Source organism: Gopherus evgoodei, chromosome 3 (genome assembly GCF_007399415.2).
Source record: "Gopherus evgoodei ecotype Sinaloan lineage chromosome 3, rGopEvg1_v1.p, whole genome shotgun sequence".
Classification (NCBI taxonomy): Eukaryota; Metazoa; Chordata; order Testudines; family Testudinidae; genus Gopherus; species Gopherus evgoodei.
This window is the reverse complement of record NC_044324.1, coordinates 223,611,349-223,754,920: the sequence shown is the minus strand read 5'-3', so window position 1 is coordinate 223,754,920 and position 143,572 is coordinate 223,611,349. Positions and strand designations below refer to the sequence as shown.

Genomic DNA, 143,572 nt, shown 5'->3' with positions numbered 1-143,572 from the left:
GTTAAAGGAAGAGGTAAGAAACAAGCAACCGAGTAGACTGAAATAAAGAAAACAGATAATTCTTCTTATGTAAAATGGAGACAGAAAGGCTCTGTGCTCATCTCCAAATGTAGAGAAAATCTGTTTCTTCAGATTCTTCAAAATCACGTGTCTCTGAATGGAACTTTGCTGAAGTGAAAGAGCAGAACACTGATGAATCTGATGATCTGAACATGAAATATTTTGTATGTCATCATCACCATTAGCAACAGCAGCATTGTGCTGCTAATAATGTAAGTTCCCATTCCAGGTCTTCTAGCTGCTCTTCTACCTCAGCACCATTCAACTCTGTTCATTTTCAGCAACCAAAAATGGCAAAGATCAGCTGGCGATTATCCCATAAAATAACAGCCAAAGCAAAGACTTGGGCTTGATAGGAAAGTTGCACCCTTCTTTTATGCTAAATATATGGACTTCAATGTAGGAAAAAATGAACAGTCTGAAGAAATAATGGAGAAGTCCTTTGCCTTGGATATGCTCCTCCAGACAAATTTAAAGTCACAGGTCTCACCATTAGATACTGCAAGTGAAGGAACAGAGGAAACATTAAAGGAAGAAATAAATGAATCAGGATTGACATTAATGCAAGATGGTTGGTTAAACATGAGAAATGCCCTGATAATGGCCACCAACATCCACAAAGGGAAAAGCACATGCACACTTAATGCTATTATTTCTGCATCTGAAAAAGAGGCTGCAGAATATCATGTCCAGTGGTTGAGGATGCAATCCAGGAATGTAGAGAAAATTGAACAAGGGGGTCTTTGTCATTTGCTCAGACGGTGAAAATACAAGGGAAAAAATGGGAGAACGTCTCAGGTGAAGTCACCCTAAGTTGAAAGACAGTTCAGGGGTAGGCAGCCCTCTGCTTAACTCTCACTGGGAAAAGAGTAAAACCTAAAACTGCCCTGAAGCGTATTGTACAAATTCAAACATTCTCCCACAGTTGCCATTAGCCCCAGGGTTTGTTGATAGGAAAAGGAGGATTGATACCTTGGCTTCCCCGCGCCACTCAATGGAACACTCAAGAAGATTGCGTCTCTACATTTGCATCCAATGACATAAGCAGATTTTGCCCAGTATATGAGGAGTACATTGATCAAAACACAGCATGTGTATTTTGTACCACAGCGGATTGTGCAGAGAGGCACTAGCTTTCTGGAAGCAATTGAAGGAAGGTTTGGAAGATTACATGCTGATGACACTACTGGCTAACTGGCTTGATCACATTAACCACTGAGAACTGGAATCACACAAGGACAAAATCAAGAAATGATTCAGAGGAGTTACAGAGCCTTTCTCTTCCGGAGCCGACGTAATGAATACCTAGGAGATGCTAAAAACTGATTTCCTGTTCAAGGGTGCCATTTCCAATATACTATAATACTAACATATATGAAACTATTACTCACTACAGACAATCCTGACATACATTACTTGCAACACCATATAATTTGTACAGTTAAAGATGCAAAGTTGCAAGCACTACATATACTTACACCTAGAAATACATTCTAGTTGGGTGATTTTTAAAAAATGTTCAATGACATTTTGACACATTTCCCTCTGTTTTCCCCATTTTTTTGGCCATCTACAGTTCTGGTTGAAATGCTTTGGATTTTGAAAATGTGAAAATTTGGGAATTTTGGATTTTTTAAAAGAAAATCAACATTTTTTCATTAAGTGATAGTTCTTTTTTCCAACCAGGTCTACGTACAGTGGATAACGAAGTCACTCTGTCCCACCACAAAGTATTCATAATAACTCATAAAAATAGTCTCCTGCTCTAACAACATGTTACATCATCAGATGTTAGCGGACTCTGACATAAAGGGTTGTAACCTGAGAATACATTCCTTTCCAAATCTTTACTTTGGATTTAGGCCTCGATCCTGCAAAGACGCACGTGCTTAACTTTACATGCTTTGAGTAGAGTACTTGGTCTCTTGTGACCACTCACAGTTAGCCATGTGCAGAAGTCTTTGCAAGTTTGGGGCGGTAGTAAGCAAGATATGAAATGACAGTATACATCCATCAGCATATGTCCATATAGAAATCCGGGGGCTCAGAGAACGTGTGTGAGCAGGATAAATCAGCTGGGCTGGGAGTGAATGATGAAGGATGATACAGCAATAAGGAACAGGCTGGGTTTGCTATATTGATCCTAATGGTCAAAAGGGTGGAATAGCCCATCCCTTCATTATTTTATCCACTCATTAGGCCTAATATCTGACACACTCATTTTGGTTCATTAATTTCCAGACCCACATTTTCTTATTTGCCAAGCACGAACTTAACACAGTCCCTGAGTTATATCAGTAGGCCTTTGGTTTAGACTAGTTTAGTCTGTCTCCTTTTCGTACCTTTCCCCAGCCACAGTTGTTACTATAGGTTATCGTGATATCTTATGAACTATCACACACTTTTTGCATTGAGCTCACAGAGAAGGTAAAGGGTTAGGCCCAGTTATCACAATGGGCCCCTTCAGTTTTTATTTCGAGGTGTTCTGAAGTTTGGTTTCTCTAAGAGGTGTAGCAGTTTTGTAAAAAGAGGCGTTAACAGTTATTGTTGTGGCATTAGCTGGACTCCATTGAAACACATTTTCAATCTTCAGGCTTTTCCAGTAAGGGTCAGATTTCGATTTACTATCCCGGAGGATTGAGCTCTATGGTTTTTGTTTGAGAATCTCTCTAATGGCTTATCTGATTTGCCTCAAAGTATGCAGAAAAACTATATCCTGCCATAAACTCATATCTCTGGAATTTCAGCCAGGTTGGCGTAGCTTTGATGGAACTGGGAGTGGAAGCAGGAAGCATCAGAATCAGGCTTGCAGCGGAAGTCTCTATTCCACCTGCACTCTGAAGAGTCTAGTGTGGCGCCATAAAAATATTGGTAAGTCCTTGAGCTCATTGGATGCAAGGCACTACCTGAACACAAAGTGTTACTGGACAGCCCAATTCTCACGGTCTGGGTTTCTGTAGATGGAAATTCAGTGATGAGCAGAGGGCTACTTGCTGCAGAGCAAAAATATTAGCAGAGTAGAAGCTGTATACGAGCGGTTCTCAAACTTTAACAACCCGGGAACCCCTTTCACAAAATATGAAATCTCGTGAACCCCCTCCTAAAAATGAATATTTCCAGGGATTTAAGTTTAAATCTCCTCAGTGTGATGCTAACATTCACTCACCTCTCACTGAAGCAAAACAGCGCTCCAGAGAAAATGAGTGTTGAATTACTGAGGCATCTGAACTACCTGGTTCTGGCTGGTTTGGCGCGTAAACACCTTTTCTTCCACCACCAGGGCCTCCCTAGGAGGGTGCCCCATGAGGGACAAATCAGCCTGAACCCCCCCCACGTACAGCGTGGCCCCTGCTCACTCTGCCCCTCATACTATCCAACTTCCCATCTGCCAAGGACAGGGGTCCCAGCTGCCACCTGTGTGCCTAGGGTCCCAGATGCCCCCTGCCCACAATGGGGCTCAGGCTGTTAGCCCTGCACCGGGGTCTGGGCTGCCGGCTCCGCACTCCACAGGGCTTGGGCTGCTGGCCCCAACTTCCCGGTCCCGCGCTGCCTGGGGCTCGGACTGCTGGCACCTCTGCTGACCAGGGCTTGGCTGCACGCTCTGCAGGGCTCAGGCTGCTCGCCCTGTGCTGGCTGGGGCTCAGCTGTGTGCTCTGTGCTCCACAGGGCTTGGGCTGTCTGCTTCACAACTGGGTCACACCTGCTGCCTCCCATGCCCGGGTTCTTCCGGCCGCCATTTAGGAAATTTTTCTGGTGAACCCCCTGTAACATTGTGTGAACCCCCAGGGGTTCACAAACCCCAGTTTGGGAATCTCTGCCGTATAATGACGTCTTGGCTGATGGCTTCTTGTCTCTAGTAAACAGATTAAGGACCTGATCCAAAGCCATTTGGAGTCAATGGGAGTTTTTCTATTGGCTTCAATAGGTCTCGAGTCAACTCTCCAGGGGCCTCTCTCCAGGCTGCTCTCCTGGGAGCTGGAGCAAGAGACACCCTGGGGAGGAGCAGCTTGTGAATCCCATTCAGTAATTTCCCCACAGCCTCCCCAGTCCCTGCAGCACTTACAACACCTCCAAAGGAGCCTTTGCTGTCGTGTCCTGCAAGTTCCCCAGCAGAGCCCCTGCAAGGGCCCCTTCCTGCTCTGTCCAGGCACAATTTGCACTTCCCTGGTGGACCACAGCAGAGACCGCAAGCTGTACTGGAACTGGCACGGAGGCAGTTGCTGGTCACTGGACCCCTGCCCTGGTGTCTGTGGGGTTTGTAATCCAGGTCCTGATTACCACAGGAGCTGTAAACTCTGCATGGACTGAGATGGAGCTCAGAAGATTTTAGGGAGTTTCAGAGCTTCCCAAGCAGCCCCTATAGCTGTGTGCTCCCAGCCCCCTCAGCTTTCCCCTGAACCCCACTTCTGGTGGTGTCCCCCACTTCCTCCTTCCTGCACAGCACCTGTGAGTGTCAACCACTCTCCCCTCTGTACATAGTGTGCAAGCACCCTCCAGGGGTGACCCTGGCGCCCAGAGTCCCCACTCGCAGAGCTGTAGAGATGGTGAACTCCACTCCCACTGCCATGGAGCATCTCAGATCAGTCCTAGGGTACGTCTACACTACAGGTTTATTCCGATTTTACAGAAACCAGTTTTTTAAAACAAATTGTATAAAGTCGAGTGCACGCAGCCACACTAAGCACATTAATTCGGCGGTGTGCGTCCATGTACCGAGGCTAGTGTCAATTTCCAGAGCGTTGCACTGTGGGTAGCTATCCTGTAGCTATCCCATAGTTCCCGCAGTCTCCCCCGCCCATTGGAATTCTGGGTTGAGATCCCAGTGCATGATGGTGCAAAAACAGTGTCGTGGGTGATTCTGGGTAAATGTCGTCACTCAATCCTGCCTCCGTGAAAGCAATGGCAGACAATCATTTCGCACCCTTTTTCCCTGGATTGCCCTGGCAGATGCCATAGCATGGCAACCATGGAGCCTATTTTGCCTTTTGTCACTGTCACCGTATGTGTACTGGATGCTGCTGACAGAGGCGATGCTGCAGTGCTACACAGCAGCATTCATTTGCCTTTGCAAGGTAGCAGAGACAGTTACCATCCCTATTGCACTGTCTGCCATTGTAAACTGGTGATGAGATGATGGTTATCAGTCATTTTGCACTGCTTGCATTTGGAAATTGGCGATGACAGTTATCAATCTTTTTGTACCATCTACTGCTGTCATGGGTGCTCCCGGCTGGCCTCACAGAGGTCAGCCGGGGCCGCATGGACAAAAATGGAAATGACTCCCCGGGTCATTCCCTTCTTTATGTTTTGTCTAAAAATAGAGTCAGTCCTGCCTAGAATATGGGGCAAGTCTACTAGAGAGCCAGAGAGCACAGCTGCTCTGGGTCAAAGCCCCAGAGATCCCGCAGAAATGATGAGCTGCATGCCATTCTAGAAGGTGCCCCTGCAACAAACCCACCCGTTGCTTCCCTTCTCTGCCAACCCTCCTGGGCTACTGTGGCAGTGTCCCCCCATTTGTGTGATGAAGTAATAAAGAATGCAAGAATAAGAAACACTGACTTTTTAGCGAGATAAAATGAGAGGAAGGCAGCCTCCAGCTGCTATGATAGTCCAGGCAGGACATTAAAGAGTGGTGGGGAGAGGAGCCCAGCATCCCGCTGCTATGATAGTTCAGGGAGTACAGAATCTTTTCTTTAGACATGAAGGGCGGGAGCTGATGGAGCTCAGCCTCCAGCTGCTATGATGAGGACGGTTACCAAGCCTTTTGTACCATCTACCGGGAATGACCAGGACTCATTCTCATTTTTACCAGGCGCCCCTGGCTGACCTCACTGAGGCCAGCCAGGAACACTCATGGGATGATGAGGACAGTTTTCCGCCATTTTGTACTGTCTGCCATCAGGAAAGGAAGGGGAGAGGATGCTGCTGTTCAGCGCCGCAGCACCGCGTTTACCAGCAGCATGCAGTAGACATACGGTGACATTGAAAAAAGCCAAGAAATGATTTTTTTTCCCTATTTGTTTCACAGGGGGGAGGCAGGTAAATTGACGAGATATACCCTGAACCATCCCGGACAATGTGTTTGACCCTACAGGCATTGGGAGCTCAGCCAAGAATGCAAATACTTTTCGGAGACTGCGGGGACTGTGGGATAGCTGGAGTCCTCAGTCCCCCCTCCCTCCCTCCATGAGCGTCCATTTGATTCTTTGGCTTTCCGTTACGCTTGTCACACAGCACTGTGCTGTGGACTCTGTATCATAGCCTGGAAATTTTTTTCAAACGCTTTGGCATTTCGTCTTCTGTAACGGAGCTCTGATAGAACAGATTTGTCTCCCCATATAGCGATCAGATCCAGTATCAACCGTATGGTCCATGTTGGAGCTCTTTTTGGATTTGGGACTGCATCACCACCCATGCTGATCAGAGTTCCATGCTGGGCAAAGAGGAAATGAAATTCAAACGTTCGTGGGGCTTTTCCTGTCAACCTGGCCAGTGCATCTGAGTTCAGATTGCTGTCCAGAGCAGTCACAATGGGGCACTGTGGGATACCGCCCAGAGGCCAGTACCGGTGAATTGCGGCTACACTAACCCTAATCTGACATGGCAATACTGATTTCAGTGCTACTCCTCTCGTCGGGGAGGAATACAGAAACCGATTTAAAGAGCCCTTTATATTGATATAAAGGGCTTCGTTGTGTGGATGGGTGCAGGGTTAATTTGGTTTAACGTTGCTAAATTCTTTTTAAATGTGTAGTGTAGACCAGGCCCTAGTCTCCAAGGTGTTTGATGGCCAGACCTAGACACTGTCAACTGCAAAGGGCAGAGCTCCGAAGCTCCCCAGCCCCCATGGAACTCTGAAGGTCCACAGGGAAAGGGCTGTGATGCAATAGATGGGTCAGCTGAGCACAGCTAGGTTAAGAGACTTCCCCAAGGCCAGACAGTAAGTCTGTGGCAGATATGAGGATAAACCAAGGAGTCCTGGTCCCCAGTCTCCTACAAATAGCAAAGACATTTTTCATTCACATTCAGAAAGGAAACATATCAAAGCTGCCCTTACTTGGAGGCATTTAGTCCTTTAAAGACAATCAAAAATAAGTGTTGTTCTTATTCCAGTATCACTTTGCATTTAGAAGACATGATCTGTGTGGGTGAATTTGTGAGAGAGCTAGAATAGCCTATATGCTTATGGGTCTATTTCAATTTTAATTAGGTTAGTTTTTTTCACTTCAAGTGTAGTTTTGTAGGGTCATCCCTCTGAAAAATCAATACCATATGGTGTGTTACACAGATATCAAATGGAGAGACTAATTAAAGGAGAAATAATTCTGTTCGGGCTCAGAATACTCTGCCTGCTGATTAGAGATGGATGAAGTGTTTTGGAAATGTAAGAACTCGCCCATACCTCAATGAATTCTCTGCCATTTCTAGGTTTGAATAAGGAGAGTGTTGTTATGGAGGCTGAAATTGGTCTTGGGCTCTCAACATGTTTTGCATTATCTACAGGGCCAGCTGCTTGTTCAAACTTTGCAAGCTTGCTTGAGGGGGTAATGCATTCTGGGTCCCTTTCCCCATGAGAAGCTCAGAAGCACACAAATATGAACAGAGGTGAAGCAGTGTGGGACTCACCCCTGCGGCGCCTCCTGCTGGCCTCTCAGGGAATTAGCTCGGTTTCCAGCCTGGAGCGCCCTCTGCAGGCCGGTGATCTGCCACAGCTTGGCCCCCCATGTCCCTCCCAGGACCCCGGTGCCCCTTTACTGGGTGCTGCCCCCCTGGCAGTACCCCCACAGCTCTGGGTCTCCTCCTCCCAGGGGAACCCCCACCCACTATCCTCACTTCGCCTCAGTCTTGGCTACTGCCCAGTCTCGGCTACTGCCCAGTCTCCATCTAGCCCCCGTTCAATGGGGCAGACTGCAGTATCAGCCACTCATCACAGGCAAAGGGGTCTGGACCTGCTGCCTCTGGCTACCCATAGGCTGCCCCATTGCAACTCTGCACCTATTTGGCCTATAGTCAGGCCTGCAGCCTGGGACTTTCCTAGGCCAGAGCTCCTAGCTCCTCTGGCCCTTCCCCAGCCGTGCTCCCAGTCTAGGTGTCTTGCTTAGGTCCCTGCAGCCAGGCCCTTCTCCCTCTACAAGCAGAGGGAGACTGTTTGGGCTTCTGGCTCACAGCCTCTTATAGGGGCCAGCTGGCCCTGATTGGGTCATGGCCACAGCTGAGGCTGCCTCCCAATCAGCCTAGTAGCTTTTCCCCTGCCACGGCCCTCTCCTGGGCTGTCTATAAACCCCTCAGGGCAGGAGCGGGTGACCACCCCGCTACAAGCAGGCAGCCAGAGTCCACTGGAGAAAGGGTTGGACCTGAGACCTGCCCTACCAGTGGAATATCATCCAGACGGGGGGCTGGGAAAGGAAGTTGGAGGGGTCAGAGGGATGCAGAGTGGGGTGCTTCAGGAAGGATGCTCAGATGCTACAGTGATGAGGCAATGTAAGTATAGGGTGGCCAGACAGCAAGTGTGAAAAATTGGACAGGGGGTGGTGGTAAGGAGCCTATGTAAGAAAAAGACCCAAAAATCAGGATTGTCCCTATAAAATCAGGACATCTGGTCACCCTGTGTAAGTACCTAGAAAGACAGGTGTTGAGTGGTTGGGTTGGGAGTGGGGAGAGAGAGAAGAATAGCAGGCAGCAGAAAAGAGACCTCATAAGCATCAGAGACGTATCCAGTTGTTTCAGGGTTTATGCAAAGTGAACATCCAAACAGCCAGAAGTTCTCTATCACTTACACTGGCACAGCTTAGACGTTGCTCATTTATTTTAGATTCAGTTTGATTTATATAGGGAGGATAATGTTATTGCAAAACCCAACATGGTGTTTTCCCCTAATTTTCCATTAACTGGTTGCTTGACTTTGTTGAATGTCATTCGATGAATACTTCCAATGTGCATGCAGCGTATGTCCAGTGTGTATCACGCAGGGGCAGTGAACGGTTCAGACGTGATCATGTCACAGTGCAATAGGGAAGGTCTTAACTCTTTACAGCCTGTTGCAGTTTGACAGAGGGTTGCCAATCTGAATGAGACAAAGAATGATAGAAGCTAGTGAGTCCGATGTGGAGTCACCAGGAACAAACCCTCCCCAAAACATTATTTGGTCAAAAAGAAAACATAAAACTGCCTTCTCAGTCAGTGACTTGGCTACCAGAAAAATAACCATGCGTCCCTAGTGCAACACTTCTTCTACCAGCCTGGAAATCAGTCTCCCCGGGACATTTTTGCTGAATTCACCAACTTTTGGACAGTTTGGAATTGATGCTGGGTCTCTCATGTGAGCAGCTGCCTCAGCTGACTTTGTCACTAAGCTATTGTTTTCACAGCAGCTAGCTCGTTTTTAATGACAGTGGTGAGACAGGTTAACTTTCAAGCTGCTATCTTGTCACACGATGTCACTCACTGCAGTAATTCTGCTGGATAAAGTGATGTGAACCTGTGCCCTGGACTGTCATACAGGAACACCATGGATACTGTAACAAGTTGGATCACACAGGGTCTGTTAAACTCAGCACTTGAGATGGGGGAATACTGCTAAAAACCTACCGTGAATATTGGCTTGAATTTTTTAACCAATTCACATGGATTCTTTTGCACGTTTTTAGTGTCTCCTTTCTGCAGACATACCAGCCAATGAATGAAATGACAGAGATATTCAGAGATGCCGCAAACTTTAAACAACTATTGAATTCTGAATGAGTAAACGTGAGTATTTTCACAAGAAATCTGGGTCTCAGTGTTAAGCTTATCCAGTCAGGGAGCATAAACATACCATGTGAGCTTTTATGATCAATTAAAATGAAGATCTTAAATTTCAGATGTGAACTTCTCATGAACAATCTACAGACCAGCAAATAAACTGGTAAATAATTGTGAATAACCAATATATTTGACCACAGACAGAAAAAGAGGTGATATTTGCTGACTAAATTATTCCGTATAAATTATTAACCCAGCTCTATTCGATGTCTGTTTAACTGTACTCAAATATCTTGTGTTATATCACAAGGTAGCTCAGAAGTTACTTGTATCTGTCACAGAGCAGGCAGCTGCACCTGTATTTCCCCTCAGGCTTCCAGCAGCCCAGCTGTTGCCTTTCCTGGGTGGAGACACGCATCTCTCTCCCTTCTGACGGGGTATTCCAGCTTGCCCCATGCACCTGCTTGCTTTCTTTTCAGAGATGGCTCACAATCTGACTGCCCACAGAGGGAAGTTGCTGTATTGGTGTGGGGAGGAAGACGTGTGTTCACTCACAGTCAGCAGCAACAATGAACTCTCTGGTTTTGTTTGTCAGGAACAGGAAAACTACAGACCAACAGCGTGCTAGTGAGGAGGACGCTGAATGGACCCCCAGCAAATCCTGCCCTGTTCAGACAACAGCTCCTGGGTGCAAACAGCAGTGCCCCGGCACGAACTACGGTGCTCCCTGTACGTACATAATGTATGGGACACCTGGCTCTTTCCAAGCCAGCCTTCTTTGTTTTTAAGGTGAAAAGCATTGCAGAGAAACCGCATTAAACCCAAGCAAAGAACCAACAAAAGCTTGCCAGATATCACCCCCCTTGGGCTCTGGCTGGAGCAGTCCTTCAGTCCCCACCCACAGGGTTTCCTTGTGGTTTCAAGTTCATCACAACTTCAGCTCAGAACAAGCTCCCAGTCATATGGGGTTTCAGTAGGCCCCGTCCTTCCAACCCGGGGTCCGGTCTGTGGGCTGGATCAGGAAGAACCCCAAGGCAGTTTGAAAACCAGGCTGTTTATCCCCAAATCCTTTCTTTGTCGGCTGGTGCCTGGAGAATCCTGTCTGAACCAGGATATGTGGATCTCTCTGGGCGGAGTGTTTCTCTGGAGGTGTCACAACCTGTGTGAATTTGCCTAATCACGCCCTGCTGTTCTCCTGTTTACCTTTCTAGGGAAATATATACAATCCCTCAACAACACATAGACCAGTGTATTGTTAATACCTTGGACCCCAAAGGTAGTAAACCTTGTTCCATCAGGTTTAACTTCGTTCAGTAAAGTTTATCTTAGTCCATAAGGTGTGTCCAAGATAGTGCAGGACATTGCCAGTCTGTCACAGTGCCATCTCGGGGTCCAGGGGATTGGGTCCTGGCATAGGACCCAGGAAACTCTGGTTCTGCCATTGACCTGGGACGTGATCTCGGGAAAGTCACATCACATCTTTGTTCTCCCTCCTAGCCGCTCATTTCACCGGGACCACTGCACAGCCTTTCAGTCACTACTAATGGAGACCAGTTCAGAGCAGAGACCTCAGGCTGACAGGCTCTGTTACCAGTGAACTGCTCAGCCATCCATTGCTGAGTTGTTACAGTAAAATAATAACACAAATAAGTGCCTGAACCAAAGTCCATTCCAATAAATTCCAAGACTGCAATGGACTTGGGTTCATGCTCTGAAAGAGTCTAATAGTTTTGAAGCCCGTCCATTATCCAATTATAGGTCCCCAATTGGTATAAATAAACTAGCCAAAGATCTTTAAAATACCAGTGAAAAGAAATAGGACTGTGGTGTCTTGGGCCTGATTCAGAGCCCACTGAAATCAATGGGAATTTTTCTATTGATTAAAATGCACTTTTGATCAAGCCCTTTTTGGGACAAACAAGAAAATCTCGGCTCTCACAAGTGGAAAAGGTGCTCTGAGATTCAGGCCTGGCTACTGTGGGTTCCCCTGCTTCTCGAGATAAATGCGTAGTTTTTATTTGATCTTTAGATGGAAGAAATGTGACTCTGGTGCTTAGAAAGTTGTATTTTAGGAATCTGGGCTGCAAAGGGAAGATGTACATTGCTTCTTCCTAGGATGCTGATTTAATGAATTTGCCAGCTATTCTATGTGGCTGGGAGCCTCACAGCCATATCTCTCTTGCTTGATTTTTTCCTCTGGTTTTTTTTTTTTTTTGCTTTAATGAGAGTTTCTCTAATTGACTTGATGATTTCTGTTAATTAGCACATTTTGGAGGAGTGATCAAAAATAATAAAATAAGGTAATCGGACAAGCATACTGCAGTAAAGAAGAGCTCTGTTGTGGACGTAATTGAAGTGGACAGTCTTTCAGCTAGTTTGCGGCTGCTCACAGTTGGATATCCTCAGCCCAGTTCTGCCTTGTGCCCCAGACTTTCCAAGCACTCCCACAGACACAGCTCCTACAGTCACTGCAATTAGCTCTAATGAGCTGTAAGCCAGCACAAATGATAACTAAGCCTGAAGCGAGCTAGTTTTTCCACTAGCTATATTGGCAAGAGCTTTAGGGCCTGCTGCAAAGCCCCCAGAAGTCGGTGGAGTCTGTCTGACTTCAGAGAACTTGGGATCAGGTCCCCAGTAACTGTCGGTTACATTAGGAGGGAAAGATGTGTGTTTTTCAGAAGACAGGGAAGAGTGCAATCTGTTATGGTGGTCAGGGCCATGTCACATCTGTAACTTGTCGGCTAGCACAGACTCTGTGATGGAAAACAAACTGCTGAATTTGAATCTCGCTCTTCCATAAGTCTGGGCTAGCGCTGCAGCTCAGGTAACACTGACTGAGTAGCTCTGCCTTAGGTTCTAAGCATGGATGCTAGTGAAATACCCAAGCAGCCTAAAACACAAGTGTAAACTTAGGGATGAGGGGTTTGAAGCCGGGATCTACAGCATTAAAAGCACAAGCCACTGCTGCTTGAGTGAAAGAACTAAGGGCTGCAGCCACACAAGTGTGTTCTGAGAACACCTGCCAGGGCAGGCCCTGCAGGCAAGCTAGGTGGGGGATGCCAAATTTGAGAAGCCATACAAGTGTGAATGCCCACCAGCAGAACCGTAGGTGCCTATCAGACTTCACCGGCAGAAACTCAGGCACCGTGGGAACTTTGGCACCTACAATGCTAGGTGGCAGCTGAACAGGGGTTCTGAGGATCTCATTGGTGCCTAAATATTGGACTTAAGTGGTAGTTGGATTAATGTTGCAGTTAGGCACCTAAGTCCCTTTGTGGATCTAGACTTATGGCCCAGATCAGAGAATCAGAGAAATGTAGACCTGGAAGGGACCTCGATATGTCATTTAATCTTGTCACTAAGAGGTGTGAAATTCACACCCCTGAGTGACACTGTTAAACCAGCTTAACCCCCAGTGCAGACAGTGCTAGAGAGAGTTCTCCTGCCAACCTACCACCTCTCAGGGAGGTGGCGAATCCCTCCTGTTGGTATAGGTAGTGTCTTCACTGAAGTGCTACAGCAGTGCAGCCGTGCCACTGTAGTGGCTTATGCATAGACATTCCCTAAGTATTATCTACACCACCCCGACAGGTGTTTGTCTAGCCTGCTCTTAAAATCTTCTAGTGATGGAAATTTCACAACCTCCCTAGGTAATTTATTTCAGTACTTAACCATCCTGAAGGAAGTTTTTTCTAATATCTAATCTAAACTTCCCTTGATGCAATTTAAGCCCATTACTTTTGTCCTGTCCTCAGTTGTTAAAAGGAATTTATCACCATCCTCTTTATAACAACCTATCAGGGTGTGGACTCACCCCTGCAGTGCCTCCTGCTGGTCGTCCATGGGAATTAGCTCACCAGCCCTCTGGAGCGCCCTCTGTCGGCCAGTGATCCACCACCACTGGCTGCCGTGTCCCTCTCAGGACCCCAGTGCCCCTTTAACTGGGTGCTGCCCCCCTGGCAATACCCCCACAGTTCTGGGTCTCCCTCTCTCAGGGGAACCCCTACCCACTATCCCCACTTCGCCTCAGGCTTGGCTACTGCCCAGTCTCCATCTAGCCTCCATTCAATGGGGCAGACTGCAGTATCAGCCACTCATCACAGGCAAAGGGGTTCGGACCTGCTGCCTCTGGCTACCCGTAGGCTGCCCTCTGCAACCCCCAGTATCTAATAGGCCTTACCAGGCCTGCAGCCTGGGGCTTTCCTAGGCCAGAGCTCCCCAGATCCTCTGGCCCTTCCCCAGCCCTGCTCCAATCTAGGGTCCTTACTAAGCACCTTGCTGCCAGGCCCTTCTCCCTCTACAGCCAGAGGGAAACTGCCTGGGCCTCTGGCCTACAGCCTTTTATAGGGGCAAGCTGGGCCTGACTGGGGCATGGCCACAGCTGAGCCTACTTTCCCCAATTAGCCCAGGCTTCTTGCCCCAGCCCCAGCCCTCTCCTGGGCTGTTTTCTGCCCCAAAGGGCAGGAGTGGGTAGGCACCCCACTACACAACCTTTTACATACTTGAAGACTATCATTCCCTCACCACCCCCGCCATCTCTCTTCTTTTCTCCAGACTAAACAAACCCATTTTTTCCAATCTTTCCTCACAGATCATGTTTTCTAGACCTTTCTTCATTTTTGTTGCTCTCCTCCGGACTTTCTCCAGTTGGTCCACATCTTTCCTGAAATGCGGTGCCCAGAACTGGACAGAATACTCCAGTTGTGGCCTAATTAGTGCAGAGTAGAGCAGAAGAATCACTTCTTGTGTCTTGCTCGCAACGCGCCTGCTAATACAGCCCAGAATGAGGTTTGCTTTTTTTGCAACAGCGTTACACTGTTGATTCATATTTAGTTTGTGATCCACTGTGATCCCCAGATTCCTTTCTGCCGTGCTCCTTCCTAGGCAGTCATTGCCCATTTTGTAGTACTTTGCATTTGGTCTCACTGAATTTCATCCTATTTAGTTCAGACCATTTCTCCAGTTTGCCGCTCCATTTTGAATTTTAATCCTGTCCTCCCAAGCACTTGTAACCCCTCCCAGCTTGGTGTTATCTACAAATGTTGTATGTGTGCTCTCTGTGCCATTATCCAGGTCACTGGTGAAGATACGGAACAGAACTGGACCCAAGGCAGATCCCAGCAGGACCTGACTCAACATGCCCTTCCAATCTGATTGTGAACCATTGATAACTACTCTCTGAGTATGTTTTTTTAGCCAGTTGTGCACCTACCTTATTGAGGCTCATCTAGGTCTAGGCTGCATTTCCCTAGTTTGTTTATGAGAAGGTCGTGAGACAATATCAAAAGCTTTACTAAAGTCGAGCTACAGCACATCTACTGCTGCTCCCAACCCCCGCCCACGAAGCTTGGTAGCCTGTCAAAGAAGGATATTAGGTTGATTTGACATGATTTGTCCATGTTGATTGTTACTTATCACCTTATTTTCTTCTAGGAGCTGACAAATTGATTGTTTGATTTGCTCCATTATCTTTCTGGGCATGAAAGTTAAGATGACTGGTCTATAATTCCCTGGGTTGTCCTTAGACAGGTACTATATTTCCAGTCCTCTGGGATCAATCCTGTCCTCCACGAGTTCTCAAAGATAATCTCGAATGGCTCAGGGATCTGTTCAGCCAGTTCCTTAAATATTCTAGAAGGTATTTCACCAGGCCCTGATGATTTGTCTAAGTAATTCTTTACAAGTTCTTTTCCTATTTTAGCTTCAAATCCTACTCCATTTACACTGATGTTCACTATCTTAGTCATCTGCTATCCTTTTTGTGAAAATGGAAACAAAAAAGGCATTTAATGCTTCAGCCATTGCTGCGTTTTCCTGCAAAAGCTTATGCACATATTTACCTTTTTGCACTGGGAGCAGTCCTACTGATTTAATAGCACTGGACCACACTGTTACCCAGCTGGATTGCATCCAGTTCCTCTTGTGATTACACAGAACTGTTAGCAACATCCAGAGTGTGAAATAGACGCCTATTTCTTGTCATTATACATCTAAATAAATAAATATCATTCTTTGGGTTCTTTTCTTCTTTTCCAGGTTAGGTGTGATGCCTGGATGTTCATTTGTTTGCCCTGTTTTCCTCTAGGAATTAATTAGGAGATCTACTCAGGACTGCTGTGACAGCTGTCTTGTTACTCCCCTTTCCAGCAGTTTGATTAATCTGTGACACTCCAGATGTAAAAGTCCTGTGTATCAACACATGGTTTGCTCTTAAAGTCCATTTAAATCATGACTGCTCTTCTGCTTTTAATCAAACATCTTAAGAAAGAAATCTATTATCAGGAATTAGCAGGGATGTCTAGTGGGCATGCTGAATATAAGGAGGAAAATAACTCACTGATGCAGAATTAGGACCCCCACTAGATTTTTATCCAGAACAATTTAATGTGGCTACAGCTAACATTTAATATGAGACAGATGTGGTTTTGCATCATGGGAATGAATTTCAAGTGGGACCCTCTGCAACGCTTGCAAAGTGGTGTTTGGAATGAAGCCTTTTTGCCATGTATTTAAGTATCACCCATGTTTCATCTTCTATAATAGCTGAAATTAAATTGCCCTCCCATTGTCTACAGTGGGAGCAGAGCTAGGCCAATGCTGAGCACCTCTGAAAATTCCACACTTGCTTTTCTGTGTCTGCTTGTCTGTCCATCCTCACGAGCCAGTTGTCTGCTTCAAGGAACAAAGCTAGTACCTGTGGAAAAGGCACTAGGCTGCAGTCAGGGAGGGAGTTTTGCTGCCATTAAAAGACTAGAGCTGAGCTTTCCCTGTTCCTATTTGTGGCTAGTTCACAGCATAATGCACAGCTCATCTCTGGTCAGTTACGAGCTGGGATCGCCAACACTGAACGCTACAGAAGCAATAACAGCGTGGCCAAGAATTGCCTGCTTGGTGGGACATAAGAAAGAATTTTATCAGAGAACTAGAGGACACAGGATTGTTAACGGTCTCTTTGTGGCTACCAACCCTGCACATTTCACACACACTCACTCACGTGCACCCTTGCACACACAGAGGTGTCCTATAACCTTTTACCTTAACCAGAAGCTACAGGCCACAGCCTGGGCTAAGTCACAGCAGTCATATGCTGCTTCACCAGTGAAAGTTGCCCCGGGGACAGCTTACTCCTTGCATCGGGAGTGTGGCTCGGGAATGACAGCATGGCTGATCCCTGGATCCTACCACAGCTCTTTGGAGCTGCTGACAGTGCCACACATTAGAGCAGCCAGAAGGCTACTCTAACTTAGAGTCAAAGAATCCTAGAAGTGTAGGGCTGGAAAGAACCGTGGGAGGTATCTTGTCCATCCCTCGGCACTGGGGCAGGGCTGAGTGTACCTGAACCACCCCGGCAGGTTTGTCAGATACTTGTACTGGATGCTGTGGGTGGAAACCAGATTTGTTTCCAAATAGTCCTGGATTCACTTAAAATCCCTGTGGCACAGCCATCCCCAGCAGCCCTTAGCACTGGTTGGCTGGCCCTACTACACTAGGATTTATTAACACAGCAGCGCTGTACTTTTGAACATTAACATTAGCACTAAGGTTCTTTGATGGGCTGCTACTTAGTTGCAGTATTTTATTATTATTATTGCTCAGTTCTGGATCCTCCACCGCAAGTATATTTGCAGTGGAGAGAAGTCGTGATGATAAAACCCAGGGTACAATGGCTTCAGGACAATAAGTAAATAGCCTCCTCTCCCTTACTCTAGATGCTTCCTCTGCTGATGGGGCTCACCCACCGCTGCTGCTCAGATGGGTACCTTGCTGGGTGTGTTAGAACGGTCCAGAGATCGGGGGAGATGGTGGCTAGATGCACAGATGGCAAATTTCCCCCACCTGTGCATCTCAGGGCATGCGCAGTAAAGAATCCTTGCCTCTGGCATTCCCCCTCTCCCCCTGCCCCTTATTTGATGGCATTTGGATGCATTAGCTTTTGGGGCATGGCTCGGCTATTGTCCCTGGAGTTAGTGGAGGCTGGGCTGAAGTCAGAGCTGGGTGTGAGCAGGTTTGCAATGGAAGAATTTCCTTTTCCCTCCCATTGGTGTGAGTGAGCTGTGAATGGCCTGTGCTAACAGAGTCCAGGAGGAATTGTGTTGTGTGTGTGTCACTGTTTTCATAAAATTGCCTGGGCCTGGGCCCTGAGTGCGAGCTAGACCATCATGTATCAGAAATAAACCAACTAGAATGGAACAGTCCATAAACACAATAAACAAAGAGCATTGATAGGAGAGTGAAGAAATGCTTCAGAGAGGAACAATGAAACCTTAGGAGCAGTAGGATCTAAAAGTCCCATCCAAGATCTGAGTCCATGGTGCTCAATGCTGTATGTGTACACAGCAAGAGACAGTCCCTGCCCCAAAGATCTTACATGCTAAACAGACAGAGGGTGGGAGAAAAGGAACCTTCTTATCATCCCTCTTTTACAGATGGGGAAACTGAGGCACAGAGCAGCGAAGTGATTTGCCCAAGGTCACACTGCAAGTCAGTGGCAGAGCTGGGACAAGAACAAGGTAACCTGAGTCTCAGGCTAGTACCCTCTCCACTAGACCCCATCACCTCTCAAAGCTTTGCAGTGCGTGCTGGGCCCAGAGTTCTCAATGGCTTCCAGTCTGCAGCGTTGGCTCCCCTTGACTCACTTCACTTAACTTTGGTGGCTCTTAAATTATGGACTTTTTGGTAAGGCAGATCCCCGTGTGGCCCAGCTCCTTCCCCTGGGGTGCTGGTCTGAATCCCCCACGGAGAACTTGGGAAGCTCTGTGTTTCCCACTCACCGAGGAGTTTCAGGAGAGGACTCAAAGGCGATGGTAGTTGATTTCAGAATGGGGCTGAAATGCGGGTGCCCTAAAGATCCAAAAAGCACTGAAGGTGAGGGGAGGGTGGGTCTCTTGCCAGGGGAGCTGAGATCTGAGAGCAGGGACGCAGAGAGCATCGTGTCCTCAGGGAAGCAGAATTACAGGTCAGTGATTATCCCCTCTCCTATTACACTTTTCTGCGGTAAGGATCATTATATGATTTCAGCAAGATGCTCTAGAGTTCAGATCATGGTCACGGGGTGATATGCCATGGCAACTCGTGACAGTCAGCCGTCCATCATCTAGTACCTAACAGCCACCAAGGCATGGCTTTGTTAGGCCATAATGCACTTCCTTTCCTGTCTCTGGCTTAATCACAGACTTCTCCACGGCAGTCCTGTGTGCAGCAATGGCAGAAAAGATTCACAGCTCCTGCCTGGAGGGAGCGGGGGGAACTCCTGCGGATCCAGGCTTTGCCTTCTCTGCTGAGACTGGAGGTTATTTAGGTGGGTGTCTCTTCACAAGACTTTGGCTAGTCCCACCAGCTCATTTCACACAGGCCAACAAGGAGCTATCAGCTGGTGCTGACCTGGTTCAGATCTAAACTACAGTCTTGGAGGTGAAAGCTTCCTTATCCTATTACTAATCCCCTAAACCATCCCCTCCAACATCTATCTATTCTTGTATCCAGCCTCCCTGATTCACGCATAAGGTAATTTCCAGGCAAGTGAAGATATCTCCAAGGTTATAAATATATTTTTATATTTGTGGGAAGGCAAGTGGTATTTAGCTGAGACTGGAAACAAGGAAACGAGATTTAAAAACAAGAGAAGCTGGAAGTCAGGGCTTGGTGTTACCAAGATATTTGCAAGCCAGGGAAAATAGGAAATAGCATCCTATGTGCTGATTTCAAGTCCATTGAAAGTCAGGCAGCCTCCTAATGGCCAGCAGGTGACCCCGGAGCATAGTCAGACTATCAGCCTGACCTCAAGGGCTAGTCCACACATTATGTGTGTGCGGGGGTGGGGGAGGGAATTTTGCAAAATAAAGTAAAATGAAAAATCATCAAACTTGTCCCCCTCTTGCTGAAATCCCTCCTCCCTCTGGAAAGAGAAATACTGCGCTGCTGACCACTCTCCAGCCAGTCAAACAGTTCCCTGCGATGCTCTGCACGTTGGTAATAAAGGCAGGTCTCGTGTCCTCACGTACCTCTCCCAAATGCAGCCCAGTGTCCCGCCGACAGACGGACTAGCCCTGGGGGTGGTGACAGGCTGGATGAAGAACGTTCCAGGACTCGACCCCACCCCACCCAAGCCAGCAGCAGCAATTCTTCTCCCAACGCTTTTCCAGCCAGCGTGGAACTGGACTCTGGAACTCACTGCCACGAGACTCAGCCAGCCTGTGTTCGGCAGGGGCCGAGAGGGGCTGGCGTGTCTATGGCTAACAGAGCATGGGCCCGAACTGCGAGGCTCAGACAGGCACCTCCCGCTGGCCCCCAGCCCCGTCTCCTCCAAGGGGCGGCGAGGGAACCCCCCTGCCTGAGCCTGGGGGGCAGGGCAGAGATGGGCGAGGGGATGTTGCCTTGGCCGCGATGCCTGCCCGGGGAGCCGGGGTCCCAGCCAAGGCAGGTCCCTCCCTCCGGCGGGGATTCAAGACTTTGTCTCCCCGGTCGGGGTTAAGCCATGCCAGGGACGCGTCCCGGGGCTGATCTGAGCTGGGGGCGCTGGCTGGGGGCTGCTAGGCAAGTGTGAGCGGGCCAGGGCCGGGGGCAGGGCCCTGGTGGGAGGAGTGTGGCCAGAGCGCTCTGGATCCTGGCGCCCAATGACACCGGGGGCAGCCCCCGGGGCCTGGGCCCGCAGACACGCGAGCTGCCCACGGGCCCTGCTTTGCACCCGGCGCCAGGAGCGATGGCTGATGTTCTGCTCTTTACGGGATTAATCTTTTGGCGTCGGAGAATCGCCTGGAAATCTTCCTTGGGAAATAATGAGCAGAGAAACATTTACTGATTAGTTTAATCCCGGATCATCCTCTCTGATGAGCATATATCGAGATATCCTTTAACTGATTTAGTGTCAAAAGGCTCAGTCGGGGACCCTAGAGTTCTGCTCTGCATAGAGGGCGTGGGTGCGCATAATGCATGTGGGTGTGCAAAGCGCGCGGTGTTAGGTGTGCAAATCTAGTGGACGTTAGGTGTGCACAGTTCATGGGTGTTAGGTGTGCAAGGCGCGCCTGTGTTAGGTGTGCACATCGCGAGAGTTAGGTGTGCACATCGCCCGGGCGTTAGGTGTGCAGAGCGCGCGGGTGTTAGGTGTGCAAGGCGCGCAGATATTAGGAGTGCACATCGCGAGAGTGTTAGGTGTGCACATCGCCCGGGCTTTAGGAGTGCAGAGCGCACGGGTGTTAGGTGTGCAAGGCGCGCGGATATTAGGAGTGGACATCGCGAGTGTTAGGTGTGCACATCGTTAGGAGTGCAGGGCGCACGGGTGTTAGGTGTGCAAGGCGCGCGGATATTAGGAGTGGACATCGCGAGAGTGTTAGGTGTGCACAGCGCGAGAGTGTTAGGTGTGCACATCGTTAGGAGTGCACATCGCGAGAGTGTTAGGTGTGCACATCGTTAGGAGTGCAGGGCGCACGGGTGTTAGGTGTGCACATCGCGAGAGTGTTAGGTGTGCACATCGTTAGGAGTGCAGAGCGCACGGGTGTTAGGTGTGCAAGGCGCGCGGATATTAGGCGTGCAGAGCGCACGGGTGTTAGGTGTGCAAGGCGCGCGGATATTAGGCGTGCAGAGCGCGAGAGTGTTAGGTGTGCACATCGCCCGGGCGTTAGGAGTGCAGAGCGCACGGGTGTTAGGTGTGCAAGGCGCGCGGATATTAGGCGTGCAGAGCGCACGGGTGTTAGGTGCGCAGAGCGCAGAACGGGGCAGAGCTGTAGACTCACAGGACCAGTGACTGTGCCTGCGCCGTTGCTGTTTCTCGCCCCCCGTGCCGCGTGGCCAGCGGGCAGGACCCCCCCACGTGTGTGTGTGTGGGGGGAGGGGGGTAATCGCCGCTCTCCAGAGGGCGGAGATTTAAACTCTATTGCTGTTCCTCCATCTAGCTGCTTTCTCTCCGGTGGGAGCTTTTATGGTTCCTAAACTGATTAGGAGCAATTATCTCCGCGTTATCCCCCAACTTTCCAAATGACTTGGCCATATGCATATTTAAGGCTTCATCATCCCCAGCAGCCGCTCAGCCTCCCCTAAACTGCTGAAATTAAACTGATTCGGGGGCGACGTCAAAAATTAGGGTTTTATCCAGTAATATCTGGTAGGAGAGGAAATTTGCTGTGGGCGGAGGCCGGATTACCGCGTCTAATTACTCCGGCAGATCTGCTCCCTGGCTCGCAGTGAAAGTCTCTTGGTTCAGCAAAACTGCAGCAAGACTGGAAAAGTGAAGGCGCGGACTGAAAGTCCCCTGGGCTCTGCCCTATATGTGACCCCCCTAGATGCGGCTCCGGGGCTGGAGCAGCGATCGATCGACGGAAGAGTGACAGCGCTGCCCTACTCCGGTGGGCGCTGCGCCGGACAGAGACAGCCCCGAGCACACGGAGCTGAGTGAGCTCAAAACAAACACATCTGGGGCAAATTCTGTGTTCTCAGAAGCCAGGGCACTGAGGTTTCGTTTAACGGGAATAACGGCGTATGGGACCTACCGACCCACCTCCCTGCCTTGTCTGGCCAGGCTTTTAGAAAGTCGCCCCTTACCATGGGGTCCGACCGTATAAACACAAGACACAATCGGACTGCGTTTAATTTCTGCCTGATTGGGGTGGGAGGGGGTGTATGTGTGGTCAAGCTCTTAGTCAAACGATAGGCGGCTCTACCTGTTGGTCAGAAGCCCGCGGGAGGGAAGCACTTCCTGTCCTCTCTTCACACCTGCCTCACCCGCTTTCTAAGAAATGTCTGGATTCCTTTCGGTCCCAGGAGAAAACCTCCTAATCGCCAAAAGCAAACCCAGAAAGCCCCAGCAATTCAAACTACAATTATCCTAAATGAAAGTTATTGTTTTGCTAATCCCAGGGACAGCTTGCAACGGGAGATTTGGGTCTTTCTTTAATAATGTACAGTTAATACGCAGTCCCCTTGTAATTATCGTGATCAGAAGACCCTTGTTTAATCTGCATGTTTAGCAGAAAAGGACCAAATCAAAAAGAGATCTGCTTTAAAGCACTTGCTGTAAGCGGTTTGTAAATCGTTTGCCTAAACAGCTGAAGCAAGGAATTGCAATCCAGGAGCAAGATCTGGACTCAGCCGAACAAGTGACTGAATCCCCCGTTCAGAACGTGGCTCCGGGGAGACACAGGGATTCCCCCGGTTCTTTTAGGGCGAGGAACAGCCTCACGCGCTTTTAGCAGGGCCAGGGTCAATGCTGCTAAAGAATAAAGTTGCCCTGGGGTCGGGGGGTGAACTGGGCTCAGTGTCTGGCCTCTCCAAGGCCAAGGAAGGAGCTGTCTGTCTTGTACCCTGCCGCGAGGCTGCAGAAGGAGCCACCCTTTCTCCTGTAATGCCCCAGAGCCCCTGCCAGAGCCCAGAGCCCAGGGCAGGACGCGAGCCGATCTCCGCTGCACCTTGCTCCTTGGAAGAGCCCGCGGCGCACCCAGTGCCCGAGCTCGGGTCTCCACGGAACAAAACTTTCCTTGCTAAACCGATTCCGCCCTCCCCCCGCTTCCCAGAATCCCCCAGGCCGGGACGCTTCCGCAGGGCTGTGAAAGCCGCCGGCTCTGGAACCCGCTGTCCGACGGGGCCCGGAAAGCGAGGCGGGCCGAGCGAGCTTTGCAGATTCTGTCGCTCGCCAGGTAGCTTGTGGCTGTCGGACACAGACGGGTACCTGGCGGGGCGAGGCGCTAGGGCGCAGCTGGGCAGCCCCTGGGGGGCACAAGCTCCCGGGCCGGGCGTGACCTCCGCTAGCCGAACCTGCCCAGTGCCCTGCGCGCCCGGGGCGCACGGGCCAGGCTGCGCTGCGTTGCGCGCTGCGCGGAGCGAGCCCCGGGGCCGCGGCTGGCGCAGTGAAACGTGTCCGCAGGGGCGGGGTGGGCTCGCGGGGGCCTCGGTGGCAATTAATCCCCTGGGATTGGGAGCCAGGCCCGCCCCCTCCCCGGCCCCCCTGCGGCGGCGGGGCCCTGCCCGGAGCTGATTGGAGCCGGGCAGCGGGATAAAAGGCTCCGAGGCGGCTCTGCCCCGTCTATCCCGGGGAGGCAGCGGCCAGCATGACGGGCCGGGAGGAGCCCGCCGAGGGCAGAGCCAAGGGGAAGGCGCTGGTGCCCAGCGCTGCCAGCGAGAAGGCGGCCCGGCTGGGCGCCCCGGCCCTGCGCTCCAAGGGCTTCGCCATCACCGACCTGCTGGGGCTGGAGGCCGAGCTGCAGCCGCCTGCCGCCCCCGTGGCCGGCGCGGGATGCGAGGGCGCCGGGGCCGGACTTGGGGGGGTGTCTCTGAGCGGCGGCTCCTTGCCCCTGGGCTTGGGCTTCCTCTGCGGCTTCGCGGCGCCGCCCCCGGCCGGAGCCCCCTGCCTGCTGCCCGCGCACGTCCCGTTCCTGCAGCCCCGGCAGGAGCTGCACCGGGCTCCCGGGCCCCCCGCCGGCGGGCGCCAGGAGAACCTGTCCGGTAAGGGCCCTGCCCTGCCCCTCAGCCCCCGGGGCGCGCCCTGCCCTGCCTCGCAGCCCCTCCCCAGCCGGGCCCCTGCCCCAGGTTCCCTGCCCCGCCCCGGGCTCCCCCGAGCCAGTCCCAGCTCCGGACCCGGGAGCGGCGGCGACGCACCCGAGGTAACCCCCGGCCCGGCGCCCTCCCTCTGCTCTGTCCGCCCGCGTGGTGCTGAACCGCCGGGCCCGGGCCCGCCCCCGCCCCGTCTCCGGGGCTGCGCTCGGGCTGGGAGGAGCGCGCTCAGCCTGGCCCATAGCCCGAGTCACCCCGGCTGTTCCCTCGGAGCCTTGGGGCGCGGGGCCAGCCTCCCCCGCTCGCTGAACTCCCTTCCCTCCCCTGCGCGCAGACGAGGACAGCCTGTCTGGGGACAAGGCCGAGCTGAAGACACCCACTTCCCAGATCAAGAGGAAGAAGCGCCGGCACAGGTACCAGCCAGCTAGGGGCAGCGGCCGGGCCTGGGGGGAGCCCTGGATCCCGGGACCATGGCACTGCCTGGGCTTGCCCGTCCTGCACCGCAGCCTGGCGCTGCACCGCTTCAGGGCTAGACCATGTCTACACCACAGCTCGTGGCAACGTGCCTGGGGCGGCCGCAGGGCTGGGAATGAAGCAGTGTCAGTAAGGGGCAGCCAAAGGGCTTTTAAAAGAAGGAGCAGGGTTGAGAGATGGGAGCAAAGCTGCCCTGACCAGGAATAAAACTCCAGTGCGGCTCACTGGCAAATCCTGTGCAGACAGGAACAGACTCAGACCTGACTGCAGGCCGGAGGCAGTGTAGACCCGGGCCTGGGGGTGTGCTTGGGGGCCCTGCAGGACTAATGGGGCTCCCCGGTGGCCAGTAACTGTTTGTTCCTTCCCCAGGACGGTGTTTAGTGCTCACCAGCTGGAGGAGTTAGAAAAGGCTTTCAGTGATGCTCATTACCCAGACGTGTATGCCCGGGAAATGCTAGCTATGAAAACCGAGCTGCCCGAGGACAGGATCCAGGTGGGTTGTCATGCCCAGAGCCAGGCTGTACTGGCTGTCTCCGCTGTCACCTGCACACCCCAAGAGAGAACGTGCATAATGCTAATGCGCTTCTGTGCCCAGCTGGCCGCAGGCACAGCCCAGCACGCTGGGAAGGAGCCTGCTGCCCGCGGAGATGCACAATGGCACCTCCTGGGGCGCTGGGTCTGCGCTGCTCTCCCTCCCCTAGACGCCAGTCTAGGCTCTGTGCAGGAGTCCACTGTGTAGGACCCTAATTCAATAGCGACTGGGCCGAATCTTTCTGCCTATCCTCAAGTGGCCAGTTACTTCAGCGACCGAAATGGCTAGAGTGGGGCCCTGTGCTTTTGCTACTGGCTTCCTTAAGAGCAGGACAGATGGATCGGAGCTGGACTAGCTATAACAAGCCCTCTTAGATGACCACCCTTTGGGGCTGCCAATGCAAGGTCGTGGGGGAACAGGTGCTCACTGCCCAAGAGCCCTTGTTTGTGCACAATGACGGGGGGGGGGGAGGACAGCCTTTTCCGGGGAATGTAAAAGGTTTCCAGTGCGCCCAGCACAGAGGAGATGGCCACGCAGGCAGCTCTTCCTAGGGGGTTTATGTTCACTGACTCCCTCTGGACAGCCACGGGGGAAACATCTGAACAGGGATTCCCGGCACAGGCCTAGAACTAAAGATCCTGTCCAGTCATGATAAACCTCATGTAATGCGCCCTCTCTCTCTCTCTCTCCACCCCCCACCCCACAACACCCCCTCCAACACACACATTCGCACACCTGGGGACACCCCCCCGAACACCTTCTGGACATAATCACACATGCACACGTACAACCCCCAACCCACATATCCCTGGACACCCCCCCCCCCGCACCCCCCCCCAGGTCTGGTTTCAGAACCGAAGAGCCAAGTGGAGGAAGCGTGAGAAATGCTGGGGCAGGAGCAGTGTCATGGCCGAGTACGGTCTCTATGGGGCCATGGTGAGACACTCCATCCCCCTACCTGAGTCAATCGTCAACTCAGCCAAAAGTGGGCTGGTGGGCTCCTGTGCTCCTTGGCTGCTTGGTAAGACAGCACATAGTCCAGGATGGGGTATGTCCCGCTAAGCAGTGCTGAGGGAACGGCCAGGTAGCTAGGGAGAGCCTGACCTGCTTTATTTTTAAATCTGTTACAAATCTCAGCCTTTCCCTTCCTTACAGACATACCAGTCTCTTTTGGGGGGGCGGGCGGATTTAAAGTAAACAACAAATCCTTAGCTGGTAATTTTCAGAGTCTGTGCTAAAGGGTTTTGAAAAGGGCGTGTTAAAGAACCAGTTAGTGTAGGTGACCCTTTTACTGCTAGACAGTAATAATATAGTGTGTTGTTGTTATTTGTTATGATTTTAGCCCCCAGTCAGGGAAATACTTATGCACATATTTGATTTGAAGTTAACTTAAGTGTAACTTAAAGTTAAGCACATGCTTAAGTGCATGTTGGAATAGGTGCTTAATTTATTATATTGTTGTAGTGTCGTAGAGCCGCAGGTAGGGAATAGAGCCCTATCTCACTACATACTTCCATGCAGATAATATAGACTCTAGACCCCAGAGAACTCACAATCTAGTATTTAGACAATAGGCAACAGAGGTACTCAAACTCTTTGTGGTCAGATGGAATCTTTCTGCTGACTGCACTGGGCTTTGGGTCTGTCCCTAAGGGAAGACATGGACAAAGAGGGGAGAAGAGAACAAGGTAATAGCTGAGGTGGCTGTGTTTGAATTAGTTGTCCCAGGTTGATTTAAGCAATGCATTATATTTACTTACTCTTCTTCATTCTTGAAGGAATGCATAAAAAATCCCTGGATGTTACGAGAAAGCCAGAGAGCGAGGAGAAGATGACAGGCAGCTGGAGATTGGAAGGTCCTGAGGAGGAATTAAAAATGAAGCCAGCAGATCACCAGAGAAGCTCTGGTGATAAACTCAGCTCTATGGACAATTCAGAAGATACAGCGATTGACCTCTCTAGCACAGCAAAGCAAGAGAACAGGAGTGCTTTGAGGCAATGTCTCAAAGGAGACCTCCAGACAGATGGGAAGGACAGAGACCACTAAACTCAGGGAGCAGGGGAGAGTGGGATGTTAGGAAAATGAGCCCCTTTAACACTTTGGAAAGATAGGACTATTTATTAATTATTTTTTCAAACAATGAATACACGATTTTACATGAATTTGAGACATTTTAAAACTGGATCCAGCCAAGATTCCCTCCCCCCGCAACTTTAAAGCTGTTTGTTTGTAATAAACAGGGCTGAGGGGAAGGTTTTAAAATGTTGATGTGAAAATGTCCCTGGTTTTTGGGCAGCTCTAGTGATAAAACAGGAAAACCTCCCTTTCATTCTGTAACACAAGCAACTGAAAGACACTTCTGCCAGCTAAACAGGAGCATGACTAAGAGTGGAATTATTCCTTCTGGAACCTGTTGGTTGCAGGATGGTCCTGGACTTAACAGAAACCTTATTTCCAAAGTTACATTCCAACGTTTACTGTGATGTACTGGGTGAGCACCAACGTGGTAATTCTCAGTGTTCAAAATATGCAACTGTTCGGCCTCAAGAAGAAGCAGAAGGTATTCTTAAATTGCGGATCGGTTATTCAGCTCTTGTAAGTTGACATAGTGCCATTTGACTTCAAGAGAGCCAGGCCAGTTTACACCAGCTGAGGAGCTGTGTATCAGTCAATACAGCCTTATAAATGAATTACACTGTGTATCTTAGAACTTGTACCTGTCTGTAGGGAGGGGATGTGGGGGGATATTTTATGCAATAATGCAATAATTTTGTATACTTTTGAATGTTATTTGATATACTATGCATAAAAGAACTCACACCTTTATAAAAATCAAGCCATAGCTTCCCTAAGGAATTTTATGCTATTTTGTGAATTGACATAGGAGACTATTTTGTAATTCTTAAATGTCTGTAAAACAGTGTTAATGTCAGATCTGTTTCTTGGTCTTTTTATATTTTTGTCTAAAAGCACTTTAGTTATCTGAATTTTCTGAATGTTGCTCTTCCTGTTTTGTCATTTATTTATTATGCATTATTAAATAAAAGTTTTGGGTATCTTTGTTTTTCCATCTGGATTTTTCGTAGTAGCTGTGCTTGGATATGTCTCCAGAAAGCGTTATGGCTCTGATCCTGCCTAGAATAGTGTACATGTCTGGTTTGTGAGTAGTTTTACTGAAATCCATGAGACTATTCTAGGGCGTAAAGTTAAACCCATGGATAGATCTTTGAGAGGTTGGGGCCTAAACAGACTCGGCAGGGCGCATCCTGGGTAATTAATGTTGTAAGTCATTTTGAAGATGAAAATCATTGTAGAGCGGGCTTTCAGAAGTGCCTTAAGGAGAAAGGCACCCAACTCCCATTGAAAGTAACGGGGAGATAAGGGCCCACTTTATAAGGGATAGGTATTGATTAAAAGCAGCAAAGAATCCTGTGGCACCTTATAGACTAACAGACGTTTTGGAGCATGAGCTTTCGGGGGTGAATACCCACTTCTTCAGATGCATCTGACGAAGTGGGTATTCACCCACGAAAACTCATGCTCCAAAACGTCTGTTAGTCTATAAGGTGTCACAGGATTCTTTGCTGCTTTTACAGATCCAGACTAACACGGCTACCTCTCAGGTATTGATTAAGTTATCCTGCCATTAATTATTTTGTACAGGAAACTCCAATGAACTTGCAGGGCATTTTGTGAGCAGATCAATGGCAGGTAGAGGGCGAATAACTTGCTGTGGTATTGATGTAATGGCCTCATTTAGGCCTGCGCCCATTCCTGGTGTTTTCCGTGGGGCAGCTGTGGGCCCTTTGTCTGAGTGCCTCTGTAGATAGAACATGAGAAACAAATGGGAATGTACAAAGCCAAATGTATTTCATATTCTCCCTTCCCCCCAGATCATAGTGCTGTATCAATGGATGCACTGCCCTGTCTCCTTGGCACATGAATGCTATCATTTCATACTTCTTTAGGGTGAAAGAACAGACCTACACCCACTTTGTAGTTCTAACCGTCAGAGTATCCAGGATGGCAGTCAGAAAGTACTAATGGGTCAGAATGGCGTCCTTGCTCAAAACTCCCCTTTCATTATAGGGCCAACGGCCCTAAACTGATGGTGAAATGTGCTCTTCTGAAATATGGGAGGAAGCCAGATATTAAAACCATGTCACCAAATTGACTTTTGTCTGTAATTTGTACCCTTTGTGCATGCTCCACCTAGCATGCTCCTGTTTGTGCATAAGGCAGAACTGGCCCACATGTATGTTGTAACAGCAGTATTGAAACATTTCCAGTTTTATCTGCTGGCCAAAATGTAACAGAAAATGATCAAAAGGCTTTATTAAAATCCGGGTAATTCCAGTCTGGAAACATTCCTAATACAGATCAGCATATAAATGGCCCTGTAATTATGGCTTACCTATCCCTGGCCACAGGGACACTAGGAAACTGGCAGCAACAGCCCTCCAGGGTTTCTAGACGAGTATGGTTTTGAAGACTGTCAGGATGGCGGTGCCTACCTGGGAGGAGGGAGAAAAGTCGACAGGGTCAGGATAGTAGTGGCACTGAGAGTAAGTGTCTCAGATAGGGACTTTGTGCAAGAAAACTGTACAGCTGAAAAAGTGCCCCGCAATGATGGGGGATGGGTCATTCCACCCACGATTAGGGACTATGAGATCTGAGACTTGACACATTCAGTGCCTAATCCTGATTCGGCAGCATTTGCAAACGGTTGATCTGGGCTGTGGAGTGCTGGCACTGGTATTTTCCTATATTTATGTCCCCACATTTGGAACAGATGCAGATAGTGGATCTTGGTTACTGACACATACAGCAACAGTGGGGCTATTACTGATGGCATGGGCAAGAGTGTCTTCACTGCGCATGCTCAGAGATTGTCCTCGATGACTTGAAATGGACTGCAGGTGCCATGAGGGCTGTATCTGGCTCACTGACAATCCTGTAGGATAACAGCCTATCTGAGCCTGAGCTGTACACCTGCTGAGAAACTGCCCTTGTGGGAGGGGTCTGGTAATAGAGGGGCTCTCTTCCTATAGAACTCAGGTATTTTGTACCGTAAGGCAGTGAGCTGCTGCCAATATACTACCAAGGGGCTTCTGCCTTAGCCAGCAGTACAAAGCATGTCTCAGGGGTGTGGTACTCAGGTTAAGGCCCCAAGCTTGGAGACACTTAGGCATGTGAGTATCCCACTGAAGTCAAGGGGTTAAATTAAACACGTGCGTTTGCACTGCAGGATCAGGACTACAAGACAAGTCACAACGGGTGGATAAAAAACACACAAGCAGGTGGAGGAGGAGGGAGATACAAATATAACAGGATGTTTTAGCAGATTAGGTGTGACCCAATAGCTAGTGTGAAAAATAGGGACACTTTTTTTCCCCGGAGGGCCGGTATAGTTGCTTAAATAAGACAAAGCCCTTAATATCGGGACATCTGGTCACCTGACTGTGAACACAATTCATAACCATCCAGTCACAGCAACCAGGCGTACTTGTCTGACTCTTAAGAACAAGGGCCTGATCCAGATCCTAGATAAGTGACTTCAGGGGGAAGGATCAGATCCTAACTTATTGATGACAGGGATGAACCAGCAAAGGGCTGGAGAGTCTATTTAAATTATAGACTCTGAGGACCAGGAACAGTCTCTTACTGAATATCTTTGTACAGCACTTAGCCCAGGAAAGCCCCCAAATGAGCTGGGACTTCTAGATGTTACTGTAACCAATGATGCTGATGTTATAACAATAAGACTAAACTCTTTGGGGCAGGGACAGTGTTTGTACAGTACTCAATACAATAGGGCCTATTCTCTCATAATAATTTGATTTCCCCTCGATTTAAGTGAATGGCATATTCTTGGTACAACAAGAGTATACGGTTCCACAACTATTCCAGAGACAACCACCTCCACACTGTGATGTCCAGAACGGAAGTGTAAAATGTAGTAAATAATTCTGTGACAGGATCCCCAGGGTATAACCTGGAACAGTGGGACCACTGTGCCCCCTTAACTCTCCAGCCTGAGCTGTCTCTCCCAATGCTTTGCTAGTGACAAGCAGCGAACCCCTCCAGGCCTTGTTACCATTCAATACAATTGCATGTGAAGCCCCACATCCAGCTAGATGGCATGAATGCTCCCAGAGCCACTCATGAATCACACAGAGAAAGGCACCAGCCAAATCCCCCCAGCTCCCAGCACAGTGCATCAGGAATATACCGCCCTGCACTGCGTAAGACAAGCAATGCACATTTATTAACCGATTCACCACTTCATCAGTGGAAAGTGGATATACACCAGCCTTTGTAAAGCTGGGCAGATTTATCAAACATTTCAGGCAAACTCACTGGTAAAGATAAACAGTTAAACAAATTTATTGACTACAAAAGATAGATTTCAAGTGATTATAAGTGATAGGCAAAAAGTCAGAATGGTTTCCAAAAGAAAAGAAAATGTAAGCACGCAGTCTAAACTCTCAATCCTATTAGACTGGGCAACATCTAGATCATAGAACCATAGAATTGTAGAACTGGAAGGGACCTCAAGAGGTCATCAGGTCCAGTCCCCTGCACTCAAGGCAGGACTAAGTATTATCTAGACCATCCCTGACAGGTGTTTGTCCAACCTGCTCTTAAAAATCTCCATTGCTGGAGATTCCACAACCTTCCTGGGCAATTTATTCCAGAGCTTCACCAACCTGACAGTTAGGAAGTTTTTCCTAATGTCCAACCTAAACCTCCCTTGCTTTAATTTAAGCCCATTGCTTCTTGTCCTATCCTCAGTGGTGAAGAACAATTTTTCTCCCTCCTCTTTGTAACAACCTTTTATGTACTTGAAAACTGTTATGGCCCCTCTCAGTCTTCTCTTTTCCAGACAAAACAAACCCAATCCTTTCAATATTTCCTTGTAGATCATGACTTCTAGACCTTCAATAATTTTTGTTGCTCTTCTCTGGAATTTCTCCAATTTGTCCACATCTTTCCTGAAAGGTAGCACCCAGAACTGGACACAATATTCCAGTTGAGGCCTAATCAGCCCGGAGCAGAGCGGAAGAATTACTTCTCTTGTCTTGCTTTCAACCCTCCTCCTAATACATCCCAGAATGATGTGCGCTTTTTTTGCAACAGCGTGAAACTGTTGACTCATATTTAGCTAGTGGTCCAATATGACTCCCAGATCCCTTTCTGCAGCACTCCTTTCTAGACAGTCATTTCCCATTTTTTATGTAGATTAAGCAGTTTTTCTCACCCCACTGGATATTGCAGTTCATAGTACACAGATTTCACCTTTGAAACCTGGCCAGTCTGCCCTGTTGGAGTCTTCCTCTGATCATCCTTGTTGTTTGCAGCATACATGGGGGAGGGAGAAAGGCCAGGCATGGGCCCGTGTTCTGTTTTATACCCTTAGTCCAGGTGCTCGGAGAACACAAGTCCAGGCATGTCTGGTGGGCATTGCTGAGTCCCCAGGCAAGGTTGAGCAATTCCCCTGGTGTGGCCTCATGCAGGTGAGTGACTGCATTGTAGCTCCCTTGCTGGACAATGGCTGCTGATGGTTGTTTGACGCCCGCCCGGGTGTTAGTTACTTTCCTTGGCATTGTCTCTGGAGAGCTAGTATCTGGGCACTTCTCAGACCCACAACATATTTTAGCGACAATCCCACAACACAATTCTCGTAACTTCATATACATTAATGATACACATATTTAGATAGAATAGTGACTTTCAGCAAATCATAACCTTTCCCCTGATACCTCACACAGCCTGCTTTATATGAAATATCACAATGATATATAAATGAGGAATATGGGGGTGACAGGATGCTCCTCCAAGGTATAGAATGTCACAGATTCCACAACATCTCTTTCAGAGATCTAGGTTGCAACATTTCCTGCCACATTTACATCTTTTCTCTGTGCCAGATGTATAGCTCTATCCTGGGATTTAAAACAATCTGCTGAACTAATCATCAAAGAGGGGGAGGTGCAAAAAAGAAAAAAAAAGAGAAGTGAACAAAATGAGCTTATTTTGGGTTGGGTCCCAGAGACTGACTGTGGAGAATGTTTTTTGAGTATTTATACAGAGACTGAAGGGTCTTCTTGGAATGGACGGAAACCAGACCTTGTAAAATGAAGGCTGTTGGGTTTTGTTTGTAGCAAAATCTGCATTCTGCCATCACTGGATGGCTTAGTAATATTCATTTTTAACTGGCATTTTATCTAGGCTTATCCTGTCAAGCTGCTTGATGGACTTTTAGATTGGAAGATTAAGCAAATGTGAAGATTTTAACAGAGTGCCCCCCCCTGTAAAACGGAGGTGACTGGGCGTGGAGAAAATGTGTCATTCGTATGGCAGCACCGGTCAGGAACAGATGCTGTTATTTTCTGTGAGGGTCCAGAAAGCGCTGATCTAGCCTGATCCAGAGTCCATGGAAGTCAATGCGTCTTTCCATCACATTCAGTGGGCCTGTGTTCTCACCCTCCACTTAGTCCTACAATCCGTACATAGGTGTGGGAACAGGGTGTGTGTGTGTGTGCTGCTGCTGCACCCCCTGGCTTGAAGAGGTTTCCATCATGTCCAGGGTTTACAGTTTGGTTCAATGGCTCTCAGCGCCCCCACTGTACACATTGCTCCAGCCCCCTGACTCCTATAATCACATGGCTGTTGATAATTAGACAGCACAGAAGTTTACAATGTTTATTGAGCAGCCCCATGTCTTGGCTTTATGTGTGACACCAGGAATCACTGCACATGCAGATCCTTCAGTTTTCTTGCCACCGAAGGTCCCACAGAACAACACACCCATGAATACAGAGAAAGCCAAACAGCCAAGGCTAGCCTAGGTAAGCCCTGGGAGGTGCTGTCATCAGTATCCAAGACACACCTCTGAGGTACAGTCCCTGTACCCGCCCCCCCGATTGGCTCCTTGCTCAGGGTGGGCACGCGCCTGTAGTTTGCCACTGGTTATTATCAGCAGTATAGTACAACAGCCATGCCAGCTGAGCTGTACTGGGCTGTGCATTGGGGGTTGGGGCATGTCATAAATATAAAGAGAAGGCTAACAACTTTCATGTCTGCAGTAACATAAAATCCCTCCTGGCCAGAGGTACACCATCACTTTACCTGTAAGGGATTAAGAAGCTCAGATAACCTGGTTGGCACCTGACCAAAAGGACCAATAAGAAAAGAAGATACTTTCAAATCTGTGGGTGGGAGGGGGAGATAGGTTTTGTTTGTGTTGTTCCCTCTCTGGACAGAGAGAGAAAGAGACCAAGCAGGTAACCCATCTCCTGAAAATATATCTGAAATGATACATATAAAATTACAGAAATTTTAAGTAAAGGCAAGGAAATGCATTAGATTATCTTTTGTTTTAGCTTATGAATTTTCCCTATGCTAAGAGGGTGTTTTATTCCTGTTTTTTTGTAACTTTGAAGCTGAGCCTAGAGGGGAATCCTCTGTGTTTTAAATCTTTTTATTTACCCTGTAAAGTTACCTTTCATCCTGATTTTGCAGGTGTGATTCTTTTACTTTTTTTTTTAAATAAAATTCTTATTTTAAGAACCTGATTGTTTTTCAGTGTCCTAAAAACCCAGGGGTTTGGTCTGTGCTCACTTTGTAACCAGTTGGTTAGGATATTATTCTCAAGCCTCCCCAGGAAAGGGGATAAAGGGGCTTGGGGGAATATTTTGGGGAAACAGGGACTCCAAGTAACCCCTTTCCCTGGATTTTTGTCTAAATCACTTGGTGGTGGCAGCAATACCATCCAAGGACAAGGAAAGGATTTGTGCCTTGGGGAAGTTTTAACCTAAGCTGGTAGGAATAAGCTTAGGGGATCTTTCATGCGGGTCCCCACATCTGTACCTCAGAGTTCAGAGTGGGGAGGGAACCCTGACAGGGCAGAACCAAACCCCTGCCTATTCCTCATCTCTCCCTGCCCACTCCCACCTGCTCTGGGGGCACACGGAGTGAGCAGGCCCCCAGTGCCCATTTACCAGGCTTTATGTGTCTAGCACACACAGGGATAAAGGGGGATTCATCATTCTATTAGTATCCCACTTTGTTTCTTTTTGTCTCTTCCTTTGCTCAGTGGGGTGACCCTGCAGCCCTCACCCAACTCAAAACACACTACTGCAAGGGCTCAGTGCACAGATGTTTCAGAACTGGGCTCTCTGGTCCAGATCCTCAAAGGCTTTTAGGCCCCTAATTCCAATTAAAATCAATGGGAGTTAGGCACCTAAATACCTTTGAGGATCTGAGCCCAAGTTCCCATCGCAGCCCTGTCGCGGCTGTACAGGGCTGCTCACCATCCTCAGCTGCACACACATGGCTCCTCTTCCGTTCATTTCTCACCTCGGGGTACAGTCTGGATCATGGGCCAAGATTTTCAGACGTGACTAGTGGTTGTGGGTGGTGCATTTGAGACACCTGAATGAGGCTTAATTTTCAGAGAAAAGCTGCTCAGTCGTTTCTGAAAGTCCGGTCCCTCGAACACATTTCAAGTTGGGCATCTAAACATCAAGGCCCCTCAAATCACTAGTGCCCCCTGAAAATCCTGGCCAGGATCTCCCCATTTTCTCACCAAGGAGCAGGTGGGGCATGGACTGTGGTGAAGGTGGCAGCTCAGAAGGACTTCAACAGTGTTGCCTAAAAAGCAGTGCTAGGCACTACTACAGAACACAAGGTGGCAATGTTCCTTTCTTTTCATTACCATAGCCCCAGAACGGACAGAGAGTTTGCTGAAGACATGATGCCAAGTCCCACACGCCCCCATGTGCAGACAACTGAGTGTTGTGGTTGGTGTAGTTCAACACTTTTCAGCCTGCTGTTAACCCTTGGCAGGGTTAGGGCTCCGGGAGCTGATGCACTGGAGCGCAGACCTTGTGCAGAAAAATCAAAGAGCCTCTTTTTGGTTATCAAACTTTTTATGTTTGTAAAGTGTGAATTAATGGGCTGAGGATGAGCTTTTCATAAACATCAAAGGCCCAGATCAATGGGAGTTAAGCGTCTAAGTCTTTTTGAGGGTCTAGCCCATTGTGACTTAGGAGCATGCGTTCCCTGGATTTTCAGCAGGACTATATAATACTGTATCCCATTGATATCCAATGGGACGTGTGCTCCTAAGTCACTTAGCTGCTTCTGAAAATCCCCCTCATTTATCCTCAGATGTGTGGGAGCTGCTCTTGGCTCCTTTGAGAGGCAGGAAGAGAAGGGGCAGGGAGCAGCCAGCCAACTAGAGACTGAAGCTGCCAGGAGCAGCTAAAACTGGGACTATTGCACTGGAATGGGATGGGGTATAGGAACATAAGAACGGCCCAAAGGTCCATCTAGCCCAGTATCCTGTCTTCTGACAGTGGTCAATGCCAGGTGCCCCAGAGGGAATGAACAGAACAGGGAATCATCAAGTGATCTATTCCCTCTCGCCCATTCCCAGCTTCTGGCAAACAGAGGCTAGGGACACATCCCTGTCCCTCCTGGCTAATAGCCATTGATGGACCTATCCTCCATGAATTTATCTAGTCCTTTTTTGAACTCTGTTATAGCCTTGATCTTCACAATATCCTCTGGCAAGGAGTTCCACAGGTTGACTGTGCATTGTGTGGAAAAATTATTTCTGGCTTGTCAGGAGGCTTTACCATAACCCCATGATTAATAACGTATGCCACCTTTCTGCTCACTCTACTCCTAGCTTTGACTCCAGACCTACCTAGCCCTTGGTGTCGTTCAGAGCAGTCTAAAGGGGCCGAACTCTAGTCATGGATTGCCAGCTCACAGGGCAGGCTGATCAGGCCCCCCACCCATCCTTGCCCCCCTCCCTCTGCGAGGATGGGCTGAGAAGGAGGATATGTAAGGATGGAACCAGCACAAAGGAGATTTAACAGGGCGCAGAGTCTATGCTGCTGAATTGGCTGGTGTCTATCCCCACCCCATCCCCCCTTCTACAAAAACTCCAAAGGCAGAACAGAACCCCCAGGGGGAATCCTCCAGGTCACAGTCGAAGCTCCCCCTTTTTCTCTACTTTATCCCCCTAGCCTAAGAGAGAACTTTGTGGTCACCATTGTTCTGTGCCTGGAAGATTGAAAGGGCTCCTTTGGGAGCTTATCCACTCTGCCTCTTTATGTTCAGCACCAGATCCTCAGCAGTAAAGAGATTGGAGATGGGGGGACCAGCAGGAGGGAGCTCTTCCTGCTGCAGACAGAAGAGAAGTGCTAGAGCCAGGCTGCTAAAACTGCCAGCCCAGTAATCTACGAAGAGCCAAAGCCAGGCTAGGGAGCAGGGTGCCAGTCTGAGCCTCAGAAGGTACGTCTACACTGTGAGAAAAGACCTGCAGCATGGCTGCAGCTGGCGAGGCTATAAAATTGCAGTGTAGAGGTCCAGGCTCAGGCTGGAGTATGGGCACTGAGACCCCATGAGGGGGAGGGTCCCTGAGTCCGGGATCCAGCCTGAACCCAAACACCTACACTGCAATTATATAGCCCTGCTCTCCAAGCCCCGGGAGCCCCTGTCAGCTTCTGATGGCAGTGTAGACATAGCCGGAGAGGGAAACAATGGAGCACAACAGCCCTTCAAGTGTCACAGTGAGCTAACTCTGCTCAAGGAAAGTTTCTGGTGCCTCCTGTGCATGCTGTGACTTCCTTCTTTGAGAAGTGCTTTGAAGATGTAACCTTACCGCTCTAGAGAAGTGATGTTATCTTTAAAGCTAATTTGCAGAAGAGGAGCACCAGGTGCAGGAGAAAAGGAAATGAACATAAGGGAAGTTATATAAAATTGAACAGAAAATAAGATGAAGCAAAGAACTGAAGCCTCTCGAGTGGGATTGTTTTCCTCACCGTAATACTTTGGAGCCATGTTGGACTCCAGAGGTAACTCTGGGGCAAGGTTTCCAGGAACCAAAGAGCAAATTCTCCTAGGCCAGGCAAAGTGATGTAGCTTTATTGGCTTCAACAGGGCTATGAAGATTTAGGCCAGCAGAGGATCTGGCTCATTTGTTCTAAAGCGCAGCTCCAGTTGGATGTGCATTCTGAAGGGCTACATGGAAAAGGTCTGGGACAGCACTTGAGAACTTATTTTCTTCCAAAGAAAAGTCCCCTAGTGGGGAAGCAGGAAGGAGTGTGAACAAAGCAGACAAAGACAGCTGATTCATAGGTCTATTTGTTCCCTCTTCTTGTTCCTGCCAAGCCACAGAAGGGACCTGCCTGATGTCAGAACAAAGGAAAGGCACAAAGGCTGCCAGTGGCCAAAGAAGCCAGCAAGAACATTCCAGCTCTAGGAGACAAACACCCAGGGGACAGGCTGCAGCTTTACCACAAGCCTTGGCAGTGTATAGCTGTGATCTCCCAGGAGAAGCACAGAACAGATGATGGGCCCTACAGTTACCTTCCCGCTTAGCCCCTTGCTCTGGGGGAGAAATGGGCATAGTCATTTGCAGGTATATGTTTCACCTCCACTTGTCATTGGGGCTGATGGCGACGTGCTGGGCCACAGTGAATATGGGCCAGGTTGGCTGCTAGGGAGGATGGGCCGCATACCAAGTCTGAGAGCATGATGGGTTCACCTCACTCATGCTGATGAAGAGCAGCTGAGTTCAATGCACTAATTCCTGATTGACATTGGGGACAGTGAGAGGCGAGTCAGGCTAGGTGACTTCCATGGGATTGCACCAGAGTTAACAGAAAGCAGAATTTGGCCCTGCTAGTTAAACAAGGGACAGAGCTAATTTGTAATGCTGAAGTGCGGGCAGTTGGAAGGTGTGCTGACAGCACTGAACACCTGCCAGTTTTGCTGGCGGTTACTAAGAACCATGGTCAGGACACCCTGAGGACCCACCCAGTTAGCTATTGCTTTCTGTAGCTGCTTGTGATGCTTCAGTCAGTTTGCGGAGAGCAGTTATAACAGGGAAGCAAGGTGCCAACAGAGCCTGCAGTTAAAGCTGGGTGAAGCTCGGTGTTTGTATTTTACTAGGGACTGCATGAATATCTGGGTGCAGATTGCATTGATTTGCAAAACTCCTTCCGCACTGGGTGTTTTGCTTTGAGAACAGATGTGTTCATCAGAAATAAACAGAGGCTGAATATATGGCAGAATAGGATAAGCCTGTAGCAAATTGTAAACTCCATTTGTAACATGTCTTAACTTGCTTGAGGGCAGCCTATTGGACTGCATTCCAGAATAAGTCAACACAGCAGCGAGGAGCTGTAATTTCCAGCATGGATAGATGGACAGGCACTTCTCTAGCTGCAGGCAGGGGGTGGGTTGGCTGTGGTGGCACAGGCTAGCTGCCAGAGTGCAATGTCCCCCAACTCCCTGAGTACGTCCCTGGGCTGACAGCCCATGCACATGGACACACTGCTATTTTCAGGTGCTAGCTCGAGCATGTGTACATCTACCTGAGCTGGGAATCCTGCCTCCCTGCTGCAGCGCAGACGTACCCACAGACAGCGGCCTTGGCCAGGAAAGGGTCTTGTCACCTCATTGAATGGACATCACAGAGGAGCCATCAAGACTGCAATCTGGGCCCCTCAGTTTTGATTGTCTCCCAGTGACTGGCCCCTACCCTCCTGGAACAAGGGTCTCTCCACATGGGGGCCCACAAGGAGGAGAAGTATGTGGCTGGAGGGGGCTGGAGTTTCCCAGTGGCAGAGAGACAGGCCACGTCTACACTACAGCATAAAATAGAAATTATTAAAACCGGTTTTATAAAACTGGTTTTATAAAATCGATTTTACACGTCCACACTAGGGCACATTAATTTGGTGGTGTGCGTCCATGGTCCTAGGCTACCATCGATTTCCGGAGCGGTGCACTCTGGGTAGCTCAGTAAAAGAATGAGACCAATAACTTCGATTTCCGTCCACACTAACCCTAAATCGATATAGTAATATCGATTTTAGGGTTACTCCTCTCGTTGGGGAGGAGTACAGAAATCGATTTTAAGAGCCCTTAAAATCGATTTAAAGTGCCTTGTAGTGTGGACGGGTACAGCGTTAAATCGATTTAACACTGTTTAAATCGATTTAACGCTGTAGTGTGGACCAGGCCACAGAGACCTACCTATCAGGACTAGTAGGAGAGAGCACAGCAGGGACTCCACCCTGCCAGAAAGGCTGACAAAAGCAGATTCAGAAGGGGAGAGATCAGATCAAGGGAGGACATGTCTCAAGACTTCTGTTGTTTTCTGTAGCTCTTGAGTACTTGCCTTCCACCGCATTGTCCCTACACTAGAAGCTGAGTGCCCACAACCTCAGCAGAGCCCTGGGGTATAGCGGTTGGCATGTGTGAACAGCTAGGGGGGGCAGAAGCCCTGGTTTCAGGGTTTAGGATGGCTGGGTGACAGCACCGCGTGTCCCAAGGAAGGTGTCAGAAAGAAGGTCTGAGCCTAGGAGTGTTCCCTATAGACCCAGAGCTAGAAACAGGGACAAGACTCTGCCTGAACCCGGCTGGCTTGGAAGCACACAAGAGTCAGCAGCTGGGTCCACTCAGAAGACTGGGGACGGTCTGGAGGGGGAATGGGCGAGGTGGTAACAGAAGAATGCCCACTTTCAGGTCAGACATACGTGACAGCACAAGTTCTGAAGTCAGAGGCGGATTAGGGATTTGTGGGGCTCTGGGCCAGAGCAAGTGGGGTCCCCTCCCCACCCTTTCTGCCTGCAGTCCCCCCGGGCTCCCTCGGTGCTCCTGCCAGGAAAATGAGGTGGGGGCCCAGGGGCTTCCCCCGCCCAGCGCTCCTGCCAGGGAGTGGGGTCGGGTCACAAGGGTTTCCTCTGCTGCCCAGCAGGAGCACCAGGCTGATGGGTGGACTGGGGCAATCCCCCATGCCCCGACCCCGCTCCCTGGCAGGAGCACCTGATGGAGCGGGTCAGGGCACAGGAGTGCCAATTTTTCCAGGACCCCCCCCAACTGCCCAGGGGGTTTACATCCAGCCTTTGGACTCTGGGCCCTGTGGTCCTTGCACCCCTTCCCTTGGGGTTTTTCAGTTGTCCTTATCTCCTTAGGGGCTTTGAACCACCTTCCTAGGCAGATCCTAGGCCCTCACATTACACTGGGTTCCAGTCCAGGGACCCTAGAACCAGCAGCCAAAGCCTGCTGCCTCCCTGGATTCTTCCTCCAAAGCATTCTCCTCTGCTCAGGACTCCTGTGAGCAGGCTCCCTGCAGAGTTTCATTCTGCGGACTCTCCGCCTGCAAATGCTGCCCTGCGGAGCTCTTCCAAAATCACCCATTGCTTTTGGGTTCTTTCCCCTGGCCTAGGAGTCTCCAGGCAAGCCTTCTGCTGGTGGGGTTCCCAGCTGTAGTCAGTTCTGCCCAGAGAGACACTGCAGAGCTCCTGTCCCCCTCAGTAAAGCCCCTTTCTGCTCCAGATGTCCTGTCTTTACAGCACCACCCAGCTCCTCCCCATCCGGCTCTCATCTTTAATTGATCCTGACCCACCCTCCAGGTGCAACGAGGTGGGTTAACTAGTCTCTCTCGCTCTCTTTAACTCTTCTCGAACCAGGATGGGGCATAAGCCCCATCACACCACATTTGCACTAAACTGGGCCTAGATTAATTGCAAGCTTCCCAACACTTGCTGGGCCAGATCTAGACAGTCCTACTCACCCCGAATAGATCCTTGCTCCATAAAGACTCCCACTGACCACAGTGGGACTGTGCCTGGAGCTAGGCAACATGCAGCCTGAGGAAGGGCAGCACAACCTGGCCTGAGGGGGATCTTTCTATGAACCTTTCTGTAAGCCTGTGTGCACCAAAACATAAAAGCAGGGTTGTGGTTCTGGTTTCAGTGCAGCTGTTTCACACAGCTCCCATGGAATGCCACAGCACAATTACAGACACTGTAGTGCAACTTTATCCCACTTCACATGTGTTTCTGTTTTATACCCCTCCCACATCCCTTTTCCTATTACTTTTCACAAAGGCCCAGCTCCTCAAAGGTATCTTGTAGCAGGTGTGAAGCAACATGTGCCAGCCTATGTTCAGCTGGCCCACTTGCTCCCCTTCCTCTGCGCCACTTCCTCTCTGCATTGTGACCTCAGATGCACCGTACATGCAAGGTCACATAGGGGCTGGAACTAGGGATGCTGGGGGTGCTGCTGCACCCCCTGGCTTGAAGTGGTTTCCATCATACACAGGGTTTACAGTTTAGTTCAATGACTCTCAGCACCCCCACTATACACATTGTTCCAGCACCTCTGTGCAGTCACACCGTGTGGAGAAAAATGGCATCCTCTGCCGACTAGGAATTGTCGTGACCCCATCGGCTGATAGCACAATCCACAGTTTGGGAACCGCTGACTTAGGGGTGTCATAAACAGATAGCTAAGGGTTAATGTCTCTTACACCTGGAAAGAAGTACCTGAAACACCTGACCAGAGGACCAATCAGGAAACCAGACTTTTTCAGATCTGGGTGGAGGGAAGTTTGTGTCTGAGTTCTTTGTCTTCTGTCTGTCTCTCTCTCGGCTATGGGAAGGATTTCTCTATTTCCTGCTTTCTAATCTTCTGTTTCCAAGTTGTGAGTACAAAGATAGGTTTGGTTTTTTTGTATTTACATGTATGTAGTTGCTGGAGTGTTTTGAATTGTATTCTTTTTGAATAAGGCTGTTTATTCATATTCCTTTTAAGCAATTGACCCTGTATTTGTCACCTTAATACGGAGAGACCATTTTTATGTATTTTTCTTTCTTTTTACATAAAGCTTTCTTTTTAAGACCTGTTGGAGTTTTTGTTTAGGGGGGAACTCCAGGGAATTGAGTCTGTGCTCACCAGGGAATTGGTGGGAGGAAGAAGTCAGGAGGAAATCTGTGTGTGTTAGATTTACTAGCCTGACTTTGCATTCCCTCTGGGTGAGGGGGGAAGAGAGATTAGCTCTCGGTACTTCTGTTTTCCAAGGCGGGAAACGGGGAGGGTGGAATCCCTCTGTTTAGATTCACGGAGTTTGCTTCTGTTTATCTCTCCAGGAACCCAGGGAGGGAATACCTGGAAGGGAGAAGGGAAGGGAAATGGTTTATTCCCCTTTGTTGTGAGACTCAAGGAATTTGGGTCTTGGGGTCCCCAGGGAAGGTTTTGGGGGGGACCAGAGTGCCCCAAAACACTCTAATTTTTTGGGTGGTGGCAGCTTTACCAGGTCCAAGCTGGTAACTAAGCTTGGAGGTTTTCATGCTAACCCCCATATTTTGGACGCTAAGGTCCAAATCTGGGCTAGGTTTATGACAAGGGGTCATGGTAAAAACCAGCTGAACATGATCTCAAAGTACAATGTTGGGGCTAAGACATCCAATGCAATCCTTGGATGCAATGCATAGGTAGAGGATACAGAGTAGAAGTAGGGAGGTATTATTATCCCCGTATATTGCCTTGGTGAGACCATTGTTAGAATACTGTGTCCAGTTCTGATGGCCACACTTTAAAAAGGAGGTTAACAATTGAAAAGGATTCAGAAAAAAGGCTGTAAGACTGATTCCAAGTCTGGAAAACCTGCCTTACAGTGAAAGGCCGAAGAAGCTCTGTCTATTTAACTTCATTTAGTTAAGAGATGACTGAATCATCATCTATAACTACCTAGGTGGGGTGAAGATTTCTGACACTAGAGAGCTGTTAAATTTAGCAGACAAAGACATAAAAAGATCCAATGGCTGGAAGCTGAAGCGAGACAAATTCAGACGGAAAATAAGGCACCATTTATTTACAATGAGGACCCAGATAATTAACCACTGGAACAAATTTCCTAGAGATCTAGAGGATCCCACATCACTTCAGGTCTTTAAATCATGACTGGATGCTTTCTAAATGATATGCTGTAGCTCAACCAGAAGTTATGGGCTTAAATCAGGAACCAAGTTCTCTAACCTGTGTTAAGAGGGAGGTCAGACTAGATGACCATAATAATCCCATATGGCCTTGGCTTTATGAAAATGTATGAACCGCTAATAGAAAATGGAGTAAATCAGACAGGTTAGCTTTGGCCCTGGTGCAGAGGTAAAGCAGCAAGCACAAGATCTGACTGGAATAAAAGTCTCAAGCCTTTCTGGATAACGGAAAACAAAACTCAGTTTGTCTTGGAAAACATAGGAAACCAGAGCTAAATGAAAAAATTAAAATTATTGTACAGAAGGATATCAAAGCAGCTGACCCAGCTTCATTCACTGAACTCTGGATCTCCAAAGCTCTGGATTTGAAGATAAATGATGAAACAAACCACCTGCTCAAGCAGGAAACCATGACCATTGCATAAGGAAAACAATTTTATTGAACCTAGAGTTGGTCTGAAAGTGGAGTCTTTTTCCATGGAATTTTTTTTTTTGTTGAAACTTCAAATACCAAAATATTTCAGATTAAAACCAAAACATTTTGACCGGGAAATGCTGTCACAGTGTCTCATGGGAGTTGTAGTTTGAGTATCCTGTGATTCAATTCTCTTCTATAGGCTAGATTTCCTATAGCTCCCTTGATGCACCAAGGTCGTTGCTCTTGAAGAAGGGAGGTGGTATATCATGGAAGTCTCTGCCCATGGTGCATCTTGGGAAATATACTTTGGCCAGGAAACCCGGCTTATAAAGCAGAATGGGACATGAGGCAACTGAACTACAACTCCCATGAGGTATTTGACAGCATAGCTAAATCAACATATTTGGTTCTCAGCCAAAATATTTCAGTTTTCAGATGTTTTGGGGTTTTTTTCCTACAAAAATAGAATTATTCCAGGGAAAGCAGACACTTTTCACAGAAAATATTGCTTAGTTGGAAACCCAATTTTTCATTGAAAATAGTTTTGATGGGAAAGTTCTGACCAATCCTAACTGATCCTCTTAATTTATGAAGGACACGTATTCTTATATGCCAGTAGGTGGCACTCATTCTATTAACTATCTACATACACAAATACTTATAGATAGCACATAGCCTTCCTGTAACACCACACAGATGGAAAGATCCCTTAGGCCACTGTGAAAGGGAATAACTTAGTAACTAACCCAAAAGAAATATTAATATTCTAGTGCTCAGGAGGGTATAGAGAATTACATTAGCAATGCAGAAACAGACTTTGTTATATATATAAATATAAGTATATTTGTTCTCAGACATCAGTCCTGTCATACAGGTGAAGATTCCGGCTGTGTCAGGAATTCAAAGGTGTTGATCTTGTAGCTACTTTGCAGGTCCCTGAGAAAAACCAGGTTAATCATCAAATTAAAATTTATTTGTTTGTTCTAGAATGGGAAAAATTAAATACAATTATATTTACTGTTACTACTACCTGAGAAAGTCTTGACTTGCACCAGGAGGTGAGGACTAGAGCTGTTACTCTGAGAAGATAAATTAGCCCCTTTTAACAATAAATGTTCTAAGAGTGAACAGAATTTGAGTATCACTCAAATGCTTTTGCATTACTTATTGATGCACATGAACCTTGCAGGTTGTACAGCCCTGTCAGGCCAAATGTGTGCTTAAAACAAACAGTTACTCATGAGTCATTGCTTCCAAAATGTATGGTGCATTCGCCTTCGGACCGTGCCCCGTGAACCGGTCAGTGTTGAGTAGTGAGATTATGACATTAGAGGTAAACTGCCCCTATAAACAGCTCGTTTTTGTTTGTGAGTGGTGCCGTTGAGAAATCAGAAACCAGTAATGCAGCCATTTCTGTATGTGTGTTTGTTGAGGGGCAGGCGAGTGGGCATGGGTATAGACCACATAAGCAAATAAAGATGTTTTGTACAGCTCTAGATATCAAAGCTGTAGTTATCCATTCTTTATGTTACCCAAGATGCTCTTCAGTGAGGACAAACACTAACTATGTTTCTTAAAAAACAACGAAGTGTCCTGTGGCACCTTATAGACTAACAGATGTATGGGAGCATAAGCTTTCATGCGTGAATACCCACTTCATCAGACGCATGTCTTAGACAGAAGTGATCTGAGAATTTTATCAGCTACAGAGCTCTCCTCCACAAGTACCTTCCTTTCGTTTGGCTGCATGTCTGAAATGTGCCCAGATACCATGGTAAGGGCGCATCAGAGCTATGTAGATAAGAAAAAGGAGGGGACAGATGCAAGATATGTGTCAAAACTACTGCCTGTGGTACACTGTCACATCATGATCCTGCAGTGTAAATATTGCCTGTGCTAATCTGTCACAGTGTAATGTCTTCTCTATGTATGAAATGACTTCTTGGGCCTGATTCTCTTCTCACACTGGTAATATAACAGTGTAACCTCACTGACAGAAGACATGAACGCTGGCGTAATTTAGTGCAGAATCTACTACCTGTCTGGTTGGTCTCTGTCTTTTTGACCTCCCCTTGGATGTTAGGGAAAAAAGTCAGCTTAAAAAAAATAATCCTCTAAACCATCTCTGGAAAAGAAACAGTTGGCCAGAGAATAAGTTGCACCTTGGGCAATGCCAAATGTTTGACGGCTTACAGGAGGGATATTTACATGGGGTATTAGGGATAGGGTTAGGTGAGGAAGAAGTGTGTGGGTGTTGGGGAGGGTGATGTGCAGCGTATAGGAAGGGCTGTGAGGAAGATGTGGAGTGTATAGGGGATTGGGTGGGAGACGATTGGGAAGGCTGTAAGAAGGATGGGGGAGTGCACAGGGGTTCAAGAGACTGTATGGGAATAATAAGGAGTCTAAGGGGTGTATGTAGGGCCTACGGAGAGTATACCGGGAGCGCTGTGAAAGTGATGGGGGAATGTTTGGGGGCTTAGCAAAGGCATAGGGGAGTGTGTGAGAGTTTAGAGGGTGTACAGGGGTTTAGGGGCTGTATAGGGTATGGTATGGGGATTTCGGGGAAGTACAGGGTGTAGAGGTTTAGGTGGTATATGATGGAGTTTATGGGTTGGATAGGGATTTAGGGGATCCTAAGGGAAGGTGTGGGGTTTAGAGGGTTATGGGGGAATGTATTGGGTGTATCCGGGAGGGCATGGGAGGTTAGAGGGTGTGGAGGATTAGAAGGCATATGGAAGAGTGTATGGGATCCATAGGGGTTTAGGAAGTATATCTGGAGTGTATCAGGGAAGAGAGGGTTTAAGGGGTATATAGGGAGGGTATGGGGAAGTGTATGATGCATATAGGGCTTAGGGGTATATGGGGGAAGTGCACAGGGCGTACAGAGGTTTAGGGTGTGTACGATGGAGTACACAGGATGTATATGGGTTTAGGGGGTGTATAGGGGAGTGCACAGACCATATAGAGGAGTTTAGGAGATGTATGTGGGGGTGTCAAGGGCTTTAGGGGGTGTGTGGAGGGTTGGGGGATTACAGAGGAATGTACGGGGCCGCGGGGCAGAGGGCTGCCACGTGGCGTGTAAGGGGTTAGGGCTGTGTGGGGCATGGAGGGCAAGACACGGACAGGGCTGAGGAGTGTGTGGGGCACGGAGCGGCTGAGGGGTGTGGGGCGTGCGGGGCACAGAGGGGTGTGAGGCGCTGTGGGGCGTGCGGGGCACAGAGCGGCTGAGGGGTGTGGGGTGTGTGGGGCACGGAGGGGCTGAGGGGCGTGCGGGGCACAGAGGGGTGTGAGGCGCTGAGGGGTGTGTGGGGCACAGAGGGGTGTGAGGCGCTGTGGGGCGTGCGGGGCACAGAGCGGCTGAGGGGTGTGGGGTGTGTGGGGCACGGAGGGGCTGAGGGGTGTGGGGCGTGCGGGGCACGGAGGGAGGGCAGGGCACGGAGCGGCTGAGGGGTGCGGGGCACGGACAGGGCTGAGGAGTGTGTGGGGCACGGAGCGGCTGAGGGGTGTGGGGCGTGCGGGGCACAGAGGGGTGTGAGGCGCTGTGGGGCGTGCGGGGCACAGAGCGGCTGAGGGGTGTGGGGTGTGTGGGGCACGGAGGGGTGTGTGGGGCACAGAGGGGTGTGAGGCGCTGTGGGGTGTGTGGGGCACAGAGGGGTGTGAGGCGCTGTGGGGCGTGCGGGGCACAGAGCGGCTGAGGGGTGTGGGGTGTGTGGGGCACGGAGGGGCTGAGGGGCGTGCGGGGCACAGAGGGGTGTGAGGCGCTGTGGGGTGTGTGGGGCACAGAGGGGTGTGAGGCGCTGTGGGGCGTGCGGGGCACAGAGCGGCTGAGGGGTGTGGGGTGTGTGGGGCACGGAGGGGCTGAGGGGTGTGGGGCGTGCGGGGCACGGAGGGAGGGCAGGGCACGGAGCGGCTGAGGGGTGCGGGGCACGGACAGGGCTGAGGGCTGTGGGGCGTGCGGGGCACAGGGCTCCGCAGGGGCCGGGCCGGGCCGGGCCGCGCTCGGGGGTCCCCCGCGGGCGGCGCGGGCAGCGGGCGGCGCGTCGGGCCGCGCGGGGCGGGCGCTGGGGGCGGTGCCGGGCGGGGCTCTCCGCCCCGGAGCCGGCCCAGCGGCGCTCGGCGGGCGCGCGGACAGGCTGACAGGACCATGGCAGCGGCCCGCAGCGTGGGGCCCGGCGCTGCGCGCCCTCCGCCGGGGAAGCCCCTGGGGCCGGAGCGGCGCCCCCCTGAGGCAGCCCCCGGCGCGCCCGGCCAGCGGCAGCCCCGGCGGGCCCCGGGAGCGGGCTGGCGCCGCCCTGCTGGCCGCGGGCTACCAGGAGCTGCGGGAGCGGGCGGCCCGGGAGCCCGCCGCCTTCTGGGGGGCGCTGGGCCGCGAGGTGCTGCGCTGGGACAGCCCCTACCACACGGCCTGCGACAGCCAGCTCGGCCCGGACCGCGTCCGCTGGTTCCTGGGCGGCCGCCTCAACGTGTCCGGTAAGCGGGGGGCGGGCCCGGGCCCCACCTTCCCCGGGCCCCCAACCTGCCCCCCGCCTGGGGATCCCGGCCCCCCAACCTCCCCCCGGCCCCCCGCCTGGGGATCCCGGCCCCCCAACCTCCCCCCAGCCTTGGGATCCCGGCCCCCCAACCTCCCCCCGGCCCCCCGCCTGGGGATCCCGGACCCCCAACCTCCCCTTGGCCCCCCGCCTTGGGATCCCGGCCCCCCAACCTCCCCCCGGCCTTGGGATCCCGGCCCCCCAACCTCCCCCTGGCCCCCCGCCTTGGGGTCCCGGCCCCCCAACCTCCCCTTGGCCTGAGGATCCCGGCCCCCCAACCTCCCCCTGGCCCCGGGATCCCGGCCCCCACCTTCCCCGGCCCCCCAGCCTCCCCCCTGGCCCCCCGCCTTGGGATCCCGGCCCCCCAACCTTCCCCCGGCCCCCCGCCTTGGGATCCCGGCCCCCCAACCTCCCCCCAGACTTGGGATCCCGGCCCCCCAACCTCCCCCCGGCCTTGGGATCCCGGCCCCCAACCTCCCCCCGCCTTGGGAACCCGGCCCCCCAACCTGCCCCCCGCCTGGGGATCCCGGCCCCCCAACCTCCCACTGGCCCCCCGCCTGGGGATCCCGGCCCCCCAACCTCCCCTTGGTCTGGGGATCCCGGCCCCCCAACCTCCCCCTGGCCCCCCGCCTTGGGGTCCCGGCCCCCTAACCTCCCCTTGGCCTGGGGATCCCGGCCCCCCAACCTGCCCCCGCCTGGGGATCCCGGCCCCCCAACCTCCCCCTGGCCCCCCGCCTGGGGATCCCGGCCCCCCAACCTGCCCCCCGCCTGGGGATCCCGGCCCCCCAACCTCCCACCGGCCCTGGGATCCCGGTCCCCCAACCTCCCCCTGGCCCCCCGCCTGGGGATCCCGGCCCCCTAACCTCCCCTTGGCCTGGGGATCCCGGCCCCCTAACCTCCCCCCCGCCTGGGGATCCTGGCCCCCTAACCTACCCCTGGCCCCGGGATCCCGGGGCCCCAACCTCCCCCCCGCCTGGGGATCCCGGCCCCCCAACCTCCCCCTGGCCCCGGGATCCCGGCCCCCCAACCTCCCTCCCGCCTGGGGATCCCGGCCCCCTAACCTACCCCTGGCCCCGGGATCCCGGCCCCCCAACCTCCCCCCCGCCTGGGGATCCCGGCCCCCCAACCTCCCCCTGGCCCTGGGATCCCGGCCTCCCAACCTCCCCCGAGCCTTGGGATCCCGGCCCCCCAACCTCCCCTTGGCCTGGGGATCCCGGCCCCCTAACCTCCCCCCGCCTTGGGATCCCGGCCCCCCAACCTCCCCCCCGCCTTGGGATCCCGGCCCCCCAACCTCCCCCCGGCCCCCCGCCTTGGGATCCCGGCCCCCCAACGTCCCCCCGGCCCTGGGATCCCGGCCCCCCAACCTCCCCTTGGCCTGGGGATCCCGGCCCCCTAACCTCCCCTTGGCCTGGGGATCCCGGCCCCCTAACCTCCCCCCGGCCTTGGGATCCCAGCCCCCCAACCTCCCCCTGGCCCCCCGCCTTGGGGTCCCGGTCCCCTAACCTCCCCCCGGCCTTGGGATCCTGGCCCCCCAACTTCCCCCCGACCCCCCGCCTTGGGATCCCAGCCTCCCAACCTCCCCTTGGTCTGGGGATCCCGGCCCCCCAACCTCCCCCTGGCCCCCCGCCTTGGGGTCCCGGCCCCCTAACCTCCCCCCGGCCTTGGGATCCCGGCCCCCCAACCTCCCCCTGCCCCCCGCCTTGGGGTCCCGGCCCCCTAACCTCCCCCTGGCCCTGGGATCCCGGCCCCCCAACCTGCCCCCAGCCTTGGGATCCCGGCCCCCAAACCTCCCCCTGGCCCCGGGATCCCGGCCCCCTAACCTACCCCTGGCCCCGGGATCCCGGCCCCCCAACCTCCCCCCAGCCTTGGGATCCCGGCCCCCCAACCTCCCCCTGCCCCCCGCCTTGGGATCCTGGCCCCCCAACCTCCCCCCGGCCTTGGGATCCCGGCCCCCCAACCTCCCCCTGGCCCCCCGCCTTGGGATCCCGGCCCCCCAACCTCCCCCCGGCCTTGGGATCCCGGCCCCCCAACCTCCCCCTGGCCCCGGGATCCCGGCCCCCCAACCTCCCCCCAGCCTTGGGATCCCATCCCCCCCCACCTTCCCTGGGCCCCCAACCTGCCCCCCGCCTTGGGATCCCGGCCCCCTAACCTCCCCCCAGCCTTGGGATCCCAGCCCCCTAACTCCCTCTGGCCCCGGGATCCCGGCCCCCCAACCTCCCCCCAGCCTTGGGATCCCGGCCCCCCAACCTCTCCCTGCCCCCTGCCTTGGGATCCCGGCCCCCCAACCTCACCCTGGCCCCCCGCCTTGGGATCCCGGCCCCCCAACCTCCCCCTGGCCCCGGGATCCCGGCCCCCCAACCTCCCCCTGGCCCCCAGCCTTGGGATCCCGGCCCCCCAACCTCCCGCTGGCCCCCCAGCCTTGGGATCCCGGCCCCCCAACCTCCCCCTGGCCCCCAGCCTTGGGATCCAGGGCCCCGCAACCTCCCCTGGGCCCCCCCAGATTTGCATTTCAGACTACTGGACCCCCGGGCACCCTCAGCCTCCCCAAGCCCGCAACTGGAGCCTGGGACCCCTTGTCCTCTCCCAGGGGGACCCCCAGCCTCCACCCTGGATCTCTGGGCTTCACCCTCAGACCCTCAAACCTCCACTCCTGGATCCCCAGCCAACCTTCAGCCTTCTACCTTGCTCCCGCACATCCGCAGCTGGACCCCTAGGACTGCAATCTCTCATCCCTCCCCTGCCAACCTCCACTCCCAGCATCCTCAGACCCTCACCCACCCGCAGACATTCCCTGCTGGACATCTCCCTGGGTGTCCCCTACCCTCTGCCCTAGTCCTTCATCATCCCCAATCATCTTCTCCCCAATCCCTTTTCACCTCCAAATCCTTGTCACTCCCCATAGCCCATCCCAACTCCCCTGCATCCCTTATCTCCCAAACATCATATAATCCTTGGTCATAACCCTCCATCACCTGCACACCAATGTTATCTCTCATTCCCATCGTTGCTGTACCCAACCCTCCCAACTCAATATAATCCACTATATAATTCCTAACTCCCATCACTCCGCTCTTCCCTACACTCCCATCGTACCAGTCCCCCCAGTTCCACATCCACTTTGTCTCATCAGTCTCCCACCATCTCAACCCTGCATCAATCCCCCATATCATCTCCAGGCACTTCAGTCTCTGGTCCCTCTCTATTACCCCTTGAAATCCAAACCCTTAAACCTCTATCTTTCCCAAGTCCCTATAACCTCCTGGCCATCCACCCAAGGCCCAAACCTCCAGTCTTCTAGCTTCCCTGTACCCACATATCCTTTTTCTAACTCCCAGTCGGCATGACCTCTGGCCTATTGAGAAGTCTGCCACCAACTCTCTATTGGTGCTTGCTTTTAATTATTTTGCCTATGTCTGCTTCTTCTGTTTCCTCAACTTCTCCATTCACAAGCAGCATGTGGGATGGGCTCATGCTGGTGGACTGATTCGTGGAGAAGGAGGCGTTGTCTCTACAAGCCCAGCCCATGCCACATAAACATATGCTGGAAACTCCCCTGCTCTTAGCGAGGAGGGAGACAGACTGGGATGCTTCAAGTGTCTGTTTTTAATCTACTTTTATATGTCTCAGAAATGATATAGTTTATAATAGCCTTGCTGTTTGGGATGTTCTCTCACCTGAGGTGTAATTTGAGCTAAGCAGGTGTGAAGTTGCTAGTGTTTGGATGAGAGACCTGCACAGAAAACAGTTGCTGCAGGAATAGGTAATGGTCGTTAAGTAAGTGGCACTTTTCCTACTGCTGCTGCAGAGGCCATTTTTTTGTTTTATTTTTGGCATATCGGACCAGTTTTCATAGTGCAGGCTGGCTCTGCAGCACATGTGTGGGCGTCAGACTTAGCTGCATAGTTAATACGTCTCTCTTAAAGTGCACAGTGAATAAAGTAAGTTTCACTTTATAAAATGTACGTGTGAACTTGGGTAAATCACTTAATTTTTTTGGTGCCTTGGTCAATCCCTCTGCCAACCTGGGCTTCTAATTTGTGTTTAGCTTTGCAAAATGCATTGGGGGTTTTCATGAAAAAGTACTCATTATTAGGCATATTTGACAAATTAAAAAAATTAGAGACAGAAAATTTTTGTGGTATTGGGATAGCCCTTGGTATCTATAGCCAAAATATCTGTTTCAAATCCTTAATCTGATACTAATTTGGTTTGTGAACCTGTAAAAATCTTTGCTGCAGTAGCTTCATCTGTAATATAAGATTACGTCTATGCACATTGCTTTTGAGACTTACAGATGAAAATGTCCATTTCATTTAAAAGTGTTATCACAGACGTTTTATTTATGTCAGCAAGTTCCTTTGCAGCCACTCTATAACAACAGTATGTAGAACTGGATCATCTGAACCATGAAAAAACAGATTTCTTTTCTTCTCTTTTAGCGCTGCCCTGCTTTGACCTGTCACAGCCTTCTGTGCAGGGTCTCCGAAGGACCACTTATAGTGGTCCTTAACATAGATGTGCAGGGATCATGCTTGCACTTATTGAACAGAGCATTATAATGCTGCTGAGCAAATAGTTGCACATCTTGGAATGTTTTTTTTAATCTTTATTCCTCTAAAGACTATGAAATTCAGTTAAGAAAACACTATAAGACTATGAAGGTTAATACTCAGAATCAAGAAGTGGCGAAATTAAGACTTACCTCAGTGACTTTACCTCTGCCCTCTCTTGCATAGGCATTATTGAGGTAATGTTTTACTACCTGGTCACACACCTTTAGAAATAAAACTTCAGATGTTCTATATGTTGTTTTCTAATTAAGGAAAACTATTCTTAAAAAGATACTGGAGTCCTTTTCAGATAGTCATTAGAGAGAGGTTGTTGGGTGGGTGCATACAGATTCACTGTACATTTTACAGGTACAGTGATATTAAGGGATACTATATTGTTTATCATAGAATATCAGGATTGGAAGGGACCTCAGGAGGTCATCTAGTCCAACCCCCTACTCAAAGCAGGACCAATCCCCAGGCAGATTTTTGCCTCAGATTCCTAAGTGGCCCCCTCAAGGATTGAACTCACAACGCTGGGTTTAGCAGGCCAGTATTCATTGCCATGATATTCTTGACCATAGATGCTCTTCTGACCATTGTTGTGCAGCATGCTCTACGCTAGTTCGTAGATGGCTGCACTTTGGTGATGTAAAGGGCTCTGCAGTATCCGCATGAGGGCATCCTATTACTCATGTAAAATATTGTTAAATTATTAAGGAAAATGAAAAAATGATAAAGAATGTAGACATCATCACTCTGTTTTCTGTTTCAAATGAGATGCTGATTGCTGGTCTCTTCACCCATCTTTGTTAACATTTTTAAAAGAAAATACTTTGTCATGACTGTTCTGAGTACCAGTGAATGGAAAGCAAAGAACTGCCTATGTAAGGGAGAAGAATGCTATCCTGGCATCGTCCTGCAGACCCTGACATTTTAATAACTATAAACCCTCTTATGCATGACCAGTAGCCCTTACTCCACAAGTAGTCCCGTTGACTTCAGTGGTACCACTCATGGAGTAAGAGTTTCACTATCTAGCCATAGGAAAGTGATGATTTCTTTAGATGTCTGTACTTCATGCTCTGTATGTTTTGCTGCAAGGTCACAGAGCATGTTCATTCACTCTATGCTTTAGGTTTTTTATTTATTCTCAGACATGTACTATGGTGTGGTTCCAACTGTCAGGTGGTAGGCAGATGACCTAGAAATAACAGTAGTCATTTGGAGGGAACCATTCACAGTTTCTGTTATAGAGCAGTCTGACGTGTTTTCAGAACGATGCTGGCCTTAGAGAAGGGTGGTCTTTAAGACCTTGACACATAGCTTTATTCCACCGATTTTTACAAAAAATGCCATTCAAATGCCCTCGGATATATAAAATTTGAAAAGATTTTTATACACCAGAAAAATTGGAAAATCATGGATGCCAGCCATTCAGGATTCTGCAGGTATTGCTTTTCTGAACAATCTGGTTTTCTGCGTTAAAAGCAAATACAAGCGATAATAATAGTAATCTAAGAAAAACCTTAAACTAGAGTTAAATGTTTTTTAAAAATGGCTCCAAGTTCACCCTTCCTTACCCTGTTATTTTGTAAGGATTGGCTCTTAGGCTGTCTTTTTTTTTTTTCTTTTTTTCTTTTTTTTTTTTTTCAGAAACAGGATGTTGCTGTCACAGTGCCCAGGCTGGAAGCAAACCAAGGATATCAGGGGATTTCCTTGCCTGTTTGTTGTTAGCATTTTTTCTCTTCCTCTCTCTGTAGTAAGGAATGAAGATATTTGTGCAGGGTGCTCCATTGGAATATATACTAGAATCAGTGAGGTGAAATAAGAGAAAAATGTGGGGTGAATAATCAGTCAACAATTAATGCTAGTAGACCCCAATTCAGCAGTCCATTCCTATTCAGCAAAGCACTTAAGAGCATTCTTTGGTCAGTTGGAGTCTGAAGGTATGTCAATGCTGCAATGAAAATCTCTCAGGCACAGGCTGCGGCGCTGTTCAGTTGCAGTGAAGACATCCAAGCTCTGGCTGCAGTCCAAGGTCTGGGACTCTCCCACCCTGCAGTGACTTAGAGCCTGGACTCCAGCCCAAGCTAGGAAATCTACATTACAGTTCAACAGCTTCTCAGCCTGAGCCCCTGGAGCCTGAGTCAGCTGGCACAGGCCACCTGCTGGTGTCTAGCTGCAGTGTAGATGATATACCCTGAGGCAGCAGTAACTCCCACTGGGTGCTCCATTACCCCCATCTGGGGTGGTGAGTCAGTGGTGCCGTGCTCCATAGCTGCACGTGAATGGGTGCTGCAAAGTACCCGAGCACAATGCATAGATTTGGGGGCACCGATTCCCACAGGTCCCTGTCCCTCCACTTCTTTCCTGGTCCTGTCCCCTCCCCCTCTGCATGCTTGCAGATTTTTGGCTCACTTCTAGAAGAGTTTATAAAAAGACTTCTCTGTATTTGAATAAATGGTGAATGATCTCTGAGCTAAGCTTAGACTCAGTGCTTTTTCACAGCAGGCTTAACTGTGTGCAAATAATAATAATCATATGTAATGCTTTTCCTCAGTGGATCTCAAAGACCCTCACAATCTTTTAATGTATGTATTCTCACAACCTGCCTTTGAGGGAGGGAAGTACTGTCATCCCCATCTTTTAGATGGGAAACTGAGGCACAGAGAAGTTAAGTGAGTTGCCCAAGGTCATACAGGAAGTCTGTGTTGGAGCAGGGAATGAACCTGGGAATTGAATGTCTACAGCAGGGGTTCTCAATCTTTTTCTTTCTGAGCCCCCCCAACGTGCTATAAAAACTCCACGGCCCAGCTGTGCCACAACAGCTGTTTTTCTGCATATAAAAGCCAGGGCTGGCATTAGCGGGTAGCAAGGAGAGCAGTTGCCCGGGGCCCCACACCGTAGGGGGCACCACAAAGCTAAGTAGCTCAGGTTTGAGCTTCAGGCCCTGGTGGTAGGGCTCAGGGGCCCAAGCTGCAGTCCCATGTGGTGGGGCTTTGACTTTCCGCCCTGGGCCCTAGCAAGTTTGATGCTAGCCGTGATTGGTGGCCCCCCTGAAACCTGCTTTTGGCCCCCCAAGGGGCCTCGGACCCCAGATTGAGAACCATTGTTCTATAGCATCCCTGGCATATAATGAGAAAGTTCATAAGAAAGTTAGAGCATAAGAAGATAAGTTGAGATTTCTTTGGTTCAAAAGTTGTGTCCACTGTTTGTTACATTTGTGGCTTTGGTGCAGTCAGTTAAATACCATAAACAAACCAAAACACACTAATTTGAGTAGGTGGTGCTGTGAACTGGCACCACTCAAATTTGGCAAGGCTGTGCCTCTGTCATGACAGGCAGGTGCAGGTGTGTGTAGAGGTGCCTCAGAACAGAGAGGGCCTTCAGGAGAGAGGTATGGGTTCCCTTCGGGGCAGAGATGTGGGGGGTGCAGACCTAAACGCTTGTTTTGTAATTCACAAGATGTGGAGATGGCAGCAGAGTCCTTTACCCTTCAACAGGGGCTGGAAACCCGCCCCCCATTCCTCCAATATGCAGGGCAGGGCAAGCCCTTGAGCCAGTCCCAGAGACCCATGGAGGCCTTGTGTGGGACAAGCATCACCAGGCTCCCTTGTCCCAGCCCTGTGGGATGCACAAGCCCCAGTCGTTACCCAGCCACACTCACTGGGGCCACCCCCACGTGTGGCCAGGCAGCCATGGAACACAAAGTTCTTGAAGTCACGCAGGAGCTGCTGCCAGGGCCAGTGCAAGGAAGTTTCGCGCCCTAGGCGAAACTTCCACATTGCGCTCCCCCAGCCCTGCAGCAGCTCCCCTCTGCCCTGAGGCTCCCCCCTCCCCACGGCAGCTCCCTACCCCCAGGCCTGGGGAGCCCTGCGGTTCCTCCCCACCATAGCTCACCTCTGTTCTAATTCTCCCAGGCTTGCGGTGCCAAACAGCTGATTGGCGCCGCAAGCCTGGGAGGCGGGAGAAGCGAAGCAGCGACTGCGCGGTGAACCCCCGGGCTGCTGGCGGTGCTCTGACCCAGGGGAACCCCTGAGCTGCCGGCGGCGGCGCTCTGACCCCGGGGAAACCCTGGGCTGCCGGCTGCTGGCACGCTGACTCAGGGGAACCCCTGGACTGGCAGCGCACTGACCCCGGGGAACCCCTGGGCTGCCAGCTGCCGGCGGTGGCCCGCTGACTCAGGGGAACCCCTGACCTGCTGGTGGCGGTGCTCTGACCCCGGGGAACCCCTGGGCTGCCGGCTGCTGACACGCTGACTCAGGGGAACCCCTGGGCTGCCAGCTGCTGGCGGTGGCCTGCTGACTCAGCGGAACCCCTGGCCTGCCGGCGGCGGCGCGCTGACCCAGGGGAATCCCTGAGCTGCTGGTGGCAGCTCAGACTCCCTCTCCCTCCCAGGGCAGCGGCCACTCAAACACTTAAAAAAAAATTGGAGGGCGCTGCTTTTTGGCGCCCCCAAATCCTGGCGCCCTAGGCAACCGCCTAGTCCACCTAAATGGTAGTACTGGCCCTGGCTGCTGCTGCTCAGAACTGTACCTAGACAAAGTGTGAGGTCAGCACCAGCAGAGATGATTGCAGGTGGCAATACATGGAGATGGCGCAGCAAGTGGGCTTGGCTGCCCCTTTGCTAAATTTCAGTGGCATTGTGACCCTGTGAGTGCATGGTATTGCAACCTGTCACACGGGGTCTCAATGCCACTCAAACTTGTGGCAATTTTAAAAAGTTTTGATAAGTGCTGAAAGTTGTGGTGAGTGTTAAAAGTTGTGATTTCCAAAATCACAGCCTGTACCTCTTATAGCCTTAGTACTGACCACCTTGGACAGTGTGCAATATTATGATGACATATGTTACTTTGTTTAACTTTTGTGTTAATACATTTTTACAATCAAGTCTCCCAGTGGATACTTCTAAGTTGGAAGGGATATGTTTTCTTGAAATTTAGATACAGTGGGACAAATTTCCTGACTTTACTGGGAATTGCACTTACTGTATGTAAAATGTATAGGGGCTGATTCTGTTACAGCAGTGCAAATACAGAACAACATCGGAACATAAACCTGATGGGAGAGCAGAATCAGGCCCAGGAACTGCAGCTCATCTCTTTAAAACAAAAGCAAAAAAACATCCTTCGCCCTCCCACAAACAAGTGGGGACACCAGAATGCTTAATTTACATTGGAGTTGTAACATTAGAAAACTATTTGTTTACCCCACAGATATTAACATTACTGGGTATTCTGCATCAATTGTTTTTAAAAGTTACTGTTTCAAAAACTATTTATTTATGTATGGTTGCTTTTAATAATGACCTGTTGGAGTAAATTAAATGCATTTAAAACCATGTAATTAGATAGTTAACTTTTAGTTTAGATTTCTTGTTAATATCTAACGCATCATAAAGTGGTTAATATGCATAGCAACTACTTCATTATAGGGTGTCCTTTAATGTCTTGGAAAAACCTAACCCATTTTTCCTGCTATATAGCTAGAGATTTAAAATGATGAAGTAATAAGTAATGAAAGTACACAAAATAGAAATAACATTGTGCTCTCAGACCTCGTAATAGGAACTGATCTACATATATTCCTATGGAAATAATTTAGTTAAAAAGAGTTACAATTGAAAGTGTGTTTTAATAGTCTCTAGCTAATTCCCCTCCCCCTCCAAATATTATACTTTCTCTACAAAAATTTGTACCCATCTAAAAAACTCTCAGATGTTGAAAAGTCAGGAAATGCACAGTGAAGGGACCCAGCCAGTTCCCACTGCCATACAACTTATCAGATACTGTTTATAAAAAGTGTGGAAGTAATTTTAAGCATTGGTCTTTATACAAACAAAATCAGCTCTCTATGAGTGTGTCTGGGGCATAACAGCAGAAAATATGAAAAGTATCCAACTCTTTGAGCCTATGTTGCCGAACTAGAGGGCATACAAACATTTGGATTGTTTTTCAAAGGCAGGCTGGGTGTATTAAAGGGTTATGTCATGTGAAACACCCAAAGCAGTGGAGTTGAATAACCACTGCATAATTTTTAGCTACACCAAAGGTACAGATGTTTTGTAAGGTACACCTAACAGCCCTGCCACTGAGAATTGTAAGTCCTTGTGAGCCATATGGTAAAACGAATAGAAAATCAGTAGTGAGGTTGGCTAAAGAACCACATCACCACGAAACAGGGACTTTCCTTTCACATTCAGTGTAAACAGGAACCTTATACCAGAAGTGGAATCTCTTGACCAGTTAGAGCATGAAGATGCTGTCCAATAAAACACTCCTCTCTGAGGCAAAAAGGACAATAGTGGCATCAGTGGTTCTTCTGTTTGCATACACAGCAGGCCAGAACCTCAGCAGGTTTATGTTGGCATAGCTCCTTTGAAATCAGTGCAGCTACACTGACCTAAACCAGCCAAGGATCTGGCTGTTTAATGATCAAATTGAGGTATGAGATCCAGTGCATCACTCTGAATAGCTTAAATAAAAGCTTTCCAAATAATGTAGATGACTACATGTCTAGTTAGCTAACTTCTGATATTTCACTTCGTATTCATTTCCATGCATGTATGACCAGGGAGCTAAGTTAGCCAAATTGCAAACATCTTTGACTTTAATACAAAACAAATAAAATGCTTTCTTAAATATTTCTTTTCATATAGTAAACTGTTTAGACCAACATGTCCATCAATCTCCAGACAGAGTGGCTTTGATCTGGGAGAAAGATGAGCCTGGCACTGAAGTGAAAATCACATACAGGTATGGCTTATTCTCTCAGACAGCTGTAAAATGGGTCTTGCGTACCAATATGGCAGTTTTACTGGCTAGTTAAAGAGCTGTTGCACTGAAATATTATTATATCTATATTAAATCTTCTGCCTCCTCTAGAGGCAGAGCAGTGTTGGGGATTGGAATGGACACACTGCAGGAGCACTGTTACCTAGATGTGTTATCCTACGTTTAACAGGTGTGGCATATGTTTCCATCAATCATTCTGTTGCACGGGAGGTGGAGCCATGGCCCTGTCCAGAAATGAGGCCCTGCCCGGGGCTTATCAGAGCTCTGGACAGAACGATATGCCCCTTTTCCTTTGCACTCTGGGTCCTGGCAGGTGATTATTTCTCTCTCTTGCATGGGGTTGGGCGAGGTTCCCTGCTTTCACACACCCAGGAATGAGCATATTTTAACATGAATATTGAGGGCAAGCTCCTTGCTAGTATAAACATGCACAGCCTCGTTGCTGTCAAAGGAACTCTGCCAATTTACACCAGATGAGAATCTGGCTCTAAATTTCTGTTACATTTTTAGCTAGAACTGCCCATAGTCTGAGTGGACACTTTCAGGACTGAAAGGCTCAGCGTTTTTCTTTTATCCAGCTTATTTTCAAATCTGTCAGTTTTCCTTTTTGCCCTTTAGAAAAAGCTGGGACTTGCGGGAAGAATGCAAAACTTGGGCACTCTAAGTACCCCTTCTAACATGAATAGTACTAGAAGTGGAGACTTTCAGTCAATTAAAATGTGGAGATGCTGTCAGATTACCCACTTCTGTCATGTGAAAGGGCTGGTCTACACTACGGAGGAAAATCGATCTTAGATACGCAACTTCAGCTATGTGAATAACGTAGCTGAAGTCGAAGTATTTAAGATTGAATCACTCACCGTCCTCATGGCGCGGGATCGATGTCCGCAGCTCCCCCTGTCGATTCCGCAACTCCGTTCGGGTTGGTGGAGTTACGGAATCGATATAAGCACGTTCCGGGATCGATATATCGCATCTAGATGAGACGTGATATATTGATCCCCGAGCAATCGATTGCTACCTGCCGATACGGCGGGTAGTGAAGACATACCCAAACTGTGATGACATCAGCTGCATCAGGCTGGGAGCTGGGAAAATTGGTTTTATTCCCTTAGCCTCGCTGTGCCTCACTTTCCCCATTTTAGAATCGGACTAATGATGGTAAGCCACTGTTAGAGAGAGCTTTTATTTTCTAGTTTTTCCAGCAGAGTTGTACTGTGGATAATAATGACAGGGAAGAAAAGCAATCTTCTTCACTGATGGAAAACCTTGAATTTTACATGTATTTTTTCAGAATGGTAGTAAATGTGTCTAAATGTGCAAAACAATATTGAGCTGTGTATTCAAAATGTAGCCGTGGGCTGAACTGTCAGCTGCACTCAAGGCACACCCAGTTGGGTGCATCTGAAGTGGAGAGTCTCAAAAGAACTATTTGCTGCTCCCTGTGTACACAAACTCTGTCCCAGTGTAGTTTAGAGTAGCTTCAAAGGTGCTCTAAAAACCATACCAGGTTGTAGTGATCCTAGGGACAGTTACATCAGCTGGGGATTGGTGGAGCACAGTAAACTTCAGCCACACCCCTTCTCATGCCTAGCATGACCCTACATGCAGGGAAGGGGGACGGCTACACTGTCTCTATGACAGCTAAGGATTCCCCCACCTTTGGGCAATCCTCAGCAACCCGCTCAAGGCAGCTTTAAGTTTGCTTGTTCACTTGAGTAGTGTGTAGGGCACATGGTGTGTGCTGGAATCTGACCTTTGCGTCTACAGAATATTCTTTACAAGGTATGGATGATTGGGATTCCTTGCATTTATTTGAACACCTGTAGTTTCCTGTAGTCTTTCTTAACTTCAGGATTTGTTAGTGTTGTTTTAAAAGAGGGCTGGTTCAAGTGTGTGAGCTGGTCAGTAGAAAAAACAGGACTTGCAACTGAATACATTTTATGGCAATGCAGAATTATAGTGCTGTTCAACAGTAATCATAATGAGGCAGTTATAGCATCTATAAAATTGCTGAAGAAGTAGATTAGTTTGGGCCATGGAATTATTAACGATCAGTTATGCAGGTGCATTGTCATCTCTCTGATATGATCAGTGAGCAACTGTAGCACAAGGACGAACGGTAGTTAAGGAAACCTTGACTGGTTTTTGCTAGACACATTGGCCTTGATTCTGGGCCATGTTCCATTCCTTTATGCCATTCTGATGCCAGAACCCAGGGACCCCTCCCCCGCCTTGTGCCAGGTATTCTCCCAGAGTGGAGATGTTCCTTGGGTGCCATAGGACAGCATAGGTATTCCTGTGCAGCTCTGTGTGCTGGCCAGAAAAGCAGCTTATTAAGGGCTCTGGGAAGCTTCTCTAAGTTAGAGCAGCCCCACAGGTTGAGTGCAGGCCCAGAATTTGGAGGGCACAAACATAGCTTTAGGCTGTCTTAGCCACCCGCTTAGGCTTTGCCTTCTGAGATGCACTGCTCTGTTCCCTTGCTGCTCAGAAGGAGAGCCATTGACCATGCACTTGGAGACTTTGTGAGGAGTGCCTGGCTGCTTTTCCCATTAGGAACAAAGAGATGAAATTCACTTATCGTATTGTGCCAAGAAGTGGAGACTGTGGGAGAGCACTTTTCAGCCTATAGGCTTGTGACTGGAAGCAGCTTGAAGCTGAGGAGCATGCCAGTGAAAACAGAATAAACTTTTGTGTATCTATAAAAGGTAGTCATATTGAATAATAAAAAGGAGGCCACTGCAGAGTTTTGGGGTATGGTGAATTGCTATCTCTTTTATATGAGGAAGAACTAAGAAGCATTACCTCATTTTTGCCTGATGCAGATAACATCTCACAATCCCAAACTGTGCAGTAGATTTTCCATTAATCTGTTTGTTTCTGACTTGCTCCAGGAAGGGAGGGGTGAACCATAATGTAAGAAAATTTGGCTAACGCATAAGAACATAACATAAGAATGACCATACTGGATCAGACCAGTGGTCCATCCAGCCCAGTATCCTGTTTTTTCGACAGTGGCCAATGCCACGTGCTTCAGAGGAAATGAACAGAACAGGTAATCATCAAGTGATCCTTCCCATTCCATTTGCTTCTGGCAAACAGAGGCTAGGGACATTTCAGAGCATGGTTTTGCATCCCTGCCCATGCTAGCTAATAGCCATTGATAGACCTATCCTCCATTAACTTATCTAGTTCTTTTTTGAACCCTGTTATTGTCTTGGCCTTCACAACATCCCCTGGCAAAGAGTTCCACAGGTTGACTGCATTGTGTGAAGAAATACTTCCTTTTGTTTGTTTTAAAACCTGCTGTATATTAATTTCATTTGGTGATCCCTAGTTATGAGGTGTAAATAACACTTCCTTATTTACTTTCTCCACACCAGGCATGATTTTATAGACCTCTATCATATCTGCCTTTAGTCGTCTCTTTTCCAAGCTGAAAAGTCCCAGTCTTATTAATCTCTCCTCATACAGAAGCTGTTCCATATCCCAGTAATTTTTGTTGCCCTTTTCTGTACATGTTCCAATTCCAATATATCTCTTTTGAGATGAGGCGACCAGATGTGCACGCATTATTCAAGATGTGGGCGTACCATTGATTTATATAGAGGCAATATATTTTCTGTCTTGTTATCTGTCTCTTTCCTAATGATTCCCAACATTCTGTTAGTGTTTTTGACTGCTGCTGCACATTGGATGGATGTTTTCAGAGAACTATCCACAATGACTCCAAGATCTATCTTGAGTGGTCACAGCTAATTTAGATCCCAGCATTTTATATGTATATTTGGAATTATGTTTTCCAGTGTGCATTGCTTTGCATTTATCAACATTGAATTTCATCTGTCATTTTCTTGCTCAGTCACCCAGTTTTGTGAGATCCCTTTTTATCTCTTCACAGTTTGCTTTGGACTTAACTATCTTAAGTAGTTTTGTATCATCTGCAAATTTTGCCATGTCACCGTTTACCCCTTTTTCCAGATCATTTATGAATATATTGAATAGGACCGGTACAGTACAGACTCCTGGGGGACACCTCTATTTACCTCTCTCCATTCTGAAGACTGACCATTTATTCCTATCCTTTGTTTCCTATCTTTTAACTAGTTACTGATCCATGAGAAAAATGACTTAAAAAGAATGATTTAGGTTTGGGTATCTCCCTCATATCCTCAGCCGTGAAGACTAATGCAAATAATTCATTTAGTTTCTCTGCAATGGACTTATTGTCCTTAAGTGCTCCTTTAGCATCTTGATTGTCCAGTGGCCCCACTGGTTGTTTAGCAGGCTTTCTGCTTCTGACATGCTTCAAGTGATTAAAAAAATTAATCGTGATTAATCGCATGATTAAACCATAATAGAATACCATTTATTTAAATATTTTTGGATGTTTTCTACATTTTAAAATATGTTGATTTCAATTACAATACAGAATACAAAGTGTACGGTGCTCACTTTATATTTATTTTTGATTACGAGTATTTGCACTGTAAAAAAACGAGTATTTTTCAGTTTACTTAATAAAAGTACTGTAGTGCCATCTCTTTATCATGAAAGTTTAACTTACAAATATAGAATTATGTACAAAAAACCCCTGCATTAAAAAACAATGTAAAATTTTAGAGCCTGCAAGTCCACTCAGTCCTACTTCTTGTTCAGCCAATCGCTCAGACAAGCAAGTTTGTTTACATTTACAGGAGATAATGCTGCAAGCTTCTTGTTTACAATGTCACCTGAAAGTGAGAACTGGGGTTTTGCAAGATATTTCCGTGCCAGATGTGCTAAAGATTCACATGTCCCTTCATGCTTCAGTCATCATTCCAGGGGACATACATCCATGCTGATGATGGGTTCTGCTCGATAACAATCCAAAGCAGTGCTGTCTGACACATGTTCATTTTCATCATCTGAGTCAGATGCCATCAGCAGAAAGGTTGATTTTCTTTTTTGGTGGTTCGGTTTCTGTAGTTTACACATTGGAGTGTTGCTCTTTTAAGACTTCTGAAAGCATGCTCCACACCTTGTCCCTCTCAGATTTTTGAAGGCACTTCAGATTCGTAATCATTGAGTTGAGTGCTGTAGCTAGCTTTAGAAATCTCACATTGGTACCTTCTTTTTGTTTTGTCAAATCTGTAGTGAAAGTGTTCTTAAAATGAACAACGTGCTGGGTCATCATCTGAGCTTACTATAACATGAAATATATGGCAGAAAGCAGGTAAAACAGAGCAGGGGACTCTTTCCCAAGGAGTTCAGTTGCAAATTTAATTAACACATTATTTTTTTTAATGAGCATCATCAGCATGGAAGCATGTCCTCTGGAATTGTGGGGCATATGAATGTTTAGCATATCTGGCACATAAATACCTTGCAATGCCAGCTACAGAGGTGCCATGCAAACACCTGTTCTCACTTTCTGGTGACATTGCAAATAAGAAGAGGGTAGCATTATCTCCTGTAAATGTGAACAGACTTGTTTGTCTTAGCAATTGGGTGAACAAGAAGTAGGACTGACTGGACTTGTAGGCTCTGAAGTTTTACGTTGTTTTATTTATGAGTGTAGTTATGTAACGAAAAAAATCTACATTTGTAAGTTGCAGTTGCGGGACAAAGAGATTGGACTACAGTACATGCAGTGTGTTACAGTATGAGGTGAATTGAAAAACACTATTACTTTTGTTTATCATTTTTACAGGGCAAATATTTGTAATAAAAATAATATACACTTTGATTTCAATTACAACACAGAATGCAATATGTATGATAATGTAGAAAAATGTCCAAATAGTTAATAAATTTCAATTGGTATTCTGTTGTTTAACAGTGTGATTAAAGCTGTGATTAATCATGATTAATTTTTTGAGCTAATCGCCTGAGTTAACTGCGATTAATCAACAGTCCTAATCCCTACTGCTATATTCTTATTTTTCAAGCATGGAATTATTATCCATAGAGATTCTGTGGTACAATTTGGTTCATTTAAGATTTTTACTTCGACTGTATGCTTTCTTTCGTATATAGTGCCACTCCCTCACCAGTATGACCTATTTTGTTCTCCTGGTAGATCTTGTACCTTGGTATTATTGTGTCCCATTGATTGTTCTCATTCCACCAAGTTTCTGTGATACCTATTTTATCGATATTCTCATTTAATATGAGGCATGCTAGTTCACACATCTTAGTATTTAGACTTCTAGCAATTGTATGTAAGCACTTAAAATTATCACTTGTTAGCTATCTGCCGTTATGTGATGTAATTGAATGGGACTCTTTTTCATTTGACTGTTCAATAGGGTTCTATCCTGCAAAGTGCTAAACAGCTGCTGGAAGTGGAGAGTGCCATCAAATCCAGGGATTAGGCGGATCGTGATATCCTACAGCACAAATTTCTAATGGCTGGGAACTGCAGAAGCAAATCCTGTGTTCTGAGAGCAGAGTGCATTCTTTGGGTCTGATTCTCCACTTGCACACACCAGTGTCATTCAGGAATAGTTCCACTGAAATCAGTGACAGTGGCTGGAAAAGAAGGTGGCCTAGAAGCTGTTGCAACACTGTCTGTGTCACCCAAAGATCCCTGTAGGGTGACCCTCCCAGGGCCAGATATGATGACTTTAAGATTCATTCTGCCTCTGCACTAATGCAGATTGCCCATAAAGCAATTAAGGATTGGGACCAAAGCATATACTAGGGGAATGGATTTAGTACCAGGGCTCAGGAACTCTTGAGTTCTATTATCTGGATCAGGAACAGAGGACGGAAGAGGATAATGTAAGGGCCGGATCAGATGATAAACAGTCACATAAAAAAGAATCTGGCACATCAGAAAAGGACAGACAAATAAACAGGGACAAGTTTTTAAAGTGCTTGTACACAAATGCTAGAAGTCTAAATAATAAGCTGGGTGAACTAGAGTGCCTTGTGATAAAGGAGGATATTGATATAGTAGGCATCACAGAAACCTGGTGGACTGAGAGCAATCAATGGGACACAGTCATTCCGGGGTACAAAATATATCGGAAGGACAGAACAGGTCGTGCGGGGGGTGGGGTGGGGAGGAGTGGCACTATATGTGAAAGAAAATGTAGATTCAAATAAAGTAAAAATCTTAAGCGAATCCACATGTTCCATAGAATCGCTATGGATAGAAATTTCATGCTCTAATAAAAATATAACATTAGGGAATCTATTATCGACCACCTGACCAGGACAGTAATAATGATGATGAAATGCTAAGGGAAATCAGAGAGGCTATCAAAATTAAGAACCCAATAATAGTGGGGGATTTCGATTATCCCCACATTGACTGGGAACATTTCACTTCAGGACGAAATGCAGAGATAAAATTTCTCGATACTTTAAATGACTGCTTCATGGAGCAGCTGGTACGGGAACCCACAAGGGGAGAGGCAACTCTAAATTTAATCCTGAGTGGAGCGCAGGAGCTGGTCCAAGAGGTAACTATAGCAGGACTGCTTGGAAATAGTGACCATAATACAATAGCATTCAACATCCCTGTGGTGGGAAGAACACCTCAACAGCCCAACACTGTGGCATTTAATTTCAAAAGAGGGAACTATACAAAAATGAGGGGGTTAGTTAAACAAAAGTTAAAAGGTACAGTGACTAAAGTGAAATCCCTGTAAGTTGCATGGGCCCTTTTTAAAGACACCATAATAGAGGCCCAACTTCAATGTATACCCCAAATTAAGAAACACAGTAAAAGAACTAAAAAAGAGCCACCGTGGCTTAACAACCATGTAAAAGAAGCAGTGAGAGATATAAAGACTTCCTTTAAAAAGTGGAAGTCAAATCCTAGTGAGGCAAATAAAAAGGAGCACAAACACTGCCAGCTTAAGTGCAAGAGTGTAATAAGAAAAGCCAAAGAGGAGTTTGAAGAACGGCTAGCCAAAAACTCCAAAAGTAATAACAAAATGTTTTTTAAGTACATCAGAATCAGGAAGTCTGCTAAACAACCAGTGAGGCCCCTTGATGATCGAGATACAAAAGGAGCGCTTAAAGACGATAAAGTCATTGCAGAGAAACTAAATGGATTCTTTGCTTCAGTCTTCACGGCTGAGGATGTTAGGGAGATTCCCAAACCTGAGCCGGCTTTTGTAGGTGACAAATCTGAGGAACTATCACAGACTGAAGTGTCACTAGAGGAGGTTTTGGAATTAATTGATAAACTCAACATTAACAAGTCACTGGGACCAGATGGCATTCTCCCAAGAGTTCTGAAAGAACTCAAATGTGAAGTTGCGGAACTATTAACTAAGGTTTGTAACCTGTCCTTTAAATCGACTTCGGTACCCAATGACTGGAAGTTAGCTAATGTAATGCCAATATTTAAAAAGGGCTCTAGAGGTGATCCCGGCAATTACAGACCGGTAAGTCTAATGTTGGTACCGGGCAAATTAGTCGAAATAATAGTTAAGAATAAAATTGTCAGACCCATAGAAAAACATAAACTGTTGAGCAATAGTCAACATGGTTTCTGTAAAGGGAAATCGTGTCTTACTAATCTATTAGAGTTCTCTGAAGGGATCAACAAACATGTGGACAAGGGGGATCCAGTGGACATAGTGTACTTAGATTTACAGAAAGCCTTTGACAAGGTCCCTCACCAAAGGCTCTTACATAAAGTAAGCTGTCATGGGATAAAAGGGAAGGTCCTTTCATGGATTGAGAACTGGTTAAAAGACAGGGAACAAAGGGTAGGAATTAATGGTAAATTCTCAGAATGGAGAGGGGTAACTAGTGGTGTTCCCCAAGGGTCAGTCCTAGGACCAATTCTATTCAATTTATTCATAAATGATCTGGAGAAAGGGGTAAACAGTGAGGTGGCCAAGTTTGCAAATGATACTAAACTACTCAAGATAGTTAAGACCAAAGCAGATTGTGAAGAGCTTCAAAAAGATCTCACAAAACTAAGTGATTGGGCAACAAAATGGCAAATGAAATTTAATGTGGATAAATGTAAAGTAATGCACATTGGAAAAAATAACCCCAACTATACATATAATACGATGGGGGCTAATTTAGCTACAACGAGTCAGGAAAAAGATCTTGGCGTCATCGTGGATAGTTCTCTGAAGATGTCCACGCAGTGCGCATAGGCAGTCAAAAAAGCAAACAGGATGTTAGGAATCATTAAAAAGGGGATAGAGAATAAGACTGAGAATATATTATTGCCCTTATATAAATCCATGGTACGTCCACATCTCGAATACTGTGTACAGATGTGGTCTCCTCACCTCAAAAAAGATATTTTAGCACTAGAAAAGGTTCAGAAAAGGGCAACTAAAATGATTAGGGGTTTGGAGAGGGTCCCATATGAGGAGAGATTAAAGAGGCTAGGCCTCTTCAGCGTGGAAAAGAGGAGACGAAGGGGGGATATGATAGAGGTATATAAGATCATGAGTGATGTGGAGAAAGTGGATAAGGAAAAGTTATTTACTTATTCCCGTAATACAAGAACTAGGGGTCACCAAATGAAATTAATAGGTAGCAGGTTTAAAACAAATAAAAGGAAGTTCTTCACACAGTGCACAGTCAACCGGCAGAACTCCTTACCTGAGGAGGTTGTAAAGGCTGGGACTATAACAGTGTTTAAAAGGGAACTGGATAAATTCATGGTGGCTAAGTCCATAAATGGCTATTAGCCAGGAAGGGTAAAGAATGGTGTCCCTAGCCTCTGTTCATCAGAGGATGGAGATAGATGGCAGGAGAGAGATCACTTGATCATTGCCTGTTAGCTTCATCCCTCTGGGCACCTGGCATTGGCCATTATCAGTAGACAGATACCGGGCTAGATGGACCCTTGGTCTGACCCGGTACGGCCGTTCTTATGTTCTTATGTTCTTCTTATGCTCCCTATTGAAGTAATGTGGCTGAGGCTGAGTGACAGTAGGAGAAAATGTGGCCCTTTTTAATAGTATTTAGATGTGTCATTAATGGTTTTGAGAGCCTTAGAAATATGTGCAGTCATAATCATCTTAGCTCTGCCACTGGCTTGCCAGCTAGTTTTGGACAAGTCCCTTAACCTCTTTCTTACTTTCCCCTGCTATAAAGCTGGAACAGTAATACTTCTTCCCTCACACAGGTGGTATGTGGATTAACTAGTTCATATTTGTAAAGTGCTTTGAAGGTGAGAAGTGCTATATAATTGTTGGTGTTCTAAAGCAGAAGCATGATAGGAGAGAAGGATTATTGGGCTCAGTCATGAGTTGAATAAGATGCCTAAACATAGTATAAGCACCTATCTGGATTGCCAGTCTGTGCCTGGGAGGGAAGGACACTTCTTCTTCACTCAGGTGGGCAGGGAATGGGTAGGCAGAGGGGAGGGGTGGGCACAGCTTTGGCTCTACTCCCATCCTGATGTGCTGGCCAGCACAGATAGGGAAGTAAATTGCACCAGAAAAAGGGCTGGCACAGATTACTTCACCTGTGGAGCGAGGAACTGAATTGGGGTTCTCAGAATCACAGTTTGTTCCTGACTCTGCTCTTCGAGCAGTGCAATGACACACTGGCCTTTACTCAGGCTGGATTGCAATGTCCAATCCAGCCTAACGTTACCAATTCCTTATCCCACTTTGAACTAAGGCAGGCACCACAGCAAACATGGTCTCTCTACTGTAGCAGTAGCTTGTAGCCTGCATTCCAGTTAGCATGAGGAGATACAGAGTCAGGCATGCAAAAGGGAATGTTATCAGCAAAGTTGACTGTATTATAGCAACCGAGGTAAGTACATTTTTCTTGGAAGTTAATTCAAATGTTTCTATATCTGAAAAGATCGATGAAGGAATGGGCTAAAACAAACAGCTTTGTGCAGACTTTCATCTCTGCCCTTACCAGCTAGATTTAAATGGTCCTATATCATCTAATAAAACTAACTGCCATAAAGATGAATTGACTCCTCTGAAGAGGGGCCTTAGCCCACGCCCAACTGTTGCTAGGAGGGACAAGCTGTCACTGTTGAGCGACCAGAGATAGCAGGTGACAACAAGCAAGATAACTTAGAAGAGTAGGGACAAAAGACAGAGTGATGAATTTGAAACAGAGGATGGGAATTATAAGTGATCTCTCAGTGGTGAGCATGTCCTGTCCGTTAGGCCACTGGAGAGCATTGCTTCCTCGGGGAAGCAGTGTGGTGCAGTAGACAAGGCACTGGACTGAAAGTTAGGAGACCTGGGTTTTAGTCCTTGCACGGTCACTGAGCTGCTCTGTGCCTCAGTTTCCCCGTCTGTAAAATGGGGATAATAAGATTCGTCTTTTGAAGCACTTTTAGGTACATGGATGGAAAGGGCTGTAAAGGAACTAAGCATTGTTGGGACATGTCTGAAGCTGGTTGTCAGAGGCAACAGCCTGTCTGAGGAAGCTAGCTGTTAGAGCAAGAGAGAAACAGGTTGATGTTCACTGAGAAGGGAAGCCAGTGAAGTGAGATCCAGCTGTCCAAGTGCATGTTTGGGGTAAGGCACTCAATCCGATCAGGTGCTTTTCACCCTCAGCTCCCATGGAGATCATTGGGTACAGAGAGTGCTCAGCATCTTGCATGTTCATTTTCAAAGGCCTTGTATAGATTAGGATTTAAAGATGTGACGTTAGCACTTGTTAGCAAACAGGTTATAAAAGTCTAGTGTAGGGAAGGCACTGCTTTTAACACATGCTAAGTAGGTTGAATCAATGTCTTGTTAACCAGCTCCGTGTAGGTTAATGGCAGAGGGTAGACTCCTGGCCCCATTGAAGTCAATGGAAAAACTCCCATTGGCTGAAATGGGGCCAGAATTTCCCATAGGGGTCCTTTTTTACACTAGACTTCTAAAATGAGTTAGCTCAAATATATTAACTTCACACCTTTAAATCCTGTCTACATGAGGTCAGAATGACCAGCTCACTGATGATGCATGTATAACAGACATTGCTTTGCTAATTGGCTGAATCCTTTTGTCGACCATTGGGATGAGTCATAAGTTTAACTGTTTTTCATGTAACTTGTAAATTTAGAGCAAAGCCTCCTGGTGACACTTCAGTAAAACTGGGATTTTGGTTTTGTTCTTCATACAAAGTAAAAGGGAGTAGGGCTGACCAAAAAATATCTGCAAATTCTCGTTAGAACTTCTAAATGAATCCACTTCTTAGGCCATGTTTATATCCCTTTTGTGATGGGGAAACATTAGAACATTCTTGTGTATTGGCTCAAATGTTTATGGATAAAGTTTGAAAACAGATGTCAGCATTTGTTCTCATTCCCTCCTGCTCACTTGTGTGTTTGTGTAGTCTGAGTCATGACCTAGTTAGTTTTAAGTAAATAAAAATATGTATTTATTTCCATTTCAATTTGTCTTTGCTGATCACAAAGGTCAGTAACACAGAGCTGTTATGCATTATTAAAAATGTAAGGCATTTTAGCTTCACTGTAGTGACTCTAAAAGAAATGAAGGCTAATTTGTGGTGCCATTCTGTACTGGCAAATTTGGGGGCATTATTTTAAGTGATCTAACTTGAAAATACCCAACAGTTGATGTTGTACTAAAAATGTATTCACCTGACCCACTGCATTTGCAAAGTTTGATCATTTAGGGTAAAGCTCTGCACACATTGCTTCTACTGAATTCACTCACACGTGAAATCAGAATTTTGCCCTGGTAGAGTCCAAAACTTATTGTAATGTTCCTAAGAACAGATGTGGGATAATTCTGCAACACTTTGCTTATAACGACACCTGCCTTTGACAAATGCCGTGATGTTTGGGAGTGTTACATTTTTTAGTGTCTAAGAAAAAAAGATTTATAACCAATTACAATTTTTACAGGTAAAAGAAAAACAGTGTCAGAGGGCAGTTGGGTTAGTAACCAGAGTTACCCTCCTAATTCAAAGATTTAACAGGTTGTTTTTCCTTTTATTGACTTTGTACATGGAACTCAAGCCAAGACTATAATCTGTGGATCCTCAGGCAAGTACTGGCAGCCGAATGGGGAAACTGGGCTGTGTATTTCCCAAATGGGGAAATTGGGCTGTGTATTACATTCCCATCCATGCCCTATTTCAAAGTGGAGGAACGGGCTGAGTGGTGAATTTCCTTCAGCTCAAATTTTGCTGCTGCATGGAAAGATGCGGTCAGCATGTGAGTTGTTGAGCCAGCTTGGGTTCAAAAGTTCAGGTCCCAAGAAGGTGGCTTGTGTAGCTTGTGCCTAAAGATGATTCAAACTAACAAGTTAGTGTTATAACATTCCAAACTACTGTAGTGTGACTATATATGGGATCAGATTTGTTAGGAAAATGATCTAAATACATTTATTTTGCAAGATACCACATACAGAAAGTATCAGAGGGGTAGCCGTGTTAGTCTGGATCTGTAAAAGCAGCAAAGAATCCTGTGGCACCTTATAGACTAACAGACGTTTTGGAGCATGAGCTTTCGTGGGTGAGTACCCACTTCTTCAGATGCATGTGGTGGAAATATCCAGGGGCAGGTATATATATGCTAGCAAGCAAGCTAGAGATAACGAGGTCAGTTCAATCAGGGAGGATGAGGCCCTGTTCTAGCAGTTGAGGTGTGAAAACCAAGAGAGGAGAAACTGGTTCTGTAGTTGGCAAGCCATTCACATACAGAAAGGGTATTTGATGTAGTCTCTTATGTGAAAATAACTAGCCTCTTTCCTTTAGAGAACTGTAGATGATCTTGCTGTAGTTAAAGATCACACCTGAGTTACTGGAAAATGTTTCAGTAAGACAGAAGAACATTCATAGCCATGGTGAGAACACAGCTACATGCTGATAACAGCCAGCTTTTCCAGGAACCCTTAGCACTGGTGGCTCTGTCAGCCATTTGTTCCAGGTATTGGGCGGTGGGTTTTGAGGACCTTGTTGCTTCTGTCTCTGGGAGGGGAAGGAATGAAAAAACGTGATTCAGGAGTTTTTAACAGAGGTACCGTCGAGAGAAGAGGAAAAACGTTTGCATTTATTAGGTTATGATTTTAACAGGAGCATTGGCTCAGATAATGACTTGCTGGCTGAGTTCAAGTTTTCCGTGCCTTTGCCAGCAGATGTTGCTGTGATTAATGGGGCCAGCTCAGAGAGCTTGCACAGCATTTGTCAAGCATTCAGAAGAAAAGGAAAGCAAACAATTTTTCAAAGAAGAAAGTGACAATTATCCCAGCAGCCTGCTTCCGTCTGGCATGCTGCTTCCACATATGAAGCCTGAACCAAAGCCCTTTGAAATCAATGGGAAAACTTGGAAGCCCATTGATTTCAGTAGGCTTTAGACCAGGCCCATGGCCACGGAGCCAGCTGCATGAGCAGTGGTGTTGCTTCTTAGCAGGCAGGAATGTGCATGTTAGCTCCCTCCTGCTAATATTCCTAATAGTGCCACGTCAAATTCCATGAAAGAATAGGCTAGCCATGCAGCACCCTGGCGGAGAGCATCTGAGTGTTGCTAGTGTGGCTCTTCAGTTATAGATTCAACTCCTACAGAGTCAGTTTTTAATTTTTTAAAAATTGAATTGATTTCCCCCCAATTCCTTCACCTCTGCCAGAGACTGAAGAGTGTATGTGTGGTTTAGAAGGAGCCTGAGACTAGAGACAGTGGTTTGGGTAACAAGTTGCTTACTTCCTCTCCCAGATCGTTATTGCAGATGTTAGATAAGACCAGACCTAGCCCTGGTCCCTGAGGTAAGCCACTAGCGATACCCTCTCCCAAACGGACATGTAACTGTTTGTTTATGGCCAGTTAGCCATGCTGTTATCCAGGCTAGTAGCAATTCATTTTTCAAGTAACATTTTGTGAGACCATTATTCCAGTTTTGTGCTGTGTCAATCCTTCATTTCAACTAATTCTTCAAACTTCTTGTCTCTGTTTTTCTTGCTACAAGACACATTTTTGAGAAGAGCGTTCAGAATCTCATTCCTTTTGGGGTCATCATTAATTTTATCTCCATCTTCATATATTAATGGACCTGTTGTCTCCTGGGTCTTCTCCTTTTTACATCTGTAAAACCCCTTCATATTCCCCGTAGCCCCTTTTGCTAGCAGGAGTTCATTTGCCTTTGCTGTCCTTATCTTCTCTCTGCAGACTGCAACTGACTCTCTGAATTTCGTTGCCTCCCCCTTTCTCATTTCTAGTACAGGTTTTTTTAATTAACTACCGAGCTTTGAGCAGCCCTATTATGAAACCTCTTTGTCCAGCTCTTAACTCTTGGAATCGGCTTTTTCAGAGGCACTGCAGTCTGTTGTGCCATAAACTGGAGTGTCTTTAAGATTTCCCCAGCTTTCTCTTAGATTGGTAAATATGAATGTTTCCTCTTTTTACACCATACTCACTAAATGTTTGACTTTCTCAAAAATCTAATACCCTTTCTTCATAAACCCATTCTTTGATGTCCTGAATTCAAGGCGCTTTTGATCAGATGTCCTAAGCTTCCTTAGGAAATTTTGTCACTTCCTCCATAGATCTAGACGGCTTCTCTTGCCTTCCCTCTGCATAGGAATATTTTAGATGTTTGACTGGGATATCATTTAAGTTTCTTACTTGTAGATTCCAGCTGCCCCACCTTCTAATAGCTACCTCCCCACCAGGTCTTTTCCATTATGGACTCTATGTCCAAGAAGGGACAATGTGGCAGAGTAATAGTGGCTTAGCAGCCATGGGTCTGTCCTCCTTTTCTGTGCTTTTAAGGTGCAAAGGGGATGTAAAGTTAATAGGTCAATGGAAAAAAGAGCTTAAGGTTCTGTAAATGTGTCCTAATGCTTATTAACTCATTCAAGCTCAGTCATTAAGCATATATCTTCCTACTGTATTTTCCACTACATGCATCCGATGAAGTGGGCCTGTAGCCCACGAAAGCTCATGCTCAAATAAATTTGTTAGTCTCTAAAGTGCCACAAGTACTCCTGTTCTTTTTACAGTGTGGGAGGGAGCTGTGGGCTGAGCCTGGGGCAGAGGATTGGGGTGCAGGAGGGGATGAGCAAGCTCTGGGAGGTAGTTTGGGTGCAGGAGGGGGGCTGTGGGCTGGGGCAGAGTCAGGGCTGGCTCCAGGTACCAGCATTCCAAGCTGGTGCTTGGGGTGGCATTCTGCAAGTGGCGGCAGTCCCTGTTGTTTTCCCCCCAAGCAGCATGCTGAAATGCCGCTGGCACAGGCGTTTCCGTGGTGAGGGCAATTCAGCGGCAGCTTCTGTGTTTAGCTGTCTGGGGTGGCTTCAGCTAAACATAGAAGCTGCTGCCAAACTGCCACTGCCACAGAAACGTGCCTGCCGCCATAAGGGCGCACGGACTGCCCCCACCGCCCGCAGCAGCAATTCGGTGCGCTGCTTGGGGCAGCGAAAACTCTAGAGTTGGCCCTGGGCAGAGTGTTGGGGTGCAGGAGGGGGTGTGGGTGCTGGCCCTGGGCGGGGGGCAAGGCTGGGGCAGGGGGTTGGAGTGCAGGAGGGATATTGGGGTGCTGGCTCTGGAAGGGGGCTCCGGGCTAGTGCTTGGGGTGCAAGAGGGGGATCAGGACTGGGGCAGGGGCTTGGGGTGTAGGAAGGGGTTTGGGGTGCTGACTCTGGGAGGGGTTTCAGGGCTGGGGCTTGGGATGCAGGAGGGGTTCGGGGTGCAGGAGGGGGTATGGGATGCTGGCTCTGGGAGGAGACTGGAGACTGGGGTGTGGCCTCCTGCTGGACGGCACTTGCTGTGGGTGACTCCTGGTCGGTGATGCAATAAGGCTAAGGCAGGCTCCCTACTTGCCCGGCCTCATGCCGCTCCTGGAAGGGGACAATGCACCACTGTGTCCCCTCTCTGCTGACACTGCCTGCTCAGCTCCCATTGGCACAGCTCCCCGTTCCTGGCCAATGGAAGTTGCGGGGGCAGTGCTTGCAGGCAGGAGCAGCATGCTGAGACCCCTGCCCTCCTTCATGGAGCCATGCTGGCCACTTCCAGGAGCAGTGTGGGGCCGTGGCAGGCAGGGAGCCTGCCTTAGCGGCAGCCCAGCCACACCACGGGAGATCACAATCGACTAGGAGAGTCCCCAGGATTGACCAGTTAATCGTGATTGACCGTTTGGTGACACTGGTGTAGAACATCATAAAGTGAACTGTAGATAGAATTATTTATTCTTATGTGACCTTTTGGAACAAAATGTAAAAAGAATATGGGAGCTCATTGCACAGGAAGTTAATGGGGTTTAGTAAGAACATAGCAAGATTAAGGGGAAAAAAAGTTGGACATTCATATGGATAACAAGAATATTCTGAGTTAAAAAACTTATTGCTAACAAAAGTCTTGGAAGGGATATTAAACATGCTTTCAGATTTAAGACAGCTGCTATTTGCAATCTCTAGCTATTAAAGATCAGGGTGAGACCTAATGTAAGGGGCAGATTACCCCACGTCTGCTGGTCTATACTATTATGTTAACCACTTTTACAAGACTAGGATATATTTTTGTACAAAGTATGCCTTGTGAGGTATCATTTGAAAATTCATAATCTGCTGAACATTATTGTCCTGGTAAACTACGTGTATCAACATTGTATGTAAAGTTATAAGATTCTGCTGTGTAGCATTGTTATAACATGCTCCAACGTTAAGAAAAGCAGGCCCAAACCAGTTTTTCCAGAAACAAAGACACACTGACACCTCAGCCAGGTGTTAAAGAGCTATCACTTGCTTAAGCCGCCATTCTCCACTAACAGGAAGGTGTGAATAAGAAATTTACATTTAATCACAGGGACAGTTCAACCCTCACATCCACAAGAGACTACTTGTTGCTTGCACCCCCGTGTGGGCAGTGGTAATCCTCAAGGTGGGGGAAAGGGTATGAGAATAGAGGACACACACAACACAAATGACCTCTCTCCTCCTTCATCTCTGCTCATGACATCAACGACTCTCAAAGAACTAAACTAAGGGGAGGGGTCCCAGGCTGAAAGGAGACCCAGCCTGTGAAATTTATTGCAGCATATGGTGAGATAAAGTCTTTGCTTTTAAGTTCACATAACTTGTTAAGTATTAGCTCCATTTTACTCTTTTATTTTCTTTTGTAACCAATCCTGACTTGTATGCATCATCACTTGTAATCACTTAAAATCTATCTTTCTGTAGTTATTTAACTTATCTTAACCAGTGTGTTTGGGCTAGTGTGGGAAACTCCATTTGGAATAACAAGGGTGGAGCATGTAGCATTTCCCTTTGATGAAATGAGGGACTTCCTATGAGCTTGCCCTGTCCAGCCCATTAATGAACAAGACACACATTTCTGGGGGGACAAGGCTGAGACCAAGAATTTGCAGGTGTCTCCCCATGTATAATTCATGAATGACTGATCAGAGTGCTCATGTATTTAGCTGGGAGCGAATTTGCAGGCTGAAGGCTGTGTGAGTAGGTGTAGGCTGCAACTGCGCTACTGGCTTAGTCTCCGCAGTATAGACCTATCCTTAGCAAGGTTGTATGGTTTGGCCATATTAATTCATAATGCGGTGTGGTCTGTGTAGGCAAGAGTTAGTTAGTTTTTGCTGGCGAGTGGAAGAGTGACAAGGGAGAGTAGAATAGAGTCAATTTTCTTTTTAATGGTTGGATGCAAAATATCATGAGCTTCTGTCAAAAAAAATGCTGAAGCCATCCCTGGACCTAATGTGGTGATAGGGAGCGCTGTGCTGCAGAGATGAGGTGGGTGAGTTACTAGAGGGTACTTTCCTGTCTGAGTCAGTACTGACCCCAACGTACCAGTGTGGTGCTAGGGGAGATCAGAGATTTTACACCCACAGACACCAAGATCCAATGAATTTCAGAACCTAGGAGAGAGTTTTCCTCACATGTGATCTCCCTGCCGTGGCCCAGGGCTGTCGTTTCCTGGGTTGTGATGGTATCAGCAGCTTGAGCTTCTGCTGCCTTCACGGGGCCCCAGAGGCTTCCCTACCCCTCTGGCTACTTGGCTCACGCTAGCTCCTTTACCAGTACCGTATCCTGGAGCAAGCTGGGTTGCTCTTGGAATTCTTCAATCCAAGCACTAAACCATGCTTAGACCTGCTTTGTTTGTGAAACGTGACAATATCTTAAGGGCCGCCCAGAGGATTCAGGGGGCCTGAGGCAAAGCGGGGGAGCGGACATAAAAAAGGCGCCACCCGCTGCGGCGCTTGTACTCCCCGGGTGGTGCTCCGAATCTGTGGCAGCGGTGGGTCCTTCACTCGCTCCGCGTCTTCGGCAGCACTGAAGGGCCCCCCTCCACTGAAGTGCCGCAAAAGACCCAGACCACCGCCAGGTGAGTAAAAATTAAAAAGGCGCCTCTAGCCAGGGAAGGGATTCTCGGCTAGGGCTCATGGGGCTCCTGCAGGGCCTGGGGCAAATTTCCCTACTTGCCCCCCGCCCCCGAGCGGCCCTGAATATCTTACCCCAAGGTGTGGCAGTTCTGGTCTGTTCTCCACAATACAGATGTTGAAGGAAATGTATGAGAAATTGCAATCTGTGACGTGCACAGTGTTGTCTTTTTTTTTTGTTTGTTAGAGGAACATTTCTGCTATTAACCCAATGTGTCACATGGACGAGCAGTGTGAATAGTGCATTTGTTCTTATTCATTGCTTTTGGGTTTCTTTCTACAAGGAACTGGATTGTGGTTTTGTTCTTGTGACAATGACCCCCTGTAACGCCATTCCAAATAATGTCATACTGTAATGAAATTATACATTGTAAGGAGCATGACCCAATTGTTGATCACATTCTTGTAAAATATACTGTTCAGATTAGTCTCTCGGGTATATTTCATTCTGTCTCTGCTCTCATACATGTAAAATAAATGCAGTGTTTATCCTTGCAGCTTAGAAATTTCTGAAACATCAAGTAGTTACTGCAGTTCTGCTCCAAGATGCCAAAGTTGTTTTGTTTAAGTGAATGTATGGCCTGATTTTCAGAGACTTTGAGCAGCCAGAGCTTCCACTGAAGTAAAGGAGAGCTGTGCTGCTCAACAGCTCTGAAAATCAGGCCATTATGAGGAGACAAATATAGTAATATGCATGCAGCTACTGCAATTCTGCATTGCTTAGGCAACCTGGCAAAACACAAAGACACATTACTGTCCATTCTACTGCCATCTACGTTGTTCCACTTACGTTATTCATAGGTTTGTTCATATATTCAAAGGCCAGAAGGGACCATTGTGATCATCTAGTCTCACCTCTTGTATAACACAGGCCAGAGAACTGCACCAAAATAATCACTAGAGGAGATCTTTTAGAAAAAATCATCCAGTCTTGTTTTAAAAATTGTCAGGGATGGAGAATCCACCACAACCCTGGGTAAATTGTTCCACTTGTTAATTACTCTCAGCATTAAAAAATTATTCCTTATTTCCAGTCTGAATGTGTCTAGCTTCAACTTCCAGCCACTGAATCATGTTAGAACTTTCTCTGGTAGATTGAAGAGCCCATTATTAAATATTTATTCCCCATGTAGCTCCATATAGATGCCAATCAAGTCATCCCTTAATCTTCTCTTTGTTAAAATAAACAGATTGAGCTCTTGGATTCTGTTACTATAGGCATGTTCTCTAATCCTTTAATCATTCTCATGGCTCTTCTCTGAAGCGTCTCTACTTTATCAGTGTGTTACCCTATACAGACAGAGGAGTTTCAACTTTTGTTTTTGTCGCAATTAAGTCTTTGCTTCCCTGAGGTGATTTTGAAAACTACTCACATTCTGTTGTCTATTAATGCAGTTTGCATGCTTAAAACCGTATACTTAATCTGTATATGCAGCTCCCATTGACTTTATCACCAGGGCCAGCTCCAGGCACCAGCTAAGGGAGCAGGTGCTTGGGGTGGCCAATGGAAAGGGGCGTCACGTCCGGATCTTCAATGGCAATTCTGTGGCGAGTCCCCCTTGGAGCGAAGGACCCACCGCTGAATTGCTGCCCGTCATAAACAGATAGTAGGAGTTAATAGAACAAAAGTACTTTATATCTCTTTTGACTGTAAAGGGTTAACAAGTTTAGTGAGCCTGGCTGTCACCTGACCAGAGGACCAATCAGGGGACAGGATACTTTCAAATCTTGAGGGAGGGAAGTTTTTGTGTGTGCTGTTAGTTTTTGGTTGTTGTTCTCTCTGGGTTCTGAGAGGGACCAGACGTGCAGCCAGGTTTCTCTCCAATCTCTCCGATACAGGCTCTTATAAGTTCAGAATAGTGAGTACTAGGTAGATAAGGTAAGTTAGGCTTTTGTTTGTTTTCTTCATTTGCAAATGTTTATTTGGCTGGAAGGAGTTCAAATTTGTATTTTGCTGAAAGGATTTTAATTTGTACTTGTATACTTAGGCTGGGAGGGTATTCCCAGTGTCTATAGCTGAAAGACCCTGTAACATATTCCATCTTAAATTTACAAAAATACTTTTTACTGTTTTTTCTTTCTTTAATTAAAAGCTTTTCTTGTTTAAGATTTTTTTTTTATTCTGGTGTGAGATCCCAGGGGACGGGGTCTGGATTCACCAGGGAATTGGTGGGGAGAAAGGAGGGAACGGGGAGAGAGAGGTTAATTTCTCTCTGTGTTAGGATTACTTTCTCGCTCAGAGAGAGTCTGGGAGGGGGAGAGAGAAGGAGGGGGGAAGGTGAATTTCCCTCTCTGTTTTGTGATTCAAGGTGTTTGAATCACAGTAATATTCCAGGGTAACCCAGGGAGGGGAAGCCTGGGAGAGGCAATGGTGAGGGAAAGGGTTTGCTTTTCTTGTGTTAAGATCCAGAGGGTCTGGGTCTTGGGGGTCCCCAGGCAAGGTTTTGGGGGGACCAGAGTGTAGCAGGCACTGGAATTCCTGGTTTGTGGCAGCGCTACAGGTTCTAAGCTGGTAATTGAGCTTAGAGGAGTTCATGCTGGTACCCCATCTTTTGAACGCTAAGGTTCAGAGTGGGGATTATACCATGACACCGCCGAACAATGAAGCGCGGCTTTATCTCCCCCCCACCCACTTCACTCCTTGAGGTGGCAAAAAAAATGGAGCTGGCCCTGTTTATCACCAGTACAGGTGCCCACCTGGATTAAAGACAGTATACAATAACATGAAAGCATGTCCAGTGAACTTCATTGAAGGGCTGCTGTGCACTCTCTAGAGAGCTGAAAGCAGCCTGAAATGTTGAAGACCAAGGCAGCTTGTTCTGGGAGTGTCTCTCTTAAGTCACGTGGCCAGGTGTTCTGCCTCTGCAGAAAATGGAAGATGTTTGTGAGAATAGCAGATGCTAGCGGGGACTAAATTTAGTGGCTCGGCAAACCATTGTTTTTTTTTTTAAATCATTATTTTACCCAGATGGTGAATTGAATTGAGAAATGAGTGGGCAGCTTGGAACAGTGAACTAGCATAAACCAAAATTCATATAAAAACATATTAGCCTGATTAAAATTCTAGTAGCCTGATGTGCATTAGGTCAGACTAAATGATCATTATGGTCCCTTCTGGTCTTAAAATCTGTAAGTCTAAATATGTTACCCTATCATTAAAGATAATCTGTGTCTGTATGAACCCTGAACCATTTCTTGCCTCCACATATCTCTGAATAGCCTCCTCTTCATTATTTCGTGACTGTCTCCTCAGCTTCTCTTCTGAGTGCTGCATTGGTTATGTGCAAGTGTTGATTTTGGCTGGGAGCTGAGAAAGCTGGAAAATTGCACTGTTTACATCAAATGTAAAGGAGATACAGATCAGGGCATAGACTGAGAACTGCTGGCATTTCAGCCTGCACTGTCTTATCAGCTACCCAATGGCCTCATATAGGGTATGTCTACACTGCAAGCAAAGATGTGATTGTGGCAAAGGTAGGCATACCTCTCCTGGTGTTAATCCAGATAGCACAGGTAACAATAGGAGTCAAGACAAGGTGGCATGGGCTTCAGCACAGGCTGGCTGCCCGAGTACAAGCCAGCCAGGGACCCTAGGTACCTACTTGGTGGGGTTGCTAGCTTCCACTGAAGTCCATACCACCACCTTTATGACTATTAGTACCTGGGCTAGCTAGATATAAAGTTAGTTTGGGTATGCCTACCCATGATACAGTCACGTCTTCCCGTGTGGTATAGCTGTCCCCAGAGAAGTTGGAAAGTATGGTGGAGAAGATTGAACCTTGTGGGACTATACAGATAAGAGCTTTGAAAGTGGATGAGCAGTTGCTCATCATGGCCTTCTGGGCTCAGGTTCATACGTTTGTTCTATGTAAACCTAAATCTTTCTTTACGAGTAAATGAATGTAAAGCAGCTTGCAGGTGAAAATGACAAGAAACTCTCTTTCTATGCTGCAGGGAACTTCTTGACATGACCTGCCGTCTGGCCAACACACTGAAGAAATATGGAGTACAAAAAGGGGACAGAGTTGCAATCTATATGTCCGTGACTCCACTGGCTGTGGCTGCCATGTTGGCTTGTGCCAGAATTGGTGCTATTCATACAGTGGTCTTTGCTGGATTCAGTGCAGAATCTTTAGCTGGGAGGATCATTGATTGTAAGTAGTTTTTAAATGATGATCAAGCATATTAGGAAAGTGCCCTGCTCCTTGGAGGATTGATCCTTTGATCCAGATTCAACATTCAGCTTTCAAAGAAAGGCACACCCAGAATATGTTTCGCTTATTCTCATCTTACTGGGAAGTTCAGTTCTCTGCTTAGCAGAAGCATCAGAGTACTATCACTACATTGACTTTCTATGCTCCTGATTGGCATGAGTGGCTGTAGGTTTAATAAACTTTTAAAATCTCTGCAACATTCAATCAGTTTTAAATTGCTGTCAAATAATGTTTAAACCATAGGGAAAACTGAGACCTCTTGAGGGGAAGGGAAGGCTGATTATGTTCTCTTACAGTGAAGTGACAGTTTCCTAATGCATTCCTGTGAAGTGCTAACTCTGCAGCGTATAATTATTTATTTGTATTTTTAAAGTGCCTAACGGCCCTGTAATCAAGCACAGACTCACCTGGCGGCACTTCCTGCTGGTTGTCTCAGGGAATTAGCTCATCCAGCCTCCAGAGCACCCTCTGCAGGCTGTTGTCCCACTGCCACTGGCTGCCGTGTCCCTCTCAAGACCCCAGTGCCCCTTTAACTGGGTGCTGCCCCCCTGGCAATAACCCCACAGTTCTGGGTCTCCCCCTCTCAGGGGAACCCCTACCCACTATCCCCACTTCGTCTCAGTCTTGGCTGCTGCCCAGTCTTCATCTAGCCTCCATTCAATGGGGCAGACTGCAGTATCAGCCACTCATCACAGGCAAAGGGGTTTGGACCTGCTGCCTCTGGCTACCCATAGGCTGCCCCTGCAACCCAGTATCTAATAGGCCTTACCAGGCCTGCAGCCTGGGGCTTTTCTAGTCCCAGGGCCGGCACTTCCTCTAGGCGACCCTAGGCGGTCGCCTAGGGCAGCAGGATTTGGGGGGGTGGCATTTTGCTGTCCTCATCAGAAATTCGGCGGTGGAGGGTCCTTCTGCTCTGGGTCTTCGGCGGTGGGTCCCGGAGCGAATGAAGAACCTGCCGCTGAAGTGCCCCGAAGACATGGAACGAAGTGCCCCGCCGCCGAATGGTCAGAGGAGGAGCGCTGCTGGCCACCTAGGGTGGCAAAATCCCTGGCGCCGCTCCTGCCTAGGCTGGAGCTCCCAGCTCCTCTGGCCCTTCCCCAGCCCTGCTCCAGTCTAGAGTCCTTACTTAGCACTTTGCAGCCAGGCCCTTCTCCCTCTACAGCCGGAGGGAGACTGACTGGGCTCCTGGCTCAGTGCCTCTTATGGGGCCAGCTGGGCCTGACTGGGGCTTGGCCACAGCTGAGCCTACTTTCCCCAATCAGCCCAGGCTTCTTTTCCTGCCACAGCCCTCTCCCAGGGCTGTTTTAAGCCCTTCAGGGCAGGAGCGGGGGGACCACCCCACTACAGGCCCCAATTAAAGATCAGGGCCCCATTGTGCTAATCATGGTTTAAACATATCGAGACAGTTGCTGCTCCAAAGAGCTTATAATATAATTCGATAAACTAGTGATAGACAACACAGAAACAAAGTATCAAAAGGCAGAGGTTTAATACATAACATTAGGTGCTATGATTATTACAATACATCTTTTAAAAAGTCATCTTTCTGTATGGCTAGCACGAGGAATTAAGTCTTGGTGTATTTTGAATGGAAGGTAATCTAGGTGGGGCAAGTAAAGGTTTTGGCTTCTCTCCTATCTCTGGTAACTAGTGTAGGGGTTATGGATAAACATTCTTTTATTATATAGCTATATATCTGCTACATAAATAACATAGCATGAAATGTGTGTTGCAATTTGAAGTGCTATTTTGAATTGGTACAGTTGTGATATGGCTCCCAGACAAATCCAGAAATCCTGAAAACCCCACGAGTTAACTGGGTGCTAGAAATCCACTGAGATCTCTAAAAACAACAACAACAACAAACAAAACAAAGGACCCTGAATTTGCTTGGAATTGGGGTTTAATGGAAGAGTTGAAGGGGCTGTAATATCTACTCCATAGAAAAGGTATGAGAGTTGTGTGGAAGAAGATGGTGTTTACTCACTAAGAGACCTGATCCACTTCCCATTAAAATCAGTGAAAAGATTCATTGATTTGAGTAGGCTTCAGATCAGACCCTAATTCTCCTCTGCTACCTTAGAGATTGCAAAGGCCATCCTGCCTTCAGTGTATCAGGATTACAAGGAGTGTTTGTCAGTGATGTTGGCAGTTACCATCTGATAGAATTTCTGAGTAGCCGCACTCAGGGGCAGCTCTAGGCACCAGCATGCCAAGCTCATGCCTGGGGCGGCAAGCCATGGGGGGCGCTCTGTCGGTCACCGTGGGAGCGGCAGGCAGGTTACCTTTGACGGCATGCCTGCGGAGGGTCCGCTGGTCCTGCGGCTTTGGTGGACCTTCAGGTGTGCCACCAAATCTGTGGGACCGGGGACCTCCCGCAGGCAAGCCACCGAAGGCAGCCTGCCTGCCATTCTTGGGGCAGCAAAATACCTAGAGCCGCCCCTGGCCGCACCATTGTAATATGCTACTTAACATCCCTATGCGTGCCACAGGGTAACAGTAGTGAAAAAGAAACTGATAGGTCTGCAAAATCTCTCTCTTGTTAGCTGGCTGCAAAGCTGTCATTACCTACAACCAGGGACTCAGGGGAGGACGAGCTGTAGAGCTGAAGAAGACTGTCGATGAAGCTGTAAAGAATTGTCCAAGTATCAAGCATGTCTTCGTGGCTCAAAGAACAGACAGCACAGTCCACATGGGTAATCGTGACATTCCTCTTGAAGAAGTACGTTGACTTTGTTAAATGTAGCCCTTTTATCTAGGTATTTCCTACAGGGTGTGATGGTTTATATCTCAGCAGGTCCCCATGCCAATTAACAAACACATTTTCAGGGAAAGTCAGAGGCAGGGCTAGAACCTGTATTATTAAAATAACTACATAAGGGCCCCGCTGGCAGAGCTAAGGAGAAAGTACAATCAGCTTAATCTAGAACAGACACACTTGTAAATAACTCAGACTATTCTATATTGGCCTTTGTTGCTATATAGTCTCTGTTCATTGTCCTAACTAGGAATATCTATATGGTTTGTGTATTCTCATTTTATAAATGTGGTAGATTAAAAGAATTTGAAGCAACTATGTATTTTCTTTTCTCTCCTTTTAGTATTTTAAACCTCAATGTTTTTTATTTTGAACTGGTTGCTACAAATGCAGGCTGCTGGCTTCAGTCTGTCCTCTCTGACACATGTAACAAAGGCTATGTCTACACAGGGGTAAAAAATCCATGGTTGGCCTGGATCAGCTGACTCAGGCTCCTGGGGCTTGACTTCTGGGGCTGTAAAATTGCTGTGTAGACATTCGAACTACAGCTTGAGGATCCCAGAGCTCAGGCTCCAGTCCGAACCTGAATGTCTACACAGCAATTTTTAGCCCTGCAGCCTGAGCCCTTTGAGCCCAAGTCAGCTGACCCAAGTCAGCTGCAGCTATGCCACTGGGCTTTTATCCTCTGTAGACGTGTACCCTCAATCCTCAGTCACCAATTTGCTTACTCTAAGGTAGGGATGTAAATACCATAAAAAGTTTACTGTTTAAACGATTAAGAAATATTTTGTTTAAACGGTTAACTGATTAAAGGGCCATCTGGTGTGGCTGGGGCCAATCTGGCCAATGCGGCTGGGTCTGGAACCACTCCGGGCGGGGCCGGTGAGGCTGGGGCTTCTCTTGACAGGGCCGCTGGCGCCAGCCAGTCAGCTGGCCTGGGGGTTAACGGTTAAGGCAGGTTAACCAGTAAGACTAATGCTTACTGACTAACCAGTTAATATTTTACATCCCTACTCCAAGGCTCCCTCTGCTGCCCTATCCTTTACCTCCTCCCCCAGATCAGAGTAATGGTTACGGCACCCTTCTCCTAATCTGGGCCCTAAGAGTGCTCTAAACAAAATGGTGTTACTTACAGTGTCTGCAGCCCGAAGAAAGCCTTGCGTTTACACACAGCAGCTGTCCTAGATGTCCTACAGGTACTGACTGTACTGGTTAATTGCCATGACCAGAACAATGTCTTTCATTGAGGGAACCAGAGCAGACTACAACAGATTCTCCCCAGTGTGGGCAGGAACCTTAAATGTTGCAACTGCATCAGTTGAGAAGATGGCCCTTTGAATTCCTTTCCACAGTGGACTGCAATGCCTGGTGCTTGGAAATTACCCCAAATCCTCTCTCCCTGCAAGAGTGCTAAGAATCAAGGAGTGCTTCAGGAATTCCAGAATATATTGATACTACTTCAGCTGTAGCCATGCTGTGTTTGGACATGCCAGGATGGTTCTGTCAGTCTCTGTAGAACGTCATTTATCTCCCAAAACTGGACAGACTGTGTGGAGCTGAGGAAATAAACACAACACAGGAAAGGCCTTAATATATGGAAAGGACAGTGTAATTGTCCCATCTCTACTGAGAATGATTGTTTGGGAATATTTACAGTCTACTTGGCCTGGTAGAGAAAGGAGTGACCATTAAAATGTGTTTTGTACACCTGGGAACGTGCAGCTTGATGCAGAGTAGCGGTGTCAGTTTGCCAGAAGCACTAAACAAAGAACTTGGCACTTTTGCCACTGGAAATCACTTCTTTCCAGCTAAAAAGCTACTCAGGAGTGAAAATACATGTTCTTGGCCAAGTATGTTCCAGTTAAATAGGAGGTACAGCTAATAAACGCTAACCAGAACAAGCCTGCCTTGTTGGTCCATGAACCATGCATAAACTGGGGTAGTGATGTCTCCCTGAGTCTGCAAATAACCTGAAACTATTGGTCTGAGAGACGTAAACCGACGAGACATCAGTTAATCCTGAATCTTAGCAACATAATTATCAGTGTTATTAATTCTTTCCTTGTTGATCATTTTAGTAGAAACATCCCGCTACTATGTTTATCCCACAATCCCAGACTGCCTTCCATGCGATCCAAGGTATTGAAAGCCCTAATTATTCCTTTCTCTAGTAGTTGACAGAAAACTTCCAGCTTCTCTTTTTTCGGTGTATTGTGTGTTTTTAATACAGAAATCTGAGACACATTGAAAATAGGGGGACAGTGTGAAAGAAATTGACCTCTGTGTTAAAATAAATGACACAGGGATACTGTATGGATCAGCAGTACTTGAACCCAGGCCTGCAGGCAACCAACATCCCCACACTGTCACATGGTGGCAATTGTAACCTGGCTGCCCCCTGCGACCCACAGTTCACAGAGGTTTCTATGACTGCCCTGCTTCTGAAATCCTGGGATTGATGTTGGCTCTGACTTGGATTCTGACTCCCAGTCGACCCCTGGAACCTCAACACTGACCTTGATGCCTGGAATTGACCCTCAGCCTGTCTCTGACTCTGACCCTCGGCTTGACTTCGGGCTCTGACTCCTGCTCTGACCCTTGGCTTCGGTTCCTGGCTCTCAAGGTCCTATCTACCTTTGCCCGAGATCCTGACACAGACTAAATTATTCATTTCCATATTTAATTCACTAATATTACTTCAAATTTGAACTGAATCTACGCTGCTGCATTGGAGCGTCACAGGTACTGGTTGGTTGTGCTGCAAATTTTAAGTGCATCTTGCTGTGGAGCCTGTGGGAACTTTGTCTTGCCTGGGTTGGGTATATGACCATTGGAATATGCATTGACTAAAGGTCACAATAAATACAGGACATGATGAGATCTATCACTTGCCTGCTGGGTAAAATTTATTTCTGACTCTATTGGGTGCTTGTTTTGGTAAGACTGATTTGTCAAATGCTTAGAAGTGACTAGAACTAGATGCAGGCTCTGAGGCATATTTGCTTGTAAATACAGATCTCCTTACAGTGTGTAAAGGGCACTTGCAGTTAGTCACACGGATCTCGGGAGACAGACGCCTAAAGAATCTTGAGAGAAGTGCTCATTCCCCAAGCACAGTACAGAATCTGCGGGAAGCAGGCTACCTGTCAGCCACATGTGAGTATCTGGAATATGCTCAGTGCCACAGATTGGATGCACCTGAGGAAGAGGTTGCTGTTGTAGTCCTGGCAGCCAGGCTCAAAAATGTTTCATGAAGAATGATCATCTTCAAGCCTACTACATTTCTATGACCTTTTGGGGAGATCTTTCAGCCATTGTAAGACCTTCACGTGAGTTGTTGCAGAGTGACAAGCTGTGGAAATAGAGAAGTATGATTGTACTTCAAAAATGAAAACAAAAGCAAGAACAATCAATACCTTGGGGTATTATGATACACACCACTCCACAGAGTCTGTGATGTATCACCATAAAGAATAGGAGTTGTGATATTGCACAGAGCTGAAGACGGCAAGAAAAGATGGGTTGTCTTTATTAATTATTAATGTATTATATTTTAAATATTTTTTCACATAAAAGCAGGCCCCCAAGGAACATGGCACTGGACCTGGGGCACACTTGTAACCTGGGCCCCTGTCCAATCCCACATGGATAGATGTATAGAGATAAACATACTCACGGAGATTGTATAAATAACATTAATCAAATTCCTATGTCCACAGTTTAGTCTGAATTTATTTCTCATGGTGATGAGCTTGTGGCCTTCTGGCCAGGGCCGATGCAAGGATGTTTCACGCCCTCGGCGAAACTTCCACCCTGTGCCCTCGCCCGTCCCCGAGCCTCCTCCCTAAGGTGCCCCCTCTGCAGCAGCTCTGCCCTGAGGCCCTCCCCCAACTCGCGGCAGCTCCCCCTTTCCGCCCTGAGGCACCCCCTCTGCGGCAGCTCCCCACCTCCCACCCTGAGGCACCCCCCTCCAGCTCACCCCTGCTCCGCTTCCACCTCCAGCACACCATGGCTGCTTCACTTCTCCCACCTCCCAGGCTTGCGGTGCCAATCAGCTTAGGCGCTGCAAGCCTGGGAGGCAGAAGAAGTGAAGCAGCCACGGCGTGCTCGGGGAGGAGGCGGGGCAGGGGTGAGCTGGGGCGGGCAGTTCCCCTGCATGACCCCCCCACCTTACTTGCTGCAGGTGGCCCTCCCCGCGCTCCCCGGACCCAGCTCCCTCCGCCTAAATGCCAGCGGTGAACGGGGCGGCCGAAGCCAAAGAAAATGGCACCCTCCAAATCCTAGTGGCGGTCACCTAAATGGTTGCACCAGTCCTGCTTCTGGCTGGGTCCCTGACTGGGACCGTATCCTGGCAAAGTGTCCCCATTTCCCCCCCTTTATTTGTGGCCTATACAGTGCCCTAACTTTGCATGGCACTTTACAGAGATTTAAAAGAATTTGTCTCCACCCTGCCTGGTCTTTACTGTCCCAATTAGGCACAGCCCTATGCTGCAGGCAGTATGGAAACACTGTTCTAGAGCAGTGGCACCCAACCTTTCCAGACTATTCTACCCCTTGTAGAAATGTGATTTGTCTTGCATACCCCCAATTTCACCTCACCTAAAACCTACTTGCTTACAAAATCAGACATAAAAATACAAAGATGTCACAGCACACCACTACTGAAAAATGGCTTACTTTCTCATTTTTACAATATAATTATAAAATAAATCAACTGGAATATAAATATTGTCCTTACATTTCAGTGTATAGTATATAGAGCAGTATAAACAAGTCATTGTATGAAATGTTAGTTTGTACTGACTTTGCTAGTTCTTTTTATGTAGCCTGTTGTAAAACTAGGTGAATACCTGGATGAGTTGATGTACCTCCGGAAGACCTCTGCGTATCCCCAGGGGTACGTGCGTAATTGTGGTTGAGAACCACTGTTCTAGCGGGAGCAATGGGAGACACAAATAAGAAAAGAATCTCTGTTTATAACAATGAACCATTTATTATGATACAATTCCACTAATATCACTGTAATTGTAAATTTTGCTTAGTTACAGTACCCAACCCCTTGAGTCAGCTGTACCAACGTTGGATGACTGAACATGCAACATTGGGCATTGATCTTATGTATTTATTGTTACAGTACTGAAGGCCAGAAATCAGCAGGATTTAGTAATGCTGATGGTTTACTAAAGTTGCATTGAATTTTGGGGAGAGTTCCACAGAAAAAAAGGACATTTTCTCTGGTTCATACACTGATTAACTGCTTTGTGTCCTTGAAGAATACTGCTGAAGAGGCTTGGAAAGACCCTATTCCCTCTCAAATTAGTAGATGTGCAATAAATGGCCAGTCAAATTTTGTGTCAGAGGAGGCTTTGGAACATCAGTGAGAAACTGAACAAGGTGGTTTACATCAGGGGACTGTATTTGATAATCTCTCCATGCTATGGAGCAAGAATGTGACAGGATCTGCACAGAGAGCATTCTGGGTCATGTCACATGGGGGCTGAAGTGAGACTCTATTTCTGTGTTCAGAATTTGATTACAATTGAGCAAAAGGCTATAGAGTTTGCATATGATAGTAATGAACACTCTGACCTTAGCACCTGTGCATCTGGGCAAATGGCTGACTTGAGGATAGCAGTGCCTGCATATTAATTTTCCTGAGAAAGATAAATGATGCTTCCTTGTATAGGTCAGCAGCAGTAAGAAGTAATTTCAGCATCCACAACAGCCTTAACAAAAGCCACTAAGGAGTTTATCTGCATTATATATACTCCCTGGGAAGATGGTGTTTGATAATGGACTATGAGTAACTACTGAAGAACTCCAGCAATTTATATAGAAGAAAATTAAAACATCCCTCCTCTTCCAATGGAAAGAAACAGTAATAGATCAGTAGGGACACTGAAGAAACAAGCGCTAAGTACCGAGACAGTAAAAATGAAATGATCCTGTAACAGGTACTTTGTTCTGAACAGAGTTTACACACGCTAGATATAGTCCAAGCTTATCCCCTTCCTAGGGTTTGACTTAACTGGTCATTTAAGTTACAACAACATACATTTCAGTCTAAACTTTCTCTCCAAGATTAGCTGTTCCTAGAGGAGTTGTTTTTGCAGAACCTCTGTTCCAGATCTCTGCCCTTAAGAGAGACCTCAACCTCTCCCATATCTCAGCTGAACTAACTGAATCTACCCGCTAGTATGAACCAGCAGTTATTTCATTACACTTTCGTGCAGAGTTCAGGTGTTTGATAACATGATGACTCATCAGAGCCTATGCTTACAGCCTGATCCGCAAATTATTTCTCATGTACCAGTTCACTCTGGACACTTACTGGATGCTCAGCTGCTGAATTATTTCTGAAATGATGGTTAAGAAACAGATTTACTCTTTCAAACTTAATCTGCTCAAATCGATATAAACAAAGCAAGAGAGACAAGAAGCCTAGGCTATGGTACAATAATTCAGAAGTTAAAATCAGTGAGAAAGTGATAGTACGATTGTTCCAGGAAAGGAAGAGAATTAGGAAATTAGAACCAGCAGAAAGAGGCTGAGTCTTTTAATATATCTAGTTTTTATTGGATCTGGAATATGTAAAGTACACATTGACTATGTAATGACATTTCAGGGTAAACGTTCTTCAGAACTAGTTGGACTGTGAGCAGCACATTATATTATATTAAGGGTTGTCAATTAATCGCAGTTAACTCACGCAATTAACTCAAAAATATTAATTGTGATTAAAAAAATCATGATTAATTGCAGTTTTAATCACACTGTTAAATTTCAATTGATATTCTACTGTTTTAAATATTTTGGATGTTTTTCTACATTTTCAAATATATTTATTTCAATTACAACACAGAATACAAAGTGTACACTGCTCACTTTATATTATTTTTATTACAAATATTTGCACTGTATAAATGATAAACAAGAGAAACAGTGTTTTTCAGTTCACCTCATACAATACCCTAATACAATCTCTTTATCGTGAAAGTGAAGCTTACAAATGTAGAAGGTTTTTTTGGTACATAACTGCAGTCGAAAGCAAAACAATGCAAAACTTTAGAACCTACAGGTCTACTCAGTCCTACTTTTTGTTTAGCCAATCGCTAAGACAAACAGTTTGATTACATTTACAATGTCACCAGAAAGTGAGAACAGGCATTTGCATGGCAGTTTTTTAGCTGGCATTTCAAACTATTTACATGCTAGATCTGCCAAACATTCGTATGCCCCTTCATGCTTCGGCCACCATTCCAGAGTACATGCTTCCATTCTGATGATGCTCATTAAAAAAAAAAAAGTTAATTAAAATCAACTCCTTGGGAGAAAATTGTATGTCTCGTGCTCTGTGTTTTACTCACATTCTGCCATATATTTCATGTTATAGTAGTCTTGCATGATGATTCAGCACATATTCATTTAAAGAACACTTTCGCTGCAGATTTGACAAAACACAAAGAAGGTACCAATGTGAGATTTCCAAAGATAGCTATAGCACTCCACCCAAGGTTTAAGAATCTGAAGTGCCTTCCAAAATCTGAGAGGGATGAGGTATTGAGCATGCTTTCAGAAGTCTTAAAAGTGCAACACTGTGATGTGGAAACTACAGAACCCGAACCCCCCAAAAAGAAAATCAACCTTCTAGTGGCATCTGACTCAGATGATGAAAATAAACATGCATTGGTCCACACTGCTTTGGATTGTTATCAAGCAGAACCCATCATCAGCATGGACGCATGTCCCCTGGAATGGTGATTGAAGCGTGAAGGGATATGTAAAACCAGCAAAGAATCCTGTGGCACCTTGTAGACTAACAGACGTTTTGGAGCATGAGCTTTCGTGGGTGAATACCCACTTCGTCGGATGTATGTAGTGGAAATTTCCAGGGGCAGGTATATATATGCAAGCAAACTAGAGATAATGAGGTTAATTCAATCAGGGAGGATGAGGCTCTGTTCTAGCAGTTGAGGTGTGAAAACCAAGGGAGGAGAAACTGGTTTTGTAGTTGGCAAGCCATTCATAGTCTTTGTTTAATCCTGAGCTGATAGTGTCAAATTTGCAGATGAACTGAAGCTCAGCAGTTTCTCTTTGAAGTCTGGTCCTGACGTTTTTTTGCTGCAGGATGGTCACCTTAAGACCTGCTATGGTGTGGCCAGGGAGGTTGAAGTGTTCTCCTACAGGTTTTTGTATATTGCCATTCCTAATATGTAATGTCAACTCTGCCCACATATCTACACCAGCGACACCATCACAGGACCTAACCAGATCAGCCACACCATCACCTGTTCATTCACCTGCACGTCCACCAATGTAATATAGGCCATCATATGCCAGCAATGCCCCTCTGCTATGTACATCAGCCAAACTGGACAGTCTCTACGGAAAAGGATAAATGGACACAAATCAGATATTAGGAATGGCAATATATGAAAACATGTAGGAGAACACTTCAACCTCCCTGGCCACACTATAACAGATCTTAAGGTGGCCATCCTGCAGCAAAAAAACTTCAGGACCAGACTTCAAAGAAAAACTGCTGAGCTTCAGTTCATCTGCAGATTTGACACCATCAGTTTAGGATTAAACAAAGACTGTGAATGGCTTGCCAACTACAAAACCAGTTTCTCCTCCCTTGGGAGAAACTGGTTTTGTAGTTTGGTTTTCTCCTCCCTTGGTTTTCACACCTCAACTGCTAGAACAGGGCCTCATCCTCCCTGATTGAACTAACCTAGTTATCTCTAGCTTGCTTGCATATATACCTGCCCCTGGAAATTTCCACTACATGCATCCGATGAAGTGGGTATTCACCCATGAAAGCTCATGCTCCAAAACGTCTGTTAGTGTATAAGGTGCCACAGGATTCTTTGCTGCTTTTACAGATCCAGACTAACACAGCTACCCCTCTGATCCTTGAAGGGATATATGAATCTTTAGCACATCTGACATGTAAATATCTTGCAACGCTGGCTACAACAGTGCCAGGAGAACACCTTCCACATGACATTGTGAACAAGAAATGGGAAAATGTAAAAAACTTGTTTGTCAGAGTGATTGGCTGAACTCGAAAGAGGACCAAGTGGACTTGTAGGCTCTAAAAGTTTTAGATTGTTTTATTTTTGAATGCAGGTTTTTTGTACATAATTCCACATTTGTAAGTTCAACTTTCATGATAAAGAGATTGCATTACAGTACTTGTATTAGGTGAATCGAAAAATACAATTTTCTTTTTGTTTTTTACAGTGCAAATATATGTAATAAAAATAAATATAAAGTGAGCACTGTACACTTTATATTCTGTAAAAACAACGAGGAGTCCTTGTGGCACATTAGAGCCTAGCAAATGCCCAAATACGTTTGCTAGTCTCTAAGGTGCCACAAGGACTCCTCGTTGTTTTTGCTGATACAGACTAACACAGCTACCAGTCTGAAATCTTTGTATTCTGTGTTATAATTGAAATCAATATATTCAAAAATGTAGAAAACATCTAAAATATGTAAATAAATGGTATTCTATTATTTTTTAACAGTGTGGTTAATCACAGTTTTTTCAGTCACACGATTAATCACGATTAATTTTTTTAATTGCTTGACAGCCCTAATTATATTATATTAATGCTCTGAGGTTATGGAAGTTCCATTTTCACCTACCACAGAGCCAGCTGTTACTAACTCAGTATCCAGGGAAGTGACTAGCTAGCCTCTGGATTCTGTTAACCCAGGGCCAGGTTCTGCCGCCCTTCGGCATTCTGAGTTGTACCGCACTCGGAACCTGATCAAAGCCTGCTGAAGTCAGTGGAAAATTTCCATTGACTTCAGTGTCCCATCAAGTTCTCTGTGAATAGTCTAATTACTGTCAGTGAGGCTACTCACGTGATTAAAGTACTCCTCAACATAAGCAAGGCTGGCAGGAAGGTAGTGCTGAATGAATCTGAAAATCTGATTGCTGCTCTGGGTGAACTCGAAGATGAAAGAGGAAAGGGGTCTGCTAAGGATGAAAGATTGTAGTCAGGACTAATTCATCAGCCTCCCACCGGAATGGACTTCTGATTTTTGGGGTGGAGCATAAAGTGCTGATATGTGCACCATGAGCCCACTCCCCCTTGCCTTGCACCTTGGGTTGGTGAACCTGTGCCCAGGGGATGTAAGACCGTTAAAGCAGAATGGGAGTGTTTTCACACCCACTTTGCACAGGCGTAAATGACACCACTAGGTGGAAGGCAATAGGGAGTCAGCCTCATGGGGCTGTATTTTCAATATAGGCCCAGGCCTGAGCAAGGAGTGGTGTGTAAACTGCATCATCCCAGGAGTAGCTCTAGGTGGCACTGGGACTCAGATACCCCTGCTGAGGCAGAATTCCACCCTTTTTCTCTCCATATTCCAGAGGAGAGCTGGGGTATAGATTTACTGCTGACCTATACTGGCAGCAAATTGCTACCTGCCCACCATTGGGCCAGCTACTCTCCCGCAGTAGAGGGGTGAGGGTTGAAGCTGAGCCTTCACCCTCTCTCCAGTCACCTGTTCTGGGGAGGGAATAAACAGGCCAGGAACCCCACATACTCCTGCATGCCAGGCCCATGGTCAGGGTAACTTGTGTAGGGATATAAGGATCTTATTCCCCCTCACTCCCTGGAGTGTGTCAGAATTGAGCCCATAGCATCCTGAATGCCCTCTGCTGGGAGTTCTACCGATAGCTGTGCCTTGTGGGTTACATTATCCAGTAGGGAGCAAAGGATTCTTACTAGGAAGTTAGCTGGGTCTGTGTTTGGAGAGGGAAAAATAAAACGTGGATTTTCTCTTAAAAAAAAAAAAGTCAAGTCTATGCTACGTATCATCAGCTGTGGCTCTCAGCTCCTTCTCTAACCAGGAAGGGGAGGCAGGCATTGGGAAATCCTAAATGTGACTTAAAATTAAACTGAGAAGTATAAATTAGAAAAAGAAGACTCCCTAATGGAACTTGTACCCTAAAGACCTTTCTATTATTGCAAAGTGTGGCTCATTATGGGAATCACAGTTCTATTTTCTGCAACTTTTATCCTCCCAAGGTCTTGAAACCTATGAGAGTCCCTGCTGTTTTTATAGATGGCTTTATTAATCCACTTCCTTCTAACACCTGAGACTCTCAGAAGTGTGGGTCTAGAGAATGGGTGCTGCATACATGCCACATGGATGCTTATGTGGGGTGTGCTGCACACATTCTTTTGTTTCGGAGTCAGGGGAACAAAGGGTGTCTGTCAATTGAGCATCCATGCCAGGTCATTCTTCATCTGCTGTGTCCTCATGCCAGGTCATTCTTCATCTACTTCTTTGCCTTTCTTTTAGTAAGTACTCTGTTCTTGCCAGTCTCTCTGTAGAAAAAGATGGCATCAGCTAAAGAAATGACAGTTCTTCTATACGTAGCTAGGACCCTGGTGAAACACTGGAATGTTATGAAAGGATTTGCTGCGGGAGGCTAATGTGTTTCTTTTGCTACTTCTCTCGTCTTAGGAGATGGCCAAGGAGGCTCCTGTGTGTGCTCCTGAAAGTATGGACAGTGAAGACATACTCTTCATGCTTTACACCTCCGGGAGCACGGGAAAACCCAAAGGGATTGTTCACACTCAGGCTGGGTATCTGCTTTATGCTGCTGTGACACACAAGGTACTTCAGCAATGTTACTTGCTGAAAAAGAACATTTGTGCTTTATCAGTATTAATGTGAGACATTTGTTTGTTTTACAAGGCTGCTTCTGTCAGTGTTTGCAAATTATGTGGCATATTGTGTGTAATCGAGTTGAAAAGTACACGAGAGCATATTAATAATTAAATAGTATTGATTTGCTTTCAGGAAGTACACGACTAGCAAATTAGCTCCCAGGGGTTGTAAAGACTCCAAATGATGCAGTGATTCCACCTGAGCATTTTGAATTCATTGGTCATTTACTGGTTTAGTTTGCACTCCAGTTCTGCACTGATTGCTCTTACTGCAGAGAGGTGCTGGATTCCAAACAAGGGACCTACTTTTGTGATGCTTGTCTGCTGAAGAGCAAACAAATTGTATTAACACTCAGGATTTCTGCCTCTGCCACTGATTTGCAATGTGATGTTGGGCAAGCCCGTTAGCCTCACTGGACCTTCATTTCCCCATAAGCAAAATGGGGCTAACGAGACCATCCCAAAGGGGTGTTGTGAGGCTTCACTTCTTACAGTTTCTGCTTTGAAATCCCCTCCCGAAGAGTGTAATAGAAATCCATCGATTATCATACTGAAGTGTCTAGATGAGATTTCAGTTCTAGTCCCAGCCTCTCTTTCACTTGTAATTTTCTGAGATATTCGTCTTTGGGTTAATCTCAGCTCAGAGGTGAATTTCAGAACATTTGAGGATTATCCATTCAAGATGATGGGGTGAGCTGTGAAACCTTTTTCCAGTGGGGTGGAGTCACACCAGTGAGTTTTTATTTTCCTTCAAACAACATGGGGAGGCACACAAATCTGTTTGCTTCTCAGTCCAAGAGGAAGGTTCCCAACTTTGGTCTAGGCATTCAGAGAGTCTTGCTTCCTTCACAGATGCTTCCCTCTTAAATGTCCTGCCTTTCAAGCACTAGAAAATGTACTGTAGGAATAATCCAGCACGGATAGGGACACTGACTGATGAGATCTTTCCTGCTGCTCCATTCTATGCCCTTTGATTTTGATTTCAGAGTAGAGTGTTGGATTTTTGTTGTACTCTGTTTTTTTTAATTTAAAAGGTAAATCTAGCTGTAACTTTCCAGCTCTGGTAACATGCATCAGCTGGTGCAAGAAGGCAGATTTCCTAGGCAGAAGATTTTTGATGGCTGAGGAAGTATAATCAGCCCCAGATGCTTTTTATGTAAAATGTGGTGTTAAAGGCTCTAAGTGTGTGGCTGGAGTGAGGAGTTCCTAGGGCAAGCTGAACGTCAGTGAGTCTCCTTTGGATACCTTCATTAATACCCAGGGTATTAAACAGTAAATAAACAGAACACTTTGTAACTGTAACGTTGGTTAAATCCTGAGGACCAACCTGCCATGAGCTCTGCCTCTCTGGGGAGCCCATTGGCATTGGTGGGACACTGCACAGGCACAAGTGGCTTCCTACACAGTGTGGGATCACATCCTTCATTTTTACTCAGGGACTCCCACTGAAACCAATGGGAGTTTGTCTGATTTAAGGACTAAGAACCACAGGATTTAGCCCACTCCTTGAGTATGAGATGTATTGTAGCCTCCAATCCTTAGGCCAGCCTTGCTTCTGTGCATTTATATCTCATCTGTCTGTTTATGCTTACTTTGTTTATAAGCCTTAAATGATTCTTCGCTGACTGTATTGAAATAATTGATCCTGTGCAGCATATATTAGTTCTTTCAGCATTATGAAAACAGCCTCACTATTTATCTTTGCAGCATGTGTTTGACTACCAGCAAGGCGATGTTTTTGGTTGTGTGGCTGATATTGGCTGGATCACAGGACATAGCTATGTTGTATATGGACCACTCTGTAATGGAGGCACCTCTGTCCTGTTTGAAAGCACTCCACTGTATCCTGACCCAGGTGAGGGACTGATGGTCACAGTTTTAATTGCACATGTATATGGCTTAGGAGCCTATCAAGTGTGACCTGGCTACCTTAGTGGCTGTATTCTCTTTCCTATTATCACCGGTCCTGTTTCTTTTGAGGATGTGACTATGGAAACCACAAATGTGTATGTACCCAGCGTAAAAAGGTGCCATCAGTATTATATTATAGATACAGCAAATAGTTGCTGTAAAGTTTTGTCTTCATGTTTACTTCAGTGTGCAGCTTTTATAACAATAGCTTTGTTCCAAAACCAGACAGACTAAAGACGAATATTTGGGATTTTGCAGGTCGTTACTGGGAAACTGTGCAGAGGTTAAAAATTAATCAGTTTTACGGTGCACCTACTGCTGTACGCCTGCTGCTGAAGTATGGAGATAAGTGGGTGAAGAAGTATGACAGATCTTCCTTAAAAACCCTGGGTTCAGGTGAGAGGAACTAAACGGTCTTATGAAGGGAATTGTAGGGACAGATTCTCAACAGATGTAAATCTTGTCGTTCAGTTGAAGTCAGTTGTGCTATGCCAATTTACACCACTGGAGGATTGGCTTGGAATGGCTAAGAATAGATGTTCTTTCAAATACAGGTTTCACATACAGTTGTTTAGTTACTATTTATGTAGAAAAAATGAAGAGCTCAGTACCAGGGCAATTGAATAAATATCTTTGAATTATTCCCCATTTTCTAGATTCCTTTCTGAGAATAACATTCTCCAGAAAAAGATGCCAAAGAAATTCTGTTGTGCTTGTGGCATCATAGAGCAGTATAATTCTAAGGCTTGGGCTGCGTAGACAGCCCTTGCATCAGCATCGTTTCGATTTTCTAAATTCCCCCCAAATTACCTTCAGTTAGTACTTACATTCCCTTAGAGTCTCAAACTGGGGGTCCCAACCCAAAAGAGAGGTGCAGGGGGGTCGCAAGGTTATTGTAGGGGGAGTTGTGGCATCGCCACCATTACTTCTACGCTGCCTTTGGAGCTGGCTGGCCGGCCGAAGAGCAGCAGCTGCAGGCCAGGTGCCCAGCTCCGAAAGTCGTGCCCCATCAGCAGCAGCAGTGCAGAAGGAAGGGTGGCAATACCATACCATGTCACCGTTCCTTCTGCACTGCTGCCTCCAGAGCTGGATGGCCAGAGAGTGACAGCTGCTGGCTGAGGGCCCAACTCTGAAGGCAACAACACAGAAGTAAGGGTGGCAATACCATCCCATCCCATCCTTTCTTCTGCGCTGCTGCTTGTGGCAGCACTGCCTTTACAGCTGGGCACCTGGTCAGCAGCCACCGCTCTCTGGCAGCCCAGCTCTGAAGGCAGCACTGCTGCCAGCAGCAGCATAGAAGTAAGGATGGAAATACCATGAGCACCCTACAAATAATCTTGCAACCCCCCCAACAACCCTCTTTTGAGTCAGGACCCCTACAGTTACAACACTGACATTTCAGATTTAAATTGCTGAGATCATTAAATTTATCATTTTTTAAATCCTATCATTGTGAAATTGACCAAAATGGACCGTGAATTTAGTAGGGCCCTAATCACATTACACAGGTGCATTAAGCTTCTTCTCATGTGTCAGCAAAATGCTATCAGTAGCTAGTAGCTGTAGACAAATTATTTATGATCAGAAATGCCTGAGATCATGCAGTAGGCATGCAATGGATTTAGGCTTGGCAGAACTCGATTTTCCTTTTTTTATAATTTCAATGGGTAATATTGACTATTTTTAAGCATTTTAATTTTTTTTATTTATTTACATTTTCAGATATGCACAAAATTATGAGTATTAAGCATTTTTTCCCAATTTTTATCAATTTACTTTTTCATAGTTGAGGGAAATTAAAGAGGGAGTTAGACAATAATTATTCAGTGACAGACTTTGAGATTTAAAAAGTTAAACACAAATTGTCAAAATCACGTCAAAATATGCAAAGCAAATATTCTTAAATCAAACTGTAATAAGTTCTCAAGCAGCATTTTTCTTACTTTGCCTATCTGTAATTTCAGTTATTATCAATGGACATATTTTTGGATGGTTTGGTGATATTGACACCTACCGACATTTACCAATAAAATCTAATTCTTCCAAGCCTACATATATTGAAGGGAAAGCACCCTGCATACAAATCCTTTCACCTGAATTCACCCTTCTTTTTTTACTGTTTCGGGTTTAGTGGGAGAACCAATTAACCATGAAGCTTGGCAATGGTTCTACAATGTAGTGGGAGACAGCCGGTGCACCCTTGTTGACACTTGGTGGCAAACAGGTAAAAAGCACTGATGGGGAAGAAAAACATGTTCACGAGGAATTATCATGGAATGGCTAGAAAGTGGTGACAACTTTGCCACCTTTTGGAGATTTTTTTCCCTGAACACATTTTGTTAACCTTTTGAGTTTTCAGCAAATTTTGATCTGCTCTTTAAACTGGCTGAAACCCAGCAATGTTTTTTCATGAAACATTTTCACTGAAATTTTGAACATTTGAAAGTTTTGAACAGCTCTAGAAGCAGAAAACAATGTTCATTGTTCAGTTGAAACTGAAAGGCTGCTGTCTGAAATGGAAACCACACAGTAGTTATTTTGAGAATTGAACTGAAACGGAACTTTTTAAAAAACTACTTAAGGTACAGCAAACTATAAGATTGAATCACAGATTGTGCCTAGGTCTTTGTTTGTTCTGTTTCCCTCTAGAAAATGGAACTGTGTAGCCAAGGGTAATTGTTTCATGACTAGAGTTCATAGGAAAAGACAATTAAAATTGCTTTGTTTTGTTTCAGGAGGGACATGGGGAGAAGTTGTTATGCTCTTTTGCAGTTAGCTCTCTGCAGCCCTCCCCGTGTGAATGAAGTAGCTTTATTTGACAGTGACAGAAGAGTGGCCATGTTGCGACTTAATGGGGCTTTTGCACTGAGCCATCTTGCAGAGAGCAGGAGTGCATTTCTGTAATTCGTCAATGTGCGAGGCTGATTCTTGTGCTTCCCATCTTGATGAAGTGAGGCTTGTCTCTCAGTTACACTAAGGCAGAGGTGGGCAAACTTTTTGGTCTGAGGGACACATCGGGGTTCCAAACTGTATGGAGGGCCAGGTAAGGAAGGCTGTGCCTCCCCAAACAGCCTGGTCCCCGCCCCCTGACTGCCCCCCTCTCAGAACTCCCAACCCATCCAGCCCCCCCCCTGCTCCTTGTCCCCTGACTGCCCGGACCCCTATCCCACCCCCGCCCCTGACAGTCCCCCAGGACTCCCACCCCCTTGCCAACTGCCCTCTGCTCCTCGTCCCCTGACCACCCCTTCCCGAGACCCCCCGCCCCTAACTGCCCCCCCAGAACCCCACAGCCTATCCAACCACCCCTGCTTCCTGTCCCCTGACTGCCCTGCCCCCTATCCCACCCCCGCCCCTGACAGTCCCCCAGGACTCCCACCCCCTAGCCAACTGCCCTCTGCTCCTCGTCCCCTGACCACCCATTCCCGAGACCCCCCGCCCCTAACTGCCCCCCCCAGAACCCCACAGCCTATCCAACCACCCCTGCTTCCTGTCCCCTGACTGCCCTGCCCCCTATCCCACCCCCGCCCCTGACAGTCCCCCAGGACTCCCGCCCCCTAGCCAACTGCCCTCTGCTCCTCGTCCCCTGACCACCCCTTCCCGAGACCCCCCACCTCTAACTGCCCCCCCCGAACCCCACAGCCTATCCAACCACCCCTGCTTCCTGTCCCCTGACTGCCCTGCCCCCTATCCCACCCCCGCCCCTGACAGTCCCCCAGGACTCCCGCCCCCTAGCCAACTGCCCTCTGCTCCTCGTCCCCTGACCACCCCTTCCCGAGACCCCCCACCCCTAACTGCCCCCCCCGAACCCCACAGCCTATCCAACCACCCCTGCTTCCTGTCCCCTGACTGCCCTGCCCCCTATCCACATCCCCGCCCCCTGACAGGCCCCCTGGGACTCCCATGCCTATCCAACCCCCCCCTGCTCCTGGTTCCCTGACTGCCCCCTCCCAAGACCCCCCACCCTTAACGGCCCCCCCTGGAACCTCACCCCCTATCCAACCCCCCCCAAAGCCCCTTTCAGAATGCAGCCCTGCGAACATGGGTGGAGGACTCAGGAGGAGCAGGGGCAGCTTTGCAGCCAGAAAGGAGCAGCGGTTTCCCCTTCAAAGCACTGCTTCTCTCCAGCGCGGCTGCCCTGTGTCCTCCTGAGTCCTCCGCCGGCATTCCTTGTGCTCCTGCCACCTGCACCACCCGCCTGCTCCCCTGAGGCTGCAGGTGAGCCTCCCTCCCTGTCACCTGCCCCCACAGTGCAGCCCTCCCCTTCCCTGCTGCCCTGCGCGGGAGGGATGGGGGGTTGCCGGTGCTGGGCTGCCCGAGTGCCTGGCCCTGGGGTCCCCTGTTGTTGGGGGACCCCGTGCCAGTGCACCCTGTGTTCACTGGTAAATCTGCCCCGAGCCACGCCGCCCGTCTGGAGTCAGCCATGCCGCTGTGCTGCCCAGAGCGCTGTCAGCACGGCGAGGTGAGGCTGCGGAGGATGGGGGCTAGCTTCCCCGGCTGGGAGCTTAAGGTCTGGGCAGGACGGGCCCGTGGGCTGGATGGGGCCCGTGGGCCATAGGTTGCCCACCTCTGCACTAAGGCCATTTTGCAATGCTCTAGTAATGGAAAGGTGTAAATATAATCTGCTCCTTAGATGTCTTTACATGACCAGAGTGGTTTAGGGCGGGTTTAGTGTGAGTGACAGTCAGGCCCATATTGTTAATCTGTTGCCTGGATTGGCTATGTCTAGTCCCAGAGGGTATATCTAAACTTGTGGCTGGCTTGTGCCAGCTGACTCAGCCTGAGCCCTGCGAGCCCAAGGAGCTGTTTAATTGAGGTGTAGACGTTTGCATTTGGGATGGAGCCCAGGCCCTGGGACTCTCCCCCTTGTGGTGTCCAGGAGCCCAGGCTCCAGCCCGAGCTCAAACATCTGTACCCCAATTAAGCAGCCCTGCAAAACCAAGTCCCACGAGCCAGAGTCAGCTGACATGGGCCAGCCACAGGCATTTCATTGCGATATAGACATACCCTGAGGTCACTAAAGAAAAACACAGTCATCTTGATTGTTCTTACTGAAGGACTTCACTGAAGTAAATCCTCCTCTAGACCCTTGCCTGCTCATACCCCAACAACAGGCTCCTGTTCTTCCCTGTCATGGGATGGTGGGAAAGAATCACTTTCTTCTCTCGCTGAACAGGGAGCTCAGTGTTAGGCCTGGTCTGCACTGGGTGGGGGGATGTCGATGTAAGATCCGCAACTTCAGCTATGGGAATACCGTAGCTGAAGTCGACGAATCTTATTCCGAATTACCTCCCATCCTCATTGCGCGGGATCGATGGCCCCGGCTCCCCTGTCGACTCCACTACCACCGCTGCTTGCTCTGGTGGCGTTCCGGAGTTGATGGGGAGTATGTTCGGGGATCGATATATCACATCTAGACGAGATGCGATATATCGATCCCCGATAAATCGATTGCTACCCGCCGATACGGCTGGTAGTCTGGACGTACCCTTAGTTCTGGCTCTGTTCTGTGCTTCACAAAGACTTACAGCTTCAGCCTTGAACCTTCCGCAGCTCCCCTCCTGCCTGACTTTTTGCTACAGACTTAAAGTAGTAGTCCACATAGCCGCACATGGCCCTCTCCCTCTCCTCTGCCAAAGGAGACCCTCCCACTTCCCTAGCCTCCCATCCACTGCTGATGCAGTGGGTGAATTGATGACCATAGTGTCAGCTCAATTTCATCTTTCGCAATCAATGTAATTTACTTTATTAATTGGCCTTTGTCCTCTGTGGAACATTGTCTTTGGAAGCAGTGTTATGTCACCAGAGAATAAAACTGAACAGGCATAAAAATTAGCAAACCATACTTGAAGAATCCATTTGAAAGTATTTGGGTGAGCAGATAAGGTGAGAGGGGGATTATGAGAGAGAATTTGTGTGTAAGAGAGAGAGGGAGATTAAGCTAGCTCTTAGGCCATGTCTGCATTAGTGGCACAGCTGTAATGATGCCTCTGTAAGATCTCTTGTGTAGCTGCTCTGTGCTGACAGGAGAGAGCTTTCCTGTCGACATAACTAAACCAGCCCCAGTGAGTGGTGGTAGCTGTGTCGGCAGGAGAAACTCTTCCACCAACGTAGCGCAGTGCACATGACCACTTACGCTGGCAAAACTTATGTCGCTTGGGGGGATGTTATTTTCACAGCCCTAAATGACATAAGTGATAGTGGAGGCTTGGCCTTAGTGTTAATATATTAGGCTGTGGTGTCTGTGCTGTGAGTGATAATATGATTCAAAGCTGGTGTGATTTTTGGTCTAGTTTTAAATGATGTAGAATAGAGACTAGACTGTTTAGCTTTTGAATTAGAGTGACACCAAAGGTAAACTGTTGTAAATGATTCTAGAGGCACTGAATTGTATTATAGAATAAATAAGGGCTGTTCTTAGAAACACGTCTCTTAATAGGGCATTTCAGTGCTTAGATTCTTCTTTCTCTGTCACACAAAGGGTATGTGGCTTCTGCTAATGGACTTGCTCCTGCTCCCGTTAAAAAAACCCAGCAAAACTCTCATCAACTTCAGTCGCAGTAAGATTATGAATGTTTGCCAGGTAGCTAGACATATTCACATTGAATCATGTGTTAACTTTTCTGGGTCGCTACTTTTTGTTAACTCTTTTCTACTAATTTGTAAGTATAGTTTGACCCAAGAATGGATTGTGAGTTGCTCCACAAGTTACTAGATTTATTGAATGGAAAGACAGAAGCAGAAAGTAGATAAGGAACACAGGAGGGTAAGGCTTTAAATAAGAGCCTTTCTGCATAGAAATTCCATTTGTGCATCTTTCTTAAGAGCCAGATCATACCTTCTGTGATAAAGCCCACAAGAAGTGCACAAAAGGTCCAGGAAACTCTGAGTTCAGCTGGTGAAATTGCTAACTGGTGTTCCCCTCCGAGTGGAGGGGGCAAGGAGTGTCCAACCCAGCAGATCCTCCGCCTAGGCAGCATTGCTCACCAAGGAGTCCTGCTGATATTGGGTACCTCAGTCACAACTGCACCCTGCTCTTCTCCATGGCAGTGTTAATGCCACTGCAGAGTCAGCTAAGGAACACACTTTATTTCTAAGACCAAGAAAATCTGTGTTGGTCTCCGAAGTACTGAATTTACTGGGCAGTACAGGATAGAACAGCGGTGGCTTTGGCTTCAAATGTGCAGTGCTACAAACTCTGTTGGAGGAGTGTAGGAGCACTCAAAATGGGTGGGGGAGGAGAGGAGGTTTTGGTGACTGTCAACAGGAAATAGTTAAGGAAATAGGTGAAACAAGAAGCATGCATGTGTGATATTTAAGCAAAAGTCTGTTTGTGCTTAACGCATTGCAGAGGTATTCAAAGACCTGAGTGACAATTGCTGAGCGATTCTGTCAAGGTCATTGTCAGCTTGGATTATGTGACAAGCAAATGCAAGGCGTGCACATTCAAAGTCCCCACACACCATGGTACCTGACTTTCTCGGCTTTGGATGGATTTAGTTTGTGCAATGTGCCGCTTTGGAGTGGATTGTTCCTCTTTCTGGAGTTCTTTGCCTTCTCTTAATTAAAGACCAATTTAGTTAACTGCTGTAAAACCCCTGCACGGACACACTGGGGTTAAAATCTGGCTTGTGTCAATTTAGCTGAAGTTGGCTCTTTACCATGACAAGCTAAATTGCTGAGTTTAATAGTGTCCACACAGAAATGTGCACTGGTTTAACTAGATCAGTGGAAAAAACATTCCTTTAATTACATCAGTGCAAGCTGGAGCATGGGCTCTGCCTAAGGTACTGCCTGCTGTGCATAAGGGTGGAAAGTTGTAATTTCCTCCCACTCTTTGCATTGTCTTGCCTTTGTTTTATCTTTTTACTTTCTTCAGGGATTTTGCCCCATTCCCCCCACTACCATCTCTCCTTTGGATCTGCACTGCTCTGCTGGGTTTTATGTAGTCAGTCACTGTGCTGTGTAGCAGATGCCAGGGTCTATATTTTAAATGTTGTTTACAGTAGTGATTTTAATTCATGTTCAGTTGTAAAGAACATCCACTACAACGGAGCTAAACAGACATCTTGTACATGCAGCATGAGCTTTGTACTCTGTCGCCTTCACTACTGTGAAATAATAGATGCAGTCCTCCCTGGATTCTATCTGTGCTAGTAGAGGATGGTGTGTGCTTTCTGAAATAGGGAAGTGCTGGCAGGCCTTGCAGCAGTCATGTCGCATTGCACGGAAGTTTCTGATGTGTACACCGTCCCTGAGGAAGAGACTTCCCAAAGCATTTCCCATTTGATATATAAGCCAGCCAGCTCTGGGCCCTTTTTTCTGTGGAGTGATACTTCAGCTCTATGGTTCCACCTAGAGATACCTTCTCCTCCTCCTAGTTATAGAGAAGAGACTAGAGGCAAAATCATAGGCTCTGTCTGTGTAGTCTCTGAAGCCAGTGGAGCAATGCGGATTTATACCAGTCAAGGACATAGCTCGTATATTTTTAAAGTCTGAGATTCCTGTCTCTTTGCTTCTGTTTTGTGCATCTGAATTAGTGTCAGGATATAAAAGATCTGATTAAGGTTGAAATCTCTGATCTGATTTAACATTCATCCCAGCAGAAATGAGGAAAGAATGATTAAGAGGCTCAGTTCAGAATGGAAAATAATCTCAGGATGCCCCTAATGGGTGGGCTATTCTAATACTGTGTAATAGTAGTAATTTAGTCTCACAAAGCACTTTGCGTACAAATTCCTCAAAGTGCTGTAAAAACAGCACAAGGAAATAAATCCCCTAATATTTTGTGCTTATATCCCCACTGCTACAATCCCTTGTGGCGTAGAAAATGGGGCTGAACAGCATTTTCCAGGTAGCATCATGTATAAGAAAGGAATCTGAAAATGTGTAAGTGCCACATTAGTGCTCACTACAGTCAGCTCTTGTTGATTTCCATGGAATTATTTTATTCCCTGGATAACTCTAGGAGTGCGTGTGTTAATTTAGGATCACACTCTAGGAAGAGAGTGCATAGGCTGAACCAATGGGCTCCTCCTTCTTAGAAATGTACTCGCTAGGCCACAGCTGCTCCTACAAAGTATATGGGCCACTGCTTCCCTTCCTGCATGGTGCTTTGGCCACTGCTTCTGCAGCTTTAAAGTCAATGGGAGCTTTGCCATGGATGTCAGCGAGCACAGGACCAAGCCCTTGGAGTCAGTTACCCCTATGCAGTGCACTGTGATGCTTCTCTGCACCTGAGGCCAGCTGCTATCCTCGGCCCCATTATTTCTGACTGTCATCTCTTTATAAAGGTGGACACCTGCTTTTGTGTGGCTTATGAGGGCCAAGACATCCAGAGGTTTTGCACTGATATGTCAGCCAACCTTCACTTAATGGTTTTGGGCATCCTGGTGTTCAAAAGAGACAGGTGTGCAGAGAGTTTAGGGGAGAGCAAACTTAGTGGTGAAGGGTTTAGAAAATAATGTGCAGGAAGGAAGTCAAAGAGAAGAGAAGAGGAAGGGAATGCATATATTAATTATTCTTCCAATGTTGTCGTTATGGCACCGCCTAGAGGCCAGAGCCCCACTCTGCTAGCCACTGTGCAAACAGACCAGAAAGAGAGTTGCTGGCCAACAATCGACGTTTGTTGAGCTACAACAGGTGGATGTGGCCGATGGGGTGCTCATAGGTAACAATGATACAGTTATGAACAGTGTGACAAGCAGGAGTCACCGCTCACCAGTGGCTAGCCATTGGCAAGTGTTTTGTAGGCATCATGGCACAGATGGGTGTGGCTTTGAAGAATATGATAATATAGCAGCTGTTGTTTGGATTCTCAAAATCATTTCTGAGCTCAGATCTTTCCCGACTTTGTACACGGCACTATCTGTCCAGCCCATGGAGAGGAAATGTATTGGGTATACTGTGGGTACTCTTTGGTAAAGCAAGGTGGGTGAGGTAACATCTTCGATTGGACCAACTTCAGTTGGTGAGAGAGGCGAGCTTTCGAGCTGCACAGAGCTCTTCTTCAGGTCAGCTCGGTGTAAGCTCGAAAGCTGGTCTCTCTCCCCGACAGAAGTTGGTCCAATAAAAGGTATCACTTCCCCTGCCTTGTCTCTAATATCCTGGGACCATCACATTCACTACAACAATCAAAGGGTTTTTAGTTGGGAGTGTGTCTGTAATTTGCTGGTCTTGTGTAGCTGAGAAAAGTAGGTGCTTGCTTTCATCCAGCCTCACCTGCCGTTCCAGTGTGTCCCAGCCTCTTTTACTTTCTCATTGTTCTTCCAGAAACAGGCGGCATCTGCATTGCTCCCCGGCCCTCGGAGGAAGGAGCTGACGTCATTCCTGCTATGGCAATGAGACCGTTCTTTGGGATTATACCCGCACTGATGGATGAGAATGTGAGTTGGGACTGTGCTCTGTCACTGCGGGCAATAGTGCAAAGACAGGAAAAGAGCTGCTGGAGATGCTGCCCTGGGGTTGTCCGGCTAATTCCCCTATTTCATGCCAAAAGCATTTAGGAAAATGTTTTGTGCCTCATCTGTTCCAATGGTACAGTAGGGAATCAAGCCATATTCATGCATATTTAAATATTCTAGTTAGAAAGCCAACAGCGAGTAGCGAGGTAATGTTTTTGGACTGGCCCCTATGTGATAGTGATGATTGTATAATGTAAGTGCCAATGCTGCAGACACTCATACAGGTGTGTAACTTTACTCACGCATAGTCTCGCTGGAGCCAACGGGACTGGCGTGAGTGAAGTGCACTGGGAACACAGCCAACTTACAGCTTTGTAGGGAATTGTTCTCCTTAAAATGTTTGCTGAATGTGGATTGTAGCCAACGAACCCCCCTGTGATCTCTGTATAACCAGTGCCCTGCGCAGTGCCCACTAGAGTCAGGCTTGGCGTGTCTATCTGTGGACATTCATTGATACTGCTGAGAAATAGATATTCTGAAAGTTGGGTACATGACCTTAGACAAAATGTTTCCATTGTTAGCGGCCCCTTTTCCCACAGTGAGAATATTTTCATTGCCCAGTGGTGAGGCAGTGCTGTCTAATACCTTGGGCACAGGGCCAAGACCCAAAACGTCTGAGCTCCAGGCCAGTCTGTATTGCTGATTTGGGGCCTGATCTGTGTGCTCAGTGCCCCATAGGCAGCAGTGGATTTTGGCATGGGCTGAGGGGATTGAATACTTGGGGCCTTGCTGTGTAGCCTTAGGCAAGTTGCTTAGCACTGGGTTTTCAAAGGTATTTTGATGCCTAGTGGGATTTTCCAAAGCACCTAAGCATGTGAGGCACCTAACGCCCATTCAAATAACAAGACTTAGGCACTAAACCTGCTTGGATGCTTCACAAATCCTGCTAGGCATCTATCTGTGTCTTGGGCGAGTAAATACCTTTGAAAACCTGACCCTTAGCCTCTCTGCCTCAGTTTCCTGAGCTGTAAAATAGGAAGAATAATACTTAACTCCTCTTCACAATGTCTGTCTGCGGCAGACAGATAATTGGTGATGTGACAGGTGCAGTAACTTCCTGAGTGAGGGAGAGGAAGGGAATCAAGTTCACGACTGTGGTTTGGGTTGTGGGAGTTACTGATGCTCTGCCCTTTCTTCACATTGCTCGGCGATATCTTTGCTCTGAGGGGCCTTGGCCTCTCTAGCCAACAGCTGTTCTGGAGCTGTTAGCAGTCCACTCAGCCTGGCTGTCAGGTGGCTTAGGAAGGACACTGCCCTCCCACAGGAGGCTGTAGCCCAGGGACATGTTGGTGAGAGTTGGGAGGGTGGGATGGAGAGTGGTGATGTGGTGCTGTTGCAAGGACACTCGGCTGCCCTGTGCCTGTACTGGGCACAGAGTCAGCCACGGCAGCTCTGGGATCAAGAAGGTGCCAGCCCTTCTGCCACTGAGCTGGGCTCTGCTCTGGCACCAGTTTGAATCCAGCATATGGACCATAATGCTGAAGAGTGGGATTCTGTGAATCTTGTATTGTTCTTTGCACTCCAAGGGATCACTTGCCTTTCCTTTTGTCTGAATAGCGTATTAGTCATAGAATCAGATGCTGTTATTTGTGTACATGAATGATGAAAGCATGACACAGACAATGCACAGTAATTCCTCTAGTGGGTACATTCCCCCCCCCATGTTCAATTGCTGCCAAAATGTGAGTGGGAAACATTAAGAATAAACCATTGCAATAATAGACACTGAGTCTGCAAATCTGCAGAATGTGAAGGAGTGACACCTTTGAAGTCAATGTAAAACCGGGGTAAAATCAGAATCCGCTCCACATAGCTAGATCGTACTAACCAGCTGCTTTCCTTTAATCTGGGATGTTTCCCATCTGGTCTGATGTTCCTTCCTGTGCTTGGACCAACAGGGAAGAGTTATAGAAGGAAATGATGTTTCTGGTGCTCTGTGCATTGCACAGCCCTGGCCTGGCCTGGCAAGAACCATCTATGGAGATCATCAAAGATTTATAGATACTTATTTCAAAATGTATCCAGGTAAGGAGGGTGTCAGGGAAGAGTGATGGACTGCAATATCAGTACCAGCAGGTTGTCAGCAGTGCTATATACAAGATATTGTTCTAGTGAATTGGCTGCTGTGTATCTTTACAGCTGCCCTCTACTGGACTGAATCAAAACTGCTTAAATGCAGTAGTGGTTTACAGGTCTGGCTACACAGCAAAGTAAAACCTGTGGCTGGCGCTCAGGCTGCAGGGCTGTTTCATTGCTGTGTAGCTGTCTGGAATCAGGCTGCAGCCCAAGCTCGGGGACTCTACCACCCCACAGTCCTACAGCCTGGGCTCCAGCCCAAGCCCAGACATCTACCCAGCAATGAAACAGACCCGCAGCCTGAGCCCCAGGAGCCTGAGTTGGCTGGCACAGTGTAGATGTACTCTTAGAGCTAGAGGATTTGGTCTTCTTCCAGCTGGTGCAATGAGGTTCCAGTAACTCTTGGTTGCAGCACAATTATAATAATGAAGACTTAGGGAGCGATGAATTTGTTACAAACCAAGTTGTTTTGCTTAGAAAGTTGTTTTTCTCTGTTGCGAAAATAAGACTGACCAAAAATATCCTCTTATTATCATGCCACCAAAAATATCTTTGTTCTGTGGTCATCTTGCACTGTCTTGCTGGGAGTTAATTCATCCTGCCAAACACCACCATCTAATTTCACCCATCATTTCCAGTGCTGCCTTACAGTGTCTAGAAACGTTTGCAGGAATGACCCAAAGAAATGTGGAGAAGCATCGATGGATTGGTAGTGGAATAGGGGAAAAAACCCATCTCCACAGCACGTGTCAGAAAACTCATGTGTTCGGCAATACCTGAATTTGTCAGAACCAGCTGATCTTTTTCTCTTCAGCAGAGGGTTTCCAAGCATCAGAATTCCACGTCCTCAAAATCACTTCCCTTGAAAGTAGTATTTCTTTTAATAGATAAAGATGAAAAGATTCTTCTGATAGTCTTTCTGCCACTGATCAGAGTACTGAAGCTGGGGTGTTTGACACCCATGCAAACCTGTTTGTGTGCATTATGATAGGCACAGGTTGTGTGTTCAAACAATCTTACAAGTGTGTTTGTTTTTAATTCAAAGTAACCATCAGGGAGTCAGTGCAACCTAACAGGTAGAACACTGGAATGGAACTCAAGATTATTGGATCTTTTCTGTCAATACCTCACTGTGTGACCTTGAGTAGATCAATCCCCTTTACTGATTCTACTTTCTTACCTCTCAAGGGTGTTATGAAATGTGGGGCTTGTCTACATGGCCAGTTAATGTGTGTCAGACTAGTGTGCTATAGATTCCCTCCCTGGCTGGCCATTGATTTGCCATGTAGATAAGCCCCAGGGTCTTGAGTCCTGCTCAGGTGCTCTATCCACTGGACCATGCGGCCTCTCCTGGAGCTAAATCCTGGTATCATGGACATCAGATCATGATGTCATGGACATCCCATGTATGTTTAACACCTAAGCGGGGTTTAAGGGTTAACTCCTGGCTCTTAAACTGTGATCCCCGTAGGAGTGTGTGTGAAGGGAAGCCAAGTGTGTGCAGAGTGCTAAGTGTGTCAGTGCCTTGTGGGGCCCTGGGAGGGGGATGCTGGCAAGGGGGCCGTTCACCCCACCTCCGGAGGGACAGCAGGAGTCATTGGATTTTGTCAGAATGCTTGATTAGCATTATTTTTTGTATTCCCGTGGTGCTGAGGCCCACAGCCTAAGCAGACCAGACAGATCACTCACTCACTGGGAGAAAAGAAGGATTGTTATCCTCATTTTACACCAGAGAACTGAGGCACAGAGAGAATAAGTGATTTGCCTCAGGTCACACAGGGAGGCTGTGGCAGGGCTGGGTATAGAGCCCAGATCGCCTGCATTCCAGTCCAATGTCTCATCCAGGATACAAATTCATAATTAGAAGTGGGTGGCTGTTACCATCTGTAAAGTGGATGTAACAAAACCTTGCCCTCCGGAGTGGTGTGTGGGTCAGTTAACTGGTGCCTGTAAAGTGCTTTGAGATCTGTGATTGGAAGGGGATAAAAGTATAAAGTAATAATAAAAATAATAACCACAAATACTGATAATGAATTATTATGCTAGCTGCTGTTGATCACAGGGGATGGTGTTCTTTGTTGCTACAGGTTATTATTTCACAGGGGATGGTGCCTATAGATCCTCAGAGGGGTATTATCAAATAACAGGGCGGATGGATGACGTCATAAATATCAGCGGTCACAGGCTTGGAACTGCAGAGATTGAAGATGCCATGGTAATTTTCAATATCCCAGAAAAGCTTTTCATGCATGCGGCCAGATCCTCAGCTGGTAAAAATCAGAAGTGTTTCAAGTACTTTAAAGGAGTGATGCCACTGTACATCACTGGAGGATCTAGCCCATCGGTTTCTGTGTAAGGGTTAACATTGCTTCCACTGAATCTTTCTCGTGTATGTTTCACCCACACACACCCTTGATACTAAACACACCAGGCTGTAATTATGCTAAGAAAAGAATCTTGTTACGTAAACCATGGAAGGGTGTATGGATGAAACTCATTCAGGGCTAAGATAGTTTTTATGGAGGATATCAAAGTGAAGGGCTACATGCAGTTCCTTTGTTTGAACTGATAAGATCTCAATCGTATTTCATCTCTTCAAGATGCATCTGTGACTTCGTATCGTTGTTGTTTTACTTTTGGATGGTGGGAGCTTCAAAACTCGCCTCTAGCTTCCCCCACCAGTAGCTTTGATGGAGTTAATGTTTTTTTCTCAGCTTTCTGGCTACTTGAACATGTTTTGTAACCTTCTCCAACATTAAATATGGAGCAAAGGCAATTTACAGCAGCTGAGGATCTGGTCCATCATCTAGATGAGAGGTCATGGTAGCCACAGAACTGAACAAATCATCTCTCAAAGTAGCTCTATACACAGCTTGACCTGAGCATTTATTTGCATGTTATGTGCCTCACTTGCAAACATTAACCAGATGTGAAATTTGATAAATTGCAGGGATGATTGTAATATCATATCTACAAATAAATCTCTTAGCGACATTAGTGCAAACTTTTGATGATAGCTTTTTGAAGACCTAATATGATTACAACTATATCTTGTCATGCAGGTTCCTTTTCAGAGAAGCCCAGCTGAGAGAGAAATTTCTTCCATATTTTAATGAAATTTAAAATAGCATAACCCATTTTTGGTTTACGATGAATATATGCTCTATCAACCTGTACACATGATCAGCTCTATCAGTGTAGAAAGATTGTCAGTGTTAACTATGAATCATGGGCAGAATAAGTCAGTATTATGAAGCCATATAATAAATAATAAAGATCTATATTCAGCCTGGAAGTGCCTCCTCCATTGGTTAGAAGATTGAGGCCCACTTCTCCACTGCCTTGTCCTGTACCTTGTGCACAGATTTACACCAGTAAAAAGTGGATATAAGAAAGATGTTTTGCACTTGGTTTGGTGTAGACAACTACCCAAAGTGCAAAGCTGTGGAGAATGAACCTCAAGGCCTTGACTGTACTTGCGGATCAGCAGTGAGTGATTCTGCATCAATGCAGGTGTAGGCAAGAAAAGCTCATTTCCAGCAAGGAGAGGCTCAGTTAGTGCAAACCACAGCTTCCTCTCTACTTGGGGTTTGCAGCAGTGCAGCTGCTCCAGTCACTGGCAACGGTTGGCTGCATAGGGGCTAATCCCAATTATAGATAGAATGCATTTTTTCTGGATTTACTCTTATTAGCCAAAAGGGATGTCAGAAAATACTATTCAGTTGTTTAAAAACAGGGCCCTTTGGAACCAGAAATAATGGGTTAAATGCTGCTTTGAGACAGGCACACATGGCTCCTGTTAATTTCATTAAGCATAGCATTAATGTGGCAAGTCTATAACAGGGTTAAAAAACAACTAGGTAAATTCATGGAGGATAGGTCCATCAATGGCTATTGGCAGGGGCAGTGTCCCTTGCCTCTGTTTGCCAGAAGCTGGGAATGAGTGACAGGGGATGGATCACTTGATGATTTCCTGTTCTGTTCATTCCCTCTGGGGCACCTGGCATTGGCCACTGTTGGCAGACAGGATACTGGGCTTGATGGGCCTTTGGTCGGACCCAGTGTGGCCGTTCTTACGTAGAAGTTGGCCTTTTGGTACTGTGCACTTACAGAAGGCTCAGAAAAGTGGGAAAGGTAGTGAGAACTTCACACACAACTGGTTACAGTTCCCAGAAGAGCTCGCACAGGCTCTTGTAAACTACAGGTATGTCTACACTGCAATTAAAAACCTGCAGCTGGCATGTGCCAACTGACTCAGGCTTGGGCTAAGGGGCTGTTTAATTGTGGTGTAGACATTTGGGCTTGGGTCCTGCGATGTGTGGGGACCCAAGCCTGAATGTCCACAGCAGAATTAAACAGCCCTTAGCCTCAGCCCCTTGAGCCTGAGTCAGCCGGCACATGTAGACATACCTAACATGGCCTGAAAGAGGGGGCTGTTATATTTTGCTACATTCTTTTTTTTAAGGATGAACATCCGGCTGTGCCTGAAACAGCTGTGATTGGTTACCCCCATGAGATCAAAGGAGAAGGTAAGTGTGTAAAATAGTGTCCTTAATGGAAATATACAGATGGCTAATTTCCTTTGCAACCTTTCCCTCAACTTTCTGCCAAACCAGTACACAGAGCAGCAGGCAGTCTGAAAGGGAGATTGGCTAGTTCAACAAATCACACTGATGCTTTGTTCTCTGCTTTCACTCCCTGTCCACTTCTGGATCCATTTCAACGATCCGCTCTTGATACTTAAAGCCCTTAATGGGAAGAACCTAGCTAATCAAAGGCCATTTCTCTCTGCACCTCACTGTGACAGATGATATCAACAGAGACATTAAAGTTTGAAGTCTCCAGAGGAAAGCCTGCAGAAGGCATCGGGATAGGCATTTTCAGTGGGGGGGCTCTAGAACTGGCAAGCACCAGACCCTGAATCTTGCCACCTTCAAATCTCTCTCTTCACAGTTTTCCTTACCCTTGCTAATGAAGCTAAGGAACAGACCAATCTTATTCTTTCTGGAATTCAGTCACCATTGCTTATTTAACTCAGAGAAAGACTTTTTTTTTTAAATTTAAAAATAATTGGATACTACCTCCTTTCTCATCTGTGATCTCTGCCCCAGGGAGCTTATCACAGACTGAAGGGGAAAATATTTGTGGGAGCCCCTTGTTAAGATACTGGCATAACATCATTGGGTCCATTTTTGTTCTAAGGACAAGTCAACACTTAAAATGCTGCATCAGCCCAGCTGTACTAATGTAGCACCTTAATGATGACACTATGCTGTTGGGAGAAGCTTTCCTATTGACATAATGCTGTCTACACCAGTGGTAGGTCGGTATAACTACGTTGCTTGGGAGTGTGGATTTTTCACACCCCTGAGTGACATAGTTATACCAATATAGGTTGTAGCATGGACCAGACCTAAGTCATACTCTTCCTTAAAGTTAATGGGAGCTGCATTCGTGTAAGTGAAACCAAATCTGGGCCAGTAGAATAGCAATGCTTCCATAACTCATGCTTATGGGGTGCAGGGATCTCAGATACCAGATTCCCCTCATGAGTCTTATGTCCCATACACTGAGACAGAAAGAGATGAGTTAAGGATTAAGTGAAGGAACTTCACTGTGCATTAATTTCCTACCTTGTGGGGCGGGAGAAATTATCTAAGAGCTTGTCTACACAAGAACTTTTAGGAAAATTAATCTGAATCAACTAGGTGTGAATTTGAAGTAGGTTAATTAAATTACATTAAATCGCTGTGTGGATGCTGTTATTCAAAATTAAAGTGACTTTAACTTGGTTTTGTTTAATTCACTTTGGAATTGAATTAAACTAAACCAAATTAAGGCCATTTTTATTCCAAAAGAGCATGTTCACAGAGGGATTTAATTTGGTTTAACTAATCCAGTTCAAATTCACATCTTTAGTTAATTTGGATTAATTTTCCTGGACATCCCTTAAACCCTTATCACTATAAGGGGATAGTGTTTTACTGTAGTGTTTGACTCCATGTTAGTAAATGAAAATAAAGGTTTGTTCTCAAGAAAGCAGTGTGAAACAGAATCCAAACCCCTGACCTCCATGGGCCAGATTCTAATCTCATTTATGCTTGGTGACTTCAGTGGAGTTACTTCAGTTTTACCATCACTGTAACTGAGATCAGCATCTGGTTCAGGGACTCCAGAACGAGGCACATTAATCATTAAGGACCTGATTCTGACATCCTTACTCACCACTACTGTGTAAACTGCTGGTATTCTTGGAAGCACCTGCAGTGTGAGGTATTACTCAGAATGGGCAAGGTAGACCCTAACCCTGACAGTTGCTACAGGCATGTGAAACAGCACCTGTGCACGCAGTCCAGCTGAAATGAATGCCTTTCTCAACAATGATTTAATGTACAGTACACGCCCTCTGTTTACTTCCCTTCCAGGTGCCTTTGCTTTCATAGTGTTAAAAGAAGACACAGCTCATACAGAACGTGTTAAAGAAGAGCTCAGATCTATAGTTGCTTCCAAGATCGCGAAGTATGCTGTGCCTGATCACGTTCTGGTAGGTGTTATTGCAAGACATCTCATCTGTAACCCATTTAACAGGCCTGATCCTGCCCCCAGAAATGCTGCTTTGCTCCTCCTTGGCAGAGCAGCCTTAAAGCCAGGTTAACCAGATAGATGAGGAATTCCTCTGTAGTGCAGAACTGGCATAGCAGCCCTACGCCACTCCTCCAGGCTTTGGTGTCAGGAGTATATCAAAGGCATGGCTGCAGGAAAAGGGGGATGGCTGGAGTGCTAGTGCACCTGGGAATCCTTGGTTGCAAAGCATCCTCCTGGGGGCCACTGCTGCGTACAATTTAGAGTAGCCCTGAGGCTGTTCTGCTTATGCCAAGGACTGAACCAACCCTAGGAATTTGGAGCGCACAAAGGGGGCTTCAAACCAGCTTTTCTACTTCCGCCTCCAAACCACATTGAGCAAAGCTCTGGCACGAGGCATCTGGCCCCTCCTGTTCAAAGCATGTAGAAACAGCCAAGTTGCTTAAAATGTCTGATATTTTCTGCCTCCATCTTAATACAGCATCTCTGCTGCATTCATATACCTCTATGTCTGTTAGACCCACAGTACAGTTAATCAGGATGAGGGGTGCACTGATGGGAATACAGAGGTATTTGGAATACCCCCGTGTTTTTTTTTTTTAAATTAAAGGAAAGGTTGGAACATACAAGAGCAAAGCTACTGTTGTAGTATAGGCCAAGAGGAGGTAACGCATCCTGACTTTGCACTACCAATTAATGCTCATCTCACCCAGGCATCGAAAGACTTACTCCCAGAGCCATCAGGGTGTTCGCCGGATTCCCAGAGTAAAGTCCATGGCTGATCATACTGCTCCCTTTCCCTACAGATTAGCAGTTAATGCTCTTCGGTTTTCTTATCCACTGGCCTGTTTTCGGCATATATATCCAAAAACAGAGCAGTCGTATGGTGGCTTGCGTGGCCTGTCTGTCCAAAGGAACTATCCTACAGAAGCCAGACAAAGGCTATGTCTACACTACACAGCTTTTAGCGATGTGGGTATCCCACTAAAAGTTGCGCAGTGTAGCCGCTGTTTGTCGGCCCTCTTGCTGACCTAAAACTTCCACCCCCAAGGAGCGGTGTTTGCGCCAAGCCAACAAAGCGCTGTTCACACTGGCACTTGTTACTGCTAAAAGTTTTGTCTTTCGGGATTTTTTTTTAAACACCTCTGAAAGACAAAAGTTTTGTCATTCAACTGCCAGTGTAGTCAAATTGTAACCCTTCAGGTCCACTGCTGGGGCCTTCCCTAGAACCTTATCAGTTAACATTAACCGTTGCCTGTACACGGGAGGTAGCGGACTACAGAGGATAGGACATGGGACTTGGAATCAGAAGACCTGAGATGTATTTCTGGCTCTGCCACTGACTTACAGTATTAGGTGACCCTGAGCAGGTGGCTGAACTGTTCCGGGCATTAGATTCCTTGTCTATAAATAGGGATGATGATACCTACCTGTTTTTGTAAGCCACGTTGAGAGTTATGTGAGTAGAGGCCAAGATTACTAGACACAGGTGCCTATGGGTAGGCTTCTAACTCTGTAGTTTAGCACCTGAATAAGTAGCCTGATTTTCAAAAGTGCTGAGCACCTAGCATCTCCCATGGGGCCAAAACTGGAAAAAGAAAGGAGAAAAATCAATTAACTAATAAAAAAATAAACATCACTATATTCCTCCTTCCTGGACAGTGACCACTATGCCCAGCTCTTAAACAGTTCCCAGGAATCTCACTGGGCATATGCAGTGGGATCATTTCAAGGCTCGGTTCACTCAAACATTCTTATTAGGATGAAAGTTCTAAGGCAAGTGTATTTGTTCTTCTCTTCAGGTGGTGAAACGCCTTCCTAAAACACGATCAGGGAAAATTATGAGAAGGGTGCTGAAGAAAATCGTCACTGACCAATGCAACGATTTGGGAGATGTCACCACGCTGGATGATCCAAGCATCGTCACAGAAATACTAGATGCCTACCAGAAATACAAAACCCAGCAGTCTGCATCTTCATAGGAAGGTCTTGAGTCTGTTTCCAAAAGGAATTCAGAGGAACAAACAACTATCTAGCTAATTTTGCTCTTTCATGGACTATCATCAAATTCTGCTCACTCCTAAGAGAACAAAATGATTCCTCTCACAACATACTATAATCTATCATAGACCATGGTACAGAGCTGCCTTCTCTTTCCTTGGAAACCATGGAATACACACTGTGAAGCATCGTATGTTAAGAACATTCTGAACAAGTGCCTGACTAAATTTGCCAAAACTAAGTGTTTTCACACTATTTTTAGGGAAAGTGTATAGCATCCTTTTTAGGTTTCCACTAGCTGCATTAAAAATAAACAGCTAGTAAACTGTTTATGACTGTTGAGGTAGGTGATGTTTTTAATGCTTGAAGCAATATTTTTTTCCCCTCTGCTCCCAGACACTCATGGGGAGAGATTTTATAATACATTTTGCCATTTTGGAGAATAGTCAGAGAATGCGTATCTTCAATTTTTCATTCCACTTAGAATCATAGAAATGGGCTGGAAGGGACGTTGAGGAGTCATCAAGTCCAGCCCCCTGCCCTGAGACAGGACCAAGCTAGACCATCCCTGATAGGGGTTTGTCCAACCTGTTCTTAAACATATCCAATGATGGGGAAGCCACAACTTAAATCTAACTTGGTTATTCCCGTTCAGTGGTGTCTTTTTAGCAATGCTATATACTGCAGTGTATATTGCATGCGCACTATTTGTGAAATGGTGTAGCCACCAAACAGTCAATCTGGGTCCAAAGGATCCCAGCCTTTTCCTTTTCATTTCCTTCCCCCAACTCAACGAACCTAGGCCCAGATCCTCAAAGGTCTTTAGGTGCCTAACTCCCATTGAAATCAGTGGCATTGAAGCACCTAAATACCTCTGAAGATCAGCACCTACTCCCTTCTAGGTAACATGGATCTCAGTACTCATCTGAACCTGCAGCTGATTAGCCTCCTCTAAGCCCATGTTGCCTCATGTCCCAGCTGGATAGGGATGGAGCATGCAGCTGTCACTTATACTGCATTTTACAGCAACTACATCTCTCTTTTCATCAATGCCGCTCAGGCCCTCAGTCCAGCACCTTGCAGCTGGGGAAAAGGAAAGAACAGAAGCAAGATCATACAAGGAGCCTGTGACTGAGGCAGGACTTCAGTACAGTACCTCCCCACTTAACGTTGTAGTTATGTTCCTTAAAAATGCGACTTTAAGCGAAACGACGTTAAACTCATCCAATTTTCCCATAAGATTTAATGTAAATGGGGGCGTTAGGTTCCAAGGAAAAATTTTTTGCCAGACAAAAGGCATTATATACATAAACAGTATAAGTTTTAAACAATTTTAAACAAACAATTTAATACTATACTCAGCAATGATGTTTGTGAAGCTCTTCCCCCCTCCCCTCCAGCCTCCTGAATGCTGGCAGAGTTCAGTCTTGGTTGACTGTGAAAAATTAACAGGTGCTCTGCATCCACCAGCAGCGAAGCTCCCCCAGCCACGCTGCCTCCTTCCCTGAGTGCGCTATGTCCACTCTTCTTCCCCACCCTCCCAGAAAGTCCTAATAACTGGTTGGCAGCAGGGGAAGCTCTGGGAGGGAGGGGAAGGAGAGAAAGTTGTGCAATGCTCCCTCGTAAAGTTGCTGCTCTTCCAGAGAATCCTACAAGCACTGTACAGAGCAGGCAGCCAAACAATGTTATAAAGGAGCATTGCACAACTTTAAATGAGCCTGTTCCCTAATGGAGCAGGGACGGAACATCGAAACAGCCCTAGGATATTTTGAAACCCTTAGGGAACAGGCTCCAGTGGTTCACTCACCACTGGAGTGTCTCCTTGTGGCTGCATTTGTGGAGTAGCTCTGCCTGGTCTGAGTTCCCCTTCCTTCCTTCACTTGTGCTGCAGCCTCTCTTGCTCTCTAGTTGTAGCAGTGCTTCCTCTGTTGTTTGGTGCTGTGCTCAGGGCACCAGTTTTCTCCTTGTGGGGTAACAAAGTCTCACCGGACCAGCTGTCTGGATGCCACTCCAGGCAGTCTTCCCCTTCCAGACTGTCACTTTCCCAGTGGCTGGTAGGGTAGCCTGGGTGCTACTCCAGGCTCCAGCCAGGAACCCTATCAGCAGCAGCCAAGGTCTGCACAGCCCCATCCCTTGCTGCTGCTTCCTACTCCACTGTCCACAGGCTTTCTTCTTCATCCTCTGGGTAACCCCTTCCTTCAGGGTCAAGATCAGGATCCCAGGGCTTCTGCTCCACCCCTGGGTTTCCTCCTCAACACCTCTCTGCTCCTGAAGAGTGACTGCAGACCTCCACACTGCTGCACCTTCTGCTCTCATTTCCTGGCTTTATACAGGCCCCCCGCATACTCCTGCCTAGGTGGACTCCATATTCAATGAGTGCTTGTCAGTCAAGCCCAGGTCTCCTTACCTCAGGTGCAGCTCTTTCTGAGCCACTTTAGAGCGCTGTGGGGTGAACAGCCCCACGACAGCTCGTCAGCACTGAGGGAGTCTCACATTTCAAGAACAGAAAAAGTGAGCAACATCTGGGAGTTGTTGCAGTGTAATGAATTCTGTGTGATCTTGGGTGAGGCACTTCACCGCCCTGTGCCCCAGAGCCTCATCTACAAAACGGGGACAATTGTGCTTCCCTGCCTCACAGGGGCTCAGGTATGGCAGTGATGGGGGCAACGTGAGAGGTGTAATTTTGCTGCCATCTCGGTGCTGAAGTAGTCGACATGACATGCTAAACACCCCCGCCTTTTTTTCTCCAAGGAAGGAATGGCTTCCCCACTTCCAAATATCCCCTTCACATGTGGACACAGGGCCAGCCCCTGCTGAATTTTACTGGCAGGGGATGCAGACTCCATGCATGGGCTTCCTGAATAGACAATAATTTTCCTTGTCCGCAGTGTTATTGTAGCTATGTTGGTCCCAAACAGACAGAGACAGAGTTCTGTGTAGCATGAAAGCTTGTCTCTAATTATTTTCCTGGTTAGTAGCTAATAAATTTAATAGATTAAAATCATGCTTTAGGAGTACCCCTCCCTTTCTAGTGCTAGAGTGATGCTAAATTGTCTTTCCATTCTACTCCCATTGAAAGAATTCTCTGCAAGGTGTGTGATTAGAGCTTTGTTGCATGTTCCACTGGGAACAAGGGGAAGGAAAATCACTTTTAAATTACTTAAAGAAAATAATTAGGATAGAATAGGGAAAAAATAAGAGGAACAGAAAATAGTTGTAGAAAAATATTCATTGTCTTTTATAATGGTTTAAAGTTTCAGAGTTCACATTATTACTGTTTAATTTGTATGTTACCTTGGCAACAGGCATTCAGGAGTGCTAACCCGGAAGTGGACTGATTGGTAGAAAAAGATTTCCCTGCTCCTTTTTGGGTATTAGGAGGTTAGAATACATTCTCTTGGTACCGTAACTGGGCCTGATCATCCTCTCTATGGGCATGGGTCAGTGCTTCACAAGCAGTAGTTACATCAAATAGTTTAGTGATTGGCACAGTAATTTCTACACTACCGTGCACCATTTGGAGTCATCGAGCTGAAACTTGCAATCCTACTGCAAACCAAACTCAGGCTAAACGTTATGGGCATCAGAGAGCTGCAGGATTTGGCCCAGGATCAGAGTAACTAATCAGAACCTGAGTTGCAGGCAAAATTGCATATTTTATCTGTCTGTATTAAAGCAATAGCCTACAGAGAGGGTAGCTATGAGCTCTTGAGACATAAAGGAGTCTGATGCCAGGTCACTAAACATGGAAGCAAATCTCAAACTGTTTGTGTATAATCTGACTCCTCAGACATATGCATTCTTAGATCATAGTTTGCCTGTGTTGCATACTTTGCAGAGGAGAGTGACCTTTGCACATACGTATATTAGATTAATCTGTCATTTTTATTGTAACTAGGGGCTGCAGTATTAATGAAATACAATAGGCAGGATCCTCCTCTTCCATGGAAAATCCTCAGAGCTTCCTCCATATTGCTCCAGTGCATTGCACATTCCTGTGCAAAAAAAGCAGCGTGAGGTCCCCCCATTCCCTTGTAATCCCCTTAGATCTATGTGGGGGTCCTGTGGTGTCCCAGGACCATAGATCCAGAAGTTCTCTCCCTTACAAGTTTGTAGTTAGAAGGCTATTAAAATTTCACAAGGTGCCCATCCTATTTTTCTTCACCACCATTAAACAAAACCATTAAAGTGCTCTTCAAGCAGAAAACATTCAGAAATGCTTTTTACAGAGTGGGCAGACTCACTTGTTCAAACAATTGTAAAATTGCCTCCATAGTAATGAAGATTGATGTTGGGAAAGAAAAACAACCTTTTATGAGGACTGCACAAGTCATAGAATCATAGAATGTCAGGGTTGGAAGGAACCTCAGGAGGTCATCTAGTTCCACTCCCTGCTCAAAGCAGAACTAAACCCAACTAAATCACCCCAGCCGGGGCTTTGTCAAGCCGGGCCTTAAAAACCTCTAAAGGAGATTCCACCACCTCCCTAGATAACCCATTCCAGTGCTTCACCACTCTCTTAGAAAAAGTTTTTCCTAACATCCAACCTAAACCTCCCCCACTGCAGCTTGAGACCATTGCTCCTTGTTCTGTCATCAGGTGCCACTGAGAACAGTCTAGATCCATCCTCTTTGGAACCCCCTTTCAGGTAGTTGAAAGCAGCTATCAAATCACCCCTCATTCTTCTCTTCTGCAGACTAAACAATCCCAGTTCCCTCAGCCTGTCTTCCTAAGTCATGTGATCCAGCCCCCTAATCATTTTTGTTGCCCTCCACTGGACTCTTGCCAATTTTTCCACATCCTTCTTGTAGTGTGGGGCCCAAAACTGGACATAGCACTCCAGATGAGGCCTCACCAAGGTCGAATAGAGGGGAATGATCACATCCCTCGCTCTGCTGGCAATGCCCCTACTTATACAGCCCCAAATGCCGTTAGCCTTCTTGGCAACAAGGGCACACTGTTGACTCATATCCAGCTTCTCGTCCACTGTAACCCCTAGGTCCTTTTCTGCAGAACTGCTTCCTAGCCATTCGGTCCCTAGTCTGTAACAGTGAATGGGATTCTTCCGTCCTAAGTGCAGGACTCTGCACTTGTCCTTGTTGAACCTCATCAGATTTCTTTTGGCCCAGTCCTCTAATTTGTCTCGGTCCCTCTGTATCCTCCAGTGTATCTACCATTCCTCCCAGTTCCGTGTCATCTGCAAACTTGCTGAGAGGGTTGCCCACGCCATCCTCCAGATCATTAATGAAGATGTTGAACAAACCTGTCCCCAGGACCGACCCCTGGGGCACTCCACTTGAAACTGGCTGCCAACTAGACATGGAGCCATTGATCACTACCTGTTGAGCCTGACAATCTAGCCGGCTTTCTAGCCACCTAATAGTCCAATCATCCAGCCCATACTTCTTTAACTTGCTGGCAAGAATACTGTGGGAGACCATATCAAAAGCTTTGCTAAAGTCAAGGAATAACACATCCACTGCTTTCCCCTCATCCACAGACCCATAAAAGTCACATAAAAGCAAGAAAACTATTTACTATGTTGTAGGAATAATAGACTTTTTGTACTGGAGTAACCTCAACTTTCCAACATGAGCCTTGATAGTGTAAACACTTTCACATGCACTTCCTTGCTCACCTGAACAGTCAGTCTGAGATGACACAGGTGAGTAATGTTAAGTGTGTGGGTAAGGGTTTGCTGGTTTGGAGCTACAGTCTCTTCATTCATCATCTGCTCTGCTGAGTGAGTGGGGCAAAGCTGTATCTTCTGTTTGTACAGAATGTGAATCTTAACATAAAAGTACTAATGGAACTTAGCTGATACATAGGTTACAGATTTATTCATGTAACTGTTCAGTCCAGAAGGTGCCAAATTCATAGCAATCACCCTAATATGTAGTGGTAGCATACAAGGTATGTACATACTCTCGTATTTCAGCCATAATGAGCCAGAAACCTTGTGAATTTCTGAAGTCATGTAAACAACTCTACTAAAATCATTTAAAAAAGTAACCCATTAATCAAGGTCAGAAGACTTCATGCCCAGTGAGTATTGCAATTAACTGTGAATCCTCAGCACCTCTTTTTCCTTGCAATGATTTCCATAAGTTAATCAAGCTATTGAAAACATGTCCTTAAGTAGGTATTGCTGCTTTGAGGGAACCTCAGTTTGTCAGGGCTCAGGACTGCTACTTTTGCATTTTGCAAGAAATGAAATATGCTCATAGGCGGCTTTGCCAAGATGAAATTTTCCAACTAATAGGTAAAGTACCAATATTTTTTTCAGATCTCCTCTTAGATTATGGAGGCACTGGCTGCAGCCCCAAAGTAAAGTTGAATTGTGTTTTATACTTAATACTATGTACTTTACCACTATCTTGGTGCCTAATTAAAAATGTGCATTCTAGCTTGCAGGCACTCACATAGTAAGACATTGAAACATCTTCAAGGATGCGGGACCATAGTCCTCCCGAGGAGAGTGTCACTCACTGAATACTCTTGAGGCTCCGCTCTGAAAGCTGTTCTTTGCAGGCAGCCAGTCAGTCACATTCACAAGCCCCACTTAAATCATTAGGGATTCATAGGGACCTGACCATGTGGTTCAGCTTGCAGGACTGGCCTTAAAATGTACTTATTTCTTTCCTTGGAATGTTGGAGGGTATGAAGCTTCCTAATAGCCATAGGCCTTCCTCCTCTTGAAATTGCTCCTCACCCAAGCTGGTCACGTAGGAGCTAGAGATATGCAAAACATTTGGAAGAGGGGGGATGGAACAGATTTACTGATGTTGGTTTCATTAATGAAGAACAAAAGCAAAGTAATGGAATCTTCCAAACATCTTATTGGCCAACATTAGCTTGTGAAATTGTATTTTTCAGATCACATTTGCCTTTGCTGCAGCTGATACAGCATCCTGAATTACCTTTACACTCTTTTAACTGAAGGGCTACTAGGAAATTTTAAAAAGGGAAATAAGATTTTGAATTGACTACAGATTCTTTGTCTGTTGTCACAATCTTGTAGTGAACCAAATGCTTTCCGTATGGATTTGTGTACATGTCTAACCTGCACGTTGTTTCATTACTCCACTTCTCCCCACTTATGACTTTTAGCCATATTGCCTCCCCCCCCCCGTGGATATGCATGTTTGTTAAATACTGTGGACACATGCCATGATTCTCTTAATTTTATTTAAGGTCATTGTTTTGTAGATGTGGGATATAAATATGGAACAAATTAACAAAGCACCTTGAACTTCTATTTTATTGTTTTCTTGTAATCATATGGTGTAAGTAAAAACTTGTTTTTGGACCAGGATCCAGATCCTCACAGGTATTTAGGCACCAGAGCCTATATACCTGTGAAGATCTGGGCATAAGTGCCTTAAAACTGGACTCTGGAATAATATATGTATTCAGATTTTCATTAAAATAAATCGTGTCTTTATATATAGTGTGTCTTCTTTTCAATGCCAGGCATAGCTTATGCACCTTAGCCTTGACATAAACCACCTATCCCTTAAAGTTTTTGAGGTATAGGTTTATTCAGCTCCGTAGACTCAAATCTGCCTTTACTGATTATTGTGATTTGTTTACACATGGTTTACTTTTCAAAATCAAAGGAATTTCCTAGATCAAGATGAGTTAAATCTCACTCTTGGATTCAAACACAGTGCCAAAATTGTTCAGGTTTACTTAAAACTTTTTTTACTGAACAATAATGCATTAAGGAGCACTGTATTTGCATGGTAAAACTACCACCACAAAACAGAGCTACAGAAGCGGGGGGGGGGGGGGGGGTGGAGTTGTGAGTTGCACTGTGTTTCTTTCTAATGAAGAAACAAACTGAATTATTTCAGTAGTGGCCCCCTGGGCAGGTACAACACATTACAAAGCGCAATCTAGTCTGAATCCTACTTCTGAGATATTTTCCCCCCACTTGTCTCTTCAATGACATTTCTAGGCAGTTTTTGTTGTTAATTTCTTCCGGCAGTTCAGCCATAGACTGCATCTCTGCAAGCCCAGATGGTATCACATGTTGCAAAGTGAGATGCACAAATGAAAAAGACAAAAACTGACTTTTTGGAGAATGGGAGGGAATGTTCAATCTCAAGAGAATTTGCATCTATCCAAAAGTCATGCTTTAGCACAGTGGTTCTCAAACTTTTGTACATACTTTCACATAGCAAGCCTCTGAGTGTGACCTCCCCCCCAATCAATTAAAAACTCTAAATATAATTAACACCATTATAAATGCTGGAGGCAAAGCAGGGTTTGGGGTGGAGGCTGATAGGTCACGACCCCCCCAGGGAAAAACCTCACAACCCCTTGAGGGATCCCAACCCATAGTTTTGAGACCCCCTGCTTTATCAGATGAAAGTGAGGTAGTATTTTGCCAGGTGCTGAATACTATTTGTAGATGTCAAGAGTAGGGATAGCACATCTCTGCAAAGGGCCTTCCTTGTCTCCTAAAGTCCAGTGAAGATTTTATTTAAGCCTTAGACTACCAGATGAATAACACCATTCAGCTAATACAGATGAGTATGTAGTATGTTGTTAACTGGCCCCCCAAAGATGCAGCTGCCCCCTCAGCAACCACACTTGGACAAGCATCCAAACACATTTGCAGCTAATGAATGCTCCTACACCCATTTTGACAAGCATCACCTTGAAAATGCGAGCTGCTCTTGAGTTAAAATGTATTTCCCTCCTTACTGTGTTTTGTGCTTTAGCTGACCCGTGATTCGTTTCCTGGCACAATTTCTCAGTACAGTATAATGGGCGAGTGGCTGTGTTTTCAGCTCACACCTTCTCTGCTATTCTGGGTTATTACAGTAGCAATTATGGTTATTGTAGTATGTCCTACTTTCAGAAAAATGAATTTATTTAACTGTAACCCTGAGAAGTAACAACTTTTCAGGTTCAAAAAGTCAGTTTTTTTCTTGCCAGTCCTCTCTTGTGTGAGGATGTTAGTCACAGTCCTGAGCATGGCCTTGGTATCACCATGCAGTGTAAACACACAAGGCAAAAGGCATCTCTAAGCAGCCTATAATCTAGTACCACGTTTGAGAAGCACTAATCAGGGATATATAATAGGTGACTTTTGGAGCTATTAATAAATTATTTGTATAGATTACAGTTTCCAAGTAACTACCACTCAGGCTGGGGCTCAGGCACTTGGTCTCTGTGTCTCAGTTTCCCATCTATAAAATGGGGCTTATAGCACTTCCCTACCTCACAGGGGTGCTATGAGGCTAAATATATTAAAGATTGTGAGATGCTATAGGAGCCAGATTAGTACAAGAAAGAAAGGATCTGCCACCTGCTGTGGTGTTTATTTACGTGGACAGATGTTTACTAGGAACTAGGCTGCAATCCCATAACTCAGTCAACCTACATCACTATCTAATGCTGACTGAATTCAAACCAAAGATGGTGAAAGGCTCCACATCCCATTTGCATTCTCCTGAGCACAGTCCCTTCTCCTTGAGCATAATCAAAATTATAGTGTTCAGAAGTATGTTAATAGATTCTTTGTCAACAGATGCTAAAACCTGGTTGGTATGAACCTTTCACCTTTCTGGCACTTGCTTTCCTATTGATCTAAACATCTAAAAGTTAAACTTTGTTTCAGGATGATTAACAATGCCTTAGCTACCACCACACCCCTGCATTCTATTTTTTATAGAAATCACCACCTCATTCCCAAGGATGGAGAAGGAGCCAATTAAGTTTTAACACTTTAGCAGTCATAAAACCTCTTGGACAGATTGAGGGCTTCTAAGGGAATTGAGAAAGCCGAAAGAGAGCAGGAAACTAAGAATACGTTTACACAGGAGCTGGAGGTGTAATTGCCAGCTCAGGCAGACATACATGCATGGTGCTGATCAAGCTAACACTAAAAATAGAAGTGTAGCTGCAGCAGCACAAGCAGCTGGCTGGACTACCCACCCCTGCTCAGACAGGAAGGTATTTGGAGCAGTTAGCTTCCCCCATTACCATGGGTACCTTTTAACTTTTAGCATGCTAGCTCAATCAGAGATAGCACGGTTATGTGTGTCTGAGCAGTACATTACACATCCAGCTCCACTGTAGACATCTCCAATCTTCCCTGCATAGGGTACATAATTAGCCATACTGGGTCAGACCAAAGGTCCATCCAGCCCAGTATCCTGTCTTCCAACAGTGGCCAATGCCAGGTGCCCCAGAGGGAGTGAACCTAACAGGTAATGATCAAGTGATCTCTTTCCTGCCATCCATCTCCACCCAGGGTAATGAAATACTAGAAATGCACAGCCTTAGAGCAACCTTACTAGGAACGTCTGCTGAAAAACAGGACCTTGTTGTCACCTGGCGGGGGGAGCAAAGGGGCTTTCCATTCTTAATCTGTAGCTCAGTGCTTGCAATGGTGTAAGAAGGTGCAAATGGAAATCAACACATGAGAAATGAGTAGTGAGGAAACAAAGGCAGCTTGTGAACAAAGTAGCCAGGAGGAACCGGGGAACAATGAATGGAAGGAAGCAAAATGCGATAGAAAGGGAGAGAGAAAAAGGACACAGGAGGCCTGCCTCCCTCCTGCCTTGCACTTTGGGACATCATTTACATCTATGCAAAGCAAGCATAGCGTGGATGTAAAATACTACCACCTCAGAGCGCTTTTCCCATGCACTTGCACTAGTGCAAATGACAACTCATGGTGCTAGGCCAGTGGCTCTCAAACTTTTGTACTGGTGACCCCTTTCACACAGCAGGCCTCTGAGTGCACCCCCCCCCCATAAATTAAAAACATTTTTTATATTTAACACTATTATAAATGCTGGAGGTGAAGCGGGATTGGGGTGGAGGCTGACAGCTCACAACCCCCCACATAACCTTGTGTTCCCCTGAGGGGTCCCAAACCCCCCAGTCTGAGAACCCCTGTGCTAGGCAGTGGGAAATCAGGCACCAGGAATTAGATAAAGTTAGAGTAGAAAGGGAGCTTGTGTTGTGCTATATTGTCAGTCAGCTTTTTTGAGCATGCACTGTGTGTTGGGAGACTAACGAGCTAAGTTGAAGCCTTGTCTACATTAGGTGAAAGGGCATTGCCTACCACCTTTGAGTTTTATAGTGCCTCTATACTTTGCAAACTGCTATGCCAGGCTTTTGGTGAGCATTGTTTGCATCTTTTTGCTGAAACACCTGGGAAGAGGTCTTTAACTCAGATCTCAGTCTGCAACAGGTTGGCCACACTAATGGGAAACTACAGGCATTGAAGGTCATCAGTAGACCCAGTGCTCATAAATCCACCCTTTTGCGGCAAGCACTGGGTACCAAAGGCCCCAGGTGAAAGTTCAGGTACTTGCCAAGAGCCGTAAGCAATTCATTTATAAATGAGGGCACCACCAAAGTCCAATACAGATTTTTTGTGCAGAAATGTACAAACGTCTGCCTTTACTTGAAAAAGTGAGGGAACCTCTTGCCCAGGTCTTATTAATTTAACTTACCTGTGGTGAAATTCAGTCCCCCTCCTCGAAGTGAATGGGACTTTTCCCATTGGCTTAAACACAGCCAGAATGTCAGTCCTCCTGTATAGACTGTGATCCTTTATACCAAATATTCCTTTGTAGCCAAGAAATCAGCCAATGGCTTGACTGGGCTATTTCATCCCATCAGTAAAGCTGATTAGTGCCATCTAGTGGATACAAAAAGTTTCACAATACAGTGAAGTTCTCTTGAATAAAGTCTTCCTTTATGTTCCAGCTAGCTTTTTTGAGATTCATTTACACGGTTCACAGCTGACACCTGACCAGAATGTGTGTACAAAAGTTCTCCATTAACCAGCTCTCTGTCACTCACAGCTTGAGCCTCTGCTCAGTGAAGTCAATGGCAAAGTTCTTATTGACTGTAAAGGTGTAGGATTAGGGCCTTAGTTGTCCTGACAATTATTGGGTGTGATCGAAGCAATTTAGGCACCTAGCTGTGGAGTTTAGGCACCTAAGTCCCAGTTTTACACACCACTGCAAGCCACAAAACTCCTGCTTGGCTGCTGCCTGCACCTGTAGGCACCTAAATCTCACTTGGCGCCTAACTTTCTGCTGTAAAAGTTTCCTGGGGCTTTCACATTACTGCCTCCCTAAGCCCCAGAGTGATTCACTAACCAAGGGAAGACAGGCATTGCATGCAACTTAGGCAGCATAGAGCTTGAGCCTCTGAGCAAACCTACTAGCTCAAGTCCCACCCAAAATCCACCCAAAGGAGCAGAGCCGTAACAAGCTATTTTTGCGCCCGAGGCAAGAATATAAAATTGTACCTACCCCCCCTCCATATAATTTCATAGTAGTTACTTTGTATAAAAAAAAAAAAAAAAAAAAAAGAAAAGAAAAATATGTAAATAAGAATAATAATAGAATGTTTATTTATTTTAATCATAAGTTCCGTGTACAAAATCAATTAATACATATAAGGTGTGCATCATACTTCATGTAATATACTATTTAAATAATCACAAATAAATTTAGCTGTAGGACCATATCAGATACGATTAACGATTTTTTCAAAATTGTACTTTGTGCTTTTAAGGAGGCAAATTCATTGATCATTGCATCAAAATTAATATTATTCGCTACTTTATGTTCTATTGACAAGATGGACATATTAGTTACTCTCTCCATACCCGTGGTTGCTCAAAGGTAGTTTTTAATTAATTTGAGCTTACTGAAGCTTCTTTCACAAGTAGAGAAATATTCTTAATGCAATTTCAAAATTTGGATAAGATTTGGCCAAATTATATTCATGAATTAACTGGCAAAGGTACAAACTAGTTGCGCCTGAAACGTCTGGAAACAACGCAAACGCTTGATGTTTAGAACTCTGAATCTCTGACGAAATTTGAGGCATTCAAATAGCTGTCATAATTGAGACTTAAATCCACTGCTGCTTTTTGAAGATTAGTAGTGTCCATTTTAACAAGTGAATCACCCAAAAGAAAATTGAAATCAGAAAATCTCATTTAAAGTTTCATATCTCCAATTTAACTCAACTATTATGGTGTCAAATACGGTTTTTATTTGTACTTTGAAAGATTATTCAGCTGATAAATTAGAAGACATGTCTGCACTCTCAAAGTTGCTGCCTTTTTACTTTCTGGATTCAATAAATTCTGCTGGCATTTCTATATTTTCAGTCTTTTTTTTACAATCTGTAAAAATATTGACCATATCGTTATCGCTTTCACATATCTCTTGTAAAATATTTCATAATCCGTTGATCATTTTACAAGCCTGAGAAACAGTGATGCCTTTTGCTTGTAGGGCTTTATTCACCTCTGTCAATATGAGTTAGGATATTGCGCCATATGGATAACGTGCACAAAAATTCATAATTCATTTTAAGAAGACCATTAGCTGTTGATACTGCTTCTGGACATTTCGATGCAACAGCGAAATTTTTTAGAGCCTTGGTCACATCTGTAATCTGCGAATTTAAGGCTTCAATTGCATTAGCTCTTGATGACCATCTAATATCAGCATGACCTTTTAGTGATACTTTTAACATAATCATTAAAATATCCCAGCGACTGGCTGACTAAGGGAAAAAATGTGTATAACTTTTCTACAGTGGCAAAGGATGAAACCAGTCGAATTTATGGAAGTCGCACATACTCTCAACTAAATTTAGACAGTGGACTGAACATTGTACAAAATTCACTAATCTATTTATTTGCAAAATGGCAGCTTTGACGCCTTTGTACACACCTGACATATTTGTGCCATTATCATAGCCTTGACCTGTTGCATTCTGAAGATCAAGCCCATCATTTTCGAGCTTCTTTATTATTTCTTCGGCTAATCCACTTCCCGTTTTTTCTTAGTTTTATAGACTTCATTGAAACCATTCTTCTATAAATACGTGAGAAATGATAATGGAATTGTCTCTCACAATCTGGGACATTTGCTCTCGATGAGATATGTCTGATGTGTAGTCCAGAAGGATAGAATATTTAGCTTTTTTTATTTTAGATATAATTTCATTACGAACTTGCTTTGCTAGTAAGCCAATAAATTCATTTTGTATAGCTGGTGAAAAACAGCTCACTGAACCTTTTTTATGAGTTACGATATGCTGTTTTAGTTGAAGATCATAATGACTTATAAACTCCAATATACTAAGAAATATTCCCGAATTACGGTTTTCTATACTGCTACATGATCCTCTAAGTGGTAAATTGTTTTTGGTGCAAACCATCATGGCATCAAGAATTATTTTTAGAATTTGTCTCCATTTTTATCTATCAGTTCTTCTTCGAGTGATTGCTCACATCCATTCCAGTTAGGTGTGCGCGCCGCGCGTGCACGTTCGTCGGAAACTTTTTTACCCTAGCAACTCCAGTGGGCCGGCAGGTCGCCCCCTAGAGTGGCGCCGCCATGGCGCTCTATATATACCCCTGCCGGCCCGCCCGCTCCTCAGTTCCTTCTTACCGCCGTGTCGGTCGTTGGAACTGTGGAGCGCGGCTTAGCTGTCCTCCACGTCCCTAGCTCTCCTAGTTTTCAATCGCTTATCTCTAGTTCTATATAGTGTTAATTAGTGTTGTTAAGTAAATAGTTTAGTCAATAGTTGTTACATAGTTCTTGGCCGGGGGCTTAGCCCTTCCCGGCACCCGGCGCCAGGCTCATGCCTGTTTCGCCGGGCTTCAAGCAGTGTGCGGCCTGCAAGAAGCCCATGCCCACCAGCGATCCCCACGAAGCGTGCCTGAAGTGCCTCGGGGAATCGCACAGGTCTGACAAGTGCCGCATCTGTAAGGCTTTCAAGCCGAGGACAAAAAAGGAGAGAGATCAGAGGCTCCGAACTCTCCTCATGGAGGCGGCACTTGACCCGTCGACTTCGCGGACCGTGGTCTCGGCACCGGCACCGGATCGCTCCGGCACCGAGAAGACTCCTCGGCACCGACCTTCTCCGGCACCGGAATCACAGCCTAGGCCGTCGAAGTCTGCTACTCCGGCCAGGCAGACCCGGCTTGAGCGCCCGGCCTCGACATCGGCCGCGGCACCGCCGGCACCGTCAGCACCGTTGACTCCGGGCCTGGCGGGTCCGTTGAGTCCGGTGCCGCCGAGCTCCCCCATGAGATCTGGGGTTGAGATAGTGGTCCCGTCAACACCGGAGACCTTCGCCTCGGCTCGGGACCTTATTGCCCTGACGGAGCCCACTCGGCTGCCACCCCCGGTACCTCCGGTGCGGGTCGTGTCCAGGGGCAAGCCCATGATGTCGGCGCCGCCCAGAGACAGTCCTTCGCCATCTAGGTCCCGACGTCTTGGGCGCTCCAGATCCCGACGCCGCTCGCAGTCCCGGCACCGCTCCCCTCAGCGGCACCGGTCGCACTCGCGGCAACGGTCGACCTCCGGACGGTCGCGGTCAAGCTCCAGTCGGCGTCACCGGCACCGCGACTCCAGGAGCAGGTCCCATCGCTACTCGCCGCACCGGTCGACCTCCCGGCACCGAGCTGGTGGCAGGTCCCGGTCTCGGTCGACCTCCCGGCGCCGAGCCGGTGGTAGGTCCCGGTCGACCTCCCGGCACCGAGATGGTGGCAGGTCCCGGTCTCGGTCGACCTCCCGGCGCCGAGCCGGTGGTAGGTCCCGGTCGACCTCCCGGCACCGAGCCGGTGGCAGGTCCCGCTACCGAAGCGACACCCGGTACCGATCAGGATCCCGGTACCGTGACAGATCCAGGTCCCGGTCCCGGCACCGATACGACTCCCGGCACCGGTCCCCGGCACCGAGACGATCCTCCGTGCCGACCCGCGCCGGCCCGTACCATCCGGGGTCGGCCCCGCCGTGGCCCTCGAGACAGCCGTCCGTATCTTCGCAGGCGGACAGTGCGTATGCGCTCGGCACCGACCGGCAGGCGGCGCTCTTCGGGGATCCGCCGCTGGAAGACCAAGGCCCACCACAGTGGGGATTCTGGACACCCTGGGCATACCATCAGGCCCAGGGCCCCCAGCAGCTCCCTCCCACACCGGCGAATGCGGAGCGTAGGGCCCCTGAAGCCTCCTTGTCTCGCCCCCCTCCCTCCCCGGAGGCGGAGGAAGGGTCCAAACAGCAGGACTCCGCTGTGGCTCCGGAGGTAGAGGCGAGGGCTGAGGAAGACCCTCAGTTGGACACTATCGTGCCTGGGGTCTCCTCATCCTCCTCCCCGGATGAGGCGGTGGCGGGTACCTCCTCCAACAGTCCCCCCCCGCTGGATCTCAGGGCGCACCAGGACCTCCTCAGGCGGTTGGCCCAAAACCTGAGTCTGCAGGCAGAGGAGGTCTCGGAGATAGAGGACCCGATTGTTACCATCCTCTCTTCGGATGCTCCCACCAGGGTCGCCCTGCCCTTTGTACGGACCATTCAGGCCAATGCCAATACTATCTGGCAGTCCCCGGCCTCCATCCCTCCGACAGCAAAAGGAGTCGAGAGAAAGTACATGGCCCCTTCCAAGGGGTATGAATACTTGCACGTTCACCCGACTCCCGGTTCACTGGTGGTGCAGTCGGTGAACGATAGGGAGCGTCACGGCCAGGAGGCTCCGGCCCCCAAATCCAGAGAGGCCAGGCGGATGGACCTCCTTGGCCGTAAGGTATATTCGGCTGGGGCCCTGCAGCTCAGGGTCTCTAATCAGCAGGCCCTGCTGAGCAGGTACGCTTTTAACTCCTGGGTGGCAGTGGACAAATTTAAAGAGCTGCTGCCACAGGATGCTCGCCAGGAGTTTACGGCCATCCTGGACGAGGGCAAAAAGGTCGCGCGCACGGCCTTACAAGCATCCTTGGACGCTGCGGACTCGGCTGCCCGTACCCTCGCGTCGGGAGTTACGATGCGTCGCATCTCCTGGCTGCAGGTTTCCGGCCTTTCGCCAGAGCTCCAGCACACGATACAGGACCTTCCTTTCGAAGGCCAGGGCCTGTTTTCGGAAAAGACAGACCCCAGACTCAAGAGTCTGAAGGACAACCGGGTCATTGCGCGGTCCCTCGGGATGCACACCCCCGTGACGCAGCGTAGACCCTTTAGGCCACAGCAGCAGCCGTACCGTAGGCCGTTTTCCCAGTTCCGCCAGCGGCAGGACCCTTACAGGCGCCGCGGCAGGAACGGCAGGCGCAGGCAGTCTGGGAACCAAGGGGGGCAGAACCAGGGCTCCTCGAAACCCCCGCCTGGTCCTAAGCCTTCATTTTGAAGGTGCGCCCGAGGGCGCTGTAGCAGTTTCCCCTATGGATCCTTTCCCCCCGTTTTCAAACCGCCTTTCGTTTTTCCTCCCGGCGTGGTCCCAAATAACATCGGACCGCTGGGTCTTAAACCTGGTGCAGACGGGATACCGCCTGCAGTTTGTTTCGTTTCCTCCTTCCCGCCCTCCTTCCTCGTCCCTCTTCAGGGACCCCTCTCACGAGCAATTCCTTCGACAGGAGGTGCAGACGCTCCTCAGCAAAGGAGCCATAGAGGCGGTTCCGGAAAACGAGAAAGGCAAGGGGTTTTATTCCCGCTACTTTCTGATCCCCAAGGCCAAGGGGGGCCTCAGGCCTATCCTCGACCTGCGAGAACTCAACAAATACCTCGTGAAGTTGAAGTTCCGCATGGTATCCCTGGGGACCATTATTCCATCCCTGGATCCGGGAGACTGGTACGCCGCCCTCGACATGCAGGACGCGTATTTTCATATTGCCATTTGGCCGCGCCACAGACGCTTTCTCCGCTTCGTTGTGGGGGCTCTTCATTATCAGTTTGCAGTCCTCCCTTTCGGCCTGTCCACGGCCCCGAGGGTGTTTACAAAATGCATGGCAGTTGTCGTGGCGCATCTTCGACGCAACCGTGTCCACGTGTTCCCTTATCTGGACGACTGGTTGATTCGGGGCACGTCGGAGCAGCAGGTCAGCAGCCATGTCCGCCTGATCACCGCCGTATTTGCAAGTCTGGGCCTCCTGATAAACACAGACAAATCCACTCTGAGGCCCACGCAAAAGGTGGAATTTATCGGGGCGGTCTTGGACGCCACGATGGGCAGGGCCTCGCTGCCTCTGCAACGGTTCCAGACCATGGCGGCGATCGTTCAGCGTTTGCGGTCAGCCCCGTTGACGTCAGTAAGGACATGTCTAACCCTGTTAGGCCACATGGCAGCGTGCACTTTTGTGACCGGCTACGCTCGGCTCCACATGAGGCCTCTCCAGCTGTGGCTTATCAGCCGTTACAGGCCGCAAAGGCAACCTTTAGACATGTTAGTCACAATCCCCCAGAAGGTCTTGGACTCTCTCGGCTGGTGGTTGGACCAGTCCGTGTTATGTGCGGGTCTTCCCTTTCACCCCTCTCAGCCATCGGTATCCCTGACAACGGATGCCTCAGATCTGGGCTGGGGGGCCCACCTGGGGACCCTGCGGACACAGGGCCTGTGGTCCCAGGAGGAGGTGGGGCTCCACATCAACATACGGGAGTTGAGAGCGGTCCGCCTTGCTTGTCAAGCGTTTTGTCATCAGCTTCAGGGTCGTTGTGTCGCCGTGTTTACGGACAACACGACGACGATGTACTATATCAACAAGCAGGGCGGCACCAGGTCCTCCTCCCTGTGCCACGAGGCGATACGTCTCTGGGACTTTTGCGTAGCCCACTCCGTTCACCTCAGGGCTTCCTTCCTCCCTGGAGTACGGAACACTCTGGCAGATCGACTGAGCAGATCCTTCCTGTCGCACGAGTGGTCCCTTCGCCCGGATGTCGCTCTCTCCATTTTCCGGAGGTGGGGTTATCCCCGGGTGGACCTCTTTGCGTCCAGGGGGAACAGGAAGTGCCCAGCATTCTGCTCCTTTCAGGGCAGGGAACCGGGGTCGATAGGGGACGCCTTCCTCATCCGGTGGTCGACCCACCTGTACTATGCATTTCCCCCGTTCCCTCTAGTCCACAAGGTCCTCCTGAAGGTGCGCAGGGACAAGGCGCTCGTGATCATGGTAGCCCCGGCGTGGCCCAGGCAGCACTGGTACACCATGCTGCTGGACTTGGCCATAGCCGACCCAGTTCCCCTGCCCCTTCATCCGGACCTGATTACCCAGGACCACGGGACCCTGTGTCACCCAGACCTGCAGTCGCTGCACCTAGCGGCGTGGCTCCTGCGTGGCTGACTGGCCCAGAGCTGCGATGCTCCACGCCTGTGAGAGAGGTGCTCTTGAGCAGCAGGAAACCGTCCACAAGAGCCACGTATTCAGCGAAATGGAAGCGCTTCTCCTGTTGGTGCGTAGAGAGAAATCTCCGCCCTATGGAAGTTTCGGTTTCCGAAATATTAGACTATGTTTGGTCCCTCAAAGGGCAAGGTCTGGCCTTATCGTCGTTGCGAGTCCACCTAGCTGCTATCTCCACCTTTCACCCGGGTGCGGACGGTCGCTCCGTTTTTTCTCACCCGACGGTGTCGAGATTCCTTAAAGGGCTGGAACGTTTATTCCCTAACGTCCGTCCCCCTGCTCCCACCTGGGATCTTAACCTGGTGTTGTCCCGACTCATGGGGCCCCCCTTTGAGCCGTTAGCTACTTGCTCCCTGCTCTACCTCTCTTGGAAAACTGCCTTTCTAGTGGCTGTCACCTCAGCTAGACGGGTGTCGGAGCTCCGAGCTCTTGTGGTAGACCCCCCATATACGGTCTTCCACAAGGACAAGGTGCAGCTGAGACCACACCCTGCTTTTCTGCCCAAGGTGGTCTCAGCCTTCCATGTCAACCAAGAGATTTTCCTTCCGGTTTTTTTCCCAAAACCTCACTCCTCAGGCAGGGAGCAGCAGCTCCACTCGCTGGATGTCCGTAGGGCTCTCGCGTTCTACATAGACAGGACTAAGCCCTTCCGAAAATCCCCCCAGCTTTTCGTGGCGGTAGCAGATCGTATGAAAGGTTTTCCTATCTCCTCCCAGAGGATATCCTCTTGGGTTACGTCCTGTATCAGGACTTGTTATGACTTGGCCCATGTCCCTGCGGGCCGTGTGACTGCGCATTCTACCAGGGCGCAGGCGTCATCGCTGGCTTTCCTAGCCCGTGTGCCCATCCAGGAAATCTGTCGGGCAGCGACCTGGTCATCGGTCCACACTTTTGCTTCCCACTACGCCCTGGTCCAGCAGTCGAGGGAGGATGCGGCCTTCGGAACTGCGGTGCTCCGGGCCGCGACTTCTCACTCCGACCCCACCGCCTAGGTATGGCTTGGGAGTCACCTAACTGGAATGGATGTGAGCAATCACTCGAAGAAGAAAAGACGGTTACTCACCTTTGTAACTGTTGTTCTTCGAGATGTGTTGCTCACATCCATTCCACACCCGCCCTCCTTCCCCACTGTCGGAGTAGCCGGCAAGAAGGAACTGAGGAGCGGGCGGGCCGGCAGGGGTATATATAGAGCGCCATGGCGGCGCCACTCTAGGGGGCGACCTGCCGGCCCACTGGAGTTGCTAGGGTAAAAAAGTTTCCGACGAACGTGCACGCGCAGCGCGCACACCTAACTGGAATGGATGTGAGCAACACATCTCGAAGAACAACAGTTACAAAGGTGAGTAACCGTCTTTTTCAACAGCTTTTAGTAGTGTATCAACAACACAGTCTCTGCGTAGTAATCTCTTTTGTAAGGATTTCCATTTACAGAAATTTTCACGATGATTGGTTGAATTTGCATGCTCCACAACATGGTTTAAATTTTTCCAATAATTAAATCGTACTTTCTGATTTGCAATATTAGGTTTGGTAAAGTGCCGATCGAATAACATGCATGGAAAACAAAAAAATGGACTCACTCATTTCCGAGTAAATAAGCCAATTACACTCTACGGTTTCACCATTAAAAAGCTGTTTAAAAAAAAACAGTCTCCTGAAAATTTTCTTCCATCTTCCGCTGTTGATTCATGGAAATCTGCAGATTTTCCCTGGTCAGGTCCATGTTCAATAAGATGGCATCTTATTTTACCATTTTTAAAGGGCCAAGATAGTGGATTGTTAAAATTGATTTAAATTATTTGCCTTGCAGAGGAATTATATTGCTGATCGCAGCCGTTGGCATTAGTTTTAGTCGTGATATCGAAGGTGTTGAGTGTCTCAGCATTGTCAGTAATTGATACTGAAGGTGAAGTTGTAACCTCACGATCCAGTTGCTGGTCGATAGCAACAGTAATGCCTGAAGTTGTGTAATTCTCATTGTTACTATTAGATAGTGGTGCCAAACTTATGAGATCAGAGATGTCAGCTATTGGCATATTCCCATCATTTGATGCATTTTTCCACTAGCCATTTCCCCACTGTCATTGACATTTTCTACTGTAGCGTGTTTTCATCATTTATGATACTCTGCCCCACTCAGAAGTTTAGAATTCATACCATTCATAAAGCAGGGTCTTGTTCAATAGACTGGAATAAAAACTAAAAATACATAAATGTATTAAATTTGTCTAAACAGTAAACAAAAATATATTATAGAGATTGCAGATTCCCAATCTGTGATATCCATAAGAAATAAGGAATGATAAGCAAAGGCACTCACCATTTGGTGGGTCTTAAGCAGACCCCAGAAGTCCTAATATATAATAAGTGTGTGCTCACGGGGAACACTAGAACTCAATTACTGGAATGAGGGTGGTTGTGTCTGCAGACAAACGCACTGACATCATCTTTTTCTGCCCCCTCAGCTTTGTGCGCCCAAGGCATGTGGAGGAGGAGGAAACAGCACCCACCTTATATCCTTCACCTGGAATGTGGAAGAGGCAAGTTGAATTCCCCTTTCTCTGCTAGCAGGGAAACCCCTGTTCCAGTCCCACCTCTCAGGAGAGGGCTCTAGCAACCAAGCTGCAGGATAGTCCCATGTGGGGCTCCTAGTGTCACCTGCTGAAGCTGTTCCCTGAGGCGAAAGGACAAAGCGATTACAGCGGGGCGGGGGGGCCTACGGGGACAGATGTCCCTATTTTATAGGGACAGACCCAACATTTGGGGTTTTCTCCTATAGGCTCCTAGTACCGCTCACCCCGATTTTTCACACTTGCTGGCGCTTGGGCCCTGAGGGACGCTGGGTGTGAGCGGACACAGCCCGCCCCAGCGTGCGGCGGGCGCAGCACACGCGCCCCGCAGAGCCCGTCGGCGGGGGCTCCCCTCAGACTAGCTTGGGCTCCGCGGCGCGAAGGGGAACGGGGCTCAGCCCTGTGCCGGGGAGAGGGGCGGGCGCACGTGACCGCAGGGCAGCTACCGGGGCTAGTGACCGTTGGTCCCCAAG

General features: G+C 47.2%; 2 protein-coding genes and 1 long non-coding RNA gene across 5 annotated transcripts; 2 read left to right on the top strand and 1 right to left on the bottom strand.

The window, feature by feature from the left end:
- Window positions 1-23,837: 23,837 nt before the first annotated feature.
- On the top strand, window positions 23,838-27,387 carry VSX1 (visual system homeobox 1). Its single transcript, XM_030554325.1, has 5 exons — window positions 23,838-24,231; window positions 24,614-24,692; window positions 25,123-25,246; window positions 26,126-26,306; window positions 27,064-27,387. The coding sequence occupies exons 1-5, from the start codon at window positions 23,838-23,840 to the stop codon at window positions 27,330-27,332; spliced, it is 1,047 nt and encodes a 348-aa protein (XP_030410185.1). The 3' UTR covers window positions 27,333-27,387.
- A 24,132-nt stretch (window positions 27,388-51,519) lies between these two features.
- Window positions 51,520-121,700, top strand: ACSS1 (acyl-CoA synthetase short chain family member 1). 3 transcript variants are annotated; one of them, XM_030558253.1, is made up of 14 exons: window positions 51,520-52,980; window positions 60,254-60,350; window positions 83,627-83,826; window positions 86,433-86,608; window positions 98,135-98,287; window positions 100,048-100,195; window positions 100,510-100,647; window positions 102,383-102,475; window positions 110,521-110,633; window positions 112,610-112,736; window positions 114,875-115,002; window positions 117,253-117,316; window positions 119,213-119,331; window positions 121,172-121,700. In XM_030558253.1, exons 3-14 carry the CDS (start codon window positions 83,640-83,642, stop codon window positions 121,349-121,351), a joined length of 1,626 nt encoding a protein of 541 aa, XP_030414113.1. In that variant the 5' UTR covers window positions 51,520-52,980; window positions 60,254-60,350; window positions 83,627-83,639; the 3' UTR covers window positions 121,352-121,700. The 3 variants fall into 3 exon arrangements, with proteins under 3 accessions (XP_030414113.1, XP_030414114.1, XP_030414115.1); XM_030558254.1 differs by lacking the exons at window positions 51,520-52,980; window positions 60,254-60,350 and adding an exon at window positions 75,408-75,666; XM_030558255.1 differs by lacking the exons at window positions 51,520-52,980; window positions 60,254-60,350; window positions 83,627-83,826; window positions 86,433-86,608 and adding an exon at window positions 92,192-92,598.
- LOC115649341 lies at window positions 78,372-94,148 on the bottom strand. The gene is made up of 3 exons (XR_003999814.1): window positions 94,012-94,148; window positions 91,092-91,096; window positions 78,372-78,382 (listed from the first exon to the last, which is right to left on the bottom strand). It is a non-coding gene; the product is annotated as an uncharacterized LOC115649341 (long non-coding RNA).
- Window positions 121,701-143,572: the final 21,872 nt, after the last annotated feature.

Coding starts and splice junctions, on each gene's coding strand:
- VSX1 (XM_030554325.1), top strand. CDS start 23,838: ATGACGGGCCGGGAGGAGCCCGCCGAGGGCAGAGCCAAGGGGAAGGCG. Junction 24,232..24,613: donor GCGCCAGGAGAACCTGTCCG/GTAAGGGCCCTG, acceptor CCCTGCGCGCAG/ACGAGGACAGCCTGTCTGGG. Junction 24,693..25,122: donor AGGAAGAAGCGCCGGCACAG/GTACCAGCCAGC, acceptor TTCCTTCCCCAG/GACGGTGTTTAGTGCTCACC.
- ACSS1 (XM_030558253.1), top strand. CDS start 83,640: ATGACCTGCCGTCTGGCCAACACACTGAAGAAATATGGAGTACAAAAA. Junction 110,634..112,609: donor CCGCACTGATGGATGAGAAT/GTGAGTTGGGAC, acceptor TTGGACCAACAG/GGAAGAGTTATAGAAGGAAA. Junction 117,317..119,212: donor CCATGAGATCAAAGGAGAAG/GTAAGTGTGTAA, acceptor CTTCCCTTCCAG/GTGCCTTTGCTTTCATAGTG.